Source organism: Aythya fuligula, chromosome 32 (genome assembly GCF_009819795.1).
Source record: "Aythya fuligula isolate bAytFul2 chromosome 32, bAytFul2.pri, whole genome shotgun sequence".
In the NCBI taxonomy this organism is placed as follows: Eukaryota; Metazoa; Chordata; class Aves; order Anseriformes; family Anatidae; genus Aythya; species Aythya fuligula.
The window spans coordinates 1,017,328-1,152,610 of NC_045590.1; the positions used below are offsets into that span (position 1 = coordinate 1,017,328).

Genomic DNA, 135,283 nt, shown 5'->3' on the forward strand with positions numbered 1-135,283 from the left:
ATTGAAGAATATATTGACAAGTACTAGTCCCAGTACCAACCCTTGAGGGACTCCACCAGATACAGGCCTCCAACTCGCCTCCACCCCATTGACCACAACCCTCTGGCTTCTTCCCTTCAGACAGATCACAGTCCACCTCACTACCAGATCACCCTTCACTCACTTCAGGTTAGCTGCGGGGATGCTGTGTATGGGAGATGGTGTCAAAGGCTTTACTGAAATCAAGATAGACCACATCCACTGCTTTAATATCATCTATTCCCCCAGTTATATCCTCATAAAAGGCTCTCAGTTCAGTCAAGCATGACTTCCCCTTGGTGAAGCCGTGTTGACTGCCCCTAATGACACTTTTATCCTTGATATGCATAAAGACAACGCCAAGGCTAAGTTGTTCCAACAGCTTTGCAGAGATGGAGGTGAAGCTGACTGATCTATAGTTACCTGGGTCATCCTTCTTTCCCCTTTGGAAGACTGGAGTAAAATTTGCTTTGCTCCAGTCCTCAGGCACCTTTCCTGATGCCCATGACTTACCACAGATGATGGATAATGGCTTAGCAATGACTTCCACCAACTCCCTCAGCTCCTGGCATGAGCATCTTGAGCATCCCATCGTGACCCGTGGATTTATGGACATCCAGAAATGTTCAGTTTTCTTCTAAACAAAACCACATCTGCAGTGCACACATCAATTGGCAGACACATTCAAGCACGTCCCTGCAGTGATACCAGTCCCTATAGGTCCAAATGTCCATCTGTGTGGGTGCATGGAAGAGCAGCCCTGTGACTTTATCATGCAGTTTAGGAATACATAATTTCCAGTGAGCACAGGGAGATGGTCTCACATGAGGAAAAACCACTGATACACTCAAAATATTACTTGGTACACCTGACATATTTTAGAGGTATTAATTTATTGCAAACAGAGATATGAGTCCTTCAACCTCTTGGCTAGACACACACAGCATTTCCTGTGACAGAACATTCCAGAGAAGCCCAAAGTACACCCCCCTGCCCCATGATATGGCTGCAAGAGACCCCTACAAAAGAATAAAAGCAGCCGTGGGCAAGGCTCCTGTGCCCTTCCCCTGTGACAGCGCTATCAAGTCTGGGTGCGGATCACCGTGGCATACGTCATGGTGTCGCTCATCTGCTGCACAGGAGGAGGCTTTAGGGAGGAAAAGAAACCCTGTTACTTCAGCTGCTGACTGTGAGCCCTGCACAATGAGCAGGCACCAGGCTGCAGAAGTGCAGAAAGGAGCTGTGCACAGCTGTGCCATGACTCACCTTGTCTCGTCGAACGTGGGTGATGGTGGAGTCTGTGGGGGCAAAAAATACACACCATGAGCCCTTGCTGATTGGAGGGGGTGAACCCCCACGAGCTTTGTGCATCAGCTGCCTGGGGTTAACACTCAATGCCTGACCCCTCCCATCACCCTGATCTGGGACGTGCATTAAGCAGCAGTGGAACAGAGATGCTGAGGTTTTGATGTCTTTCCACCATTCTGTGGCATCGCCTCTCTTTGCACAACTTGCAAACTGCTCTGTGCAGGCATGGGTGAACAAGGTCGTGCTGCAACTTGTGCTAATTGCACATCAGGTGGGGATATACCTATAGCGTCGTCCAACCACAACATCCTCCCTTGGCTGCTGCCTGTGGTTTCAGAATGAGCTATAAAATGTTTTCCCCAGCAGTGCAAGAAAACAGAGCCACATCTTTCGTTGCTGTGATGTGCTTTGTGTAGTTCTTGAAGCAGAAATGACACTGAAGAGAAACTGAAGAAAGGACAAAAGCAGAGGCTGAAGCAGGGGAAAGGCAGCCTGAGGCTAGAGCTGGTGTGGAAGGACCCCCAAGGCAAATGGACTTTGTCCCTGGGAGCACTGGGATGCTGCTATGTCCCTTTTGCAGGCAGCAGCCATGCTTTGCATGAAAGGAAGAAGCAGAACATGAGGTGCTGGAGAGAAACCGGGCCTTGATGAACAGGCAGGGATTTTGTATGTCCCAGTAGAACATGAAGTGCTGGGATTCCACTTGAGATGCGTGCACGGCTTCCTCCGAGGGAGGACGTAGTACTCACATGAGACTTCATCATGGTCTGTGGTTACCATCTGTGGTCTGTCAACGTGCTGCTGCCTGGAGAGGAATGGAACGGCTCTAGGGTGTGCGTTTGTGGTGAGGTTGCCACATGAGAAACTAACTTGGGTCGTGCTTTCCTACATCATGTGGTGAACTGGAGTGCAGAAAATAGCAAGCCCCATCCTCCCTGCTTCCAGCACAGGGAATGCAGCCACACACACACAGAGAACACTGTCCCTATCCAAGGAGCACCCCAGGGCCCTGCCATGCACCCAACTCCCTCCAACAAACCCCACAGCCAGCAGCCCTTGGTGCTCACCTTGGGCATCTCCCTCTGCAGGCACCTGCAAGAAGAACAGGGGCTGAGGTGTGCAGGCCAAGGTGCTGCCCAGCCCTGGCTCCCATCTCGGAGCTGGGGGATGAAGGCTGAACCTCCCTAGCTCCCTCAGCAGCCTCCCCAGCTGGGCTGCCCACAGCCATCACCCCCAGGCACCGTCTGCCCCAGCTGTGCACCCCCAGGTTCCCCACCACCACCTTTCCCACTGCACCAGCCCTGCAACAGAATCCCCACGGCCTCAGCCTTTCCCCCTGCCTTCCCCCACTCACTCACCTTTCCTGATGGCAAACCAGCTGCCTGCAGCCAGGAGGACAAAGCTGACAGCTGCCACTGCAGGCACCATGGTTTTGGGGAGGGCATGGGGGATCCAGGCATGTGGAGCTGTGGGACAGAGGGTGTGAGGGCAGCGGGGTGTGATGGGGAGAGGCAGGGAGCGGGACGTGCCCGTGCAGCTGCCACAGCTCCTGCCTGGTAAAGCTCCTGCTTGTCACCATGCCCTGGGGAAGGCAGCCCACTCCCCATGCTCGGGTTTCTGGGGGTGGAGGGAATCTCTCACCTGGGGGTGATGGACTTGCTGGGGAACTCACCACATTGCCTGGCAGGACAAAAGGACACGCTTAGTGTCTACAGTGCACCCAGATCCTTCCCAGAATGAGCCTCAGCCCCATGGACACATCCCCCCATAGACAGCCAGCACCATCCCCACGGAAGGCATAAAAGTGCCCGCGGCTGTTGTGCCAACATGGGCCCCCATGGATCTGCTGTCTAAATTCCCTCATGAGTGGTTAAGTACAGCTTGGCCAAGGTGTGCCTGCCCATTAAATATGGCATCACCACTCTCATCTGTCTGTGATTCTGGGGGCTAGAGGATCACACAATCACAGAATGGCCAAGGTCGGAAGGGACCTCTGAAAGTCATGGAGTCCAGCCTTCTGCTGAGCAGGATCAAATAGGACAGACTGCACAGAATGGCATCCAGGTGGGTTTGGAATATCTGCAGAGGAGACTCCACAGCGTCTCTGGGCAGCCTGTTCCAGTGCTCTGTCACCCTCCCAGTAAAGAAATGCCCCTCATATTCAGATGGAACTTTCTGTGCTTCAGTTTGAGCCCATTGTCTCTCGCGCTTTCCCTGGGCACAACCAAAAAGAGACCAGCTCCATCTTCTCAACTCCCTCCCCTCAGATATTTTTAGACATGGATGAGGTCTCCCCTCAGTCTCCTCTTTTCCATGTTAAACAGGCTTAGTGCTCTTGGCTCCGGTTGTCTGATCATCTTTGCAGCCCTCCTCTAGACTCTCTCCAGTAGTTCTATGCCCCTCTTGTACAGGGAATCCCAGAACTGGGCACAAAATGCTTTGTGTTCCATGCAGGGAAGTGATTCCTTCCCAGGAGCTCTTGCCCAGAGAACAAATACCCTCTCCCTTGCCATCACCACCCCACACACACCTCTCTTCAGTCACCCATCCCCACGCTCAACCTCATGTAGGGAACTGCAGATGTCCTGGGTGGTCACGCCAGCAGCTGCACCTTGGGGCACAGGGGGATTTGTTTAGAGGGAGTGAGAGCTGGGGCACCCACACACTTGTGCGCATGTCTCTGCTGCTGGGTCCTTGCCATGTCCTCCCTGCTGTGTCCTTGCCCAGCTCGTGGCAGTCATCCCACTTGCCCTGCCATAGGCTCATCAATGCACAGGGCAGACCTTGGTGCATCCCTGGCTCATCCAGCATTCATCCACATCCCCAGCCCTTGCTCTCTGTGCCTGAGTCCTGCACAGCTCAGGCACAGAGAGCAAGAACAACTCTCTCTCTCTAGGGGCTGCCTTGGAGGAGAGAGAACTCTCCCATGGGGGAACCACCCCAGAGCCTGCTGCAGCACACAGCTCCAGCCTCAGCACAGCCATGTGGTGGCAAGTGCCTCCGTCCCTTCTCACCCCTCCAGCCCGGGGATGTGTCTCACCAGGGACATCCAGGATGCAGCCAGCACTGAGGGCAGAACTCACATGTTTCTTCTCATTCAACGCCTTGTACCCACAGGTATATATTCCTGCACTTCTTGACGTGATGTTCAGGACCATGGAGTAGTTCAGCTGCCTTTGCTGGGCTTTCTGGCTGTACGCCTCCATCCCGTCCTTGCAGAAGATGATTCGTCTTACATGTGACACCACAGGGAGAATACACTGGAGCACAACTGTGGTACCTGGCTGAGCAGAAGTTGAGTTCATTTGGAGAGCAGGAGCTGGAAGATCCCCTGCAGGAGACACAGCAGTGAAGGGCTGCCATAGGGCAGAGCTCACAGTGGTTGGGCTTCCAAGTGCCCTGGCTCTGGGAGGGAAGGACTCACGAGTACCTGGGGAGCTGCAGATGTCCTGGGAGCTCATGCTGCCACCTGTACCAAGGGGCAGAGAGGGATTTGCTGAGAGGAGCAGTGTCCAGGCTCATCCTGATTTCCCTGCTCCCATATCCCCTCTGACCAAATCCTCACTGCTAAGCAGGCATCATCACATCTGAGTGTTCTCATGCTCTATCTCTTCAATATGCCCTCAAACAAAGTGAATTCCAATCCCATTTTGGGTGGATGTCTTGTTCCAGGTGAATCCCATATCTCCTTAAAAAATTCAGCAGTCCTAGAGTCTCAGAACAACACTCCAGACAATTTATGGTGCTGGAGAAGCGTGCCCCTTGCTCAAATGTGTATTATACTTGGAGGAAGCCATCCCCATCCTGCTTTCCCCAGAGAAACGATGCCCCACATTGCTGCACCACAGCCCCACACCTGCCCCACACATGCTATCCCCATCCTCCCCTCTGCCCACCACTGGCCTGTCCTGCCCCCTGCAGCAGCCCTCCAGCCCTCAGCCCCCACATCCAGCAATGCCCCAACTTACAGAGTGCCAGCAGCAGGACGGCAGTGCCAGAAGGAGACAGCCTTGCCCATGGCGCCTGCCCCAGCATCTTTTGGGGCGCTGCTTTTGGGGAGCAGCGTCTGCTTCCAGTTTCTGCTTTGCTCTGAACTGGGGACAGTGAGACAGCACCTTGCGGTTCAGCTGGGGGCTGTGCTGTTAGCTTTCTGTGGCCACCTGAGCCTGGCCCACAGCCAGAGGCTCTCATCAGTGGGGGCCTTGCCTAAGAACCTGCTACATCTGCTGCTTTTGTTGAGCCCCCACTGTTTTTTCTCTCCTCTCACACACTGCAGCATACACTAGTGTCCCTGTAAAGAGCTCCTGCCACTTGTCCCCACTTGGATTTGCCCTCTTCTGACCACATCACTCTGCTTCTCTTCAATGTCTGCACAAATGATGGCATCAGGGGAATCCTGCACCAAGGCCAAAGTGACTTGAGTGCTCTGGGGCATTTGCCAAGGCTGTGGGCAGATTTCTCCTTCATCCTGTTGGTGAATCGGCTTATGAAGAACTCTCAGGGAGTCTCCGCTGGGGCCATACTGCTGCCAGCACAGCACTGTGGGAGCAATCTGCACCCACACTTTGACCCTCATGAGACCACACAACAACCAGGAAAGGCAGAGGCTTTGTCCTGAAGGCACCTGAGCTCCCCCACACTGTTCTCTCAATTCCCTTCCTCGAAGGAAGGCGCTGAGCCAAGGGAAGCAGAGCGGTGGCAACACATCCCTTGGGCATGCTGCCCCAGCTGCCTTGAACACAACAGCACCGGGAGTCTGACAAATGTGTGGGGGTCATGTTGTGAGCATGAGGGAGCAGAATGGGGACAGCATGGAGCCCAGGAGGACATCAGAGCACCATGGGGACAGGGACGTCTCCAGGCTGCCTGGCCTCGAGGGCACCATGGCTGCATCTCTCCAGGAGGAGGGTGATGATCTCTCCAGGAGGAGGGTGATGATGGGGGCAGACAGCAGCAGGAGCAGGCTGAGGGCAGAGCGCAGGATCCAGACCTCCAGGGGCATGGCTGACCCTGGGAGAGAGGAGGAACACAGTGTGGCCAAGGCAAGCCTTGGAGGACGGCAGTGCTGGGAAGAGATGATGAGCAATGTCTCACCTCTGGAAGGGAGCTGGGCCTTGTGTGAGGGGCTGCTGCCTGTGGGAGACATGAACATGCTGTGAGTTTCTGGAGCTCTTTGCTGGGACAATCCCAGATGCTGAGCAGACCCTGAGCTCGTGTCTTGCTTCCTTGAATACATGGTGAGCATTAACAACCGAGCTCATGTAAATTCCCATACAGAGTTTAGTAAAAGTGTGAGGGAGAGCTTGGAGCAGTAGTGGCACAGGCCAGGGCCTACTGATATCCCCAACCCTTGATTTTTTTTACATGGGCACTGCAGAGCCCCATGTCTCACCAGCGGTGCTACTGCAGGTACAAGGTGTCATGGTTCTGCTCGAGTGGGCAGCCGAGCTCCACCACAGCCGCTCTCTCACTCCCCCTCCTCAAAGAGGAATGGGGAGAAAATATGTGAAAAGGGCTCAAGCGTTGAGATAAGGAAGAGAAAAATCATGCAATAATTATTGTAATGGGCAAAACAGACTCAGCATAAGAAGATGGTTAGATTTATTGCTCATTACTAACAAGCTAGAGAAGTGAGAAACAAAGGAAAGAAACCAAAAGCACCTTCCCCCCCATCCACCCTCTTCCTCTTCCTCCCCCCGAGCGGCACAGGGGAACGGGGGAATGGGAATTATGGTCAGTCTACAGCGCTTCTTCTCCGCTGCTCCTCCGTCACTCTGTGGGTCCCACCCACGGGATGAAGTCCTTGATGAACTGATCCAGCGTGGGCTTCCCACAGGCAGCAGCTCTTCAACAACTGCTCCAGATATGGGTCCGTACCACGGGGTCCATCCCTCAGGAGAAAACTGCTCCAACCTGGCTCCCCCATGGGCTGCAGCTCCTGCCAGGTCACCTGCTCCTGCGTGGGCTCCTCTCCACGGGCTACAGGTCAGGCCCGGAATCTGCTCAGGCAGGGGTCTTCCACAGGCGGCAGCCTCCATCGGTGCAGGGCCACCTGCTCCACCGTGGTGTCCTCCACAGGCTGCAGCGTGGAACCCTGCTCCACCGTGGTACTCCATGGGCTGCAGGGAGACATCCTGCTTCACCATGGTCCTCACCACAGGCCGCAGGGGACTTCTGCTCCGGCACCTGGAACACCTCTCCCCCTCCTTCTACACTGACCTTGGCACCTGCAAGGCTGTTCCTCACACCCTTCACTCTCCCAGCTGCTGTGTGGCGCAGCGTTTTTTTTCCCTGTCTTAAATATGCTCTCACAGAGGAGCAAAACAACATCACTTATTGGCTCAGCTCTGGAAAACAATGGGGCCCTTCCCAAATATGGGGCAGCTTCTAGATCTTTCTCACAGAAACCACCCCTATGGCCCACTGCTACCAAAACCTTGCCACGTAAACCCACTACACAGGGGAACTCTTCAGGCACTTCTCCATCCAGGGTCTCCTGTGGAGTAGGGGGAACACTCCCGAGGGGGAATCACACCTGAGCCATGCCCTGTATGATGAAGCACACAGCTCCAGCTTCTGCACTGTCCACATCCCACTGACCCCACAGCCCTGATGAAGGGTCGTGTCTCATCTGGCACAGACAGGGTCCAAGGAGCACTGAAAGGAGAGCACCCAAACTGACTGAGGACTGGCCATTACGACACTGAGCATTCCCTTCATTCCCAGGGAAGTCTGTGGTCTATCAGAGCCTGGATCAGAGATATCACCAGGACACTCATCAGCCTGCTCTGCTTCACATACTACTATCTACTGATAATATTGCAGACAGCTGTGGAGGAAGCTGCGTCCTGTAGTCTGAGGGGAATGAAGAAAGCTTTCAAGGCCTTGGGACGGTTGGTGAAAGAGTCTGGAGGCACAAGTCCCTTTCTCTTCCCTCCGTCCTTTCTGGGGTGGTGACATTGTATGGAATAGAAGGATCTGGTCCATAAATGCTTGGCTCTGTGACTGGTGCTACAGGCCCAAATTTGGGTTATTTGGTAATGGCTGGTGTTATAAGACACCAGGCCTGAGAGGAATACTTGGGAAAGGTTTATCTCACAGGGTCCAGAGTGTTCTGGGACAGCAATTAGCAGGGCTCATTTGGAGAGCTTTTAGCTACATGTATATCCGCAGGGGGATGGGGTTGTAGCAGGGCTTGTAGTAGTGGGGAAGTGCACCCCGCAAAGATGAAGAGCAGGAGGCCTCCCACCCCTCTCGGGGTGAAATCAGCATGCTCAGCTCCTTCCCTGAAATGCCTGGACACCAATGCATGTGGCATGGGGAATAAGCAGGAGGAGTTAGAAATCTGTGTTTGGTCAGAAGACTGAGATCTGGTGGCAGTTACAGGGACATGTTGGGACAGCTCACATGGCTGGAATGTGGTCATGGATGGCTATGTCCTGCTCAGGAAGACAGGCCAGCAAGGTGAGGTGGCGGAACTGCTCTTCAAGTGAGAGAGCAACTCCATTGTATTGAGTACTGTCCAGGGGTAGATGAGGAGCGAGTTGAGAGTCTGTGGGTGAGAATTAAGGGCAGGCTGGCATGGGGGATGCTGTTGTGCGTGTCTGTTACAGGCCACTAGACCAGGATGAGGAAGCTGATGAGGCCTTCTACAGGCATCTGAGAACAGCCGCTTGATCACAGGCCCTGGTTATCACGGGAGATTTCAACTACCCTGACATTTGCTGGCAGGCTTATTCAGCCAGTCACCCACAGTCCAGGAAGTTCCTCCAGTATTGATTCCTCCAGTGCATTGATGATAACTTCCTGATGGAAATGGTGAACGTGCCAACTGGGAGAGGAGTGCTGCTAGATCTTGTCGTCACCAACAAGTAGGGGTTGGTTGATTCTGAATCACAGAATCACAAATTTTAGGGGTTGAAAGGGATCTCAAGAGATCATCGGGTGCAACCCCCCTGCCAATGCAGTTAGCCTACAGCAGGTTGCCCAGGTAGCCATCCAGACAGGAATTGAATATCTCCAGAGAAAGAGAGTCCACAAGCTCCCTGGGCAGCATGTTCCAGTGCTCTGTCACCCTCACTGTGAAGAAGTTCTTTCGCATGTTGGTGCGGAACTTCCAGTGCTCCATTTTTTGACCATTGCCCCTTCTCCTATCCCCAGAAACAACTGAAAAGAAGTTGGCCAAATCCCACTGTCTCCCACACTTAGGCTATTTGTATACATTGATAAGGTCTCCTCTCAGCCTCCTCTTCTCAAGGCTGAAGGTAGAGGGCAACCTTGGTTGCAGAGACCATGAGATGGTGCAGTTCAGGACCTCATGTGGCAGGAACAGAATAGCAAGCAGAATCGCAACCCTGGACTTCAGTAGGGACAACTTTGGCCTTTTCACGCAATTGCTAGAGGAAATCCCGTAGGACAACCGAAAGGGCTTCTACAAATATATTGCAGATAAAAGTAACACTAGAGGCAATGAAGGTATACAGATGAATGAGGTGGGTGCCCTGGCATGGTTTAACCCAGACGGAAGCTAAACACTACACAGCCGTTAACTCACCCTCCCTGCTCGTGCTCGGGGATGTGAGAGCGAAACAGGAAAGTGAAGCCTGTGAGTTGAGATAAAGACAGTATATTCAGACAGGAAAATAATAATAACAACAATGTGAAATGTGTTCATCTGATTCGTGTCAATATGGAACAATGCTAGGGCCGCAAGGTATGATGAATGTGACCTTCTGTCTTACACACCCTTGTGTAACCACAAGTCTAAGAAAAACAGAGTGGTTAATGTATATAGTTCTTGTATCTTGCAAAGGAATGTTTTAGCAATTGATGTCAATAGAGAGCTTGAAGGGAAGTGTATTTGTAGGCTTTTCCTTGAAGTCTATGATATCTGGGAGGGTTTCAGAATAACTGTTAACTATTACGACTATTTCACTGGACACTATGCAAGTCTCTGATATCTGGCCAGGAGATTAAGGAGAAGGAGAAAGCTGAAGAACGACTAAAAGACAAACCTTGCAGGGGATGCTGCACAAGTCTCTGACATCCGGCCAAGTTGGACAAAGGAGAAGGACAAGAGGGAGGAATACTATGAGCCTTCAGCATGAGAGACCCCTAGAGGGACCACCAGAGACTGATACGCATGCTCCAGTAGGAGGGTTTGGATTCCGGAAACTAATTATAATAACCCTGGTTTTTCAGAAGTAGTAATGAATATATATTATGCCTAGGAGCATAAAAATCAGCTGCTTGATGTAACTGGAGTGCGTCTTGGTGGAGCAGAGACTCCCAGCACACCCAGCGCTGGTTGCTTACCTCTATTCCTTTAATAAATTGTAAACGTTGATTATAGTCCTATTTTGAAGACTGAGCCATTTATTACAACAATAACAATAACAATAATGATGATAATAGTACGACTGGCTGGCAGAGGGGCTCAGGCTGCACAGCATTGCACAAGCAACAAGAGTACAGGGGCTGAGCATCGGCAGGGGATGCAGTAGTGGAAGGGACAGAAATGTATTTGGGAGAAGCTGTACATGCTTCCCAGCTTCTTGGAGAGCTGCAAAACTACGAGACAAATCTGGCAAAGGGAAAAGGGCCAGGAGGCCATGTAGGAAGAACACTGCCCTTGAGATACAGATAAAAACAGCAAGAGTTGCGGTGTGTGAGAGGACAGAAATAACAGTGGGGGCTCAACAAAAGCAGCGGATGTAGCAGGGGCTGAGACAGGTTACTCATTGATGAGCCTCTGGCTGTGGGCCAGGCTCAGGTGGCCTCAGAAAGCCCACAGCACAGCTCCCAGCTGCACTGCAAGCCTCTGTCCCTCCATCCACAGCTCACAGCAAAGCAGACACCTGAAGCAGACGCTTCTCCCCAAAAGCAGCAACCAAAAAGATGCTGGGGCAGGCGCCATGGGCAAGGCTGTCTCCTTCTGGCCCTGCCGTCCTGCTGCTCGTGATCTGTGAGTTGGGGCATTGCTGGGTGTGGGGGCTGAGGGCTGGATGGCTACTGCTGGGGGCGGGATAGATCCGTAGTGGGCAGAGGGGAGTATGGGGACAGTGTGTGCGGGGCAGGAGTGCAGCACTGTGGGGCAGAGTTGTTTGGAGGAAAGAAGGAGGTCATGACCCCTCTAAGCAAAGCTCTCTCTGCCCCATGCTGCAGGTGCTGGTGTGACCACCCAGGACATCTGCAGCTCTCCAGGATTGCAGGAGCATGGAGGTGGGTCACGAAAATGACCGTGTCCTGTGGAAAGAGATGGGAAGAGAAAGGGGATTATTCCCTCACAATTCCCCCTGTAAACCCCAGGAGAGCAGATTCTTCCAACCTTGGCATGCAGTTGGTTTTGCCACCTGGCCATCACTACTGCTTGCCTGGGGAATGCCTCTGCCTTCTCTCTATGTAACAACCAGGCTCCAGTCCTGTACCTCAACACTTCCAGTGCCAAGGAGGGGGAAATAGTGCTGCTTCAATGTACCCTTGATGAGCAGTTTCCTGCAACACGCGTTGTCTTCTGCAAGAATGGGCTGGAGGAGTTCAGCCTGAAAGCCCAGCATGGGAGCGTCAACTACTCTCTGGTCCTGACCATCACCTCGAGAAGTGCTGGGACATACACGTGTGGGTACCAGCAAAAGAACAAGAAAAACTGGGTGAGGAACTCTGCTCTCAGTGCTCCCCGGACCTTGTCTGTGGCAGGTGAGACACGGCCCCAGGGTGGTGAGGGTAGAAGGTTTTGGAAAACTGCTGAAGCTGGAGCTGTGTGCTGCAGCAGGCGGGGCATGGCTCTGGGGTGGTTCCCCCTCAAGAGTGTTCCCTCTCCTCAGAGGCAGCCCCTACAGAGAGAAAGCTGCTCTCAAGGGCTGTCCCCATCCCTGCAGCAACACCACTGCTGAGGCATGGGGCTGTGCAGTTCCTATGCAGAGAGAGCAAGAGCTGGGGATGTTGATGGACCCTGGGTTGAGCCTGGCATGTTGCAAGATCTGCCCTGTACATTGATGAGCCTATGGCAGGGGAAGCGGGATGATTGTCATGAGACAGGCTATAGCCTGTACATCAGCAACAGTGTGGGATGGTTCCAGAAGGGAGAGCACAGTGGTGCTGGTTTGAGACACAGAAAGGTGCCTGCTCAACAAGAAAAAACAGGAAGAAAAAGGACTCGGGTGTGACGGTGTGCCAGGTCTTGGCCCCACTAAGAAAAACCCCTTTTGACCCAAGACGCAGGTGCTGGTGAGACCACTACTGATATCCAGAGCTCCACAGGTGAGGACAAGCACGAGGGTGTGCCGGTTACATGGGCACGTCCTGCTCCCTGCATCTCCCCATCACACCCCGCTGCCCTCACACCCTCTGTCGCCCGGTTCCCCATGCCTGGCTCCCACACACTCTCCCCATAGGCACAGCGCTGGCAGTGGCGGCCGTCAGCCTCGTCGTCCTGGCTGCAGGCAGCTGGTTTGCCATCAGGAAAGGTGAGGGAGTGGGGGAAAGTGGGGGGAAAGGCTGAGGCCGTAGGGGTCCTGCTGTGGGGCTGGGGCAGTGGGAAGGGCAGTGGGGAGAACCTGGGGGTGCACAGCTGGGGCTGGTGCCTGGGGGTGATGGCTGTGGGCAGCCCAGCTGGGGAGGCTGCTGAGGAAGCTGGGGAGCTTCAGCCTTCATCCCCCAGCCCCGAGATGGGAGCCAGGGCTGGGCAGCACCTTGGCCTGTGCACCTCAGCCTCTGTTCTTCTTGCAGGTGCCTGCAGAGGGAGATGCCCAAGGTGAGCACCAAGGACTCCTGGCTGTGGGGTTTGCAGGAGCGAGTTGGGGGCATGGTGGGGCCCTGGGGTGCTCCTTGGCCAGGGGCAGCGTTCTCTGTGTGTGTGAGGCTGCATTCCTTGTGCTGGAGCACGGAGGACAGGGTTTGTCAAGGCGTGGATTTCAGCTCAATACCTCATGTAGGAAAGCACCGCCCAAAAGAGTCTCTCACAGTGCCTCTTGTCCACAAATGCACACTCCAGAATGATTCCATTCCTCTCCAGGCAGCAGCACGTTGACAGACCACAGATGGAAGACACCAACTATGGTGACATCCAGTGTGAGTACTACCTCCTCCCTTGGGGGAAGACACATGCCCCTCTGACCATGGTCACCCCTGCTTATACATTCCCCTTGCAATCCCACCACTTCATTTCCCACTGGGACATACAAAATCCCTGCCCGTTCATCAAGGGCAGGTTTCTCTCCAGCACCTCATGTCCTGCTTCTTCCTTGCATGCTGATCGTGGCTGCTGACTGCAGAAGGGACATGGCAGCATCCCAGTGCTCCCAGGGACAAAGCCCATTTGCTTGGGGGGTCCTTCCACACCAGCTCCGGCCCCAGGCTGCATTTCCCCCACTCCAGCCTCTGCTTTTGTCCTTTCTTCAGTTTCCTGTCAGAGGAATTTCTGCTCAGAGAAGCAAAAAGCACCGCGTAGCAATGAAAGATGTGGCTCCTTGCCCTGGTGGGGAAAACATTTTAGAGCTTGCTCTGAAACCACAGGCAGCAGGCAAGGGAGGATGTTGTGGTTGGGTGACAGGCTATAGATATATCCCCACCCTACTTGCACCTCGCTCATGTTGCAGCATGACCTTGGTTTTCCACGCCTGCACAGAGCAGCTCGCAAGGTGTACTGGCTGTGCAAAGAGAGGAGATGCCACAGAAAGCTGGAAATACACCAAAACCTCAGCATCTCTGCTCCATCGCTGCTGCATAATTTTCATCCCAGATCAGGGTGATGGGAGAGGAAATGTGGCCGGGCATTGAGAGCTGACCACAGGCAGCTGCTGCCCAAGGTCAGTGTGAGTTTCAGCCCTCCAGCAACAGGCAGCAAGGGCTCATGGTGTGTATTTTTTGCCCCCACAGACTCCACCATCACCCACAATCGACGGGACAGGGTGAGTCGTGGCACAGCTGTGCACAGCTCCTTTCTGCACTCCTGCAGCCTCGTGCCTGCTCATTGTGCAGGGCTCACAGTCAGCAGCTGAAGTAACAGGGTTTCTTTTCCCCCTAAAGCCTCCTCCCGTGCAGCACATGAGAAACAACACGACATATGCCACGGTGACCCGCACCCAGATACGATAGCGCTGCCACAGGGCAAGGGCACAGGAGCCTTGCCCACGGCTACCTTTGCTCTGTTCAAGAGGGCTTGTGCAGCCATAACGTGGGGCTGGGGGTGCACTTTGGTCTTCTTTGTTTGTTTGTTTTTTATCACAGGGAAGGGCTGTGAGTGTCTAGCCAAGACGATGTAGGACTCATACCTCCATCTACAAGACATTAATACTTCCAAAATATATGAGCTATACCAAATCTTACTGTGAGTGTATTGACTTTTTCTGAATAAAAGAAAACATCTTGCTGTGCTCAGTGGATGTCGTGTAAACCTAAATTGCATTATAATTTCATGGGAATGTTATTCTACCCACCCACGGAGATGCCCATTTTTGACCTACATGGGCAGATATCACTGCAGGGATGTCCTCGCATGTGTGGACCAATCGGTGAGTGCACTGCAGATGTGGTTTTGCTTTAATGACAAATACAAATCTATGACTTTGTGTTCCTGATGTCACCTCCGTCTCATGCACCCATATCAGAAATTTGAAGGAGCAGACAGAAAGACACCGATACACAAAGGGCTGGCAGTGTCGATCTGAAGGGATGTGAAGAGCCTTGCACACAGACCTTACTGAGAAGAACTACACCAGCTCCTTCCTGTTTGGGGTGGCTTTATTCAGAGCTCGCAGATCAGCACGGCTTTCCCCAGTGCTCTCTGCCTCTCTCAGAGAACCAGCTGCATCACCTCTCCCTTGCTCAGCTTTTGGCATGCAGTGGGTGTTGAGAGCAGTTGGACTGAGAGAGCTGCAAAACACAAGGGAGAACAAGGAGTGGCCTTGCTGTGGCGGTGCCCACCATGGGGAAATGCTGGGAGCATGGAAGGAGGGGGATTCAGACAGAGCACAGCCACGTGAAGCTTCCAGCCTCCTGCATTCGGATGCACTTTTGGCTTGCATTTGCTCTCCAACAGCCTGCCCTCTCGCAACCATGACGTGCACACTTAGCCTGGAAGGCTGGGCTTGGGCTGAACTCACCTTCACTCTGCCCATCTCATCCACGTTGGCATCTGGAGGGAGAACCTGAGTTAGTGTCCAGCCACACACAGCAGGCAGGGCTTTCCCGCCCCTCACCACAGTTGCCCCCATGGTTACGGCTTGCCATGGCAAAGGCATCAGCACTTCACACAGTGCCTAGAGAAGGGTGAAGAAGGGACTGGCACTTACAGAAATGGCTGGGGTCAGCAGAAGAGTCTTGAGCACTACCAGCACCACGCAGAGGCATAGAGAGAGGAGAGAAAAAATGTCCTGAAGGTCTGCAGCACCACTGCCACGAAGAAGCACAGGGCCATTTGGGCTACTCCCACAGATGATGCTATAATCCTTCCAGGATTCAGCTGAAGTCCACCCCACAGCAAGACACTTCTCCCACGCCTTCTGCACAGGGAATGCAGTCACACAGAAGTACAAATCTGCCCCTGGCCATGCAGCACCCCAGGGCCCTGCTATGCCCCCAACTCCCTCCAAAAAAACCCACAGCCAGCAGCCCTTGGTGCTCACCTTCGGCATCTCCCTCTGCAGGCACCTGCAAGAAGAACAGGGGCTGAGGTGCACAGGCCAAGGTGCTGCCCAGCCCTGGCTCCCATCTCGGGGCTGTGGGATGAAGGCTGAAGCTCCCCAGCTCCCTCAGCAGCCTCCCCAGCTGGGCTGCCCACAGCCATCACCCCCAGGCACCGTCTGCCCCAGCTGTGCACCCCCAGGTTCTCCCCAACCACATTTCCCACTGCACCAGCCCCATAGCAGGACCCCCACGGCCTCAGCCTTTCCCCCCTCTTCCTCCACTCCTTCACCTTTCCTGATGGCAAACCAGCTGCCTGCAGCCAGGACGATGAGGCCGACGGCTGCCACTGCCAGCGCTGTGCCTGTGGGGAGGGTGTGCGGGAGCCAGGCATGGGGAGCTGGGGGAGAGAGGGTGAGAGGGCAGCGGGGTGTGATGGGGAGAGACAGGGACCAAGACGTGCCCATGCAGCTGGCACAGCTCCTGCCTGGTAAAGCTCACCATGCCCTGGGGATGGCAGCACAGCACGCCCACTCCCCATACTCTGGTTTCTGGAGGTGCAGGAGGGAATCACTCACCTGGGGGTGATGGACTGGCTGGGGAACTCACCACATTGCCTGGCAGGACAAAAGGACACGCTTAGTGTCTACAGTGCACCCAGATCCTTCCCAGAATGAGCCTCAGCCCCATGGCCACATCCCCCCATCGACAGCCAGCACCATCCCCACGGAAGGCATAAAAGTGCCCGCAGCTGTTGTGCCAACATGGGCCCCATGGATCTGCTGTCTAAATTCCTTCGTGTATGGTTAACTATAGCTTGGCCAAGGTGTGCCTGTCAATTAAATATGGCATCACCACTCTCATCTTTCTGTGATTCCGGGGGCTAGAGGATGACACTATCACAGAATGGCCAAGGTTGGAAGGGACCTCTGAATGTCTTGTAGTCCAGCCTTCTGCTGAGCAGGATCAGCTAGGAAACACTGCACAGAATGGCATCCAGGTGGGTTTGGAATATCTGCAGAGGAGACTCCACAGTGTCTCTGGGCAGCCTGTTCCAGTGCTCTGTCACCCTCCCAGTAAAGAAATGCCCCTCGTATTCAGATGGAACTTTCTGTGCTTCAGTTTGAGCCCATTGTCTCTCACCCTTTCCCTGGACACAAGCGAAAAAAGACCAGATCCATCCTCTCAACTCCCTCCCCTCAGATATTTATAGACATGGATGAGGTCTCCCCTCGGTCTCCTCTTTTCCAGGCTAAACAGGCTCTGTTCTCCTGGCCACGGTCCTCTGATCATCTTTGTAGCCCTCCTCTGGACTCTCTCCAGTAGTTCTATGCCCCTCCTGAACAGGGAATCCCAGAACTGGGCACAAAATGTTTTGTGTTCCATGCAGGGAACTGATTCCTTCCCAGGAGCTCACACACAGAGATCAAATTCCCTCTCCCTTGCCATCACCACCCCACACACACCTCTCTTCAGTCACCCATCCCCACGCTCAACCTCACCTGGGGAGCTGCAGATGTCCTGGGTGGTCACGCCAGCATCTGCACCTTGGGGCACAGAGGGTTTTGTTTAGAGGGAGTGAGAGCTGGGGCACCCACACGCTTGTGCCCATGTCCCTGCTGCTGGATCCTTGCCATGTCCTCACTGCTGTGTCCTTGCTATGCAGGCACCTTGTCACCCCTACGTCTCAGTCCAGCACCCCTGTGGTCTTCTCCCTTGGTTCAATACCATGTCCCTTTCAGCTGGTTTGATGTTCCACGCAGAGGTCTCCAAATACCTAAGAACTCCAATATCTCCCTGTTCTCACCCTAGAGTTCCAGACCCATTTTAAGAGCCAGAAATGTAGACTTCTTCTTCACACATAGGTAACAGCCCAGCTTATGACAATCTCCACTTTTCTCCTGCCATAGGCTCATCAATGCACAGGGCAGATGTTGAAGCATGCCCCATGCTCCATATCTGCAGCAGAGGTGGTGCTGCAGGGACATGGGGACCCATTGGGAGCTGCTCTCTCTCTCTAGGGGCTGCCTTGGAGGAGAGGGAACACTCCCATGAGTGAACCACCCCAGAGCCTGCTGCAGCACACAGCTCCAGCCTCAGCACAGCCATGTGGTGGCAAGTGCCTCTGTCCCTTCCCACCCCTCCAGCCCAGGGCCATGACTCACCAGGGACATCCAGGATTTGGCCAGCACTGAGGGCAGAGCTCCTCCTCTGTTTCATCTCATTCCACTCCTGGTACCCACAGGTATATATTCCTGCAGTTCTTGACGTGATGTTCAGGACCACGGAGTAGCTCAGCTGCCCTTGATGGGCTTTCTGGCTGTACTGCTCCTTCCCATCCTTGCAGATGATGATTCGTATTACAGGTGACACCACAGGGAGAATACACTGGAGCACAACTGTGGTACCTGGCTGACCAGAAGTTGAGTTCATTTGGAGAGCAGGAGCTGGAAGATCCCCTGCAGGAGACACAGCAGTGAAGGGCTGCCATAGGGCAGAGCTCACAGTGGTTGGGCTTCCAAGTGCCCTGGCTCTGGGAGGGAAGGACTCACGAGTACCTGGGGAGCTGCAGATGTCCTGGGAGGTCATGCTGCCACCTGTACCAAGGGGCAGAGAGGGATTTGCTGAGAGGAGCAGTGACCAGGCTCAACCATATCTCCCTACTCCCATATCCCCCCTGACCAAATCCTCACTGCTAAGCAGGCATCATTACATCTGCGTGTTCTCAAGCTGTATCTCTTCAATAACCTCTTGAACAATGCCAATCCCAATCCCCGTTTTTGTGGATTTATTGTTCCAGGTAAATTCCATATCTCCTTAAAAAATTCAGCAGTCCTAGAGCCTCAGAGCAACACTCCAGACAATTTATGGTGTTGGAGAAGTGTGCCCCTTGCTCAGATCTGTATCATACCGGGAGGAAGCCATCCCCATCCTGTTTTCCCCAAACAAACTCTGCCCCACGGTGCTGCACGCCTGCCCCACACACGCTGTCCCCATCCTCCCCTCTGCCCACCATGGGCCTGTTCTGCCCCCAGCAGCAGCCCTCCAGCCCTCAGCCCCCACGCCCAGCAATGCCCCAACTTACAGAGCACCAGCAGCACGGCAGTGCCAGAAGGAGACAGCCTTGCCCATGGTGCCTGCCACAGCATCTTTTCGGGTGCTGCTTTTGGGGAGCAGCGTCTGCTTCAAGTTTCTGCTTTGCTGTGAGCTGGGGACGGTAGGGCAGCAGCTTGTGGTTCAGCTGGGACCTGTGCTGTGGGCTTTCTGAGGCCACCTGAGCCTGGACCACAGCCAGAGGCTCTCATCAGTGGGGGCCTCGCCTAAGAACCTGCTACATCCGCTGCTTTTGTTGAGCCCCCACTGTTTTTCCTGTCCTCTCACACACTGCAGCACACACTAGTTTTACTTGCATCTCAGGGGCAACATTGTCTCTGTAAAGAGCTCCTGCCCCTTCTGCCCACTTGGATTTGCTCTCTTCTGACCACATCACTCTGCTTTTCTTCAATGTCTGCACAAATGATGAGGATGTGAGTGGAATCCTGCACCAAGGCCAAAGTGACTTCAGAGCTCTAGGGCAGTTGCTGTGGGCAGATTTCTCCTTCATCCTGTTGGTGAATCAGCTTATGAAGAACTCTCAGGGAGTCTCAGCTGGGGCCATAGTGCTGCCAGCACAGCACAGTGAGAGCCATCTGCACCCACACTTTGACCCTCATGCGACCACACAACATCCAGGAAAGGCAGACGCTTCGTCCTGAAGACACCTGAGCTCCCCCACGCTGCTCTCTCACAGTCCCCTTCCTCAAAGGAATAGGGGAGAAACTCTGGTGGAAGAAGACTTGTGCAGGCCCAGGGCCAGAGCTGCAGCCCGTGGAGAGGAGCCCACGCAGGAGCAGGAGTCTGGGGGGAGCTGCTGCCCGTGGGAGACCTGTAATGGAGCAGGTCTTCAAGAGCTGCTGCCTGTGGGAATCCCATGCAGGATCAGCTTGGAAGGACGGCATCCCAGGACAGGAACCCCCCACTGGAGCAGGGGCACAGAGTGAGTGTGGAGAAGCAGCGTAGATGAAGTGTCATGGACTGACCACAGCCCCCTTTCCTCCTTTCTTTACACCTTCTGGATGGAGGAGGTGGAAGACTGGGGATTTGGGGGAACATATATATATATTTTTGTTTGCCAAATACATGTATGTTCGAATTACCAAATGCCTTCCTTGGATATGTCTGTACTATCAAATCCGGCCTTAAGGAATGCCATGTTGCAGAAGGCAGGGGCAGGGGCCGCAGCAAGGAAGGTGTCCCCTTGGTGAAGGAGGATCAGGTGGGGCAATGCTTCAGCCAACTGAGCAGAGAGAAGGCCGTGGGCCCTGCTACGAGGCACCCCTGAGTGAGTGCTGAAGGAGCTGGCAGATGTCATAGTGAGGCCACTCTCCATCATCCTTGATGGGTCAAGGCGAGTGGGAGAAGGGCCCAAAGACGGGAGGGAAGCAAACGTCACTGCTCTTCCTGAATGGCAAGAAGGAGGACCTGGGGAAGCAGAACTCAGTCAGATCACCTCCATCCCTTGGAAGGTGAGGGAGCAGTTCATCTGGGAAAGCATTTCCAGGCACCTAGAGGACAAACCAATCATCAGGAGTAGTCAGCAGGAATTCAACAAGGGGAGGGCATGCATGGCTAAGCCAACAACCTTCTATGATGAAATGACCAACCTGGTAGACAAGGGGAGAGCATGCATCTTGCCTGCCTGCACTTCAGGAAGGCCTCTGACAGTGTCTCCCCTAAGATTGTCACAGACAAACTGTTGATGTCTGAGCTGAAAGGGCAAATGTTGGGGTGGACTGAAAACTGATGGGAGGGCTCAGCCCGAAGGAGGATGATCAGTGCTGCAAAGTCTAGTTGAAGGACGCTACTTAGTGGTGTAAAACAAGGATCCAAATGCAGTCCAATTGCCACTCAATATCTGTATCACTCTCAGGATGCTGAGGTTACCCTCAGCAAGTCTGCAGCTGACACCACAATAGGCATTCAATCACCAGGGAGGGCTGGAGGCTGTAAGGGAATGAGAGAGTAGCTCTGTCCACCTAACTCTGTATATTCCCTTCCAGGAAGAATCTCCTGGAGGCTTGTGCTGCGAAACATGCATGCATGGGCCTGAAGGAAGGTGTGGGACATGTGTGTTGATTGGAGTTGGAGAGGTGAGGGAATTTCCTTGCAGGATGGAGCCTGAATCTCATCTCCCCTCCAGGTCTGCCTCCAAGCAGCTCTTGCTGAGTTTTCACCCCATGTTCCTCTTCCCTATTCCCTTCTTGCAGCCTTGTGCCCCCCAGCTGAGCAGCTCCTCTCCTGCCTGCACCCATCTTATCCCAGAGTCCCCCGCTGCACAACAAGGTCCCAGATGTCAGCACTGGGAGCTGCAGAGAAGGGACACCTTGGCTCCTTCCAGGTCTGTGCAGGAGTTGCTGTGGGAAGTCTAAAACCCTGATCGAGGCTGGGGATGGGCTGCGAGTGTGGGGGCCAGCCATGCTGAGACCCCATCCCCACCTGCCCCACAGCTGGATGTCCCCGTGCACAATGTCCCTGCTCAGGGCTGTCTCCTGGGCATGGCGTGATGACAACCAGAATCCCCGGCAAAGGGATGGATGGGCATGGGGTGGAGACAGACAGACATGGCCAACCCCTGGACATCTGCATGGCCTCAGACACCCTCAGATCTCAGGCACTTTTCCATAACCCTTCTGCCAGGGCAATGTCAGTAGGTTAGGGGAACTCTTGTGTGTCAGAGCAAAGGGAACAGCAGCTCCCTCACAGGAAACATGGCCCCACATAACAGTCATAGGTCAACTCTCCAAGCTCTGCTCACTGGCTTCCCTCTCAAGGGAAGGGCCCTGCCACACATCCTGCTTCATCCGTTGCTTTTGTTGAGTGCCCACTGTTATTTCTGTCCTCTCACACACCGCAGCATGCTCTGTTTTTGTTTTTACCTGTATCTCAGGGGCAGCATCCTCCTTGCAAAGCCCTTCTGCTTCTTGTGCCCATTGTGCTCTGCCTTCTTCTGACCAGGTCACTCCGCTTTTCTTCGATTTCCATACAAATAGTTGTGCCAGGGGAATCCAAAGGCCAAACCAAGGCCAAAGTGACTTGAGAGCTCTGGGGCATTTCCCAAGGCTGTGGGCAGATCTCTCCTTCATCCTGTTGGTGAATCAGCTTATGAAGAACTCTCAGGGAGTCTCAGCTGGGGCCATAGTGCTGCCAGCACAGCACTGTGGGAGCCATCTGCACCCACACTTTGACCCTCATGAGACCACACAACAACCAGCAAAGGCAGAGGCTTCGTCCTGAAGGCACCTGAGCTCCCCCACACTGTTCTCTCAATTCCCTTCCTCGAAGGAAGGCACTGAGCCAAGGGAAGCAGAGTGGTGGCAACACATCCCTTGGGCATGCTGCCGCAGCTGCCTTGAACACAACAGCAGCGGGAGTCTGACAAATGTGTGGGGGTCATGTTGTGAGCATGAGGGAGCAGAATGGGGACAGCATGGAGCCCAGGAGGACATGAGAGCACCATGGGGACAGGGATGTCTCCAGGCTGCCTGGCCTCGAGGGCACCATGGCTGCATCTCTCCAGGAGGAGGGTGATGATCTCTCCAGGAGGAGGGTGATGATGGGGGCAGACAGCAGCAGGAGCAGGCTGAGGGCAGAGCGCAGGATCCAGACCTCCAGGGGCATGGCTGACCCTGGGAGAGAGGAGGAACACAGTGTGGCCAAGGCAAGCCTTGGAGGACGGCAGTGCTGGGAAGGGCTGATGAGCAATGTCTCACCTCTGGAAGGGAGCTGGGCCTTGTGTGAGGGGCTGCTGCCTGTGGGAGACATGAACACGCTGTGAGTTTCTGGAGCTCTTTGCTGGGACAGTCCCAGATGCTGAGCAGACCCTGAGCTCATGTCTTGCTTCCTTGAGCACAGGGTGAGCATTAACAACTGAACTCATGTAAATTCCCAGACAGAGGTTAGTAAAAGTTTGAGGGAGAGCTTGGAGCAGTAGTGGCACAGGCCAGGGCCTACTGATATCCCCAAACCTTGCTTTTTTTACATGGCCACTGCAGAGCCCCATGTCTCAGCAGAGGTGCTACTGCAGCTACAGGGGAACCCTTGAGGCACTTCTCCATCCAGGGTCTCCTGTGGAGTAGGGGGAACACTCCCGAGGGGGAATCACACATGAGCCATGCCCTGTATGATGAAGCACACAGCTTCACCTTCTGCACTGTCCACATCCCACTAACCCCACAGCCCTGATGAAGGGTCGTGTCTCACCTGGCACAGACAGGGTCCAAGGAGCACTGAGAGCAGAGCACCCAATTTTACTGAAGACTGGCCATGAGGACACTGAGCATTCCCTTCATTCCCAGGGAAGTCTGTGCTCTATCAGAGCCTGGATCAGAGATAACACCAGGACACTCATCAGCCTGCTGTGCCTCACATACTACTATCTACCAACAATATTGCAGACAGCTGTGGAGGAAGCTGCGTCCTGTAGTCTGAGGGGAATGAAGAAAGCTTTCAAGGCCTTGAGACAGTTGGTGAAAGAGTCTGGAGGCACAAGTCCCTTTCTCTTCCCTCCATCCATTCTGGAGTGGTGACATTGTATAGAATAGAAGGATCTGGTCCATAAATGCTTGGCTCCGTGACTGGTGCTACAGGCCCAAATTTGGGTTATTTGGTAATGGCTGGTGTTATAAGACACCAGGCCTGAGAGTAATACTTGGGAAAGGTTTATCTCACAGACTGCAGAGGGTTCTGCGACAGCAATTAGCAGGGCTCATTTGGAGAGCTTCTAGCTCTCAGATACATGTGTATCTGCAGGATAATGGGGTTGTAGCAGGGCTTGTAGCAGTGGGGCAGTACCCCCGCAGAGATGAAGACCAGGAGGCCTCCCACCCCTCTCGGGGTGAAATCAGCATGCTCAGCTCCTGCCCTGAAGTGCCTGGACACCGATGCATGTGGCATGGGGAATAAGAAGGAGGAGTTGGAAAACTCTGTTTGGTCAGAAGACTGAGATCTGGTGGCAGTTACAGAGACATGTTGGGACAGCTCACATGGCTGGAATGTGGTCATGGATGGCTATGTCCTGCTCAGGAAGACAGGCCAGCAAGGTGAGGTGGCGGAACTGCTCTTTTCATGAGAGAGCAACTCCATCGTATTGAGTACTGTCCAGGGGCAGATGAGGAGCGAGTTGAGAGTCTGTGGGTGAGAATTAAGGGCAGGCTGGCATGGGGGATGCTGTTGTGCGTGTCTGTTACTGGCCACTAGACCAGGATGCGTAAACTGAAGACGCCTTCTACAGGTAGATGAGAGCAACCTCTTGATCACAGGCCCTGGTTATCACGGGAGATTTCAACTACCCTGACATTTGCTGGCAGGCCTACTCAGCCAGTCACCCAAAGTCCAGGAAGTTCCTCCAGTACTGATTCCTCCAGTGCATTGATGATAACTTCCTGATGGAAATGGTGAACGTGCCAACTGGGAGAGGAGTGCTGCTAGATCTTGTCGTCACCAACAAGTAGGGGTTGGTTGATTCTGAATCACAGAATCACAAATTTAAACACCAAGTTAGGTGTGTGTGTCTATCTCCTCAAGGTTAGGAAGGCTCTGCAGGAGGATCTGGATAGGCTGGACCGATGGGCTGAGGTCAACCGCATGAAGTTCAATAAGGCCAAGTGATGGGTCCTGCACCTGGGGAGAAATAAGCCCAAGAAGAGCTACAGGCTGGGAGATGAGTGGTTGGAGAGCTGCCAGGCAGAGAAGGACCTGGGAGTATTGGTGGATAGTCGGCTGAATATGAGCCAGCAGTGTGCTCAGGTGGCCAAGAAGGCCAACGGCATCCTGGCTTGCATAAGAAACAGTGTGGCCAGCAGGGCTAGGGAAGTGATCGTCCCCCTGTACTCAGCTCTGGTGAGGCCGCACCTCGAGTACTGTGTTCAGTTTTGGGTTCCTCGCTACAAGAAGGACATGGAGGTGTTCTAGTGAGTTCAGAGAAGGGTGACAAAGCTGGTGAGGGGCCTGGAGAACAAATCCTACGAGGAGCGGCTGAAGGAGCTGGGCTTGTTCAGCCTGGAGAAAAGGAGGGGCGACCTTATTGCTCTCTACAGGTACCTTAAAGGAGGCTGTAGCGACGTGGAGATTGGTCTATTCTCCCACGTGCCTGGTGATAGGACAAGGGAGAATGGACTTAAGTTGCGCCAGGGGAGTTTTAGGTTGGATCTTAGAAAGAACTTCTTTACTGAAAGGGTTGTTAGGCATTGGAACAGGCTGCCCAGGGAAGTGGTGGAGTCACCATCCCTGGAAGTTTTTAAAAGACGTTTAGATGTAGAGCTTAGGGATATGGTTTAGTGGGGACTGTTAGTGTTAGGTCAGAGGTTGGACTCGATGATCTTGAGGTCTCTTCCAACCTAGAAATTCTGTGATTCTGTGATTCTGTGAACTGGGAAGAGATAAAGTGGACATCCAAAAGGCTGTGGTGGGAGCCCTTGGACCCATGCATACAGGCCCAGCTGTGCCTCTGATGCTTCACTGCAGGCGGGGAACAAGGCCTGGCCGGGAGCCTCTGGTAGGAAAGACCAGGAAAGACCAGGAGAAAGCCGAGGTCATCCTCTGGACTTCTGGAGTGGGGTTGTTGAGGATTAGAAGCCCATGATCCTCCAAATGAAAACAGAAGAGTGATGGGCAGTCATGTCCAAGAGAGTTGAAGAGCAGTGGGTGCAGATGGCTCCCACAGTGCTGTGCTGGCAGCACTGTGGCCCCAGCTGAGATTCCTTGAGAGTTCTTCATAAGATGATTCACCAGCATTCATCAATGGGATGAAGGAGAGATCTTCCCACAGCCTTGGCAACTGCCCCAGAGCTCTCAAGTCACTTTGACCTTGGTGCAGGATGCCCCTGGCACAACTATTTGTATGGAGATTGAAGAAAAGCGGAGTGACCTGGTCAGAAGAAGGCAAAGAACATGGGGACAAAAGGCAGGAGGGCTTTGCAAGGAAGATGTTGCCCCTGAGATACAGATAAAAACAGAAAAACAGAGCATGCTGCGGTGTGCAAGAGGACAAAAATAACAGCGGGTCCTCAACAAAAGCAGCGGATGTAGCAGGGGCTGAGGCATGGCCGTCACTGATGAGAGACGCTCAGTGTGGGCCAGGCTCAGGCGGCCTCAGAAAGCCCACAGCACAGCTCCCAGCTGCACTGCAAGCCTCTGTCCCACCGCCCCCAGCTCACAGCAAAGCAGACACCTGAAGCAGACGCTGCTCCCCAAAAGCAGCACGCCAAAAGATGCTGGGGCAGGCACCATGGATCAGGCTGTCTCCTTCTGGCCCTGCCGTCCTCCTGCTGGCACTCTGTGAGTTGGGGCATTGCTGGGTGTGGGAGCTGAGGGCTGGAGGGCTGCTGCTGGGGGCAGGACAGGCCAGTGGTGGGCCCAAGGGAGGATGGGGGACAGCATCTGCAGTACAGTCGTGCTTAACTGCAGGGCAGAGTTGTTTTGGGGAAGGCAGGAGGTCACTGCCCCTCTGTGCGGGGCAGGCATGCAGAACTGCAGGACACAGTTGCATATGGGGAAGGATGGGTTGGGATTGCTTCCTCCAGTTATGATGCAGATCTGAGGAAGGGGCACACTTCTCCAGTACTAAAAGTTTGTCTGGAGCTTTTGTGTGAGACGTTCAGGATGCTGGATTCCTTAGAGATCCTGGGCACTCATACTGGAATATAAAGCACATCCAGACCAGGCTTGGGATGGTGCCAAGTGTGCAGATGAAGCAAATCGCAATTGGAAATGTGCAGGTGGGAAGTCCCCTGTTCAGGCAGGACTGAGCAATTGGGATGTGGGCAGGGAGGTGGGGGTGAGCCGGGTCTCTGCCCCTCTAAGCAAAGCCCTCTCTGCCCCATGCTGCAGGTGCTGGAGTGACCACCCAGGACATCTGCAGCTCTCCAGGATTGCAGGAGCATGGAAGTGGGTCCCAAAAATGAACGTGTCCTGGGGAAGGAGATGGGAAGAGAGAAGGGGATTATTCCCTCACAATTCCCCCTGGAAACCCCAGGAGAGCAGACTCCTCCAGCCTTGGCATGAAGTTGGTTTTGCCACCCAGCAGTCACTAACTCTTGCCTGGGGAATCCCTCTGCCTTCTCTCCAGGTAACGACCAGACTCCAGTCCTGTACCTCAACACTTCCAGTGCCAAGGAGGGGGAAATAATTTTCTTTCAGTGTGCCATTGATTGGCAGTTTCCTGCAACACGAGTTGTCTTCTGCAAGAATGGGCAGGAGGAGTTCAGCCTGCAAGCCCAGCAGGGCAAGGTCATCTACGCTCTGCTCCTGAACATCACCTCAAGAAGTGCTGGGACGTACAAGTGTGGGTACCAGCAGAGGAACGAGAGCAACTGGGTGAGGAACTCTGCTCTCAGTGCTCCCCAGACCCTGTCTGTACCAGGTGAGACACGGCCCCAGTGTGGTGGTGGCAGAAGGGACACAGGCACTTGCCACCACATGGCTGTGCTGAGGCTGGAGCTGTGTGTTGCAGCAGGCTCTGGGGTGATTCCCCCTCAGGAGTGTTCCCTCTCCTCCAAGGGAGCCCCTCGAGAGAGAGCTGCTCTCAAGGGCTGCCCCTGTCCCTGCATCAGCACCTACACGATAAATAGATTTTGTGAGGCAGACAAGGGCATGTGCCCTGAAATGTTTAGGATTCTCAGCAGTAGTGTGTTTTCGGTACTTTTATGCCTCCCCTGGGGATGGTGCTGGCTGTCGGTGGGGGGATGTGCCCTTGGGGCTGTGTGTCCCCTGCCCCGCACAGACATGCTCAGGACACGAGATCAATATGTGCCTAGTCTGGGCAGTACGGGGCATGCTGCAGACACTCATCCTGTCCCTTACTTCTTCTAGGCAGTGCGTCCAGCTCTCCAGCAAGGCCATTGCCCCCAGGTGAGTGATTCCCTCCTGCACTCACAGGGAACACAGCAAGGTGCTGCCAGGCTTCCAGGCTGCCGCCCCAGTGCACCTCTGCCATGCCATTCCTAATCCCTCACAAGACACTGGGTCCATGGGGGCCCGCGTTGGCAGAATTGTCCTGGGCACATGCACAGCTCCCTTGGGGATGGTGCTGTCTGTCAGTGGGAAAATGTGCCCATGGGTCTGAGGCTCATTCTGGGAAGGAGATGGGTACACTGCAGACTCTCAGCCTGTCCCTCTGTCTTGCCAGGCAGTGTGTCCAACTCCCCAGCAGGGCCATCACACCCAGGTGAGTGATTCCCTCCTGTACCCCCAGGACCACCAGCATGGGTCTCAGTCACTCCAGGGTGCTGTCCCCAGGGCACGGGCCCAAGCAGGAGCTTCACCAGGCAGGAGCTGTGCTGCTGCACGGGCACGTCCTGCTCCCTGCCTCCCCCCATCACACCCCGCTGCCCTCACACCCTCTGTCCCCCAGCTCCAAATTCCTGGATCCCACACACCCTCCCCACAGGCACGGCGCTGGCAGTGGCGGCTGTTGGCCTCGTCCTCCTGGCTGCAGGCAGCTGGTTTGCCATCAGGAAAGGTGAAGGAGTGGGGGAAGGCAAGGGAAAGGCTGAGGCTGTGGGGGTCCTGCTGCGGGGCTGGTGCAGTGGGAGAGGTGGTGGGGGGAACCTGGGGGTGCACAGCTGGGGCAGACGGTGCCTGGGGGCGATGGCTGTGGGTAGCCCAGCTGGGGAGGCTGCTGAGGGAGCTGGGGAGCTTCAGCCTTCATCCCCCAGCCCCGAGATGGGAGCCAGGGCTGGGCAGCACCTTGGCCTGTGCACCTCAGCCCCTGTTCTTCTTGCAGGTGCCTGCAGAGGGAGATGCCCAAGGTGAGCACCAAGGGCTGCTGGCTTTGGGGTATGGTGGAGGGAGTTGGGTGCATGGTGGTGTCCTGGGGTGCTCCTTGTTCAGTGAAATTCCCTGTGCAGAAGGCAGGAAGGATGGGGCTTACTGTGGGTTGCACTCCAGTTCAATGCCAGATGTGGAAAGCAACACCAAAGGGCATAAGCCTCATGACCCCTCTTCAGCACATGCACACTCCAGAACCATTCCATTCCTCTCCAGGCAGCAGCACGTTGACAGCCCACAAGCAGAAGACACCAACAACGGCAATATTCAGTGTGAGTACTACCTCCTCCCTTGGGGGAAGCCACATGCTCCTCTCCCCATGAGAATCCTGTGCGAGCCCCCATGCAATCCCACCACTTCATTTCCCACTGGGACATACAAAATCCCTGCCCATTCATCAAGGCCAGGTTTCTCTCCAGCACCTCACGTCTTCCTTCTTCCTTTCCATGCAGAGCGCGGCTGCTGCCTGCACAAGGCACCTGGCAGCATCCCAGTGCTCCCAAGGACAAAGTCCATTTGCTTGGGGGGCTCCTTCCACACCTGCTCCAGCCTCACGCTGCCATTCCCCTCCTCCAGCCAACACTTTTCTCTCTTCTTATATTTTCCATCACAAGGATTTCTTTTTTACAAGAGCAGCCCAAAGCACAGCGCAGCAATGAAGGATGTGGCTCTGTTTCCTTGCACTGGAGAAAATATCTTATAGCTTGCTCTGAAACCACAGACAGCAGCCAAGGGAGGATGTTGTGGTTGGGCGACAGGATATAGATATATCCCCACCCTACGTGCACTGTGCTCGAGTTGCAGCATGACCTTGTTTTCCCACGCCTGCACAGAGCAGCTCGCAAGTTGTGCTGGCTGTGCAAAGAGAGGAGATGCCACAGAATGGTGGAAAGACATCAAAACCGCAGCATCTCTGCTCCATCGCTGCTTAATGCTCATCCTAGAGCAGGGTGATGGGAGGGGAAATGGGACCGGGCATTGTGTGCTAAACCCAGGTAGCTGATGCCCAAAGCTCATGGGGGTTCATCCCCCACCAACAAGCAGCAAGGGCTCATGGTGTGTTTTTTCCCCACAGACTCCACCATCGCCCATGTTCGACGGGACAGGGTGAGTCATGGCATAGCTGTGCACAGCTCCTTTCTGCACTTCTGCAGCCTGGTGCCCGCTCATTGTGCAGGGCTCACAGTCAGCAGCTGAAGTAACAGGGTTTCTTTTCTCCCTAAAGCCTCCTCCCGTGCAGCAGATGAGCGACACCACAACGTATGCCACGGTGACCCGCACCCAGACCCGATAGCGCTGCCACAGGTCAAGGACACAGGAGCCTTGCCCATGGCTGCCTTTGCTCTCTTGCAGAGGGCTCGTGCAGGCTTAAGGAGGGGCTGGGGTTTGCACTTTGGTCTTCTTTGGGGTTTGCTGTCACAGGGAAGGGCTGTGTGTGTCTAGCCAAGAGGATGTAGGACTCATTTCTCTATTTGCAATACATTAAGACCTAAAATATATCACATTTACCAAATCATAGTGTGAGTGTATTGATGTTTCTTTACCGAGTTAAAACATCTCCTTGTGCTCAGTGGAGGATGTATATACCTAAATTGCTCAATAAAGACACTGGATGCTCTTCCATGCACCCACACAGATGCACATTTGGACCTACAGGGACAAGTGTGGCTGCAGGGATGTGCTCCCATGTCTGTTCCAATAGGCGTGTGCACTGCAGATGTGGTTTTGATTACATGATGAACACACATCTCTGACTTTGTTCTGTGGTTTAACACAACAGCTAGCTAAGAAACACAACTGTTCATTGGCCCCCTCCCTTCACCCGTCTGCCCCAAGCCAGTGAGATGGGGGAGAGAAATGCACATACACACACACGAAAGAAATATATATATTTTAAAAAAACATGTTTTGAGATAAAGAAAGTTTAATAGGACAGAAAAGGAAGGGAAAATAACTATAATCAGCATAATAAAAGAATATATAAATGAAACAATGCACAAAGCTCCTTGTGCAACTCCAGCCTGCCCGCTGGCAGGGCAGTGTGAGAAGCTGAAAAGTCCTTGGCTCAATGTAAGCACTGCTCTGCAACAGCTACAACATCAGTGTGTTCTCAGCATTATTCTCACCTTAAATCCAAAACACAGAAACATCCCAGATGCTAGGAAGAAAATTAACTCTGTCCCAGCCAAACACAGGACAGGTGCACATCAGGGCCTGATGATGGAGGCACATTTTAAATGCAAACACATGGTCTAATTGGTTCTTGTGTTCCAATATTTGTATATCTAAACACATTCCTTAAAGTCTCCTTTATTTTTAATATTGCTGTTTTAAAATCTACATCTCTCCAGAAGTTTTTAGGAACATTCTGCAGAAGAGGTTTCACTTCCTCTTCCATTGTCTGCTCTGTACTTTCATTCTGTAATTCTTGAACATGTTTCCACATTTTTTCTTCTAAAATGTTCTTCAGCTCCTCTTTCCTACATTCTTCTTCATTTTTACAGCAGCACCAGAAGGGATATGTGTGGAACAGGCTATAAACAATGACGATAAATGTAAGAATGAGGAGTCCTGAAACCTGGAAGAGAAAATATTAAAGGTGATGTTGCTGCTGGACTTCATGTTCCTAAAAATGTTTTGCAGCTGACTAAGAGGAGTACTTTACCCTCTTAAAAACCTTGCTCAGCCACTCAGTTCTTCTTATAAAATACATTCCTCTCTCCTGCCACGGATTGATGGCAACTGATATTAAGAAAAACAAGCAACAAGATACCTGCTGACTGATGACCATAAATACCAGTCTCTCTCTCTCAAATAACACATTGATTATATTTTGTATTTTCATAGGATTTCATTTAATAACCAAATGCAAAACAAATGCATATATTTGCAGAATAAACATGGAGCAAGATGTTTGAAGTTCAAGCTTTTGCCTCAGGAAGAACATTCTAATTATGAACTCATACAGATACACAGAAATTAAAAGCGGAAGTGGTAAAAACAGTTAAAAAAAAATTAAATGCAGTAAACTTATCAGTTAACAATCGTAATTTCAGCTTAACAATTTGTTTGCCAAATAATGTGGTTTCCATAATGATACATATCTCAGATTCTTTAAATACACAAAAATAGGTGCAAACAAAATACCTAAAATTGCAGATTCCTAGGGCTCTTACCTGAGAAATTGAATAGGCTTCAGTGGTTGATTCTGCTGCTCTGGTTTGGTTTGCATTTTGATTGCTGTCCACTTCACTTCTTGAAACTATGCATTCAATGTATCTGCCATCCCACAGCAGGATCACAATCCAGATCAGAGGAGGAAGAAATACCTTGCAAAGCATCTCACCCTTCTGTCGGTACGAACATTTCCCAAAGCTGCGAAACCAGAGAATGCAGGTGGGCTGGGACGTCAAGCTCAGGCCAACTGTAATTAAAGCTGGACACAAAAAATAGGTAAGAACGTATAAATTCTTTAATGCTGTCCATTGAGGGCATTTAAATTCAGTCTCCATTATTTCTTCAACTATGAGCAGAATTATGGCACTAAGCGGTAGAGACATCACATTAGAATTATTTTTCCAGCATTTCATAAATTCCTTTCTGGCTGGCATTTTGTTCGGCAGCCAATACTTCCCCAACTTGGGAGGACTAAGGAAGTCTTCTATGCTTCTATCTCACCCAGTTTTTCTTCTTACACACTCCTTGTAGCCGTTTCTACAAATGATTAGCAGCAGACCAGAAGTGAAAATGAAACCACACTGCATATCCAGCAATGATCTGACTTTGTAGGTTTTTAAACTTGTGCTTTTTGCTTGCCAGTTTGTCAACAGCTGATTTATCTAAACCAAAGCCAGAGGAACAAAAGCACTGAGGAAAGAGGCAAAAGGACTTGGGGAGTGGCAGTGTAAGCTGGTTGCAGATGACTGGGACAGTGCTGATCACAAAGAACCTGGAAAAATGCTTGGGGCTGCATGCAACCTCTGCACAGCTCTGTGTGGTCTTTGAGTTTCCTTCTCTCTGGCGCAATCTCATAGCGATGATGGGATTTCTACACGGATCCCAAATTCCTCAAAACTGCGTGGAAATTATTTTACACAGGGACAGATGATACTTCAACAAATACTTATAGAGTATTATGTATATAATGCATGTATAATACAGTATAAAATATTATGGAGAGCCCCTGCAGGAGCAGGGGTTCTGGGGGAAGCTGCTGCCTGTGGGGGACTCATGATGGAGCAGATCTTGAAGATGGGGGGGGGGAAGGTGTTTTCAGTTTGGTTTTAGTTTCTCACTGCTCTAGTCTGTTATCAATAGACAATAAATTACATTGACCTCCCTTGTGCTGAGTCCATTTTGCCCTGGACTTGGACTGTTGAATATCTGCCCTTATCTGCCCCTGCCCTTATCTTAACCTATGAGGATTTTTTTCCTCGTATTTTCTCCCCCTGGCCTTCTGAAGAGGGAAAGTGAGAGAACAGCGTGGCGGTGCTCAACCACCTGGGAAGCTGCTTTTGAAGGCATTGGCATCCATCAGTGCTCGTCAGTCTTTAAGCACTGACTCCTGAAAGCACAGTATCAGGCCATTGATCACTATCCCTTAATCCTGGTTTGTTTGTTTTTTTCTCCTTTTACATGTAATTTTGCCTGTTTTCACCTAGCTCCACCTTTTCCACCTGTGCCTTCTGTATCCACAAATCTCTGATGCCAGGACAGCAACAGCTTCCCCGTGCTCTGATCTTCTCCCTGGATCTCTGTCTCCAACCCTGTGGTCCCACGGAGCATCTTTCTCTGAAATAGGTTTTATTGCCTCTGTCTTTAACTTTTTGTTCAGTATTATTCACAGAAAACATTGCAGATGACAAACCTTTTTTTTTTTTTTTCCTTTTTTTTTTTTTTTTTTGCCAGGGGAGTTTTTCAGATGGCAGCTGTGAGAAAAATGAGATTTGCACTTGGGGATTTCCTTTGTAATGAAGGAGGCTGCTGCATGCAGGGGTGTTTCAGGGAAAAAAAAAAAAAAAAGGAGAAAAAAGTCCCTGCTGTGGGACTTCAGCAAGGTCCAGACTCACAGAGCATCCACAGCAGGATGCTGGGGAGATCAGGATGGGACTTCTGACCATCCAAAGTGTCCCACAGCATCTTGTCCTGAGGACGGACAAGCTATGTTATCTTTTGGTGGTTGGATTTCAAAAAAATAAAAATAACTCTTTTTGTGGCAGGAAACCAGACGTCATCTCATAATGCAGCATTTCCACTGACAGGGCTGTGCTGCCCCCAGCTGAGCTATCCCAGACTGGTCTGGGTGCATTTTCCCCAGATACTTAGGTAAGGAAGATTGTCTTACAAAAGGCTCCAACCTCATCTTCTTCCCCTTTCACTTAAAAAAAAAAATAAATAAATAAAATAAAATAAAAAATCCAAACACTCTGGAAATTTTTCAAGTCCCTTGTTTTGCTCTGGGATGAGAGATGCAGAGCCTGACAGGAGCTCTGGGATGGTCCTGGGACCTCACCCCTTCATCCCCCTAACCCCCTCATTTCAATGGGAAATTTCCCAAAAAAAAAAAAATCTTTTGCTTCCTGTCTCTTGACTTTCTATTATCCTTTTTCAGCCATCTGTGCAGTCTTTTCTTTTTTTTTTTTTTTTTTTTTTTTTATACTCAGGAAATGCTTAGGATTATTATCAAATTTAAGTGTCCACATTTCCTCCTCAACATCCTCCCCAAACCATTCCTGTGACATATTTTACTCTTGGACCACCAGCCTGGCAGAGTTATGCAGAGAAGGAAACTCAAACCTATATTTAAAAAGGAAAACAAAAGCAAGCAAAATACCAAAGAAACGTTCAGACAGGAGAGAAAGAGGAGAGACAGCAAAAAACACCAAATGCCCAACAGCAGGAGGCTCCATGTCAAGGTTTACGGTTACAGCTCTGGATCTGGTTACAGTTAGGGTTAGGGTTAGGGTTAGGGTTAGGGTTAGGGTTAGGGTTAGGGTTAGGGTTAGGGTTAGGGTTAGGGTTAGGGTTAGGGTTAGGGTTAGGGTTAGGGTTAGGGTTAGGGTTAGGGTTAGGGTTAGGGTTAGGGTTTGGGTTAGGGCCTTACTATCCAGGCAGGAAGAGATGGGTTAGGGTTAGGGTTAGGGTTAGGGTTAGGGTTAGGGTTAGGGTTAGGGTTAGGGTTAGGTTTACAGCCTTCCTATTCAGGCCGGAATGGACAGTTTAGGTTGATGGTTACGATTAGGTTTATCTTTAGGTTCAGGCTTAGTGTGAAATGTGTTTATCTTATTCGTGTCAATTTTGTACACTGCTAGGGCGACATGGTATGATGAATGTGACCTTCTGCCTTACATATCCTTGTGTAACCACAAGTCTAAGTTAAACAGATTGGTTAATGTATATAATTCTTGTGTCTTGCAAAGGAATGTTTCAGCATTTCTTGTCAATTTAGAGCTTCATGGGAAGTGAAGGAATGGAAAATGGAGACTTGTTTGTAATCAAGAAAGGGAATGGAGACTGTTAAGTCATGGAACTTTAATGTTTGTTACCTTTTTTGTACATGTGTATAGGCGTATTTAAGTTTAGTAAGTCATGGAACTTAAAGGATTTTTTGTTATGATATTGTATAGACTCACTTTAGAACAGAATAAACCTTGTGGTTAGAAATTAATGAGGACAAAATAAATGACATCTTGTTATCTGTTGACTTTCTGTTATGTTGAAGCATCTTGTTAATTGAAACATCCCGTTATCTGTCGACCCTCAGTCAGGCTGAGATTTGAGATAACTTGAGCTAACCGTCTGTTATGTCTTGTTAACTGAGACATCCTGTTATCTGCCGACCCTCAATTAGGCCAAAAGCCATCTCAGCATTTCTACAGCTTGGAAAACAACTGATTAAGCAAAAGGTAAAAAGTGCATCACGAGGAAGACCTACGGCCTTCCTCCCAAAGACCACTGCCCACATCCCGAAGACCCCGGCCCGCAGTTCTTGGAAGGCTTTGCGCAAGTGCAAGGACTGATAAGCTAATTAGCATACGAAGTGAGAGTAGGCGGGTTTACGTGATGAATATGTATAGGCGTTAATAGAATATTCATCATTTTGCTGTATAAATATGAGATAGCTTGTTACTTCGGACATGCACGATAGGTGCAAAGATCCCCCGTGCATCCAGCGCTGCAATAAAGAATATACCACTTAAGGAAATTTCGGCTTCGATCTTTAAATTAGTTACCTTTTCTGATTGTACATATGTATACGTGTACTCGGGTTTTGTATGTAAAGCAATGTTCTGTATATCTAGAATGTTTGATGTTCATGTGTACGTGTTAGTGGAGCATAGACTCCCCGCACACCCAGCGCTGTTTACTTGCCTTTTATACCTTTTATAAATATTCCTTTTATAAATATTACTAAATTCAGATTGAGTTGAGACTTCATTTATAACATAGTAGAATACCTGTGGATCCAGAAGAGAGCAAGTATGCTGCAGCTGAAACATGGAATTAGAAATTAGAGAGCGATTGATTAAGAATGAATATGTGCTACATTTTTGCAATGTGCTGTGCCTGTGCCGTGCTTAGACCTCCAGATAACAGGAGCCCCTTGGACCCTGAGAACCAGATCGAAACAACCTCATGGCTCAGACTTTAACCAAGGGGTCTGAGATAAGGAGGGCTGTTCACAAAGGGACAGGTTATGCGTATGTATAGGTGTATTGGGAAACTTCATGCATCTGTAACTCTTTACTGGAAATACCCAAAGCAAGTTGCCACGTTAGGCGTACACAACTTTGGGGGGGCTACCCCCTCCTACCCCCCCCCCCCCCCGTGCTGCCCAGCTCTGAATAAACATACCTACTTTACAATCTTTCGGATTGTGGAGTCAGCTTTCTGTGAGTCATTTTGGTGAGCCAGTGTTCTGGTTTCAGTTAGGACAGAGTTAATTTTCTTCCTAGTAGCTGGTAGACTGATATGATCTGGTTTAGGATGAGAAGAGTGCTGATAACATGCTGATGGTTTAATTGTTGCAGAGCAGTGCTTACACCAAGCCAAGGACGTCTCAGCTTCTTGCTCTGTCCTGCCAGCGGGCAGGCTGGGGGTGCAGCAAGAGCTGGGAGGAGGGCCAGACTGCTCAGGGTTAGGCTGGGCATAGGTCAGCGGGTGGTGAGCAATTGCATTGTGCACATTAGTAGTAGTAGGACTATTATCACCATTATTGTCATTTTTATTTTTGTTGTTATTATTTTATTGTCTTTATCTCAACTGACAGGCTTCACTTTCCTGTTTCTGTCTCCCATCCCAGAAAAGGAGGGGGGAAGGTGGGCAAGTGGCCATATCGTGTTTTGCTGCCATCTGGGTTAAACCACAACAGAAAGAAAAGCTGTAAATGAACTTGTAAAAGAAATGAAGAAAATTGCACATGTCCCAGTTCAACCTTGGAATGGAAGCGATCTAAGAGGATTATGGGAGGGGGCTTTATGGGTGGTGATTGGTTTGCTAAAATAAGGATGGTTGTACTGGAGATATGTGGAGGATTGTTAATAATTCCATGTTTAATACCTTGTATTACCAGACTAATACACTCTGGGGTCTCGTCCAGGATAACGTGTGGTTATACATGTACAAGGAATACAAATATCTGTGGTACCTGTTGACCCAGAACCAGGGAAAGTGAAAACCCATTCCCTGATGATAATAAAAACAAACAAAGATCCAAAATTGATATCAATTCGGCAAGTATTGACTCGATTGGAAAGGAAAACACAAATCAATACCATGAAAAGGAGATGGGGGATTGTGAAATGTGTTCATCTGATTCGTGTCAATGTGGAACAATCTTAGGGCCGCATGGTATGATGAATGTGACCTTCTGTCTTACATACCCTTGTGTAACCACAGGTCTAAGAAAAACAGAGTGGTTAATGTATACAGTTCTTGTATCTTGCAAAGGAATGGTCCAGCAATTCGTGTCAAAAGAGAGCTTGAAGGGAAATGTATTTGTATGCATTTGTATATCTCGGGGGAGGTGGGGGGTGTTCAGAATAACTGCTACCTATTATGACTATTGCATGGGACTCTATGCAAGTCTCTGATATCTGGCCAGGAGATTAAGGAGAAGGGGAAAGCTGAAGAACGACTAAAAGACAAAGCTTGCAGGGGACGCTGCACAAGTCTCTTACATCTGGCCAAGTTGGACAAAGGAGAAGGACAAGAGGGAGGAAGACTATGAGCCTTCAGCACGAGAGACCCCCAGAGGGACCACCAGAGACTGATACGCATGCTCCAGTAGGAGGGTTTGGATTCCGGAAACTAATTATAATAACCCTGGGTTTTTTAGAAGTGGTAATGAATATGTATTAGCCTAGGAGCATAAAAATCAGCCGCTTGATGTAACTGGTGTGCATCTTGGTGGAGCAGAGACTCCCGGCGCACCCAGCGCTGTTTGCTTACCTCTATTCCTTTAATAAATTGTAAACTTTGATTAAAGTCCTATTTTGAAGACTGAGCCATTTATTGCATTAGGGTTAGGGTTAGGGTTGGGGTTGGGGTTGGGGTTAGGTCCTTCCTAGCCAGGCAGGAAGAGACGGGTCAGGCACAAAGGGGAATGCTTCGCTAGGTCCTGAGGTCAGTGGTTTTCTGTATGTCACCACAGGAAGAGACGGGTAGTTTTGGGTCAGGAGTCAAAGTAAAAAAAAAAAACACAGTCTATCACGTATGCTTTCATTTTTTATTATTTTGTTTGCATATGGCATGAAAAAAATAATCAGGTTTGCTCAAGAGGATTTTTGCAAAGCAGTAAATTTTAATTTTATGATTGGATCAGAGCACAAAATATTGATTTGGGATTAATCTGCATGAGATTATCCCCCTTCAAAAACCCCACAGCCAAGTGCTTCAGTTGCCCCAGATTTTACATTTTTTGTCTTTCTCTGCCATCCTCAGCCTGGATGTAGAATTGTTTCGGTCTCAACTCAAGGTGTTTTTCATATTTACCCTCCAGATTTTCTCCCTTGTACTTACCTCTACCATCACCAGCAAGACAAATTTTCCTTTCCTTTAATTGGAGTATTTTGGAGAAAAATGGGCTCTTTCCATCTCTTCCTGCTTCTCACAATTTCGTACTTTAGTCGGAGTACTTTGGAGAAAAAACGTGCTCTCCCAACCCCGTTTCTCACACTTTAATTTGCTTTTTCTTCTCATTTTTCCACATTTTATTTTTTTACCACCAGAAAGCATCTCCAAGACCCATGGGGCTGAGGAGAGTCCATTCTCCGAGGTTCCACCACCGTTACTAGCAGCTTGGGGCTGATTTTCCTCCTTTTTACTTTGGGGGAGTACAGACCCTTCCTACAAAGCAGCTGAGATGTGTTGCAGTCCTCTTCACCTTCCCATCACTCTCCAGTGGAAATTTTGGGACATAATGGGCAAGAAAAAGTCAATATTCCCACCCTTAACCTTTTTTTTAGCCTTTAAAGTTTTTCAAGGGGTTTTATCTCCCACCCCATGCAATGTCGGTCCCATGAGGGTCTCGGTTGTAGAGCTGACCTCAAAATGGGATGGATGGAGCCCAGCATAGTCTTCATCCCACAGAGGCGTGAGGAGTATTGGGACCTGTTGCCAGCATCACCCAGGTGCCAAATAGGATAAATCTGGTGGGTTTTCCCATCAGGGACCTTCCCCCAAAGCTTCCTGTTCCCCAGAAGAGGGGACACCCAAGGGTGCCCCCAAAGGCAAGGAGTGCTCATGATTAAATCACAATTCAATCACAATTAAATCACAATTAAATCACGATTAAATCACGATTAAATCACGATTAAATGACAGTCAGAAACTAAATCACAGCCAAATTACAGGCAAAACCTTTGTAATCTGCCTTTGGGTTTCCTCCTCCACCACAGGGACGTCCCCAGGGCCCCACAAAGGTTTGAGGTGGCACCGCAGGTTCCTCCCCCCCCCAGAACACAACAGACCTCACCCCAAAACCACAACCCCCATCCCCGGAGCCCGGCCTTATCTCCTGCCCCCAGCCACCACCACGATTTTTTTTTTAATTATCTATGTTCGACGGTAATCGCGAGCTTGGGGCTGCCACTTTAACCACAAAGCAGAACAAAAAGAGAAAAGGAAAAAAAATAGGGGGAAAAATAGCAAAATCTGTCCAATCGCAGGAAACGGTAACCCAAGGAGGCTGCATTTGAGTGCGAGATATGCACCAGACAAAGCCCGCAGGTATTTTCTCCTTATTTAGTGCACAGGGTTGGGGATGAAAGAAAAAAAGGGTTTTGGCCAGAAAAAAACAAATGTTTCAAGGTGGTCCTCCTTGGGTTGGAGAGTGGATTTCTGCTCCAAGGTGGTCCTCCTGGAGCTCCACGTCTGCGTCTTGGGGCTTTTTCCCCAGAAAGATGAGTGGGATAAAAATAGGGAAAATGGGGAAAAGAGGGGAAAGGGAGAAAGAGCTGGGAGAGGGGGTGGGAGGACGTGGCCCTGTGAACCCCCCCAGGGGGCCACATCCCCATCCCTGTCCCCATCCCTGTCCCCGTCCCCATCAGCACCCCCGACCCAAGCTGCTCCCTTCCTGCCGGGGCACCCATGGGTGCGCAGCGCCCTCCTGTGGCACCCGTGGGTGAGCGGCACCGCCCGGCAGCCATGGGTGGTGGGGACAGCGTGCAGCACCCATGGGTGGGGGACACCCTCATGCAGCACCCATGGGGGAAGAGCATTCCCCAGGGACCCCCTTGAAGCACCCATGGGTGGGCGAGCACCCTCACTTGGCACCCATGGGTGGGGGGGCACACTCATGCCGCACCCAGCACCCATGGGTGGGGGAATGGTCCCTGTGCATCGCCTATAGGTGGGGGGGGGCACCCATGGGTGGGGAGCACCCTCTTGCAGCACCCAGCACCTACGGGTTGGGGGCACCCATGGTGGGGGGCACCCATGGGTGGGGGGGCACCCCCATGCAGCACCCAGCACCCATGGGTGAGGGGGGTGGTCCCTGTGCATCGCCTATAGGTGGGGGGGGGCACCCCAGGGCAGCACCCATGGGTGGGGGCACCCACTGCAGCGCCCAGCCCCAACCCCTAGTGGCCCCGCCCCTTCGCCCTCTGCCGCCCGGCCATTGGCCCGCCGAGCTGTCACTCCCGCCCCCTGCCGCAGGGCGGGGCTCGGGGTGATTGACGGCTCGATGGACCAATGGGAAGCTTCGTGGGCGTCTCCCTGTGGCGGCCCCACCCTAGGGGGGCGGGGGGGATTGAGATGGGGGAGGGGACCCAATGGGGTACGGGGGGGGATTTGGGGGGACAATGGGGGAGAATGGGGGAAATGAGGGGGCAATTTGGGGACGCACAGGGTGGGGTGCCAATTTGGGGGGATATGGGGATCGGGGGGAGCAATACAGGGTGCATGGGGGGGCAATTTTGGGGTGCACAGAGGGGGGGGGTGCCCAATTTCTGGAGAAGCCTGCACAGATGCATGACCCACCCCCGCTCTGTAGTAAAATTGGTCCCTTACCTGTCTTAATAAATTCCTTTTGGCTTCCTTTCACACGTTCTTTAGTCGATCGTAGCTACTAAAATTCTTTCAGCCTCCTCTCTCTTCCCTAAACGTACCCCGGACCCTGACCCTAAACATGACCCTAAACAAACACTAACCATAACCCCAAACTCAACCCTAGACTTCAACCTAAACCTAACCATAACCCAAACCGAAACCTTAACCCTAATGCTAAACCCTAAACCTAACCCTAAACTTAACCCTAAACCCTAAACCTTAACCCTAACTCTAACCCTAAACCCTAAATCCTAACCCTAAAATCTAACCATAAACCCTAACCCTAAACCTAAACCATAACCCTAAACCCTAAACCTAAACCCTAACACTAAAGCCAAACCCTAAGCCTTAACCCTAACCCCTAAACCCTAAACTCTAACCCTAAACCCTAAACCATAACCCTAAACCCTAAACCCTAAATCCTAACCCTAAACCCTAAACCTAAACCATAACCCTAAACCCTAACCCTAAACCCTAAACCTAAACCCTAACCCTAAACCCTAAACCCTAACACTAAACCCAAACCCTAAGCCTTAACCCTAACCCTAAACCCTAAACCTAAACCCTAAACCTAAACCCTAACCCTAAACCCTAAACCCTAACACTAAACCCTAATCCTAAACCGTAAACCCTAACCCTAAACCCTAAACCTAACCCCTAAACACTAACCCTAAACCCTAAACTCTAACCCTAACTCCTAAACCATAACCCTAAACCCTAAACCCTAAACCGTAACCCTAAACCCTAACCCTAACCCTAAACCCTAAACCCTAACACTAAACCCAAACCCTAACCATAAACCCTAAACCCTAACCCTAAAACCTAACCATAACCCTAAACCCTAACCTTAACACTAAACCTTAAACCCTAACCCTAAACCCTAACCCTAAACCTTAACTCTAAACCCTAACCTTAACCCTAACCCTAAACCCTAACCCTAAACCCCAAACCATAACCCTAACACCTAACCCTAACCCTAACCCTAACCCTAACCCTGACCCAACCCTTGCCCTATTTAGGACCTAACCCGAAGCCTACGTCACCATCTGGGGAAAGGAGCTCTGACCTCATTATCCGAGGATCGAAAGTTAATTAAAAAAAAAATCTTTTTCCCCTTGATCTTTGAGCAAGTGTCTGGAATTCAGCCCAATAACAACCGAAAAAAAAAAAAAAAACATATTTTGGGTAAATGTGAATTTTACGTAAACCCTGATTTTTCAGAGTGCTACCGCTTTATTTTTATCCATTTCCGACTTTTTTTTTAATTATTATTTTTTTTATCGCTGGTTTCCTTCCTGAATTCCTTGTTTTTATTTTTACCCGGTGGGAGGGGCTGGGGGGGGAGGGAACCCCCGGTGACGTCACCCTCCCGGTGACGTCACCGCAGTCCTTATATAGCCTGGCGGCGGGCGGCCCCCGGCGACACCGAGGCGACAGCGGCGATGACAGCGACAGCGACAGCGATGGCGACAGGCACGGAACGAGCGGAGAGACGACCGTATGGTGAGGGGGGGGGGGGGGGCCAAAAATTCTTTGGGGGGGGTAAAAATTCGGGGGGGGTCCCGAAAAATCGAGGGGGGTCCCCAAAATGTCCGGGAGGGTCCCTTAAATGTCAAGGGGGGTCCCTAAAAAGTCGGGGGGGGGGGGTCCCAAATCCAATGGAGGGGTACGAAATGTCGGGGGGGGCCCTAAAATGTCCGGGGGGGGGGCAAATATGTAGTGTGGGGGGGAAAAAGTCCGAGAGGGGGCTCCCAAATCCAAGGGAGGGGTCCCCAAAATGTTGGGGATGGTCCCTAAAAAGTCCAGGGGGGGGTCCCTAAAAAGTCGGGGGGGGTCCCCAAATCCAGGGGAGGGCTCCGAAATGTCGGGGGGGGGCCTAAAATGTCCAGGGGGGGCTAAAGAGGCCGGGGGGGGGGCACAGATCCAAGGGAGGGGTCCCCAAAAAGTAGAGAGGAGGGGGGAAATCCGGGCGAAATCCCCTAAAAGTCAGGGGGTGGGGGGGGTCCGCAAATCTGGGGGGGGCCAAAATTCGAGGTTTGGGGGGGGTTGGGGGTGGTCCCTGGGATATGACAGGGGGGTCACCAGGATAATGGGATTTTGGGGACCCCCCCCCTTAACCTCCCAATTTTCTTCCCCCCCCCCCCCCCGGCAGACCATGGCACCCCCCGGCAGCGCCCCCCCGATGGTGGCTGAGGACCCCCTGCGCCCCCCCCTGCTCCAGGACCTCTTCTACCGCCCGGAGCCCGACGAGGACGACGACGACCAGGGGTGGGACGGGGACCCCCCCTCGGAAGGGGACCCCCCCGGAGATGGGACCCCCCCAGAAGGCGACGGGACCCCCCCCAGAGACGAGGGAGCCCCCCCAGAAGGCGACGGAAGCCCCTTAGAAGACAAAAGAGCCCCCCCAGAAGATAATGGGGACCCCCAAAAAAATAATGGGGCCCCCCCAGAAGACAAGGGAACCCCCTCCAAGCCTGAAACCCCCCCCCGCGTACCCAAAAAGGTGAGAGGCGCAGGGTGCAGGTGGGGGGGGGTGGGGCTCGGATTTCATTCCTCTTACATCAACCCCATGAGCTCAGCGATGACGTCAGCGTGACTCACCCCCCCAATATAATATTTTTTAATTTATTTTATTATTTTTATTTTTTTATTTTTTTATTTATTTATTATATTGTTTTTATTTATTTATTTATTTTAATTTTTAATTTATTATTTTATTTTATTATTATTATTATTTTATTTTTTTTTTATTTATTATATTATTTTTATTTATTTATTTATTTTAATTTTTTATTTATTATATTATTTTATTATTATTATTATTTTATTTTTTTATTTTTTTAATTTTTTTGTTTATTATATTATTTTTATTTTTATTTTTATTTTTTATTTTTAAATTTTTATTTATTATATTATTTTTATTTTTTATTTATTTATTTTATTATTTTTATTTTTTATTTATTTTATTATTTTTTATTTATTATATTATTTTTATTTTTATTTTTATTTTTATTTTTATTTTTTTATTTATTTTATTATTTTTATTTTTTTATTTATTTTATTATTTTTATTTTTTTTAATTTTTATTTTTTTTATTTTTATATTTTTCGTGCCCCCCCCCCCCCCCCTCCAGGTGCGTTTCAGCCCCGAGGTCCGGGTGCTGCCGCTCCCCCCCTGGCCGGACGCCGCCGCCCGCCGGGGGCCCTGGGAGACCCTCGCCCGCGACCGCCTGCGCTTCGCCCGCCGCTGCGCCCTCCTCGCCCCCCTCCTCCAGCCCCTCCTCGCCCCCCCCCACCGCCAGCGCGTCTGGGAGCGGCTGCAGCTGGGGGGGGCCCCCTGCGACCCCCACCCTGAAGGGGACCCCTCCCCGGACCCCCTTCCTTTGAAGGAGCCCCTCCAGGAACCCCCTTCTTTAAGGGATCCCCCCCAGGACACCCCCGCTAGAAGGGAACCCCCCCGGGACCCCCCCACTAAGGGGAAACCCCCCCAGGACCCCCTTTCTTTAGGGGAGCCCCCCCAGGAATCCCCGTCTTTAGGGGATCCTCCCCGGGACCCCCCCACTAAGGGGAAACCCCCCCACGACCCCCCTCCTTTAGGGGATCCCCCCCAGGAATCCCTTTCTTTAGGGGATCCCCCCCAGGACCCCCCCACTAGAGAGGAACCCCCCCAGGACCTCCCTTATTTAGGGGATCCCCTCCAGGACCCCCCCACTAAGGAGAAACCCCCCCAGGACACCACCACTAAAGGGGAGCCCCCCCGGGACCCCCTTCCTTTGAAGGATCCCTCCCAGGACCCCCCCACTAGAGAGCAACCCCCCCAGGACCCCCCTTATTTAGGGGATCCCCTCCAGGACCCCCCCACTAAGGGAAACCCCCCCCAGGACCCCCCTTCTTTAGGGGATCCCCCCCAGGACCCCCCCACTAAGGGGAAACCCCCCCAGGACACCCCCACTAAAGGGGAGCCCCCCCCGGACCCCCCTCCTTTGAAGGATCCCTCCCAGGACCCCCCTTCTTTAGGGGATCCCCCCCAGGACCCCCCCACGGAAAAGAAGCCCCCCCAGGACCCCTTTTCTTTAGGGGATCCCCCCCAGGACCCCCCCACTCAAGGGGAGCCCCCTCAGGACCCCCCCACGGAAAGGAAGTCCCCCCAGGACCCCCCTCCTTTAGGGGAACCCCCCCGGGACCCCCCCTCTGGGCTCCCCCCCCCCCAAGCACCCCACTTTTGTCGGGGACCCCCCCCCAACCTCCAAGGGGCCCCCCCTCGGGACCCCCCCCCCGCCGTTGCCGAGGAGACGGAGACACCGCGGGGGGGGGCGACGCCGCCGGAGGGGCCCCCCCCGAGCCCCCCCCACCCCCCTTATTTATTGATTTTATTTATTAAACGGTACAAAAATGGGCAATAAATGACAAAAGTTGCTGTTTTTCACTCCACCGGCTCCTTTATTGGGGGGGGGGTTAAAGCAAGACCCCCCCCCCGGGGTTACTGGGACACCCCCAGGGGTTACTGGGATTACTGGGATGCCCCCTTCCAGCACCTGGACGCCCCCTGGGATTACTGGGACCCTCCCCGGGGTTACTGGGAGCCCTCTCGGGGTTACTGGGATTACTGGGACACCCCCTACCAGCACTGGGACCACCCCTGGGATCACTGGGACCCCCCTTGGGATTACTGGGACCCCCCTTGGGATTACTGGGACCCCCCCCCGGGATTACTGGGACCCCCCCCGGGATTACTGGGAACCCCCCCGGGATTACTGGGACCCCCCTTGGGATTACTGGGAACCCCCCTGGGATTACTGGGACCCTCCTTGGGATTACTGGGATTACTGGGACGCCCCCTTCCAGCACCGGGACCCCCCCTTGGGATTACTGGGACCCCCCTGGGGTTACTGGGACCCTCCCCGGGGTTACTGGGATTACTGGGACACCCCCTACCAGCACTGGGACCACCCCTGGGATTACTTGGACCCCCCCTGGGATTACTGGGACCACCCTTGAGATTACTGGGACCCCCCCCCGGGATTACTGGGACACCCCCAGGGGTTACTGGGATTATTGGGAAACCACATTCCAGCACTGGGTCCCGCCCTGGGATTACTGGGACCCCCTTTGGGATTACTGGGACCCTCTTTGGGATTACTGGGATTACTGGGACGCCCCCTTCCAGCACCGGGACCCCCCCTTGGGATTACTGGGACTCCCTCTGAGATTAATGGGACCCTCCCCGGGGTTACTGGGACCCTCCTCGGGGTTACTGGGATTACTGGGACACCCCCTACCAGCACTGGGACCCCCTCTGGGATTACTTGGACCCCCCCTGGGATTACTGGGACCACCCTTGAGATTACTGGGACCCCCCCTGGGGTTACTGGGACCCCCTCGAGTTACTGGGACCCCCCCGGGGTTACTGGACCCCCCTCTGGCATTACTGGGACTCCCCCCCCGGGATTACTGGGACACCCCCAGGGGTTACTGGGACACCCCCAGGGGATACTGGGATTATTGGGAAACTGTATTCCAGCACTGGGACCCCCTCTGGGATTACTGGGACCCCCCCCGGGATTACTGGGACCCTCCCCGGGGTTACTGGGACCCCCCTCGGGGTTACTGGGATTACTGGGATGCCCCCTTCCAGAACCGGGACCCCCCCTGGGGTTACTGGGACCCCCACTGAGATTACTGGGACCCTCCCCGGGGTTACTGGGGTTACTGGGACACCCCCAGGGGTTACTGGGATTAATGGGAAACCGTATTCCAGCACCAGGACCCCCTCTGGGATTACTGGGACCCCCTCTGAGATTACTGGGACTCATTTTGGTATTACTGGGACCCCCTTTGGGATTACTGGGATTACTGGGATGCCCCCTACCAGCACTGGGACCCCCTTTGGGATTACTGGGACTCCCCCCGGGATTACTGGGACACCCCCCGGGATTACTGGGATTACTGGGACCCATGGGTGGGGGGCACCCACTGCAGCGCCCAGCCCCGCCCCCAGCTCCCAACGTGGCCCCGCCCCTTTTCCCAGTGCCGCCCGGCCATTGGCCCGCCGAGCTGCCACTCCCGCCCCCTGCCGCAGGGCGGGGCTAGGGGTGATTGACAGCTCGATTGACCAATGGGGAGCTTCGTGGGCGTTTCCCTGTTTAAGGGAGTTTTAAGGGGGGGGGGGGGTGATGGGGGAGGGGATCCAAAGGGGTGCGGGGGGGGATTTGGGGGAATTTGGGGCGATTTGGGGGGGTGTGAATGGGAATGGGGGCGAATGGGGGAAACGGGGGGGCAATTTGGGGGTGCACAGGGTGGGGGGGTCCAATTTGGGGGGGTACGGGCATGGGGGGGGCAACTTGGGGGCTCATGGGGGGGGGGGGCCAGTTCGGGGGTGCAATTTTTGGGGTGCTCAATTTGGGGGCGGGGGGGGGGGGGGGTCAACCACTGAGCTGCCAGAAGGTTGGGGACACGATGGGGCACCCACGTTGGTTTTTTTTTTGGGGGGGGGGCATTTTGGGGGCGCAGCGCAGTGCCCCCCCCCCCACTCCAACACACAAAACCAAATAAATATAAAAAAAATAAAAAATAAAAAATAAATATTTGTTTTTCCTTTTCCAGAGGTTTTCTTCTTTTTTTTTCCTGCGGGGGGGTCCCCACAGAACCGCCCCCCCCCCATGTTTAACCCCTTCCGGGCTGCGCAGGGTTAAATCCGGAGTGACGCCGGCGGATTGGGGATGGGGGGGGGGGGAAATTCCGGGAGAGGTGGGGGGGGGGTTCCGGGGGTTGGTTGTGGGGGGGGGGGGAAATTATTGTTGGGGGGGGGGGCTGCAGGGCCGGGCCCGGCCGCTCCGGCCCCTTTGTGTCGGCGAGCGGGGCGCGGCGGGGCTGCGGCGGCGGGGCCACCAGGTCCGGGGGGGGGCTACCAGGTCCGGGGGGGGACCACCAGGTCCGGGGGGGGGGGCTACAATGTCCGGGGGGGGCCACCAGGGCCGGGGGGGGGGGCTACAGGTCCGGGGGGGGCTCAGGAAGGGTTTGCATGGGCCGGGGGGGGGCGATAGCAAAAGGATTTGCTTGGTTTGGGGGGGGGGTGCAAGGCTGGGGGGGGGCTTTGAATGGTTTGGGGGGGGATTGATGAGTTCGGGGGGGGGTGCAAGGCTTGGGGGGGGATTTGCAATGTTCTCGGGGGGGTCGGAAGGCTGGGGGGGGCAGGGGGCACATTGCATGGCCGGGGGGGTTTGCATGGAGGAGGGGGGGGTTGCTTGGTTCGGGGGGGGGGGGTTGCAATGCGGGGGGGGCTCCGCAAAGCTCCCGTTTTTTTTTTTTTGCAAGGCCGGGGGGGGGATTTGCAAAGCTACCGAGGTTTTTGCAAGGCTTGGGGGGGTTGGGGGGGCGAGGGGCACAATGCGAGGCTCGGGGGGGGGTTATTGCAAGGTCCGGGGGGGTTGCAAGGCCTGGGGGGGGGCTTTGCATGGTCCGGGGAGGGGAATTGCATTGTCGGGGGGGGCTGCAAAGCTTGGGGGGGGGTTGCAAGGCTCATAAAGCTTTAGCAAGGGGGGGGGCACATTGCATTGTCCTGGGGGCTCTGCAAGGCTGGGAGTGGGGGGGGGGGGGACACAATGCAAAACCTGGGGGCTTTGCAAGCTGGGGGGGGGGCTACACAGCTGGGGGGGAGCATTACAAGGGGGGGGTGGAAAATTGGGGGGGGGACATTGCATGGTCTTGGGGCTTTTGGGAAATGGGGGGGGGGGAATATTTCATTGTGCATCCATTGGGGTTCTGGGGAGGGGGGCAGGAATATTTAACGGCGCTGGGGGGGCGGGTTGCAAGCTTGGGATATATGGGGGGGGGCACTTTTACTGAGCCTCCCCCCCTCTCTTCTCTCCTACAGACCCCCCACTTCTCCGGCCACTTGCCAACACCCCCCCCTCCCCAAATTCCACCCCCCCCCAAATACCAACCCCCCCACGTCCCCAAATTCCCCCCCCCGTCCCCAAATTCTGCACATCCTCAAATTCCAACCCCCCCCCAATTCCCCCCATCCCCAAATTCCACCCCCCCTCCCCAAATTCCACCCCCCATCCCCAAACTCCCCCCTCCCCAAATTCCAACCCCCCCCACCCCCAAAAAAAATCCAAACCCCCCCTTTCCAACCCCCCCCCGCACTTCCAACCCCCCCCCCTCCCCACATTCCACCCCCTCCTCCCCACCTCCCCCCCACATCCCCAAATCCCACACTCCCCCTCCCCATATTCCAACACCCCCCCCCCCCAAAAAAAAAAAAAAAATTAAAAAAAAAAAAAAAAAGAACAAAAAGACCCCCCCCAGGGCTGGCTGGCAAGGCGGGGGGGGGGGGTCCATCATGGAGCCATCCCCTCTCCGTCCCCGCTGGCGGCTCCTGCAACCGGGGGGGACCCGCTTGGTGCCCACCCCCCGGGGGGGGGTCATCGGTGGCGTCGTTGGCGTTGGGGGGGGGGCCGGGACGGAGCTGCGGCGCCTGCGTTTTCGGCAATTTCGCTACCAGGAGGCGACGGGGCCGGGGGACGCCTGCCGCAGGCTGCGGGAGCTGTCGCGGGGGTGGCTGAGGCCGGAGGCGCTGAGCAAGGAGGAGATGCTGGAGCTGCTGGTGCTGGAGCAATTCCTCAGCATCCTCCCCGAGGACATCCAGAGCTGGGTCTGGGTGAGGCACCCCGAATCCTGCGCCCAAGCCGTCGCCTTGGCCGAGAGTTTCCAGCCGGGGAGGAGGGACGGAGGAGGGTGGGAGCAGCAGGTGAGGAAAGCGGGGAGATGCGCCCCCCCCCAAAAAAAAATACCAAAAAAATGGGTTCGGTGCCTTCGCGGTGCTGCTTGGGAGCATCATCTCCAGCAGCAAAGCTCCTTGTCCCCCTCGAAAAGCAATGCAGCGCTCACCATGCAACGCCCCCCCCCCAAAAAAATACAGTAGTATCCCTGTTGCAGCATCCCCCAAAATAAAGTAGCATCCCCCTTGTAACGCCCCCCCCCAAAAAATAGGGTAGTGACCCTGTTGCGACCTCCCCCAAAATAAAGTAGCATCCCCCCCTTTGCAACACCCCCCAAAAAAAAATAGGGTAGTGACCCTGTTGCAACATTCCCCAACCAAAATAAAGTAGCACCCCCCTTTGCAATGCCCCCCCCAAAAAAATAGGGTAGTGACCCCGTTGCAGCACCCCCCAAAATAAAGTAGCATCCCCCTTGCAACGCCCCCCAAAAAAATAGGGTAGTGACCCCATTGCAGCATCCCCCAAAATAAAGTAGCATCCCCCTTTGCAACACCCCCCAAAAAAATAAGGTACTGACCCTGTTGCAGCATCCCCCAAAATAAAGTAGCACCCCCCTTGTAACGCCCCCCCCAAAAAAAAAATAGGGTAGTGACCCCGTTGCAATATCCCCCAAAATAAAGGGCAGCACCCCCTCTGCAACATCTGCCAAAATATGGGGTAGCACCCCCCTATGCAATGCTCCCCCGCCCAAAAAAAATAGGGTAGCACCCGCTTTGCGACATCCTCCAAAATAAAGGGTAGCCCCCCCCCCAAAAAAAATAGGGTGGAAAAAAAAATAAAATAAAAGATAGGACCCCCTTTGCAATGACCCCAAAATAAAGGGTAGCACCCCCCTTGCGACATCCCCCAAAATAAAGGGTAGTGCTCCCTATGCAATGCCCCCCCCCCGAAAATAGCACCCCCTTTTTTGTGACCCCCAAAATCCAGGGTAGCACCCCACCCCCTTTTTACAATGCCCCCCCAAAATAAAAGGTAGCACCCACTTAGTTATGACCCCCAAAATAAAGGGAAGCACCCCATTTCCAACACCCCACCCAAAATATAGGGTTGCCCCCCCCCGCCATTTTTAACACCCCCCCCAACCTTTGGGGGCCCCCCCGTTGTGCTCGGGTCCCGCAGGTGACGGTGCGAGTGAAGGTGGAGGAGGTGGCCCCCGGGGACGCCGAGGACCCCGAGGTGGTGTTGGACCCCCCAGCAGAGCCCCCCCAGACCCCCCCCGGAGAGGGGTGGCGGGGGGAGGCGGCGTGGAGCAAGGTCAAGTTCGACCCCGAGGAAGACGAGGAAGAGGAGAACCAGCGGGAAACGGGTAAGGGGTTGTAGGAAAAGGGTGGGTTTCCCCCAAAAAATATGGGCGTGGGGGGGGTGAGCAGGTTTGGTCTGCTCAGGTCCCCCCCCCGTGGCCAAAAAGAGGTCCCGGTGCTGGAAAGCCCGTGGGGTACCGAGGAGGAGGAGGAGAAGGTGGCCCCCACCAATTTGGGGGGATTTGGGGTTTTCCCCAAGGACTCAGACCGCCTCCACCGCTGCTGGAGGAGACCCCAGGGTGTTGAGGAGCACCCTGGGGGGCTCCCCAACCTCATGCACCCATTTCTCCCCCCCCCCCACCCACCCACCCCACGCAGGTCCCACGGTGGCGAGCGGAGAGCAGGAGGACCCCGCTTCGCCCCCCCAAGCCCCTCCGCGCCCCCTCCCCGGCACCCTCCAGGCTGACTCCATCGGGACCCCCGTGCAGACGGAGACCCCCCCGCAGACGGAGACCCCCCAGCAGCCAAGAGGGACCCCGGGGGCCCCCCTCCCGCAGCAGCCACCCCCCCCGGGACCCGCCGAGGGCACCGAGAGCCCGGAGAAGGCGCCGTGGGCGAAACGGGCGCCGGGCAAGGAGCGCCCCTACCCCTGCGGCGAATGCGGCAAAAGCTTCGGGCGCTTGACCCACCTGAAAACCCACCAGCGGACCCACACCGGGGTGAAGCCCTACGCCTGCGGCGCCTGCGGCAAGAGCTTCGGCCACCTCTCCACCCTCACCACCCACCAGCGGCTGCACACGGGCGAGCGGCCCTACGGCTGCGGCGCCTGCGGCAAGACCTTCACCAACCCCTCGGACCTCAACAAGCACCAGCGGTCGCACACGGGCGAGCGCCCTTACCCCTGCGCCGCCTGCGGCAAGCGCTTCAGCCAGCAGTCCAACCTCACCATGCACCGGCGCTCGCACACCCAGGAGCGGCCCTACCCCTGCGGCGCCTGCGGCAAGAGCTTCAAGTACCTGGCGGACCTGACGGTGCACGAGCGCTCGCACACGGGCGAGAGACCCTTCCCCTGTGCCCACTGCGGGAAGAGCTTCAGCAATAAGTCGTCGCTCGCCCGGCACACGCGGATCCACGCCCGGGCGGCCGCTAGGGACAAGTGATTGGGGTTGGGGGGAGAGGATGGGGTGGTGGTGGTGGTCCCCGTGGGGTGGTGGTGGTGGTGGTCCACCAGGAAGGAGGTGGTAATGGGGTTGGGAGAGGATTGGGTGGTGGTGATGGTGGTCCTCAAGGGGTGCTGGTGGTCCACCAGGAGGTGGTAGGGTTGGGAGAGGATGGGGTGGTGGTGGTCCCCGTTGGGTGGTGGTGGTCCACTAGGAAGGAGGTGGTAATGGGGTTGGGAGAGGATTGGGTGGTGGTGGTGGTGGTCCTTGTGGGGTGCTGGTGGTCCACCTGGCAGTGGTAGGGTTGGAAGAGGATGGGGTGGTGGTGGTCCCCGTTGGGTGGTGGTGGTCCACTAGGAAGGAGGTGGTAATGGGGTTGGGAGAGGATTGGGTGGTGGTGGTGGTGGTGGTGGTCCCCGTGGGGTGGTGGTGGTGGTGGTCCACCAGGAGGTGGTAGGGTTGGAAGAGGACACGGGGTGGTGCTGGTGGTCCCCAGGAGGAGGAGGAGGTGGTGATGGGGTGGTGGTGGTCCCAAGGAGGTGGTGATGGGGTTGGGAGAGGATGGAGTGGTGGTGGTGGTCCTCATGGGGTGGTGGTGGTGGTCCTCATGGGGTGCTGGTGGTCCACCTGGCAGTGGTAGGGTTGGAAGAGGACGGGGTGGTGCTGGTGGTCCCCAGGAGGAGGAGGAGGTGGTGATGGGGTGGTGGTGGTCCCCAGGAGGTGGTGATGGGGTTTTCCAGCCACCAGGGGGGTTGTGGAGGTTGGGCACGCAGGGTGGATGCAGCCATCTGGTGCTGGTTTCGTGGTGCTGGTTTCATGGTGGCTGCTGGGGATGGACAGGGCAACTGGGATGGGGGTGGAGATGGGCTGGTGGTCGATGTCCTCCGTGAGCCTGGTGGCTCCAGAACTTGGTTCCATGGTCCCAGAGGAGATCCACCATGAATAGGGGTGAAGATGGGTTGACGGTTGATGATCTCCGTGAAGCTGGTGGCTCCAGGACACAGCAATCCTGAAACGCAGCGGATGGAGGTGAAGATGGTTTGATGGTCGATGTCCTCGGTGAGCCTGGTGGCTCCAGAACTTGGTTCCCTGGCCCCAGAGGAGATCCTCCATGGATAGAGATGAAGATGGACTGATGGTTGATGTCCTATGGTGGTTCTTCAGGCTCTCACCCACCTCCTCCACACCCCCCCAACCTCCTCTCCACCACCAGGACACCCCAATTAAGCCGTCCAGGATCAATCACCTTTTTTTTTTTCCCACTATTTATTCATTGTCACCCCTGCAACAAGTGACCTCCTCCTCTCCAGGCCTTAACTCTCCGAGACCGACCTACCTCATGGACCACTTGGCGGACACCCGGGGCCTCCTCCCTGTGGGTTTGCCCCCTCCTTCTGCCCCCCACTCGCTGTAATGACGGTTTTACCCATTTCTCTGCAGCCTCTGCTCTGCTTCTTCTTTGTCTGCAGGGGGTGAGGGCAAAAAAATTCATGTGGGGGGCACGGGGAATGCAAGAAATCAGGGATGTGGGTGCAAAATGTAGGAGCAGTGCTGCTGGGTGTGCAGCTTGCACTGCATCAGTTGCAATTGCACTGTGGCACCTGGCTTGCAGTGCAGCGTTCATTCAGCAGCAGCACATTTGGAATGCAGCATTTGCAACCCACCATGCCTGCAGCACAACGTGATGCTGGCAATGCAGTGTTTGCAGCACAGCACAGTGTTTGCAGTGTGCCACATTGGTTGCGGTGTTTGCCTTAGTGCAGTGCTTGCAGCATGTGCACAGAGTTTGCAGCATGTGCACAGTATTTGCAGTGGACTGCAGTATTTGCAGCATATGCGCGGTGTTTGCAGCACGTGTACAGTGCTTGCAATATGCTGCAGTATTTGCAGCACAGTGTGGTGTTTGCAGCACGGCGCAGTGTTTGCAGTACAGTGCAGTGTTTGCAGCACAAGCACGGTGTTTGCAGTGTGCTGCAGTGTTTGCAGCATGGCGCAGTGTTTGCAGCACATGCATAGTGTTTGTAGCACAGCACAGTATTTGCTGCACAAGCATGGTGTTTGCAGCACGTGCACCATGTTTGCAGCGTGCTGCAGTGTTTGCAGCACGGCGCAGTGTGCTGCAGTACGCAGCACTGTTTGTAGCATGTGCATAGTGTTTGTAGCACATGCATAGTGTTTGCAGCACGGCGCAGTGTTTGCAGCACAAGCACGGTGTTTGCAGCACACTGCAGTGTTTGCAGCATGGTGCAGCATTTGTAGCACATGCATAGCGTTTGTAGCACAGTGCAGTATTTGCAGCATAAGCATGGTGTTTGCAGCACATGCACGTCGTTTGCAGTACAGTGCAGTGTTTACAGCACACTGCAGTGTTTGCAGCATGGTGCAGTGTTTGCAGCACACTGCAGTGTTTGCAGCACAAGCACAGTGTTTGCAGCACGGTGCAGCATTTGCAGCACATGCATAGTGTTTGTAGCACAGCGCAGTATTTGCAGCACAAGCACGGTGTTTGCAGCACACTGCAGTGTTTGCAGCATGGTGCAGCGTTTGCAGCACAGCACGCGTTGCAGCGTGGTGCCCTCACTGCAGTGCATTGCAACGCATTGCGCCCACCCCCCAACCGGCTGTCTCAGACTTAACCCCCTCCCTCCCCCCCCCCGGCAATTTTGGGGCCCCCAAATCTCCGCCCCTGATTGGTCGGCTCTTATCGCTCCGCCTTGGCGGGAAGGGGTGGAGAGGGTTGGAGGTTAACCCCTTCGGTGCCGGTGGCAGCTTTGGTGGGGAGAGGGTTGAGGGGGTCTTGAGGGGGATCATTTGGGGGGGGGGTAAGTTTGGAGGGAGAGGAGGAAATGGGTGCAAGGGGAGTGCAAGGAGGGGGTGTAAAGGGTGTGAGGGGGGTGCATTGGGTGCAAGCAGGGGTGCGGGGGGGCTGCAATGGGGTGCATTGGGTACAAAGTGGGTGCATTGGGTGCAAGAGGGGGGCAATGGGGGGTGCATTGGGTGCAAGGGGTTCCAGAGGGTGAAAGAGGGGGGTGCATTGGGTGCCAGGAAGGGGTGCAAAGGGTGCAAGTGGGGGTCGGGGGGTGCATTGGGTTCTTACAGGGAGCACGGGTGGGGGGCAAGGGGCATGGGGGTGCATGGGAGGGGGGCCTGGGGGCACAAGGTTGCACTGGAGTGCAAGGGCAGGGGGGGCTTTGTGCTCCCCAAGCCCACCACAGCCCCAGGTTGGAGCAAAACTGGGGGATGACAACGCAATCCTGCAGGTCCCCGAGCCCCAGCACGTTATGGGGACCTGTCTGCCCCCCACATCCCGGCTCAGGGGATGAAGTGGGATTTTTTTGTGGTTTCCGCCACTTTTGTGGGTTTTTCAGGGGAGGGGTTGCAAGCCTATTGCAGGTGCTGAGGGGTGGAAACGGCTCCTGCGCCTGGAGCTGGGCTTTTCTCCACCCAAATCAGTTTTCTGGGAGCAATTTCCAGCCTCCAATTTGCTGTCGGGCCAAGAAAGTTGCTGTTTGTCCCCAAAAAGCCCCTCCCAAGCCAGGGTGACCCCAGCGGGTGGGTAACGAGAAGCGGGGGACAGGGTCCTGTAAATGTGGTGGAGCTGGGGTCTCCCCTAAGCCCCATCAGCTGGGGACAAGGTCTTCATTCCTCGGGAGGCTTTGATTTGGGTTCCAGCCTCAGCTGAGGCACCTCTGTGGTCTTCTGGGCTCGTGTGGATGGGTTTTAGATGGGCTGAGGACCCCTCTGATGGGCCTGGGAGGGTTTTTGTAGGGCCCCCTCCTGCCATTGCCCCTCTGAGCTCCTCTGGGGGTGCACAGAGGAGTTTCATCTCATAACCCAACAGATGCCACCTCCACGAACACATGGAGATAACCTCCACCATCCTCCTGAGATGATGCCACTTCCATGAGCATCTCTCTTTCCTCCTCTGCCCCACCAATGAGTAGGTTGGAAGTGAGCAGTGTTGGGATGGGGACACAGCTGGGACACCCGACCCAAAGGGACAATCCATCCCCAATGGCATCCCACTCATCACAGAAGTGGCAGGAGAGGCTTTGGGGGAAGGTAGCCAATGCTCGTAGACACGTTGGCCGGCGGTCTACCCATGTGATGGGAGCATTTGACTTCTCCTCTTTGGTTTGCGTTGACTTTTCAACTCACCTTGAAGTATTTTGGGGCAGACCCCTGCACATCACCTCGCCCTAACAAACCACGCGGCTCGATTTGTCTGATTTGCAAGTATTTTTTTTCACAAAACGCAAGAGGAGGGAAAAGGAAAACGCAACGCAGACGTCGCAGCAGAAAATGACGCCCATCCAATGCTGGGTGGAAGGAGGCTTCTTGATGCACAGCTGCTGTGTTGGTTTGGAGAGAGGTTGCTTGATGACACTTATTATAGAAAAAAAGGAAAAACAGAGATCGCAAGAAATGCATTTTTCTGCATTCTGGGTTGTTATCGTATCATTTTGAGACGGAGGTTACTTAGGAAAAATATAGAAAAGTGAAGACTGTAAAAATGTATTTTTCTTTATCCCGCGTTGCATCTTTTCAGGGAGGGATGAAGGTTGTTTGGGTAAAAATAGAAAAGGCAGGCTTCAAAATGTGGCTTTTTGCAGAAGAAAAAAAAAAAAAAAAGCATTTTTTTGCATTTCAGGTTGCTGCTGCATTGTTTTGGGGAGAGATGTGGGTTATTTGAGAAAAAAAAAAAAAGGGGGGGTAGAAAAAAAAAAGGGTAGAAATTGCATACTTCAAAAGATGCCAATTGGAAGAAAAAAGAAAAAAAAAACGCCTTGCATAGCACCAACCTTCCTCAGCGACCGCTACCCCCGGCACGGCGAGGAACCAGCGAGGGGCGAGCACTGCTCGACGCCGGCCTGGACGTCCACCACCGCCCGGCTGCGAGCCACCCCTGTCACGGCCACGCGGTGCAGTTGGCCGTCACCGAAGTCACGGGTCAAGCACGCGGTGAATGGGACGCGGACGTCCAGCTGGCGTCCCACCAGGGCCACCGTGCACGTCGTACGGGGTCGCATCTGCACCTTGACGTTGCGGGTATGGACAACGTACTCGCCGGTGGTGGCTCGTCCCACCCAGTTGACTCTGGTGACGTTGGTGGCCTCCCAGCTCGTCCCGTTGAAGGCCAAGGGGGCGGCTCGCAGCGCTCCGTGGATGGTGGAGAAGACCTTCTGGTCCAGCTCCCAGTCGTGCATCACCACGGCGGCCTCTTCCAAGGCCACCTCTTCCCGCGTCCCTCGGCAGCCTTCGTTCTTCACCGTGGTCTTCGTCAGCGTGACGTCCTCCCCACGCCCCACCGCCTCGCTCGTGTTGTAGCGGACGTCCGAGATGGTGACGTCTGCTGGGCCCGTCTGGACAGCCAGGACTTGGTACCACTTGAACCAAACCTCCTCGTGGTCCACCACCACGAAGAAAGCCCGCTGGTCCTTGGAGACCTTCCCCAAGCCGTACTGGTTCCTACCGACGTAGATGTCAACGGAGGGGCAGCCCTCCACCGCGTTTTCGGGCACGTCGCCGAAGGAGTCGTCCACCCAACACAACGCCTCCAGGTTGCCTCTGTTGACCAGCAGCTTGAATTTGGACACCCTGTGCTCGGACTGCCAGAAGGCATAGAAGCAAAACGGGCCCCGGCTGGGGACGTAGGCGCCGGTGTTGCAACCGTCCTCCTCCGTGGAGCAGACGTACTCCATCATCTTGGTGTAGTTGTTCCAGTTGGACACGGTGTCGGCCGGCAGCGTGCCGTCAAAATCCACCCATTCCAGGTGGGAAGGTCTCTCCTTGCCTTCAGCCTTCTCATTAAGGTTCCAGCTGGTGCCTGCAGGGGAAAAAAAATTAAAAATTGGCCGTATAAGATGCAACCGAGATGCCTCCATCCCTCCAACGCTGCTGATGAAGAGATTCTCCACCGGGGATGCGGCCAGCTCCATGCCTGCACCATCAGAGGTGGCCAAGAAAATGCTAAAGAAGACCTCCGCCAACGTTTCTTGGGTTTTTGGGGTGAAAATGGGTTGGAGGACATAGGGATGGACGAGGCCAAGGACTCACCGAGGTGCTGGAGAAGTTTCCTTCCCACCGGCGGCGATCCAGGAGCTCCATCAGCCCCAGCTTGGACGAGGAAGAGGAGGGCAGCGACGAGGCAGGGCTGGAGGGAAGACCGAGGGAGGTGTCACCCATCGAGGACGACCCCAACGGTGGCACCCGGGCCCGGAGGTCACGGCCGGATCCCGACCCAACCTTTTTTCCCTCGTTTTTTAGGGTTAAAATTCCACCTGCCCGTGTTGACACAGCTTTAATTTTTAACCATCTAGGGGGGAAGGCTGGGAAACGCAACGCAGCACTCGCTCAAAACGGCCTTTTTTTTCAAAAAATTATTCTTATTATTTTTTAATAACTGTTTTCTGGGAGCTGGGAATGTCTTCAGAATGGCCAAAAATCCCCCAAAATGCCCCAAAATGCACCCAGCGAAGAGTCATACCTTGTATGTCAGCATCCTGCCAGCCACCTCCAGAGGCTATGAATTAAATATATACAAATTTGTACATAAATGTGCGAAACACGTGAAACATACAAAATAGATGCAATACACAAATGTTTAAAATAAATATAAAATACATTTTTGATAAAGAAACATTTATTTCAACAACCCCACGGACGCATCCTCCCCCCGTCCCGTCAAACCAACCCTGATGGCTCAAAGCATCCTGTCCTCACACAGGACAGGCACTTGCTCCAACAAGGCTCAAAAAACCTCCCCATTTTGGGGCTAAAACCAAGCATTTTGGGTTCTGCTGGGTTCTTCACCCATCAGGCTCAACGCACACCCCAACAGGCGTTGAGGTCGCTCTTGCACGCTCCCTACCTTGCCTCTGCTCCAACCTCCAATCTCACCGCAACGTAAATCCCGTTATTTTGGGGTGATTTAGGTCCTTTTGGGGTCACTTCTGGAGCAGAGTGGTGTTTTCTAGCATGGCTGTGCTCACCTGGGGACGCGCACTCCAGGGAACAGATCAAAGTCTGAATGAGAAGTGCAAATCAATGAAAAAAGAAAAGAAAAAAAAAAAAAAAAAAAAAGAAGAAAAAAAGAAAAAAAGGGGGTTGGCAATTATTGAGAAACCAGCAAATTTTCTGCTTTCTGCAGAAATTTAGCATTACTGTTGTTTTTTTTCCAAGTGGGAAAAACACGTTGGCACCTAAAAAGCAGCACAAAATGCCCATTGCCAGGTTCCGCAGGCACCAAAAACAGCTCGTCTCACACCAAAAATCAAAGTCGTCACTTGTGGAAAAACAACGTAAATCACTATTTTTTCCTTTTCAACCAAAAAGCTTCATTTTCTGCTCCAGACCCGCTGCATTCACACATTCAGAAGAGGAAGGCATCAGAAATCACACCCAAAATCCCGATCCACCAGGGATGCTAAATATGGGGGGGTTTTCCCCTGAAAAGAGAAGTCTATGCAAGCCGGGATGCACCAATTTGAAGAGTTTTCACCCCAAAACGGGGCCGCAGCTGCCGATCTCATCCAGCATCTTCTTTGTTGCCCCAAAACGTCGTTTTTAGCACGGAAACGTGCTCTTCGGTGGCTTGCTGTCGGACACGGAGCCGTGGTCCCACCGGTGCCCAACCCCATAGCAGCCAACAGAGAATCCCCCCCCCAGCACCACCCCTCCTCCCAGTGCTCCCAGTCCCTTACTGGGAGGCACTGGGGGCCCCAGGAAGCAGCGGGGGGAGGCGGCAGGTCCCAACGTGCAGCCTTTATTGCCCCATTTCAACTCAACTGCCCCATCTGGGGGGGGTGGGGGGGACAAATACCCCCCAGGAAGGAGTGCAAATAACCCCAGCGGGGGGGCAAATAACGCAAAGAGGGGGGGGCAAATAGCCCAGAGAGGGGGCAAATAGTCCAAAAGAGTCGATAACCCAGAAAAAAAGGGGGAAAAAAAAAAAAGATGGGGGGGCAAAAATAAAAGCGGGGGGACAAGTACCCCAAAAAAGGGGGGGCAAAGCCCCCGTGGAGGGGCAAATATACCTCTGGGGGGGGGGTGCAAATACCCCCGGGGGGGGTGAGGCCCTGTAGTGTTGGAGATGCCCCCCCTCTGGGGTATTTGGGCAAGGTCAAAGGTCATTGGGGGGGGGTTACAGGTCACCAGAGGTCATGGGTCAGCCCTCAGAAGGGGTGTGGGGGGGCCACGAGTCCCCAAAAGGTCGGAGGTCAAAGGTCAGAGATCAGCGCAGGGATGGGGGGGGGGGGCGGCATGGAGAGGGGCTGGAGGTCGCTGGTGGGGGTCGGAGGTCAAAGGTCAGAGGTCAAAGGTCAGAGGTCAAAGGTCAGAGGTCAAAGGTCAGAGGTCAGTCCCGGCGCAGGTTCTTGAGCCGCTCCTCGAGGTCGGCGTCGGCGTCGGCCAATGCGGCGGCGGCCTCAGCCGCCCGCCCCTCCCCCGCCGCCAGCGACCCCCCCGGGGTGGGCAGGGCTGGGGGCAAAGGGCAAAGGTCAGGGGGACGCCACCCCATTGTCTGTCCCCCCCCCCCAAAAAAAATGCCCCCCCCAAATATCCCCCCGCCCCCTCCCAAAATGTCCCCCCCGGCCTCCAAAAACGCTCCCCGATCCCCCCCCAGACCCACTAAAAACCCCCAAACGCCCCCAAAACGGCCTCTGACCCCCCCCCCAATCTTCCTGACCCCCCCCCAAATCCGCCCCCCGGCCCCCCCAGCCCCACTCACTGGCCAGCTCGTCGGTGAGGGTCAGCCCCAGCTCGTCCAGTACCTGGGACACCACCGCGTCGCTGGGGGGGGGGACAACAAGGGGGGGTCAGAGGTCACGCCAGGACCCCAAATTGTCCCCTGACCCCACCCTGTACCCCCAGATCCCCGCCACAGCCCCCCAGGTCCCCCCGCGTGCCCCACGACCCCAACATCCCCTCGTGTCCCCCCCACAACCCCAAAGTCCCCATGTATCCACCCCATGACCCCAATGTCCCCTCGTGTCCCCCCCATGACCCCAATGTCCCCATATGCCCCCCCACGACTCCAATGTCCCCTCATGTCCCCCCTATGACCCCAATGTCCTCTCTTTTCCCCCCCATGACCCCAATGTCCCCTCGTGTCCCCCACAACCCCAATGTCCCCACATTCCCCCCCATGACCCCAAAGTCCCCATGTATCCCCCCCACAACCCCAATGTCCCCTCATGTCCCCCCCACGACCCCAATATCCCCTTGTGACCCCCACAACCCCAATGTCCCCACATGCCCCCCCATGACCCCAAAGTCCCCATGTATCCCCCCCATGACCCCAATGTCCTCTCGTGTCCCCCCATGACCCCAATGTCCCCTCATGTCCCCCCCATAACCCCAATGTCCCCATGTGCCCCCCCACGACCCCAAAGTTCCCATGTATCCACCCCATGACCCCAATGTCCCCACATGCCCCCCCATGACCCCAAAGTCCCCTCATGTCCCCCCCACAACCCCAATATCCTCTTGTGACCCCCCCATGACTCCAATGTCCCCTCATGTCCCCCCCACGACCCCAATGTCCCCTCGTGTCCTCCCACGACCCCAATGTCCTCTCGTGTCCCGCCCCACGACCCCAATGTCCCCAAGTGCCCCCCCACAACCCCAATGTCCCTTCGTGTCCCCCCCATGACCCCAAAGTCCCCATGCATCCACCCCATGACCCCAATGTCCCCAAGTGCCCCCCCACAACCCCAATGTCCCTTCGTGTCCCCCCATGACCCCAAAGTCCCCATGCATCCACCCCATGACCCCAATGTCCCCACGTGCCCCCCCACAACCCCAATATCCCCTTGTGACCCCCCCACGACTCTAATGTCCCCACATGCCCCCCCCATGACTCCAATGTCCCCTGGTGTCCCCCCCATGACCCCAATGTCCCCACATGCCCCCCCATGACCCCAATGTCCCCACATGCCCCCCCATGACCCCAATGTCCCCTCGTGTCCTCGTGTCCCCCCCATGACCCCAGTGTCCTCTCTTTCCCCCCCACGACCCCAATGTCCCCACATGCCCCCCCATGACCCCAATGTCCCCTCGTGTCCCCCCCACGACCCCAACATCCCCTCATGTCCCCCCCACGACCCCAATGTCCCCTCTTGCCCCTGTCCCCCCCCCATCCATCCCCCAGGTCCCCCCACATTCCCCTTTCCCCATCTCCCCGTGCCCACGCGTCCCCCTCCCGTCCCCACCGCCCCCACGCCCCCGTGTCTCTGCCCCCCCCCCCACCCCGTGCTTCCTCCACCCCCCCCCCCAACCTCTCTTCCTCATCATCCTCGTCCCCCATGGCGTCGTCGATGGCGTCGTTCATCAGCTCCTCCTTCATGTCCATGATCTCCGCCTGCTTCTCGAACTCCATCATGATCTTCTGGATCTGCGGCAGCTTCAGCTGGGGGGGGGGACACACCAGGACACAGCTGGTGGCACGTGGGGACACGGCTGGCCAGCTCTTGGTGGCCACTAAGTAGTTCCTGGTAGCCAAGGTCTTGGGCTTTGGTCAGCTTGGGGTGGCCACGGATGTCCTCACGGCCACCCCGAGCAGCTGGTGGCAACCGTGGCCACCAGGATGTCCCCCCAGAGCAGCTGGTGGTGGCCATGGCTTTGGGGACATCGTCACAGCTAGCCCAGGGCAACTCATGGTGGCCACGCTCTCCAAGACATCCCCGTGGCTACTTCAGGACAGGCCGCGATGGCCACAACCTTGGGGACAACCCCACAGAGCACCTTACGGTGGCCACAGCCTCGGGGACATCCCCAGGTCACCCTGTGGTGGCCACGGGCTCAAGGACATCCTCACGGCCACCCTTGGAGAACTCTTGGTGGCCACGGGCTCAAGGACATCCTCATGGCCACCCCTGGAGAGCTCTTGGTGGCCACAGGCTCAAGAACATCCCCATGGCCACCCCTGGAGAGCTCTCGGTGGCCACAGGCTCAAGAACATCCCCATGGCCACCCCTGGAGAGCTCTTGGTGGCCACCCAAGAGCTCAAGAACATCCTCACGGCCACCCCTGGAGAGTTCCTGGTGGCCACGGGCTCGAAGATATCCTTATGGCCACCCTTGGAGAACTCTTGGTGGCCACCCAAAAGCTCAAGGACATCCTCACGGCCACCCTTGGAGAACTCTTGGTGGCAACCAAAGAGCTCAAGGACATCCTCATGGCCACCCCTGGAGAGTTCCTGGTGGCCACGGGCTCAAAGACATCCTTATGGCTACCTCTGGAGAGCTCTTGGTGGCCACGGGCTCAAAGACATCCCCACAGCCACCCTTGGAGAGCTCTTGGTGGCCACGGGCTCAAAGACATCCTCACGGCCACCCCTGAAGAGCTCTTGGTGGCCACGGGCTCAAAGACATCCCCACAGCCACCCTTGGAGAGCTCTTGGTGGCCACGGGCTCAAAGACATCCTCACGGCCACCCCTGAAGAGCTCTTGGTGGCCACGGGCTCAAGAACATCCTCATGGCCACCCTTGGAGAACTCTTGGTGGCAACCAAAGAGCTCAAGGACATCCTCATGGCCACCCCTGGAGAGTTCCTGGTGGCCACGGGCTCAAGAACATCCTCACGGCCACCCCTGAAGAGCTCTTGGTGGCCACGGGCTCAAGGACATCCTCATGGCCACCCCTGGAGAGCTCTTGGTGGCCACAGGCTCAAGAACATCCCCATGGCCACCCCTGGAGAGCTCTCGGTGGCCACAGGCTCAAGAACATCCCCATGGCCACCCCTGGAGAGCTCTTGGTGGCCACCCAAGAGCTCAAGAACATCCTCACGGCCACCCCTGGAGAGTTCCTGGTGGCCACGGGCTCGAAGATATCCTTATGGCCACCCTTGGAGAACTCTTGGTGGCCACCCAAAAGCTCAAGGACATCCTCACGGCCACCCTTGGAGAACTCTTGGTGGCAACCAAAGAGCTCAAGGACATCCTCATGGCCACCCCTGGAGAGTTCCTGGTGGCCACGGGCTCAAGAACATCCTCACAGCCACCCCTGAAGAGCTCTTGGTGGCCACGGGCTCAAAGACATCCCCACAGCCACCCTTGGAGAGCTCTTGGTGGCCACGGGCTCAAAGACATCCTCACGGCCACCCCTGGAGAGCTCTTGGTGGCCATGGGCTCAAGGACGTCCTCACGGCCACCTCTGGAGAGTTCCTGGTGGCCACGGGCTCAAGGATGTCCTCATGGCCACCCCTGGAGAGCTCTTGGTGGCCACGGGCTCAAGGAAGTCCTCACGGCCACCCCTTGAGAGTTCCTGGTGGCCACGGGCTCAAGGACATCCTTATGGCCACCCCTGGAGAGCTCTTGGTGGCCACGGGCTCAAAGACATCCTCACGGCCACCCCTGGAGAGCTCTTGGTGGCCACCCAAGAGCTTGAGGACGCCCCCCGCGGGCACCCACCTGGCGGTTCATGGTGGCCATGGCCTTGGTGACACCCTTCATGGCCTGGGCCATGGAGTTGTTGGACTTGAGGGTCTGGATCTTGAGGGACACGGCCTGGACGTTGGCCCTCATGGTGATGAACTTCTTCACGTAGCGCCGCGTCCGCACCAGGTCCTTCGCCATGATCTTCACCGCGTCCTGGGGTGTTTGGGGGGGGGGACACACACACGTTGGGTGGCCCCGAAGCCCCCCCGAGAGGCCAGGGGGCACCTCCAGGGACCCATCTCCGTGGTCTCCTGGTCCACTTGTAGCTGCTGTGGTCGCTCGGGGTCCTCCACGCCCCAACCACGTTCCCCTGTCTTCAGTAGGGTCCCCATTGCCCCACTGCAGTCTCTTGGGGTCCTTCACGTCCCCACCACATTCCCTGGCCCCCAGTAGGGTCCTTCACGTCCCCACCACATTGCCCGGTCTCCAGTAGGGTCCCCATTGCCCCACTGCGATCTCTTGGGGTCCTTCACACCCCCACCACATTCCCTGGTCTTCAGTAGGGTCCCCACTGCCCCACTGCAGTCTCTTGGGGTCCTTCACGTCCCCACCACATTCCCTGGTCCTCAGTAGGGTCCCCATGGACCCCACTGCGGTCTCTTGGGGTCCTTCACACCCCCACCACGTTCCCCAGTCCTCAGTAGGGTCCCCATTGCCCCACTGCAGTCTCTTGGGGTCCTTCACACCCCCACCACATTCCCTGGTCCTCAGTAGGGTCCCCATGGACCCCACTGCGATCTCTTGGGGTCTTCCACGTCCCCACCACATTCCCTGGTCCTCAGTAGGGTCCCCATGTACCCCACTGCGATCTCTTGGGATCCTCCATGCCCCCACCACATTCCCTGGCCCCCAGTAGGGTCCCCATGTACCCCACTGCGATCTCTTGGGGTCCTTCACACCCCCACCACATTCCCCGGTCTTCAGTAGGGTCCCCATTGCCCCACTGCAATCTCTTGGGGTCTTCCACGTCCCCACCACATTCCCTGGTCCTCAGTAGGGTCCCCATGGACCCCACTGCGATCTCTTGGGGTCTTCCACGTCCCCACCACATTCCCCATGGACCAGTAGGGTCCCCATGGACCCCACGTCCCCGCCACATTCCCCAGTCCCTAGTAGGGTCCCCACAGCCCCCTGCAGAACCCCAAACCCCTTCCACGTCTCCTCCACGTCCCTCAGGCCTCCCGGCTCTGTCCCCTCTCACCATCTGGCCCTGCTTGGCCATCTTCTTGATGTCGATGATGATTTTCTTCTCCTGGGCCTCCAGCTTCTGGCGCTCGCGGTCGAGCTCGCGCATGGCGCGGGTCAGCGCCCGCTGGTTCTGCCGCAGGAGCTCCTCCGGCGTCTTCCGGCGCCCGAACAGCAGGTCCATGGTGGCAGCGGCGCCTGGGGACAAGGACGGGGGGACAAGGACGTCAGGGAGGTGGAGGGGGACACGGATGGGGCAGGAGATGGGAGAGCGGGGGCGTGGGGGACATGGGGATGTGGTGGATGAGGGGACACGGTGGACATGGGGACGTGGTGGCCATGGGGACAAGGTGGATACAGGGACATGGTGGCCATGGGGACGTGGTGGACACAGGGATAAGGTGGCCATGGGGAAGTGGTGGCCATGGGGAAGTGGTGGACATGGGGTCGTGGTGGCCATGGGAACGTTGTGGCCATGGGGACGTGGTGGCCATGGGGACAAGGTGGATGCGGGGACATGGTGGCCATGGGGACGTTGTGGACATGGGGACAAGGTGGACACAGGGATGTGGTGGCCACGGGGATGTTGTGGACATGGGGACAAGGTAGACACAGAGACAAGGTGGCCATGGGGACGTTGTGGACATGGGGACAAGGTGGCCATGGGGATGTGGTGGCCATGGGGACAAGGTGGACACAGGGATGTGGTAGACACGGGGTCGTGGTGGCCATGGGGACGTTGTGGACATGAGGACGTGGTGGCCATGGGGACAAGGTGGATGCAGGGACATGGTGGCCATGGGGACGTGGTGGACACAGGGATGTGGTGGCCATGGGGATGTGGTGGCCATGGTGGCCACGGTGACATGGTGGCCACAAGGCCATGATAGCCGTGGGGACGTGGTGGCCATGGGGACAAGGTGGATGCAGGGACATGGTGGCCATGGGGACGTGGCAGACATGGGGTTGTGGTGGACACGGGGACATGGTGGCCATGGGGACAAGGTAGCCGTGGGGATGTGGTGGCCATGGGGACTTGGTGGCCTTGGTGGCCACGGTGACACTGCGGGCACAAGGCCATGATGGCCACGGGGATGTGATGGCCACGGGGACACAAACATGGGGACAGGGACACGTAGAGGGGACACAGCAGAGCCCAGACAAGGGGAACCTGGTCACGGAGATGTGACAGTGGGGACGTGGAGGGTGGGGACGTGGACACGGGGAGGTGACGAGGTGGGACACAACGCGGGGACACGGACACAGACACGGGGAACGCAGATGTTTGGGACATGTGGACCTGGAGAGGACACGGGACAAGGGGGGGGCACGAAGACAAGGGGGGGGCAGACACGAGGGGGATACCTAAGGGGAACCCCCCAGGGGCATCTATTTACCCCCCAGGGGCATTTATTTACCCCCTCAGTGCACTTATTTACCCCCCATGCCCCCAAGAGCATTTATGTACCCCCAGAGGCATTTTTTTTACCCCTTCACCCTCCCAGGGGTAATTATTTGCCCCATTGGGGCACTTTTTTACCCCCAAAAGACCCTCAAGGGGCATCTATTTACCCCCCAGGGGCATTTATTTACCCCCTCGGGGCATTTATTTCCCCCCCCATATCCCCTGGGGCATTTATTTACCCCCCCTCCCTCTCAGGGGCAATTATTTGCCCCACTGGGGCACTTATTTACCCCCAAAAGACCCTCAAGGGGCATCTATTTACCCCCCAGGGGCATTTATTTACCCCCCCTCCCTCCCAGGGGCAATTATTTACCCCACTGGGGCACTTCTTAACCCCCCAAAACCCCTCGAGGGGCATTTATTTACCCCCCGCACCCCCCAGAGACCCCCCCAGGAGCATTTATTTACCCCCCCTCCCTCCCAGGGGCATTTATTTACCCCCCCCAGGGGCAGGCCCAAGCCCCCTCCAGGCCCCGCCCCGTTGCCATGGCAACAGGAAGCCCGCAGCCAATCGCCGGGCGAGGAGCTCAAGCCCCGCCCCCCGGGTCCTCCCGCCCCCACCGCGCCCCTCTCTATGGTCTCGGGGGTCCACAACTCTATGGTTAAGCCCCCCCCCCACGGCGCCTTCACCCCGGAAGTCCTCTCTGCCCCGCCCGGAGGCCTCTCTATGGTCGCGGCCCCGCTCACTTCCTGTTACGTCACTCCGGTACCGGCCGCGCCTCTCTATGGTCCCACCGGTACCGGGCCTCTCTAGCCACCCTCCTCGTCTCTATGATCCCTGCACCCCTCTAGCCGCCCCTCCGTCGTCTCTATGATCCCATGGCCCCTCTAGCCCCCCTAGCTCAGCTCTATGATCCCGGTACCGGGCCCCTCTAGCCCGCCCCGCCCTCTTCTCTATGATCCCCGGGCCCGGGCCCCTCTGGCACCCCCCCGGCCCCTCTCTATGACCCCGGGGGCGGCCGCCGGGCCCTCACCCGGCTCCTTCGGCCTCTCCCGGGCTGTCCCAGCACTTCCGCCAATGCAGTGACGTCACCGGGTGCTTGGTCACGTGACGAGGGGGCCGGTACCGCGACCCCGCCCTCCCGGAAGTCAATATTGCCCCCTAACGTCACTTCCTTGCCGTGGGGAGAGACGAGTTCGGCCAGAGCGGCACTTCCGGCTTCCACAGGGGCCTCTGGAGGACTGGGAAACTGGGCAGACTGGGAGGATACTGGGATATACTGGGACAGACTGGGCAGTGACTGGGATATACTGGGTTGTACTGGGCGCAGAAAAATCAGCGCACATCACACCCACTGGGGCGAACTGGGCCATACTGGGAGCACTGGGACGAGGAACTGGGGAGCACGAGAACATACTGGGAGGCACTGGGAGGAGATGGGAGCAGGACCAGGCACACTGGGAGGCACTGGAGTGGGGAAATGGGGCATACTGGGAGGCACTGGGTGTACTGGGGAGCACTGGGCGCGAACTGGAGGAAGCTGGGGGAACTGGGTAGAGAGACGGGGAGGCAGTGGGTATACTGGGGTGTACTGGGAGAGGGGAAACAGCAGGCGGTGGGGGGGGGGAGGAACAAAGGAAGGGGAACTGGGCATACTGGGAGCTCTGGGAGGGGGAACTGGGGTTACTGGGTGTGCTAAGATGGGTAACTGGGCACACTGGGAGCACTCAGATAGGGAAGTGGGCATACTGGGAGCTCTGGGAGAGGGAACTGGGCATACTGGGAGCTCTGGGAGAGGGTACTGGGGTTACTGGGTGTGCTAAGATGGGTAACTGGGCACACTGGGAGCACTCAGATAGGGAAGTGGGCACACTGGGAGCTCTGGGAGAGGGAACTGGGCATACTGGGAGCTCTGGGAGAGGGTACTGGGGTTACTAGGTGTGCTAAGATGGGTAACTGGGCACACTGGGAGCACTCAGATAGGGAAGTGGGCATACTGGGAGCTCTGGGAGAGGGAACTGGGCATACTGGGAGCTCTGGGAGAGGGTACTGGGGTTACTGGGTGTGCTAAGATGGGTAACTGGGCACACTGGGAGCTCTGGGAGAGGGAACTGGGCATACTGGGAGCTCTGGGAGAGGGAACTGGGCATACTGGGAGCTCTGGGAGAGGGTACTGGGGTTACTGGGTGTGCTAAGATGGGTAACTGGGCACACTGGGAGCACTCAGATAGGGAAGTGGGCATACTGGGAGCTCTGGGAGAGGGAACTGGGCATACTGGGAGCTCTGGAATGGGCGACAAGGCATACAGCGGCTAGGAACTGGGCAGGAACTGGGCATGCCAAGACCTTTAACTGGGCATACTGGGAGCTGCTGGACAGGGAACTGGCCATACTGGGTGCACTAAGATGGGTAACTGGGCATACTGGGAGCCCCCAGACAGGGAACTGGGCACACTGGGAATGCAAACTGGTCGCACTGGGAGCCCTGGCAGCAGGAACTGGTCGCGCCAACCCCTCCCTGAACCCCCACTGCCCACCCCCACCCCCTCCCAGTACAAACCAGTATAAACCAGTCCCCCAAAACAAAACACGGATGAGGAGGGGGGGGGGGCACCGCTCGTTACCATCGCCCTTTAATCACCCACAAGGGGGGGGGGGGGGACTGGGAAGGGGGGGGGGGAGACAGAAAGGAGGGGGCCCCCCCCGCCCCCAGGGGGGCAATAAATAGGGGGGGGCGGAGGGGTTGTTTTTGGGGGGGGGGGGGGCAAAAAAATATGGGGGGGGGGGCTGCAAAAAAATTTGGGGGGGGGGGGGAGGAAATGTGGGGGGGGGGCTACTTGAGGCAGCGCTCGAAGTAGGTGGCCCCCACGTAGCCCCCCCGCAGCGAGCGCTGCACGTTCTGCTCGAAGAGGCGCCGGTTGCTCTGCAGCACCTCCGCCGCCTCCTTGTTCAGGGGGTCCTCGGGGTTGGGTTCCTGCGGGGGGCGGGGGGGGGGACACAAAAAAATGAAAAAAAAAAAATGAAAAAAATTGAAAAATTAAAAATAAATAAATAAATAGATAAATAAAAATTAAAAAAAAAATTAAAGAAATTAAAGAAATTAAAAATAATAAAAAAAGAAATTAAAGAAATTTTTAAAAATTAAAAAAATAAAAAATAAAGAAATTAAAGAAATTAAAAAAAATAAAAAAAAATAAAGAAATTAAAGAAATTAAAAAAAAATAAAAAAATAAAAAATAAAGAAATTAAAGAAATTAAAAAATAAAAAAATTTTAAAAAGAAATAAAGAAATTTAAAAGAAATTTAAAAAATTTTAAAGAAACAAAAAAATAAATTAAAGAAATTAAAAAATAATAAAAAAAAGAAATTTAAAAATTTAAAAAAATTTAAAAAATAAAAAAATAAAGAAATTAAAGAAATTTTAAAAATAATTTAAAAAAGAAATTAAAGAAATTAAAAAAAATTAAAAAATAAAAAATAAAGAAATTAAAGAAATTAAAAAAAATTTAAAAAAATAAAAAAATAAAGAAATTAAAGAAATTTAAAAAATAATAAAAAAAGAAATTAAAGAAATTAAAAAAAATAAAAAAATAAATTAAATTTAAAAAATTAAAAAAATAAAGAAATTAAAGAAATTTAAAAAAAATAAAAAAAATAAAAAATAAAGAAATTAAAGAAATTTAAAAAATAATTTAAAAAAGAAATTAAAGAAATTTAAAAAAATTTAAAAAATAAAAAAATAAAGAAATTTAAAAAATTAAAAAAATAAAGAAATTAAAGAAATTTTAAAAAATTTAAAAAAAATAAAGAAATTAAAGAAATTAAAAAAATAATTAAAAAAAGAAATTAAAGAAATTAAAAAAAAATTAAAAAATAAAGAAATTAAAGAAATTTTTAAAAATAAATAAATAAATAAAGGGGAAAATTTGAAAAAATAATAAGGGAGGGGAGGGCACAAAAAAATTAAAAAATAAAATAATGAAAAAAAAAATAAAAAAAATAAAAAAGGGAAAATTTGCAAAAAAATAAGGGAGGGGCAGGGGGAAATGCCACAAGGGGAAAGGGAAGGGGGTGGGGGGGGTGCACGAAGTGGCCCCCCCCAGGGATTAAATGCCCCCCGACAGGGATTAATTGCCCCCCCCCGGGGTTAATTGCCCCCCCCCCCCGGGGATTAATTGGTCCTCCCTAGGGTTAATTGCCCCCCCAGGGGTTAATTGCCCCCCCAGGGGTTAATTGCCCCCCCCCGGTCACCCCTCAACACCACCCAACCCTCTACAAAGCCCCCCCCCATTCCCTTAATGCCCCCCCATTTTTTAACCCCCCCCCATTTTTACCCCCCCATTTTTTACCCCCCCCCATTTTTGCCCCCCCCAATCCCTTAATGCCCAAAAACCTCCAGGGGACCCCCAAACCCCCCCCCCAAAATCCCCCAAACCCCCCCCAAATCCCCCAAACCCCTTCGATCCCCCCCCCCGACCCCAAATTGCCCCTCCCAGGGCTACCAAAACCCCCAAAATCCCCCCTAATTCCCCCCCCCAGGGGGCTTTTTACCCACCCCAGCAACCCCAAAAACCTCCAGGGGACCCCAAACCCCCCCCAAATCCCCCAAACTTCTTCAAACCCCCCCAAACCCCAAATTGCCCCCCCCAGGGCTACCAACCCCCCCCAAAATCCCCCCTAATTCCCCCCCCAGGGGGCTTTTTACCCACCCCAGCGACCCCAAAAACCTCCAGGGGACCCCAAAACCCCCCCCAAAATCCCCCAAACCCCCCCCAAATCCCCCAAACCCCTTTGATCCCCCCCCGACCCCAAATTGCCCCCCCCCGGGCTACCAAAACCCCCCAGAACCCCCCCTAATCCCCCCCAGGGGGCTTTTTACCCACCCCGGTGACCCCAAAAACCTCCTGGGGACCCCCAATGCCCCCCCCCAAATCCCCCAAACCTCTTTGAACCCCCCCAAACCCCAAATTACCCCCCCAAACCCCAAATTGCCCCCCCCCCAGGGCTACCAAAACCCCCCAAAATCCCCCCTAATTCCCCCCCAGGGGGCTTTTTACCCACCCCAGTGACCCCAAAAACCTCCAGGGGACCCCCAAACCCCCCCATAAATCCCCAAACCCCTTCGAACCCCCCCCCAAACCCCAAATTACCCCCCCAAACCCCAAATGGCCCCCCCCCGGGCTACCAAACCCCCCCAAAATCCCCCCAAATTCCCCCCCCAGGGGGCTTTTTACCCACCCCAGCGACCCCCAAACCCCCCCCAAAATCCCCCAAACCCCCCCCAAATCCCCCAAACCCCTTCGATCCCCCCCCCGACCCCAAATTGCCCCCCCCCGGGCTACCAAAACCCCCCAAAATCCCCCCTAATTCCCCCCCCAGGGGGCTTTTTACCCACCCCAGCGACCCCAAAACCCTCCAGGGGACCCCAAAACGTCCCCGGGGGCCACCCCAAAAGCCACGCCGGTTGCCCCCCACCCCAAAAAAATGTGCCCCCCCCCCAAAAAACTCACCAGGAAGAGGTACTGCAGGCCGTAGATGATGGAGTTTATCGTCAGGACGGGCTTCCAGTCCTCTCTGGGGACACAGCCCGGGGTCACCGTGGCTACCAAGGCCACCAGCCAGGTAGCCACGGCCACCCCCTACCCCCCCCGTGACCCATCGGGGCCGGGGGGGGCACAATTTGCCCCCTTCTCCCCCCCAAAAGGGAAAAAAGGGGAGAAATGGGGGCGGTGGCCGCCTCAAAGGGGTTGGTAGCCACTTTTAAAAAGTTGGTAGCCACCTCAAAGGGGTTGGTAGCCCACCTGAGGATGTTGAGGCAGACGTTGCCCTCCAGGTCGATGTTGGGGTGGTAGACCATCGTCTCGCACTTCACCTTGGGGGGGTCGTGGGGGTAGCCCTGGCCGACCTGCGGGGGGGGAAAAGTGGCTACCAGAAAGGGCTCGGTGGCTACCTGGGAGGTGGCGGTGGCCACCTGGGTCGCGTCCCTACCCCAAATCGCACGGAGGGTGTGGGCAACGGTTGTGGCGCAGCGGGGAAGCCACGGGGTGGTGGGAGCGGTTTGGTGGCCACTGGTCGTGGTTTGGTGGCCACCGAGCTCTGGTCACTGTCCCGACGCACCAAGTGGCCACTGGTCATGGCCAGGTGGCCACCAAGCCCCCCAACCCACTTTAAAGTATAGGTTGAATCTGTGGCCACTTGTCACACCTCAGTAGCCACACAGTGGACACTTGGCTACTGGTCCACTCTCGGTGGCCACCGAGCCGTAGTCCCTGTCCCGATGCACTGAGTGGCCACTGGTCATGTCCAGGTGGCCACCAAGCCCCCCCATCCCACCCCTGATGTTTAGGGCGAATCAGTGGCCACTTGTCACCCCTCAGTGGCCACAGGGTGAGCAGTTGGCTACTGGTCTGCTCTCAGTGGCCACCACCCCGTGGTCCCCATCCCAACGCACTAGGTAGCCACACATCACCTTCTGGTGGCCACGGGTCCCAATTTGGTGGCCACCACCAACCCCAGCCCATTTTGGTGGTCCCGGGGAGGAATTTGGTGGCCACGGGTCTCCCCTTGGTGGCCACAGATGCCAACTTGGTGGCCACCATCCCCCCCATCCCATTTTGGTGGTGCTGGGGGGGGGAATTTGGTGGCCACAGGTCCCAACCTGGTGGCCACAGGTCCCCCCTTGGTGGCCACCACCACCCCCAGCCCATTTTGGTGGTCCCGGGGGGGAATTTGGTGGCCACTGGTCCCCCCTTGGTGGCCACAGGTTCCAACTTGGTGGCCACCACCAACCCCAGCCCATTTTGGTGGTCCCGGGGGGGAATTTGGTGGCCACGGGTCCCAACTTGGTGGCCACCACCACCCCCAGCCCATTTTGGTGGTCTGGGGGGGGAATTTGGTGGCCACGGGTCCCAACTTGGTGGCCACAGGTCCCAACTTGGTGGCCACCACCAACCCCGGCCCATTTTGGTGGTCCTGGGGTGGAATTTGGTGGCCATGGGTCCCCACTCAGTGGCCACCACCACCCCCAGCCCATTTTGGTGGTCCCAAGGGGGAATTTGGTGGCCACAGGTCCCAACTTGGTGGCCACGGGTCCCAACTTGGTGGCCACCACCAACCCCAGCCCATTTTGGTGGTCCCGGGGAGGAATCTGGTGGCCACGGGTCTCCCCTTGGTGGCCACAGATGCCAACTTGGTGGCCACCATCCCCCCCATCCCATTTTGGTGGTCCCGGGGGGGAATTTGGTGGCCACGGGTCCAAACTTGGTGGCCACCACCAACCCCAGCCCATTTTGGTGGTCCCGGGGGGGAATTTGGTGGCCACGGGTCCCAACTTGGTGGCCACCACCAACCCCAGCCCATTTTGGTGGTCCCGGGGGGGAATTTGGTGGCCACGGGGCCACCCCGGCGCGGGACTGACCTTAAAGCTGAAGACGAATTTCCCTCCCTTGTAGAAACCCTAAAACAAAGACACAGGGGTCATGGGGGGGGGGGGGCAGCATTTTGGGGACGTTTATAGGGGAAATTTGGGGGCGGGGGGGACACGGGGGACCCTAAAGGGACGTGAGGGTGTCCTGAGGGGGGAGGCAGGGATGGGGGGGGACCCCAAAGGGACACTGGGGGGGTGACAAAAGGGGGGGGGTGACAACGGGGTTCTGTAGGGCCAGGAGGGATTTGGGGTGGGATATAGGATATGGGGCACAGGACCCTAGAGGGGGGGTGGGACACCCAGGAGGGGGATGGGGGGGGCAGGGGGTGACGGGGGGGTGACAATGGGGTGACAAAAAGGGGGGGGGGACAATGGGGGTTTTGTAGGGCCAGGAAGGGATTTGGGGTTGGATATAGGATACGGGACAAAGAACCCCTGCGGGGGGGTGGGGATGGCCAGGGGTGGTTGGGGTGGGCAGGGGGTGATGGGGGGGGTGACAATGGGGTGACAAAGAGGGGGGGGGGACACAATAGGGCTCTGTAGGGCCAGGAAGGGATTTGGGGTGGGATATAGGATACGGGGCACAGGACCCTGGAGGGGGGGTGGGACACCCAGGAGGGGGACGGGGGGGGGCAGGGGGTGACAATGGGGTGACAAAGGGTGGGGGGGGACACTGGGGGGGGGACAATGGGGGTTTTGTAGGGCCAGGAAGGGATTTGGGGTTGGATATAGGATACGGGACAAAGAACCCCTGCGAGGGGGTGGGGATGGCCAGGGGGGGTTGGGGTGGGCAGGGGGTGACGGGGGGGTGACAATGAGGTGACAAAGAGGGGGGGGGGGACAATGGGGGTTCTGTAGGGCCAGGAAGGGATTTGGGGTGGGATATAGGATATGGGGCAAAGAACCCCGGGGGGAGGGTGGGGATGGCCAGGGGGGGTTGGGGTGGGCAGGGGGTGACGGGGGGGTGACAATGGGGTGACAAAGACGGGGGGGGACACCGGGGGGGGGCAGTGGGGGGGTCCCCACCTCGTCGGGGCAGATGAGCAGGCGGAAGTGCAGGAGGTCGTCCTGGTCCGAGAAGTCGATCTCGCACGTCTTGGGCAGGTTCAGCTCGTTGATATCTGGGGGGGGGCACAAATTGGGGGGGCTCAGCCCCTCCCCCCACCATCCCAGTGCTCCCAGTAAGGCCGTACTGGGAGCGCTGAGGCTTGGGGTCCCGTTTCAGTCCCAGTTCGCTCCCATTTCAATCCCATTTCAATCCCAGTTTGGTGCCACCCCCCCCCAAAAGCAGCGCTGTTGCCCCCCCCCCCCCCTTCCCAGTATTCCCAGTATGCCCATTACCAGCACCAGTCTGCACCCACGCTGCAGTTATACTGGGACCAGTATGCAGACAGCACTGGGGTTATACTGGGATCGCTGCGTGCTCCATACTGGGACCAGTGCCATAATGGGGTCGTACTGGGATGAGTGAGTGCCCAGCACTGGGGTCATACTGGGACCGTACTGGGACCAGTGGGTGCTGCCTGCTAGGGTCATACTGGGACCAGTTGGCCCCCCACTACGCCCATACTGGGATCAGTGCTCTCCTCTCCATTAAACGGGGCCATACTGGGACCAGTGGGCTCTGCTCCTTTAACTGGGCCATACTGGGATCAGCCGCCCTCCCCTCTCTAAAGCCATACTGGGACCAGTGGCTCCCCCCATCACAGCCATACTGGGACAACTGCGTGCTGCCCACTAAAGTCATACTGGGACCAGTTACCCCTCACCACAGCCATACTGGGACCAGTACCACTCTCCTCCATTAAATGGGGCCATACTGGGACCCGTGCGTGCCCCCCCCAGTCCCCCACTCCAGTCCCTCCCAGTTTCCCCAGTCCCACCCAGTCTCTCCCCAGTGTCCTTCCACTCCCTCCCAGTCCACCCAGTTACTCCCCCAGCCCCTCCCAGTCCCCCTCCACTTCCTCCCAGTCCCTCCAGTTACTCCTCCAGTCACCCACCAGTCCTTCCCAGTCCCTCCCAATCCCCCCAGTTACCCCCCAACCCTCCCAGTCCTCCCAGTCTCCCCCCAGTTCCCCTCCACTCCCTCCCAGTTACCCCCTAGTTCATCCCAGTCTCTCCCAGTACCCCCCAGTCCCCCTCCACTCCTTCCCAGTCCACAACCCGGTCCCCCTAGATACCCTCCCAGTCCCCCCAGTTACCTCCCCAGTCCCCCACCCCTGTCCCCTTAGTCACCCTCCCAGTCCCCCCACTCCCTCCAGTTACCCTCTCAGTCCCCCCAGTTCCTCCCAGTCTTCCCCCAGTCCCCCTCCACTCCCTCCCAGTTACTCCCCAGTTTATCCCAGTCTCTCCCAGTCCCTCCCCGGTCCCCCTAGTTACCCTCCCAGCCCCCCCAATATCTCCCAGTCCCCCCAGTTACCCTCCCAGTCCCCCTAGTTATCCCCCCAGTCTCTCACAGTCCCCCCAGTTCCCCTCCCAGTCCCTCCCAGCCCCCCCAGTTACCCCCCAGTCCCCCACCCCCATCCCCTTAGTTACTCTCCCAGTTCCCCCAGTCCCTCCACTTCCCCCCCAGTCCTTCCCAGTCCCCCCAAGTCCCTCCCAGTTACCCTCCCAGCCCTCCCAGTCCCCCCAGTCACCCCCCACTTCATCCCAGTTACCCCTCAGTCCCCCTCCCAGTCCCCCCAGTTACCCTCCCAGCCCCCCCAGTCTCTCCCAGTCCCCCCAGTTACCCTCCCAGCCCTCCCAGTCACCCTCCCAGCCCCCCCAGTTACCCCCCCAATATCTCCCACTCCCTCCCACTCCCCCCAGTCCCCCCAGTTACCCTCCCAGTCCCCCCAGTTACCCTCCCAGTCCCTCCCAGTCCTTCCCAGTCCCTCCCAGTCCCCCCCAATCCCCCTCCACTCCCTCCCAGTCCCCCCCAGCCTCTCCCAGTCCCCCTCCACTCCCTCCCAGCCCCCCCAGTCCCCCTCCCAGCCCCACTACTCCCTCCCAGTCCCCCCCAGTTACCACCCCAGTCTCTCCCAGTCCTTCCCAGTCCCTCCCAGTCCCCCCCCCCAACCTTTCTGGATGCGGAGCTGCGCGGCCGAGGCCTTTTTGCTGGTGCCCTTGGTGCCTCCGGCCGATTCCTCCTCCTTCTTCTGCTGCTTCAGAGAGAACAGCTTGATCATCCTGCCGGGCCGGGACCGGAACCGGAACCGGAACCGGGACCGGGGCCAGGGGGGGGGCGGCGGAGCCGGGGCTGGGCCCCCCCCGGCGGGGAGGAGGCGGCGGCGGCGGCGGCGGAACCGGGCCCGGAACGGAGGAGGCGAGGAGGCGGCGGCGGCAACGGCCGGCACCGCTCGGCAACTTCCGGAAGGGCTTCGGGCTTTTCCGGAAGGGCTTCGGGGATTTCCGGAAGGCTTCGGGTTTTTACGGAAGGGGTTCGGGGCTTTACGGAAGGGTTCGGGGCTTTCCGGAAGGCTTCGGGCTTTTCCGGAAGAGGTTCGGGACTTTACGGAAGGGTTCGGGGATCTTCGGGAGGTTCCCCGAGGGTTTCGGGGTTCTTCGGGAACTTCCGGAAGAGCTTTTTCGGCTCGTTCCGGAAAAAGGCTTCGGGTGTCTCCGGAAGAGCTTCGGGATTCTACGGAAGGGGCTTCGGGGATCTCCGGAAGCTCTTCGGGGTTTTCCGGAAGTTGCTTCGGATCCCTCCGGAACGGCTTCGGGGCTCTCCGGAATGACTTCGGGTTTTTCCGGAATGGCTTCGGGATTCTCCGGAAAGAAGCCTGAGGGGGGTTGGGGGGGGATCGGAGGTTTCCGGACAAGGTTCGCGAAGGCCCCCGGAGCGCTTCGGGTTCGGCCGGAAGGAACGGGACTCGTTCCGGGGTCTTCCCTTCGGCTGTTTCCGGAAGGAGTTCGGCTCTTTCCGGCTTCTTTTACCGGCGTTCTGCCCAGGAAGGGCTTTCGGCTCTTTCCGGAACCCTTCGGCTCTTTCCGGCTCCGCGCTCACCTCCCCGCCGCCTTCGTGTCTCTCCGGAAAGCTTCGGCTCTTTCCGCCTCCCCTCCCCTTATCCACCAGCCAATCCCGTGGCGGGGAGGAAGTTTGAGGCGCTATGATTGGCTCAGCCGGTGCCAGGGGAAGGGCGGGGCCTCGCTGCCCTCGCGTGGGCGCCGCCATCTTTGTTGAGGGCAGCTCTCCCCTATGGGATGGGACTTTAATGGGACCAGTTCCCCCCCTCCCAGTCCCTCCAGTAAGGCTGCAGTGCGATCAGTCCCCCCAGTCCCAGTGCCCCTGGGCCAGCTGCAGCCCTCACAGCCCAGTAAGGCCCAGTCCAGCCCCCAGTAGGCTTCAGGACAAGGGTCGAAGGGTGGAGACCCCAAAAAGGGGAGACCCTAAAAATGGGGGGACCCCAAAAAGGGGAGAGCCCAGGGCCGGATCCTGCCCCAAGACGCAAAGGAGGCTGAGAAATGGCTTTATTTCTTTAATAGACGCAAACAACAGGGTGAGGGGGGGGACAGGGACACCCCCAGGGTAAAGGGAACGGGGTCACCCCCTTCTCCCTCCTCGCCGTGCTCCCTGAGGACGCCAGCTCCGCGCCCCCAGCCCCAAAATCCCCCCTCCCCGGGTTAAAAGGGCAGGGTTTTAGGGTGCCAGGAGGGTGGGAGGGGGAGGCGGGGACCCTTCAGCCCCATCCAGGGGGCCGAGGGACTCGAGGGCGGCGCAGAACTTGCGGTCGCCGAAGGCGGCGCTGAGCCGCTCCTCGAAGAAACGCTGCAGGCCCAGGATGGACTGCACGTCCGCCTTATCCTGGATGGGGTGGGGGGGGAAAAGGAGGGAAATTAGGGGATTAAAGGGGGGGGCAGAACCTTTTAGGATCCCCCAGGGGGGCGTCGGGGGTCTCCCCACCTCCGTCAGGCGGTTGAACTGGCGGATCATGCGCCAGACGTCGCGGGCGAACTCCTCGGGGTGGCCGTAGCCCGGGGAGAGCTTCCCCTGCAGCTTGGCGCGGATCAAGGTCAGGTCGATGGCATCGCAGCCCTCCTAAAAATGGGGGGAGGAACAGCAGGGAGGTGGATTCCAAGCGGGTGGATCCCCCCCAGCGGATCCCCGAGGGGCGCGGGACTCACCAGGGAGCTGGAGAGGCGGTGCAGGGGCCGCCAGGGCTCGTGGCAGAGCAGCTGGAGCAGGACGTACTCGCACTTCTGTGTGTGGGGGGGAGAAAAAGAGGTCAAATGGATCCCTTTCGATCCCTTTCCCGGCGTGGGATCCCTCGGATCCCGCTCCGGAAATACCCACCCGCTGGTCCGTGGGGCAGAGGGCTGGGGGCTGCTCCTCAGTGGGGCCGGGGCAGGAGGGGGCGAGGTCCTCGCCGGGGGGCGCCGGGTCCTGGCACAGGAGGCAGAGCCAGTCGTGGCTGTGGGATCGCAGAGGGATCGGGTGAGGGGAGCGGGTGGATCCCACCGCGCCCAGCTCGCTCCCTGCTGGGAGCTGGGGGGGGGAGTGGATCCCGCGGGGAGCAGCTCCCCTGCCCGTAAAGAAATGCCCGGCTCCCCGCGGGGATCCCAGCAGTGGATCCCAAATGATATGGGGTTGGTGTGTAGATCCCCAGCTGGATCCCAAGAAGAGCAGAGCCCCAGCTGGGGTAGATTCAGCGGCTCCCCGCAGGATTTTGGGATCAGCAGGCCGAGAGATCCCCGCTGTGGGGGGGTTTGAGGGGTGGATTCCCACATGGACCCCAAAAAGCAGATCCCTGGGGCGCTGGGGGCAGTCAGCCCCCCACAGGGGATCAAGAGCAGATCCCCAGGGATCCATGGGATTGGCTCCAGCAGTCACCGAGGATCTCAAGATTGGGGGAAAAAAAATCATATTTGTGGGGGGAGAGACGGATCCCAGAGGCCAGCGAGCACCCAGGGGATCTGTGACAGGCCGGGAATCCCCTCCTGAAGAGACAGGATCCCAAAAGATCGGGATCCCTGAAGATCCAGGGAGCGGATCCCTTGAGATCAACCCCTTCCCCAGGCGGGCAACCCAGAGCAGGGAGGATCCCACACCCGAGGAACCCCAAAAGGGGCCGGGGAGCAGGGGGCAGGAGCGGATCCCAGGGATCTCAGGGGAGCCGGGGAGGGGACGAGGGTGGATCCCAGCGGATCCCCGAGGCCCAGCCGTACCCGGGGACCTCGTGGAGGGCGGGGAGGTGGCAGTCGAGGTGGTAGCAGCGCTCGCAGAGGTCGCACATCACCACGGCGCCGGCCTGGCAGCAGACGCGGCAGCAGGAGACGTTGCGGGAGGTCCTGGGGGGGGCGGCGGCGGCGGGGGGGGGGATTTCGGGGGTTGGGGGGGGGGGGGCAGCACCCCAGGGTGCTCGGGGGGCAGCCCCGGCGGCTTCACGTCCCCGATGGGCGATTCCTGCTGCTCCTCCTGCGAGGGGTTAAAAAAAAAAAAAAAAAAAAATAGGGGGGGGGGACAAAAAGGACGCGAGGACGGACGGACGGACGGACGGACGCTCACCTTGATAGCAGGAGGCGGTGGCGGGGGGGGGGGTGGGGGCCCAGGGCTGCGCCCCCCCCCTCTCGATGATGATGAGGTTGAATTCTTCGGCCGTGGTGCCGGGGAAGACGCGGAAGGAAGGGGGCTGAGCCGCCCCCGCCAGGTCCAGCTCCAGGCGCTCCAGGCTGACCCGAGGCACTTTGCGCAGGAGGGGGGGGCCCAAATCCCCCGGGGGGTGGCTGCTGGCGTGGGAGGGGGGGGGGGTTTAGGATTTTGGGGGGGGGTCCTGAAGGCTTTGGGAGGATTTGGTTGGGGTAGAACCCTTTTGGCACCCCCCTGATAGCCCCAGGAATTGGGGGGGGGCACACAAGGGACAGGGGGGCCCAGAAAACCCCCCCCTGGGGGCTCAGCAACCCCCCCTTGGGGTCCCAGACACCCCCCCAGGGGTCCCAGACACCCCCCCGAGGGTCCCAGACACCCCCCCAGGCACAAAGGGGGGGGACAACAAGGGATGGGGGGACCCCAGGAGGAAGTGACAGGGACACGGAGGTCACAGGAGCCTCAGGGAGGGGGGGGGACAAGGGACAAGAAGGGTGGGGGGGGCCCCAGCTGCCCCCCATGAGGGGACACAAGGGGCAGGGGGAGCAGGGGGTGTCCTGATTGTCCCCATCTCCCCCCCCCCCCTCTAATTTTTCCTCGTTACCGCTTAACGAGCAGCTTCTTAACGAACTTCTCCTCCCCGGGGGGACTCCCACGTTTTCTCCTGAAGCAGTTTGGGGGGGGGGGCGGGGCCATCAGGGCACCTTCCCGGAGGTGAAAGCACCTCGGGGGGGCCCTGGGCGACCCCCCCCAAGAAAAAAATGGGACGGGAGGGGGTGACAGAGGGGACACTAAGTGACAAAGGCCACTCACCGCTTCGTTCCCGTGACAGCAGCTTCAGGAGAGGAGTTGCCTGCTGAGAAAATCCACGTCAGGGCCTTCCTCCCTCTCCTCCTCCTCCTCCTCCTCGCCCCCCCCCCCCCAAAATTCCCCCCCCCGTGTCACCCCCACGCTCACCCAGCTCCGCACCGGCGTCCCTGGGGGTCTCGGTCACCTGAGGGTCAAGGTGGGGAGGGGACAGGTTGGGACAGCCCAGTTCCTCGGTCCCCGAGGGCAATTGAGGCGTCCCCAGCCCCCCCCCACCCTCTTGAGGGTCGCCGGGGGGCCCCCCCCCGGCCTTGTCCCCAATTTGGGGTCCCTCGGGGGGCCGCAGGAGGGGGCTGGGGGCGTATTGCCCTTCGCTGACCACCGTGGTGTGAGGGGAAACCTGAAAACGAAGAAAAAAAGGGGACAGTTAACGAGGGGGGGGCACGCAGAGGTACAAAATCCCCCCAAAAAAATAAATCCGGGCCTTGTGTCCCCCCCCCCACCCCAGGGGTACCTGCGAGGGGCCCGCAGTGGGGCTGGCGGCCGGCGGCTGGGGGCTGAGGGGCGGCGGGGGGAGGCTGCGCTCCGAAACGATGGTGCCTGCGAAGAAGGGGGGGGGGGGTCAGCAGGGAGCCCCCCCGCATTTTTGTCCCCCAAAAAAGGCGTCCCCTAAGTGGGGGGGGCGCCCACCGAAGCTCTCGGCGCTCTTGGTCCAGGCGTTGGGGTCCCACTTGAATTTCATGTCGCCCTGCGGCTCCACGGGGTCCACGATCATCTTCAGGGCGCGGTGGAGCTGGAAATAAATCTGGGGGGGGGGGGACACGGGGACACGGGGAGGGGGGTGGTCACCACGGGGGGACCTCAGCGAGGGGGTGGGTGCAGGTGGTAGGGCCCCCAGGGGGGCCATCACGCTGTGGGGACATCAAGGGGACGCGTGGCAGCGCCCAAAGACCGTTTGTCACATCTTGGGGACACCAAGGGGACACGTGGCAACCCCCCCAGGGCCACTTGTCACATCCTGGGGACACCAAGGGGACATGTGGCAGGACACCAAGGTCACTTATCACCTCGTGGGGACACGTGGCAGCATCCTAAGGCCACTTGTCACCTCGTAGGGACCCCAAGGGGACACGTGGCAGCCCCCCAGGACTACTTGTCACCTCGTGGGGACATCGAGGGGACGTGTGGCGGGACACCAAGGCCACTTGTCACCTCGTAGGGACCCCAGGAGGACACATGGCAGCCCCCCAGGGCCACTTGTCACCTTGTGGGGACACCAAGGGGACAGGTGGCAGCACCCCAAGGCCACTTCTCACCTCGTGGGGACCCCATGGGGACAAGTGGCAGAGCCCCAAGGGCACCCATCACACTGTAGGGACCCCAAGGAGACACGTGGCAGCACCCTAAGGCCACTTGTCACCTCATGGGGACCCCAGGAGGACACATGGCATTCCCCAAGGCCACTTGTCACCTCGTGGGGACCCTAGGGGGACATGTGGCAGCCCCCCAGGGCCACTTGTCACATCCTGGGGACACCAAGGGGACACGTGGCAGGACACCAAGGCCACTTATCACCTCGTGGGGACACATAGCAGCACCCTAAGGCCACTTGTCACCTCGTGGGGACCCCAAGGAGACACGTGGCAGCTCCCCAGGACTACTTGTCACCTTGTGGGGACCCCAGAGGACACGTGGCTGCCCCCCAAGGCCACTTGTCACCTTGTGGGGACACCAAGGGGACATGTGGCAGGACACCAAGGTCACTTATCACCTCGTGGGGACACGTGGCAGCACTCTAAGGCCACTTGTCACCTCGTAGGGACCCCAAGGGGACACGTGGCAGCCCCCCAGGACTACTTGTCACCTCGTGGGGACATCAAGGGGACGTGTGGCGGGACACCAAGGCCACTTGTCACCTTGTAGGGACCCCAGAAGGACACATGGCAGTGCCCCAAGGCCACTTGTCACCTCGTGGGGATCCTGGGGGGACACGTGGCTGCCCCCCAGGGCCACTTGTCACCTCGTGGGGACATCAAGGGGACGTGTGGCGGGACACCAAGGCCACTTATCACCTCCTGGGGACACATGGCAGCACCCTAAGGCCACTTGTCACCTCGTGGGGACCCCAGAGGACACGTGGCTGCCCCCCAAGGCCACTTGTCACCTTGTGGGGACCCCAAGGGGACACGTGGCTGCCCCCCAAGGCCACTTGTCACCTCGTGGGGACCCCAGAGGACACGTGGCTGCCCCCCAAGGCCACTTGTCACCTCATGAGGACCCCAAGGGGACACGTGGCTGCCCCCCAAGGCCACTCGTCACCTTGTGGGGACCCCAAGGGGACACGTGGCAGCCCCCCAGGGCCACTTGTCACACCGCGGGGCCACACAGCATCACCCACCCATCACCCCCAAGGGCCCCACCACGACCCCAAGACCCCACCGCAGCCCCCAGGGACCTCAGAGCAGAATCCGGGTGACACCGTGAGGCCAAGACCCCCCCGTTAACCCCTGGGGGGGGCGGTTTGGGGACAGATTTCCCCCCCCCAGCAGCTCACCAGCTTCTTGGAGAGCAGCAGCGCCGTGCTGTTGTCGCTCTCCAGGGCCCAGGAGGTGAAGCGCAGGACGTGCTCCTGGTGCCTCTGCAGCTTGGTCATGGCCCAGTGCTGCCTCTCCAGCTTCTCCTGCTGCCCCTCCGTCACCTTCTGCGGGGAGGGGGAACACGGGGGGAAGGCGGGGAAGGGGCGCAGGGAGAAGCGGGGGGCGTGGGGGGGGTGGAAGGGCTCACCTGGGCGTCGCTCACCAGCACCTTGCCGCGTTTGTTGAGCTCCTTCATGATCTGCAGGATGGCCATCTTCACGTCCACCTGCACCCGCTTCTGCACGTCCGTCACCTGCCGGATGCTGCCAGAGGGGGAAAAGATGAGAAGGAGGGGGGGAAACGAGGCCCTCTGGGGGAAAATAACCCCCCCCGGGGGGAAATAATACCCCCCCGGGGGGCAAATAACCCCAAATATTCATCCCAACGGGGTAGGGGGGCACGTACGAGCTGCGCACTTCCTTGGTGGAGCGCTGGAGGCTGGCGTGTTTGTCGCCCAAGCGTTTGACCAGCGTGGCCAGCATCTTGCGCTGGTTCCTCACCGCGTCCTCCAGGAACTGGTACCTGAAAGATGGGGGGCAGAAAAGGGGCTGGGAGCTCCAAAAACGCCCCCAAAACCAAGCCCAGCCCCAGCCGGAGAGGCCAGAATCGGCCCCAGTGACCCCACGGCTCCTGGGCGCGCAGCGGAGGAGCAAGAGCTGTAGTTAACCCCCTGAATAATTACCTAACTTCCTCATTAATTTATTAATTAGCCATTGAAACGCACAGTTTGTTTGGGTTAAGGGGGCTGAGCTAAAAAAAAACAAAAAAAAAACACAAAAAACACAAATATTTACCTATTTGTATTAATTGTATTTGGCCCCATGTATCAATGCTGTTTTTAATACCCCTAATCAACTGGTTAATGAATAAAACTAATTATCTGCTCATCTAGACACAAATTAATCACCAATTTAACCAGGCAACTCAACCACTAACGAGTTATTAACTGAAAATTAATTAATTCAATTAGCTAAGATTATTAAATTCATTTTTTAATGGCTGACAAACCAGCCACCTCCACCTCCTTAAAACCTAAACCCGATTTAACCTCCCCAAAACCCCACCTTAACAACTCCCCCACCCAAAAAAAACTATTTAAATCCTCCAGGACAAAGTAATTAGCTAATTAACAAGTTAACTAATCAGTTCAGCAGCATATTTTTCAGTTAAAACTGGGAATTAACAAAAAAAATATATTCCTTGGTCAATCTCTTCGGGAATAAGATTACTGCAAAATCAGCTAATAATAAAATTCATTTTTTACTTAAAAGTTGATAATAATTAGGTGATCAACTAACTAAAATTTGCCTTAATAGTTAACGAAGCAATTTATGTGTTTATTTATCCTCTTAATTACTAATTAAAACACACTTAAAGCACTACATGGCCTCAGTGATAGGAGTTATTCGAGCCAAAAAATAAACATTTCAGCCATCTAACGCCCCAGGAACCTGGGGCTCGAAGCGCTAACAAGCCGGCTGGTCCAGGCACTAATTACTCAGCCTTTTTGCTTAATTAAGGGGCGGTTCATTAACTCACTGGTGGTCCTTGTGGGTGTTGAGCTGGCAGTCCCGGCAGGTGAGCACATCGCAGGTTTGGCAGAAGAGGACGAGCGGCTCGCTCTTGTGCACGGCGCAGTAGACGGCGTGCTCGCCCTCCTTGGCCCGGGTGTTGCCTGTGGGGGTGATGTCACCGCGATGTCACCGCGATGTCACCCTGATGTCACCGTGACGTCACCGAGCAAGGCCGTAGCAAACCTGCCCGGTGGCTGGGATGGGATAGAAACGCCTCCGGGTGCAGCCCGGGGGCGTGAGGGCACCGCGTGGGGACAGGTGGTGACAGCGGGGTGACAAAAGGGTGACAACAGGGTGACAACGGGGTGACAAAAGGGTGACAATAGGGTGACAAACCTGCGGCCCGGACCGTGTGGTCCTTGGTGTACTTGACCCTCTGGTGAGCCTCCACGCAGGTCTCGCAGAGCGGCTCCGAGCACTCCACGCAGAAGCTGGTGGCCGGCGCGTTGTCCTCGCAGCTGGTGCAGCACTGCGGGGAGTGGGGGGGGGGTCAGGGGCTCCCCGAGCTCGTTAACACCCTAATTAACGATTAATTAACGTTACCTGGGTGGAGGCCTGGCTGTCGGCGGCTGCCTCGGGCCGGCTGTCCTTTAGGAAGTAGTTCTCCACCACGTCCTGCAGGTAGCACTGCTGCTTGCACACCGGGCAGTTGACCACTGAGGGGACAACGAGGAGGGGGCGTCAAGGGGGGGGGGGGGGGGACACTGCCACCACCACCCCCCCCCCCCCCCATCAGACCCCAGGACCTCCTGGGTGCCCCCCATCCCCTCCCCGTTTCATTTTGGGGTCTCCTGCCCCCCCCAATTGTCCCCCGGGTCTTCTGCCCCCACAATTATCCCCCCTCAAAGCCTCCTGACCCCCCCCCCCCAATTGCCCCCCCAGTCTCCTACCCCCAAATTGTCCCCCTACAGTTGCCCCCCCATCCTCTCTTACCCCCCCCAGTACCAATTGCCCCCCCCAAGTGCCCCCTTAATTGCTCCCCAGCCCCCCCCAATTAACCCCCGGCCTCTCTTACCCTACCCAATTCCCCCCCCCCCGAACCCCTCAGTTACCCCCCAGTTGCCACCCAGGCCCCTCCTAATTGCCCCCAGCCCCCCCCAATTGCCCGCTGCACCAATTGACCCCCAGCCCCTCCCAATTGCCCCCAACTCACCCTAATTGCCCCCGGCCCCCCCAGTTACCCCTGGCCCCTCCAATTGCCCCCCAAGTCACCTCAATTGCCCCCCAGCCCCCTCCGCTTGCCCCCCAGCCCCCCCCCAATTGCCCCCTAGGTCACCTCAATCAACCCCCAGCCCCCCCAATTGCCCCCCAACTCACCCCAATCGCCCCCAGCCCCCTCAGTTGCCCCTCAAACCCCCTCAATCACCCCCCAGCATCCCCAATTCACCCCAATTGTTCCCCAACTCACCCCAATTGCCCCCCAGCCCCTCCCAATTGCCCCCCAGCCCCCCCAAATTGCCCCCAATTCACCTCAGTTACCCCCAGCCCCCTTCAATTGCCCCCCAAGCCCTCCAATCACCCCCCAGCCCCCCCAACTCACCTCAATTGCCCCCCAGCCCCCCCAATTGCCCCTCAGCCCCCCCAATCACTCCCCAGCCACCCCAACTCCCCCCAATTGCCCCCCATCCCCCCCAATTGCCCCCCAGTCCCCTCCAATTGCCCCTCAAGCCCCCTCAATCGCCCCCCAGCCCCCCCAACTGCCCCCCAGCCCCCTCCACTTGCCCCCCAGCCCCCTCCACTTGCCCCCCAGCCCCTCCCAATTACCCCCGGCCCCTCCAATTGCCCCCCAACTAACCTCAATCACCCCCCAGCCCCCCCAACTCACCTCAATTGCCCCCCAGCCCCCCCAATTGCCCCCCAACTCACCTCGATCGCCCCCCAGCCCCTCCAATTGCCCCCAGCTCCCCCTAATTGCCCCCCAGTCCCCCCCAATTGCCCCCCAGCCCCTCCAATTGCCCCCCAATTGCCCCCCAACTCCCCTCAATCACCCCCCAGCCCCCCCAATTTCCCCCCAACTCCCCTCAATCGCCCCCCAGCCCCCCCCCAATCACCCTCACCTGCCCCCTCACTCGGCCCCCCGTTGGCGGCGGCCGGCTCCGGGCCGGGCTGCAGGCACTGTCGGCAGAGCGAGTGGAGGCAGGGCAGCAGCCTCGGCTCCCTGGCGGCCCTGAGGCGCTCCCGGCAGCCGCCGCAGCGCTCCAGGAGGTCGGAGGCGTCCGGGCGCTTCGCCGGGCTCGACATGGCGGCCGCCGCCCCCCTCAGCCCCCTCAGCGGGGGGACCCGCGAGCAGGCGCCGGAAGCGGCTCGCCGCGCCGCCAGCCAATCAGCGGCGGCTCCCAGCGGGGTGGGAGGGGATAAGGAGGGGATTGACAGGCCCGGCAAGCAATGGGGGGTGAGGGCGGGATGGCGGCGGAGGGAAGGAGGGGGAGGGGTTAAAGTGGGGTGTTGGCCAATCAGGGTGGGGAGGTGGAACGGTGAGCCAATTGGAAGGGTGGGTGTTGAGGATTGACGGCGCGGGGATCCAATCCGCTCCTTCCGAGCGCTTCGCTCCCACGGTGTGAGGGCAGCTGCGGCTTAGAGACCGAGAGGGTGGCCTAGAAACCGCGGGGGTGGGCCGCGGGCCAATCAGCAGTCGGCTCCCCTCAGGGGAGGCGGAGCCTTTAAGACGGACGCGGCGCTCAGCCAATCCGCGCTTGGAATCGTCGAGAAGGCGGGCGGGCGGCGCTGATTGACAGCTCTCGGAGCCAACCAGCTCGGCGAACACCTCAGGCGCCTCGCAGCTGCTCCGGAGTCACTCCGGTTTGGCCGCGGTGGGCGGCGGCGGCGGGGGAATGAGGAGGGGGGGGGCACGGAATGGGGACGGGGACGGGGACGAGGATTTGGGAGGGGGCCTGGGACCGGGATGGGGCCTTGGGATGGGGACGGGGACAGGAATGGGGCCTGGGAGGGGGACAGGGCCTGGGACGGGGCCTTGGGATGGGGACAGGGCCTGGGATGGGGCCTTGGGGTGGGGACAGGGCCTGGGATGGGGACAGGGCCTGGGACGGGGCCTGGGATGGGGACAGGAGCTTGGGATGGGGACAAGGACAGAGCCTTGGGGCTGGGATGGGGACAGGGACAGGGGTAGGGCCTTGGGGTAGGGATGGGGACAGGGACAGGGACAGGCCCTGGGATGGGAACGGGGACGGGGACAGGGCCGAGCCCCTGCCCTGATGTGGGGCTGGGTCCTGACATGGGGCTGGGCCCGGCCCTGCTCAAGGCCCTGGGCCTGGCATGAGGCTGCCCGCAGACAACCCAACCCTAAGCAGCGGCCTGAGGCAGGCCCAGCTCCCGCTGCCACCCCAAAACCACCGCCCTCGCCCAGAGCCGGGCCGGGCCAACCCCGATCCTGCCCCATCCCGCCTCCCCTGTGCCACCCCCGCGCCTCCCCCCGCCTCATTCTGCTCCCTTTTTGCTTCTCAGCGGGTCCTGCACCCGATTCCAGCCCCGCAGGAGAAGCCCGCGGGTCCCCAAAGGAGCTCCGAGGTTCCCCAAGCGCTCGCCGCCGCGTGCTTGTGAGTGAAGACCCCATAAAAAGGATTTGACCCCATAAAAAGGATTTGACCCCATTGCCGGGGGGAGATTTAAAGTCTGGCCGTGTCCCCTGTTCCCAGTTTGGAGGGTCTCCCGCTCCCCAGTTCCCAGCTGGGGGGCTGTTACCCGTTTGAGGGGGGTTTCTCTCCCATTCCCAGTTTGGGGGCTCCTTGGTCCCCCATTCCCAGGCCCTCACAGGTGTCCCCAGGGCTTGTGTCACCCTTGGGTGTCCCCTCTCCATGCCAGCAGAGTGGCACCCAGCACTGAGGGGGGTTACTGGGAGCACTGGGGGGGGTTACTGGGAGCACTGGGTGACAGCGGTGTCCCCACAGGCACCATGTTCGTGGCCGAAGGCCCCTGGACATTGGTGGCCCCAGGGCAGCGTCCTACCCTCGTCCCTCCAGGTGAGCATCCCTGTCCCCTCGTGTCCCCTCACGTCCCTCTGTGTCCCCCCCTCAGTTCCCCCCAGGCCCACCACTGTGTCCTGGTGCCCCCATGTCCCTGCCTGTCCCCTCTGGGTGTCCCCTTTGTGTTCCCCGATGTCCCCTCTGGGTCCCCACATCCCTCCACGCCCCCCCCATGTCCCCTCCCTGCCCCTCCGTGGCATAGCAGACGTGTCCCCGTGTCACATCCCGCTCTCCTCACACCACTCCACATCACTCTGTGTGTCCTTCCGTGTCCCCATGTCACTTGGCACGTCCCCCATGTCACTCTGTACATCTCCTGCCCCCCCACGTCATGTTGTCTTACCCCTCCGTGTCCCCTGTGTCACTCTGTGTCCCCCATCCCACTCCACGTGTCCCCAGTGTCACTCTGCATGTCCCCCGTATCACTCCACGTGTCCCCCGTGTCACTTTGCATGTCCTTCTGCCCCCCATCCCCCTCCACGTGCCCCCCATCCCACTCCATATGTCCCCCCCATCACCCTACACCTCCCCCATCCCACTCCACGTGTCCCCCACCCCACTCCACATGTCCCCAATGTCACTCTGCATGTCCCCCATCTCGTTCCACGTGTCCCTCATGTCGCTTTGCATGTCCCTCTGCCTCCCAATCCCACTCCATGTGCCCCCCCATCACCCTATATGCCCCCCATCCCACTCCACGTGCCCCCCATCTCACCCTACACCTCCTCCATCCCACTCCATGTGCCCCCCATTCCACTCCACGCGCCCCCCATCACCCCACGTGCCCCCCATCCCACTCCACGTCCCCCCCATCCCACCCTACACCCCCCCCATCCCACTCCACGTGTGCCCCATCCCACCCTACACCTACACCCATCCCACTCCACACACCCCCCATCACCCCACGCGCCCCCCACCACCCCATGTGCCCCCCATCCCACCCTACACCTCCCCCATCCCACTCCACATGCCCCCCATCCCACCCTACACCTCCCCCATCCCACTCCACGTGCCCCCCATCTCACCCTACACCTCCCCCATCCCACTCCATGTGCCCCCCCGTCACCCTACATGCCCCCTGTCCCACCCCACGTGCCCCCCATCCCACTCCACGCGCCCCCCATCACTCCATGTGCCCCCCATCCCACTCCACGTCCCCGCCATCCCACCCTACACCTCCCCCATCCCACTCCATGCGCCCCCCATCCCATTCCACGCGCCCCCCATCACCCCACATGCCCCCTATCCCACCCTACACCTCCCCCATCCCACCCCACACCCCCCCCATCACCCCACGCGCCCCCCCCCCGCTCCCCCACCACCCCGTGCCCCCTCCTCACCTCCTCCCCTCTCTCCGCAGCACCCCCAGGACCACCCCCGCCGCCGTCACCTCCTACCCCTGCCACCCCCCGCCGCCAGCACGACGCCGTCCCCGCGTCCCCACCGCCGCCGCCGCCGCCGCCGCCGGGCCCTCACCGCTGCGCCGACTGCGGCAAAACCTTCGGCGCCCGCTCGCGCCTGGCGGTGCACCGGCGCGTCCACACGGGCGAGCGCCCTTTCGCCTGCGCCCACTGCGGCAAACGCTTCAGCCAGAGCTCGGCCCTGGGCCTCCACCGCCGCCTGCACACCGGCGAGCGGCCCCACGCCTGCGGCGAGTGCGGCAAAGCCTTCGCCGTCGCCTCCCACCTGGCGGTGCACCGGCGCGTCCACACCGGCGAGCGCCCCTTCGCCTGCGCCCACTGCGGGAAGCGCTTCAGCCAGAGCTCGGCGCTGGCCCTGCACCGCCGCGGCCACACCGGCGAGCGGCCCCACGCCTGCGGCGACTGCGGCAAAGCCTTCGCCGTCGCCTCCCACCTGGCCGCCCACCGCCGCATCCACACCGGGGAGAAGCCTTTCCCCTGCCCGCGCTGCGGCAAACGCTTCCGCCAGCGCTCCGGCCTCGTCACGCACCAGCGGGGGCACAAGTAGGAGAGGGGGCGCGGGGCCGGCGGCACCGGGGACGCCAAAATCCCCCCAAAAAACGGACGTCGGGAAGCCCCTTCGCTCTGCCCGTCAGCCTGCAGGTGGAAGGGGAGCGCCGCCGGCGCCCCGGTCTTGTCACGCGCACGAACCGCTTGGGGACACCGCAAAAAGCACCGAATGACACCAAATTCGCCTCTGGGCACCTCCCTGATCCCCGAAACGCAAGGCTCGGAGGATATCCTTAGCTCTGCCCATCGTCACGGGGCTGTTGCCAGCGCTTGTGGCCTCGCCACGTGCACGTGGGGACACGAGAAGCTTTTGGGGACACCGAAAAGGGGCCCCCGGTGCCACCAGGAACCTTCCCAGCCCGTCCTAGGTGGAGAGAGGAGAATCCCCTTAACTCTGCCCCTTGCTGCGAGGACACCGCTTGTCACGCGCTCCTGGGGACACCGATAGCCTTGGGGACACCCCGCAGGCAGCTCCGGACACCCCGACCCAGGTTTGGACCCCCCAAACCTGCCCCCAGACCCCCCCCTCCAAGCAGCCTCAGGCCCAGAGACCCCCATCCCTTGGGGATGTGCGGGTGGGAGCAGCACCAGGCCCCTAAATGGGGCAAAAAGCTGCAAAAAGGGGAAAAACTGCCCTTAAACACCCCTGTATAACATATATGGGAGGGGCGGGTGTCCCCTGCACCCCCGGGGGGGGGGAAATTGGGGTATGATAGGGGGCGATAGTGGGGGCAGCGGTACGGAAGGGGTTAATACCACCGAGTCCGGGTCCTCCAAGCGGCACAGAGCGGCCCCTGGTGGGCCCCGAGTGCTTCCGGGGGCGCGGGGCGGTGTCTGCGGAGGCTCCGCGGTCTTGAGGTGATTTGGGGGGGGGGGGATTTGGGGGGAGGACCCCAAAACCGGGCTCGTTCCCCCCTCGGGCTCCCCTCATTCCCAGGACCCCCCACCGCACACCTCAGGGAGCCCCTGACCCCCCCCAGCTCTATGACCCCCCCCAAGACCCCCCTAGAACCCCCCGGGACCCCCTAGAACCCCCCAGGACCCCCTGGCCCCTCCCCAGACCCTTCTAGAACCCCTCTAGGACCCCCCCGGCCCCATCTCCCCCCCCTCAGCCCACCCTGCCCCCCCATTCCAAGCAGGGTCCTCTCTCTGGGCATGGGGGGGGGAATCACACAAGTGCTGAGACCCTCCCCTCATAACCCCCTCCCCAAATTCTCCCCCCAGGCCATGAAGCAGCCAGAAAAGCAGCTCAGGGACCGGGATCTTGATGGGGGTACACCCCCCAGTGGCCATAAAGGTGAGTCCTGCCCCGGGGGGGGGGTTACAAACGCGTATTATGGGGTGGGGGGCACGGAAGGGCAGGGGGTTTGCGGCTGGCCCCAGCCCTGGTCTGACCCCAACCCCAAAATGGTTCCGTTTGACCAACCAGCACGTCCCGGTTGGGTTGCGCTCCTCACAACCATCTCCAGATGAAAGTCAAGGCCTTGAGGGCTTGAAAGGGGGCAATTGGGGTGATCGGGGGGCAATTTGAGTGAACAGGGGGCAATTTGGGCAATTGGGGGGCAATTTGAGTGATCAAGGGGGCAATTTGGGCAATTGGGGGGCAATTTGGGCGATCAAGGGGGCAATTAGGCAGCTCAGGGGTACAATTAGAGCTCGGGGAGGAGCGATTAACGCTCCCCACACCAACACCCATCTCTGTCCTCCCCCAGACCCCACGGAGACCCCCGAGGTGGCCGCCCCCGAGGGTTTGGCGACGTCCCCGCTGCCGCCACCACCCCCCCTCGGGCCGGAGTGGCCCTGGGGGCTGCCCCCCGCGCCCCCTACGAGCGCCCGCAAGCCCTACAAGTGCACCGAGTGCGGCAAGGCCTTCGGGCAGAGCTCGCACCTGATGCGGCACCGCAGCACCCACACGGGCGAGAAGCCCTACAAGTGCGGCGCCTGCGCCAAGAGCTTCACCCAAAACTCCAACCTGCTCCAGCACCAGCGCACCCACACCGGCGAGAAGCCCTACGAGTGCGGCGCCTGCGGCAAACGCTTCGGCTGGAGCTCCAACCTCAGCCAGCACCGCCGCCTCCACAGCGGCCAGAAGCCCTTCCAGTGCGGCCAGTGCGACAAACGCTTCAGCGAGAGCTCCCGCCTGGTGGAGCACCAGCGCACCCACACCGGTGAGAAGCCCTACCGCTGCCCCGACTGCCCCAAAACCTTCAGCCGCGCTTCCCACCTCGTCCGTCACCGCCGCCTCCACGCTACCCAGCGGGGACCCGGCCCGGCGCTCGGAGCCGTGCGCCGGGGGCTCTGAGGGGCTCCCCGGGGCGAGGGGAGGAGGCGGTGGTGGTTCTGCGGTGGCCGCAGGGACGGGGTTTGCCCTCCTGGTGCCCGTCGCCGACAGAAGGATTTGTGGAAGAGCCGGGACGTGGCCCGTGGCTGCTCCAGCCCTTCTCTGGTGGCCCTTGGGGACGTGGTTGGGCCCTGCCTGTCGTCAACGCAAAGGTTTCGGGAGGATCGGTGATGTGGCCAGTGGCTCCTACAGCCCTTCCGTGGTGGCCACGGGGCGTTCATCGTCAACACAAGGACTCGGGGAGGATCCGTGATGTGGCCAACGGCTCCCGTGGCCCTTCTGGGGTGGCCGTGGGGACGTGGTTTGGCCCCAGCGATGCCCGTTGTTGTGGGGAACCCCCGCGGGCAAACGGCCACGGGACTGGGGACAACAGTGGCCACAAAGGGGAGGACTCATGAGGTGGCCAATGGCTACGCAGCCCTTCTTTGGTGGCCACGGGGATGTGGGTTGGCCCTTTTGGTGCCCGCCATCATGGCTAAGACTCAGGATGTGTCCGTGACGTGGCCAGCAGCCACTCAGCTCTTCTGTGGTGGCCACGGATGTGGTCGGGTCCCATCAGCGCCCGCTGTCAACACAAAGGAACTGGGAGGGCCCACGGTGTGGCCAACGGGGACGTGATTTGGCCCCACTGGCACCCCCCGTTGGCTCTTGGAGAAGCCACGTGGGCAACCAGAGGTGGCAGTGGGGCTAAACGCGGCCACAAAGACGTGGGGAGGACCCACGACGTGGCCCGATGGCTTCTGCAGCCCTCCTTCGGTGGCCACCAGGACATAATTTGGCCCCGTTGGCACCCGGTGTCACTGCAAAGACTCGGGGAGACCCCGTGACGTGGCCAGCTGCTGCCGTGGCCCTTCCGTGGTGGCCACGGTTCAGCCCTGCTGGCACCCACCATTCACGCACAGACAAGCAACTGGGAGAGGGGGGGCGGAATTTTTAGGGAAAATAACTGCACTAACGGCACTAAACAAGTCCATAAAACCCGCCTGTTGATTTTCACCACCCGCCAGCGCCACGGAGCGCGTCCGACCAGCCGCGGCGGCACGGGAACCCCATCCCGGGGGCACGGGAACCCCATCATCGGGAAGCGCATCCTGGTTGGGTATGGGACGAGCGGGACACACCCCGTGTCCCTCCATCTGTCCATCCAGGCCAAAGTCCTCCAGGTTTTCACCCCAAAGTGCTCAAAGAGCCCCCGCGGCACCCTCACGCCACGCGAGTGCGTCCGGTGCCCGTGTCCTTGGCGTTCGGCCGCGGCTCAAGGCGGTGGCGGCCCTGGCGGCGGTCCCGGTGGTGGCACGGGGTGGGTGGCAGCGGCGTGCCGCTCGAGGAGGGTGCGGTGGGAGAAGCCCTTGGTGCAGAGGCGGCACTGGAAGCGCTCGGTTCGGTGGGTGCGCATGTGGACGTTGAGGGAGCTCTTCTGGGTGAAGCGCTTGCAGCAGACGCTGCACTGGAAGGCGCGGACGCCCGTGTGGGTCACCATGTGCTTCAGCAGGTAGTCGCGGAGGGAGAAGGAGCGCCAGCAGATGGAGCACTGGTGGGGCTTCTCGCCTGTGGAGAGACAAACGGGTCAACGTGGGGCATGACAGGTCAACATGGGTCAGCGCAGAGTGAGATGGGTCAATGCGGAGCGAGATGGGTCAACATGGAGTGAGATGGGTCAACGCGGAGTGAGATGGGTCAACGTGGAGCGAGACGGGTCAATGTGGAGTGAGATAGGTCAACGTGGATTGAGATAGGTCAACAAAGAGCGAGATGGGTCAATGTGGAGTGTGATGGGTCAACACGGAGCTAGTTGAGTCAACACGGAGTGAGATGGGTCAACATGGATTGAGATGGGTCAACGTGGAGTGAAATGGGTCAACATGGATTGAGATGGGTCAACGCGGAGTGAAATGGGTCAACAAGTGAGATGGGTCAATGTGGAGTGAGATAGGTCAACATGGATTGAGATGGGTCAACGCGGGGTGAAATGGGTCAACATGGAGTGAGATGAATCAATGCGGAGTGAGATGGGTCAACGTGGAGTGAGATGGGTCAACACGGAGTGAGATGGGTCAACAGAGTGAGATGGGTCTACGCGGAGCGAGATGGGTCAATGTGGGTGAGATAGGTCAACATGGATTGAGATGGGTCAACGCGGAGTGAAATGGGTCAATGCGGAGTGAAATGGGTCAATGCAGAGTGAGATGGGTCAACGCAGAGTGAGGTGGGTCAACGTGGAGTGAGATGGGTCAACATGGATTGAGATAGGTCAATGCAGAGTGAAATGGGTCAATGAGGAGTGAGATGGGTCAACATGGATTGAGATGGGTCAACAAAGAGCGAGATGGGTCAATGTGGAGTGAGATGGGTCAACACGGAGCTAGTTGAGTCAACACGGAGTGAGATGGGTCAACATGGATTGAGATGGGTCAACGCGGAGTGAAATGGGTCAATGCGGAGTGAGATGGGTCAATGCAGAGCAGCACAGGTCAACGCAGATCAATGTGAGCAACGTGAAGCGACAGGTCAAAACAGTGACACGGTCCACATGGATTGACACAGGTCAACACACATCGCACAGGACAGCGTGGGCCAACATGGTGCAACACAGGGCTTTGTGGGTCAGCAGGTCAACACGGTGACATGGGTCAACGGACTGTCACAGAATGACATACGTCAACATGGATCAACATGGGGCTTGGTGGGTCAACAGATCAGGACAATAACGAATCAACACGGGTCTACACAGCTCAACATACGTCAACACAGATCAACACGGGTCGTTGTGGGTCAACACAGAGTGACACAAGTCAACCCAGGCTGATAGCTCAACGTGGAGTGTCAACGTGTTTCGACACACATCGACGCATCACCGTGGACCGAGAGATCAACTCCAGAGCACGGTGGGTCAACGCTGAGTCACAAGGATCAACGAGGATCAACGAGCTCAACGTGGGCCAACGTGGATCAGAATTGACCAGAAGTCTTACACGGCTCAGCACAGGTCAACGCGGGTGAGGAACAACTGAGGTGGAGCAGCGTGGGCCAGCACACGTTCCTCGTCACCTCACCCTGGATGTCACCGTTGCCCCCATGTCCCCGTGATGCCCTCAACCCCCTGGTGGCAGGGTATCGACCCTCAGACCCGCTTTGTCCCCGTGTCCCCACCGCGTCCCCTTACCGGAGTGGATGAACATGTGCTTGGTGTAGTTCTTGCGGGAGCTGAAGGTCTTCTGGCAGTGGCCGCACTGGTAGGACGGCTCGGGGCGACGCGAGGGACCGGCCCGCGGCACTTTGGGGACCGAGGGGATGCCGCCACTCGTCCCCTCCTCCGTGCTCCCCTCCTCGTAGAGCGGCGGCACCGCGGGGGCGAACCCCAGGCTGTTCCCCGCCGGCGCCACCTCGGCCCCGAAGGCCGAACCCCGTCCGGATGCCTCCAAGCCGCACTCGGGTCCCACCTTGCCCCCGTCCTCGCCTGGCCAGGGCGGCAGGAAGGCGTCGGAGAAGACCTCGGGGGCACCAAAAAACGGCGGCTCTTCGGCAGGGAACGGCGCCGGCGGCACCGAGCCTTCCTCGTCGACACCCACCACCGCCTCCTCCTCCTCCTCCTCCTCCTCCTCCTTGACCGGCAGCTGGAGCCTCAACGGCTGCCGCTGCTTGCGGCTGTGACAGCTCGGTGGCCCCAGGTAGCCCTCGGGCTCCGGCGGTGGCCCCAGGAGCTCGCGGAGCTTGCGGCGCGCGGCGGCGGCGGCGGGCGGTGGCGGCGGCGGCGGCGGCGGGCGGGCGGGGGGCAGCACCTTGGGGCCGCGGCTTTGGGAGATGATCTGGGTGCACTCGTCGATGACCGTCTTGATCTGCAGGATGGAGGCGGCGGTGAGGATCTGGAGGGCTTCCGACTGGGCCACCACCAGGCAGCCGCTGTACATGAACTCCACCAGCTGGCGCACGGCCCCGCTGGGGACGACGGGGGGCACCTCGATGGCCGAGTGGCCCAGGAGCAGCTTGTCGTGGAAGAAGGGGCTGCCGGCGGCCAGGACGCAGCGGTGGGCGCGCAGGGTGGCCTCGCGGATGCGCACGGTGACGTCGCAGAAGTGGCCGCCCAGGCGCTGCCCGTTGAGGGTCTCCAGCAGCGAGCGGCTGAAGTTCTGCAGGTGGATGTAGTGCACCGCCTCCGCCATGGCCGACGGGGACAATGGGGACGACGACGGGGACAGGGACAACGGGGACAACGGGGACGGCGGATGAGAGGAGCGGGGGGTGGTCGGCGAGGTCTGCAGGTACCTGCGGGAGGAGTAATAGGGGCTGGGGACGTCGTATGGAGTGCCACCAAGGGGTTGGGGACACCTTACGGGGTGCCACCAGAGGCTGAGGATGTCATATGGGTGCCACCAGGGGTTGGGGACACCTGTGGGAGGAGTAATAGGGGTTGGGGACGTCGTATGGGGTGCCACCAAGGGGTTGGGGACACCTTACGGAGTGTCACCAGAGGCCGAGGATGTCGTATGGGTGCCCCCAAGGGTTGGGGACACCTTATAGGGTGCCACCAAGGGGTTGGGGACACCTGAGGGAGGAGTAACGGGGTTGGGGACATTGTATGGGGTGCCACCAAGGGGTTGGGGACGTCGTATGGGGTGCCACCAGGGACTGGGGACACCTGTGGGAGGAGTAACAGGGGTTGGGGACGTCGTATGGGTGCCACCAAGGGGTTGGGGACACCTTACGGGGTGTCACCAGAGGCTGAGGATGTCATATGGGTGCCACCAAGGGGTTGGGGACACCTGAGGGAGGAGTAACGGGGTTGGGGACGTCATATGGGGTGCCACCAAGGCGTTGGAGACACCTTACGGGATGTCACCAGGGGTTGGTGGCTCTGCTGATGACATCATCATGGCCTGGGGACAACTCCTGGGGTGCCACCAGGGGTTGGGGACACCACTGATGACGTCATCACGTCCTGGGGACCCCTCATGGGATGTCACCAGGCGTTGGGGACGCTCTATGGGGTGCCACCAGGCCTTGGTGACGCCGCTGATGACGTCACCAGCTCTGGGGACGCTTTACGGGATGCCACCAGGGTTGGTGACCTCACCGATGACGTCATCAGCGTTTGGGGACGCTCCGTGGGATGTCACCGGGGGTTGGTGACACCGCCGATGACGTCATCACGGCCTGGGGACACCGCCCGGGCCCGGCCAAGCCCCCCCAGGGGCCGGGGCCGCCTCGGGGGTGACGTCACCGGCGGCCGGGTGACGTCAGCGCGGCCGGGGAGGGAGGGGGGCGGGGGCCGCGCGGGGGGCGGGGCCGCACTCACCTCGCGCCCGCGGCAGCCGCCGCCGGCCCCCGAAGCGCCGCCGCCGCCGCTTCCGGTCCGCCACGGCGCGTCACTTCCGGCGCCGGAGGGGCCGGGGCGGAAGTGAGAGGGGAGCGGAGGGGGAGGGGAGGGGAGGGGGCAGCTCCCCGCACCATAGAGACGGGAGGGGAGGGGGGGACACTTAGGGACCCCATAAGGACCCCGTAGGAACCCTATAGGAACCCCATAAAGACCCCATAGGGACCCCAGAGGGATCCCAGAGGGACCCCATCAAGATCCCTTAGGGACCCCATAATGACCCCATAACGACCCCATAACGACCCCATAAGGACCCCATAAGGACCCCATAGGGACCCCGTAGGAACCCTATAGGGACCCTATAGGAACCCCATAGGGACCCCATAAAGGCCCCATAGGGACTTCATAAAGACCCCATAGGGACTGCATAGGGACCCCATAAAGACCCCATAAGAACCCCATAGGGACCCCATAAAGGCCCCATAGGGTCCCCATAGGGACTTCATAAAGACCCCATAGGGACCACATAGGGACCCCATGAGGACCCCACAGGGACTCCATAGGGATCCCATAGGGCTGCAGTCCCCTATGGAACCCCATAGGCGCCTCCAGAGGGACCAACATGCCCTGCAGGCCCCATAGGGGCCTTGTAGGGCCCCAGTCCCCTATGGAGATCCATAAGGACCCTGTAGGCCCCTATAGACCCCTATAGGGACCTTCTGGGATAGAGTCCCCTGTAGACCACTTAGGGACCCCTGTACAAGCCCTATAGGACTGCAGTCCCTTTTAGGCCCTTGTAGGGGCCTCATAAGGACCCTGTGGGACTGCAGCCCCCTACAGAACCCCATAGGCGCCTCCACAGGGACCTGCAAACCCTGCAGGCCCCATAGGGACCTCATAGGTCCCATAATGACCCCGTAGGCCCCTACAGAACCCTGTAGGGACCGTCTGGGTGGAGTCTCCTATAGACCCTGCACAAGCCCTATAGGACTGCAGCCCTTTTTAGGGTTCCCATAGGGACCCCCATAGGGCTGGGATCCTTTAGTGACCTACTGGTATCCCCCATTGGGCCTGGATCCCCTACTGGGCCCTATAGATACTAGCTGCCTTATAGGTTCCCATGGGGATCCCCACAGGCCTGGGTTCCCCTATGGGGCCCGTAGGAATCCCCATAGGGCCTGGTCCTCCTATAGACCTGCGCAGAAGCCTTCCTCCCGCCAGGATCCCCCTATAGGTTCTGAATCCCCTATAGACCCTTTGAGCTGGGATTCCCCTAGACCCTTACAGGTCCTGGATACCCTATAGATCCCCACCTGAAGCCCCGTTAGACCTTTATAGGGCCCATATGGCTTGTAGATCCCCATAGGGATCCCCATGGGTCCTGGACCCTCTGTAGACCCCTGTAGGATCCATGTAGGTCCCTATGTCACCTGTAGGTCCCTATGCTTATCCACACAGGGCCTGACTTTCCTATAGACCCTATAGGGCCTGGGTCCCCCACAGATCTCCACAGGGATCCCCATGAGGCCTGCACTCCCCATAAGACTGTATAGGGCCTGGATGATCTAGGGATACTTACAGGGATCCCTATAGGGCCGAGATCCCCTATAGACTCCACACGGGGCTCCCCATAGGGCTAGCACCCCCTGCAGGCCCATATAGGGGTCCCCTATAGACCCCACAGGGCACAGCCAGCCCAGCCCCCCCGCGGACCCTATAGAAACCCCATAGGGGCAGTGCTGGTGATGTCACAGCCCATTGGGTCACTTCCTGCCGTGCCCGTGATGTCACTTTGCACCCCCCCAGCTGGCCGTGACGTCACATCCCCAGCCAGCGATGACGTCACTGCTTCGGCTGGGCCTGTCCTACATCCATGATGACGTCACTTCCTGGACTCTCAGTGACGTCAGCGACCGGCCCCGGCCCGCGTAGTGATGTCACTTCCTCGCCCAGGTGTGGCCTGTGGTGACGTCACAGCCGTGTCACACCCAGCCCGTGTCGGCCCGTGTTGGCCCGTGTTACCCCATGTTGACCCACCTCATCCTGCGATGGGCCGCGTTGACCTGTGTTGACCCATGTTGACCCATGTTGACCCATGTTGACCCGTGTTGACCCATGTTGACCTCTGTTGACCTGTGTTGACCTCTGTTGACCCATGTAAATCTGTGTTGGTCCATGTTGGCCCATGTTGACTTGTGATAGTCCACGTTAACCCACGTAGACCTGCACTGATCCACGTTGACCCACGTAGACGCGTGTTGACCCACCTTGACTTGTGCTGGTCCCCGTTGACCCATGTAGACCCGTGTTGACCCATGTAGACACGTGTTGACCCATGTTGACCTGTGATGGTCCATGTTGACCCATGTAGACCTGCGTTGACCTGTGTTGACCCATGTAAATCTGCGTTGATCCACGTTGAACCATGTTGACCTGTACTGATCCATGTTGACCCACGTAGACCCACGTAGATCCGTGTTGACCCACGTAGATCTGTGTTGACCCACCTAGACCCGTGTTGACCCACGTTGACCCACATAGATCTGTGTTGACCCACGTTGACCCACGTAGATCCGTGTTGACCCACGTAGACCCGCGTTGACCCACGTTGACCCACGCAGATCCGTGTTGACCCACCTAGACCCACGTTGACCCATGTAGATCCGTGTTGACCCACCTAGACCCGTGTTGACCCACGTTGACCCACATAGATCCGTGTTGACCCACCTAGACCCACGTTGACCCACGTAGACCTGCGTTGACCCACCTAGACCCGCATTGACCCACGTTGACCCACGTAGATCCGTGTTGACCCACCTAGACCCGCGTTGACCCATGTTGACCCACGTAGATCTGTGTTGACCCACCTAGACCCACGTTGACCCACGTAGACCCGCGTTGACCCACGTTGACCCACGTAGATCTGTGTTGACCCACGTAGACCCGCGTTGACCCACGTTGACCCACGTAGATCCGTGTTGACCCACGTTGACCCACGTAGATCCATGTTGACCCATGTAGACCTGCGCTGACCCACATTGACCCACGTAGATCCGCGTTGACCCACGTTGACCCACATAGATCTGTGTTGACCCACGTTGACCCACGTAGATCCGTGTTGACCCACGTAGACCCGCGTTGACCCACGTTGACCCACGTAGACCCGCGTTGACCCACGGCACTCTGCGCTGCTCCATTTTGACCCGCGGAGCTCCGTGTTCCCCTGCGTTGACCCGTGTCAATCCGCGTTGTCCCGTGTTGACCCAATCTTGATCTACGTTCACCTCTGGTGGCCCACACCGTGCTTGATCCCCGTTGAGCTGATTTCCCCCACGTTGCTCTTTATTGACCCATTTTGACCCATTTTGACCCATTTTAAACCATTTTGACCCGTGTTGACCCGTGTTGACCCATGTCCACCAGCGTCACAGTGCTTTGGGTGCCCCAAGGGAGACGGTTGGGTGCTCCACGGAGGTGCTTGGGTGCTCCAGGAAGGTGCTTGGATGGTCAGGGGAGATGTTTGGGTGCTCAAAGGAGGTGTTTGGGTGCTCCAAGGAGGTTCTTGGGTGCTCCAGTAAGGTGCTTGGGGGCCCCTAGGAGATGTTTGGGTGCTCCAGGGAGGTTCTTGGGTGCTCCATGGAGGTCCTTGGGTGGCCCTGGAGATGTTTTTGGGCCCTGAGGAGGTTCTTGGGTGCTCCAGGAAGGTTCCTGGGTGCTCCAGGAAGGTTCTTGGGTGCTCCAGGAAGGTCCTTGGGTGCTCCAGGAAGGTTCCTGGGTGCTCCAGGAAGGTCCTTGGGTGCTCCGAGGAGGTTCTTTGGTGCCCCTTGGAGATGTTTGGGTGTCCAGTTTTATATTTGAGCTCTCCAGGGAGATCCTTGGGTGCTCAGGGAAGGTTCCTGGGTGCTCCAGGGACGTTCTTGGGTGCCCCCGGAGATGCTTTTGGGCCCCGAGGAGACGCTTGGGTGCCCGATTATATGCTTGGGTGCTCCTGAGGGACTTTTGGGTGCTCCAGGGAGGTTTCTGGGTGCTCCAGGGAGGTCCTTGGGTGCACCCGGAGATACTTTTGGGCCCTGAGGAGCTGCTTGGGTGCCCAATTATACGCTTGGGTGCTCTTGAGATCCTTGGGTGCTCCGGGGAGGTTCCTGGGTGCTCCAGGGAGGTCCTTGGGTGCCCCTGGAGATGTTTTTTGGCCCTGAGGAGATGCTTGGGTGCTCCAGGAAGGTTCCTGGGTGCTCCAGGAAGGTCCTTGGGTGCTCCAGGAAGGTCCTTGGGTGCTCCAGGAAGGTCCTTGGGTGCTCCAAGGAGGTTCTTGGGTGCCCCTTGGAGATGTTTGGGTGTCCAGTTGTATATTTGAGCTCTCCAGGGAGATCCTTGGGTGCTCAGGGAAGGTTCCTGGGTGCTCCAGGGACGTTCTTGGGTGCCCCTGGAGATGCTTTTGGGCCCCGAGGAGACGCTTGGGTGCCCAATTATACACTTGGGTGCTCCTGAGGGACGTTTGGGTGCTCCAGGGAGGTTTCTGGGTGCTCCAGGGAGGTTCTTGGGTGCCCTTGATGACACTTTCAGGCCCTGAGGAGCTGCTTGGGCGCCCAATTGTGTGCTTGGGTGCTCTTGAGAGATGCTTGGGTGCTCCAGGGAGGTTCTTGGGTGCACCCGGAGATACTTTTGGGCCCTGAGGAGCTGCTTGGGCGCCCAATTATACACTTGGGTGCTCTTGAGATCCTTGGGTGCTCCGTGGAGGTTCCTGGGTGCTCCAGGGAGGTTCTTGGGTGCCCCTGGAGATGTTTTTGGGCCCTGAGGTGATGCTTGGGAGCCCAGATATACACTTGGGTGCTGCAGGAAGCTCCTTGGGTGCTCCAGGGCGGTTCTTGGGTGCCCCTGGGGACACTTTTGGGCCCCGAGGAGACGCTTGGGTGCCCAATTATACGCTTGGGTGCCCTTGAGAGACGCTTGGGTGCTCCGGGGAGTTTCTTGGGTGCTCCGGGGAGGTGCCCGCGTTCCTCGGGCGAGGGCTGGCCCCGATGCCACCCGGCGGGGCAGAACTGATGTCCCCGGTCACCTGGGTCCCCTGGGGGGTGGGCGGGCTCTGGGTACGGCCCCGGGGTGGGGGGGGGGGGACCGAGGGGGGGGGTGGGAGGTGCCCTGGGTCCTCCCGTGCCCGCGGCGGTGGTGGCACCGGCAGCGCCCAGCCCCGGCCACCAGTCCCCAGGCTTGGCACCGTGGGGACACGGCGAGGTGAGGGGACACCACGGTGGCATCTGCCCCCCCCCCTGACACCCTCCCCCCCCCCCAGAGGGATCTGGGCAATGCGGGATGTTATTGTAGGGTCTCCCCAGCTTCTCTGTTTTTGTAGGGCCCCCCCCCAGTTTGGGTCATGATGGATGAGGGCACCCCCAGGCTGGCACAGGTGAGTGGGGACTTGGGGGGGGGGCATTTTGGGGATTTGGGGACCCCCAACAGTGACTCAGGGGTTTAGGGGGGACCCAGGTGACCCGGGGGGGGGACCCAAATGTGGGGGGGGGGGTTCCAGGTGATTGGGGAAGGGGGGGGATCCCAGGGATTTCAGGGAGCCCCCACCAGGGCACCCCAGTGTTCGGGGTGGGGGGGATGTAGGGGTTTGGGGAGCCCCCACCCAGGAAACCCAAAAAGATCCGGGGGGGGGGCACCAAGGGATTTAGGGCTCCCCCCCACCCCCCCCAGGGTTGTTTGGGGGGGGGCCAAGTGTGGGGGGAGCACCCAGAGGTGGGGGGGCACCAGGGTGGGGAACGGGACCCAGGTTTCCAGCTGGGGGGCAGCAGGGATTTGGGGGATCCCCCCCAAAAAAAAAGTAACCTGGGGGGGCGGGGGGGGGGAGCAGGGATTTGGGGACCCCCCCATCACTTCTAGGACCCAGGGCCCCATCCCCCCCCCTCCCCTTCCCTTACCAGGGCCCCCGGGTGCCCCCCCCCCAAGGCCCCGCTGGCCCCAGGCCAGGCCCCGGGGCTGGAATTGGGACACGGGGCGGGGACGGGGACCGGGGGCGTCCCCAAGCCACCGCTCCCCTCCCCCCACCGTGGGAAAGCCCATCCCCCACCCAGGGGACCCCCCCCACCCAAGGGACCCCCCCCCCCGGTCCCCTCCCCCCACCCCATTTGTGTGCCCCCCCCCCCCCCCCACCAGGCCCAGCGGCGGAGGGAGCTGGAGGCGGAGCTTCGTGACCTCAGCAACCAGGTGGGAGGGGCCTAAAAGGAATGGGGGCGGGGCCTGGAGCTGTCTGTCACACCCCAGGCCCCGCCCTCCCGCAGGTCAAGGGGCGGGGCACGGAGCTGTCACTCACAGCCTGTGCCCCGCCCCCTCCCCCTCCCGCAGGTGGCGGCGCTGGGGCGGAGCCTGGCGCAGGAGAGGGGGCGGAGCCTGGTGGAGGGCGGGGCTTTGAGGGCGCTGGAGCTGGCAGTGGGCGGAGCCCAAGCACGGGTGGGCGGAGCCTGTCGGGCCCGGGACCGAGCCTATGAGCGGCTGCGGCAGCAGCAGGTGGGCGGGGTCAGGCTTCGGGGGGGCGGAGCCTGGAGGGGTGGGACAGGGGTGGGGCCTGTAAAGAGGCGGGGCTTCAAATGGGGTTAAGCTTGGGAGTGGGCGGGGCTTCGGGGGTGGGCGGGGCCTTTGTGGAGGTGGGCTGGGGGCGGGGCTTGCGGGGTGGGTGGGCTCTTACACGGTCCCGCCCCCAGGAGGCGGGGCACAGCCTGTGGGCGGAGCTGGAGGCAGCGCGTGCCGCCCGAGCGGGGGCGGAGCTTCGGGCGCAGGAGGCGGAGTCACGGCGCCAGGCCCGGGAGGCGGAGCTGGAGCAGCTGCGGCAGGTGGGCGGGGCTACAGGGTTGGGGGCGGGGCTAAGGCGTTCGGGGCAGGGCTAACCTGTCATGGGGCGGGGCTAAGGGGGCTGGGGGCGGGGCTATGTGAGAGGGGGCGGGGCTATGTGAGAGGGGGCGGGGCTATCCAACCAATGGGAGGGTGTGTAGGCCCCAGGGGTGGGGCTAGATGGCCGGGGGCGGGGCCAATGACTAAGGGAGGCGGGGCTAAAGGTTGGCACTTGTGGGAGGAGCTTATGGTGGGCGTGTCCATCGTGGCCCCACCCCCAGGCGGTGACCGCGGCCCATCATGCCCGGCGGCAGGCGGAGCAGGAGCGTGACAACATGGCCGCCCGCGTGCCCCGCCCACCCAGCCCCACGTGAGTGCCCGCCCCTGGCCACGCCCCCCTCCCTGGCCACGCCCACAGCCCCTATAGGTGGCCCCTATAGGCTGCCTGCTATAGGGTGCCCCCCCTGTGTGTCCCCTATAGCCCCCATGGTGCATCCCCTATAGCCCCCATGGCCTGTCCCCTATAGCCCCTATAGCCCCTATAGCCTGTCCCCTATAGCACCTATGGCAAGTCCCCTATAGCCCCCATAGTACATCCCCTATAGCCCCATGGTTCATCCCCTATAGCCCCCATGGCCTGTCCCCTATAGCCTGTCCCCTATAGCCCCCATAGCAAGTCCCCTATAGCCCCCATAGTACATCCCCTATAGCCCCCACGGTGCGTCCCCTATAGCCCCCAAGGCGCATCCTCTCTAGTCCCATAGTGCGTCCCTATATTCCCCATGGCACATCCCCTATAGCCTCCCTGATATATACCCTATAGTCCCCATGCCATGTCCCTTATAGACCCCCCTATAGCCCACACCGTGCATCCCTTACGGCCCCACAGACCTCATGCACATCCCCTATAGCCACCATGGCATATCCCCTATATCCCCTATACTCTCCCCTATAGCCCCCATGGCACGTCCCCTATAGCCCCCATGACACATCCCCTATATTCCCCCTTGCACGTCCCCTATACACACCCCCTATATCCCCAAGCCACCTCCCCCGCAGCAAACCCTCTATAGGCCCCACACTGCATCCCCTATATCCCCCGTGCCCCCTGCCCACCCCCCACCCCCCCACATCCCCTATAGCCGCTATAGGTGCAGGGGGGGCCGGGACCCCGAGGAGCTGCAGGCGGCGCTGGCGGAGCTGCGGGACCACAACCGGGAGCTGCGGCAGCGCCTGCACCAGCGGCACGAGCAGGTCGGGCACCTATAGGGCACCTATAGGGCACCTATAGGGGGCACCTAGAAGGGTACCCATAGGGGACGTATAGGGGGCACCCATTGCGGGTGTCCGGGGGTGTCCGTGTGGGGTTTGGGGCACCTAGAGGGAAGTTTGGGGGGGGGAGCACCTATAGGTAACGTATAGGGGGGACGTATGGTGGGAACGTATGGGGGGTGTGGGGGGAGCCTATGGGCACCTATGGAGGGCGCCTGTAGGGTGGGGTATATGGGGGGATGTAGGGGACGTGGGGGGGATTTAGGGGGGATGTATATGGGGACGTATAGGGGGACGTATAGGGGGACGTATGGGACACCTATGGGCACACGGAGGGCACCTGTAGGGGAGGGGAGGGCGCCTATAGGGGAACATCTGGGGGACGTATAGAGGGGCGCAAGGTGGGGAGGGGGAAAAGGGGCTGGGGGGGGGAGGCGGGGCACCTATGGGTGCTGGGGGGGCATTTTTGGGGCCGAGGGTGCATTTTTTTGGGAGCCCGTGGGTGAATATTTGGGTGCTATTTCTGCGGTTTTGGGTGCTGTGGGTGCAATTTTGGGTGCCGTGGGTGCAATTTTGGGTGCCGTGGGTGCATTTTTGGGTGCCGTGGGCATATTTTTGGGTGCTATGACTGCATTTTGGGCATCCAGGGGTGCATTTTGGGTGCAGTTTGGGGTTCCTTGAGTGCATTTTCGGTGCCGTGGATGTATTTTTGGGTGTCGTGGGCGCATTTTGGGGCACCGTGGGTGCATTTTTGGGTGCTTTAGGTTTATTTTTGGGTGCTCTGGGTGCATTTTGGGGCACCGTGGGTGCCCCCAGGCGCTGACACCCATGGGTGCAGGCGCAGGAGCTGCAGCGGGCGCTGGCGGGGGCTCGGGCACGGGCTCGGACGGCAGCGGGGGCGCGGGCCCAGCTGGAACGGGAGCAGCGGGGGCTGCGGGGGCGGCTGCAGCACCCAAGGGTGCCCCCGCACCCAGCCGAGGCCACCCTGCGCGCCCGCTGCCTCCACCTCCAGGAGCTGCTGAACCGCGAGGCCGGGTGAGCATCGGGGTCCCCGGGGGGCTGGCGGGGGTCCTGGGTGGTCCAAGGGGGGGTCAGGGTGGGCTTGGGTGGGCCCAGGGTGGGCTTGGGTGGCCCTGGGGTGCTCCAGGGTGGTGCGAGGGGGTCCCAGGGTGGTCCCAGGGTGGTCTTGGGTGGCCCCAGGATGGTCCCATGGGTGGGACCAGGATGTCCCATGGTGCCCCTGAGGTCCCACTTGCCCGTGGGTGCCGTGGGGGTGATGTGGGGCACCCATGGGTGCCGTGAGGGTGCTGTGGGGGTGATATGGGACACCTATGGGTGCTCTGATGGTGACATGGGGCACCCATGGGTGCCATAGGGTGATGCGGGGCACCCATGGGTGCCATGAGGGTGCTGTGGGGGCGACGTGAGGCACCTATGGGTGCTGTGAGGGTGACATGGGGCACCCATGGGTGCTGTGGGGGGTGACGCAGGGCACCCATGGGTGCTCTGATGGTGACATGGGGCACCCATGGGTGCTGTGAGGGTGACATGGGGCACCCATGGGTGCTGTGAGGGTGACGCAGGGCACCCATGGGTGTTGTGAGGATGCCATGGGGCACCCATGGGTGCCATAGGGTGACGTGGGACACTCATGGGTGCTGTGGGGGTAACATGGGGCACCCATGGGTGCCGTGGGGGTGACATGGGGCACCCATGGGTGCTGTGAGGGTGACATGGGGCACCCATGGGTGCTGTGAGGGTGATGTGGGGCACCCATGTGTGCCGTGGGGGTGACATGGGGCACCCATGGGTGCTGTGAGGGTGACATGGGCACCCATGTGTGCCGTGGGGGTGACATGGGGCACCCATGGGTGCCATAGGGTGACATGGGGCACTCATGGGTGCCGTGGGGGTGACACAGGGCACCCATGGGTGCTGTGAGGGTGACATGGGGCACCCATGGGTGCTGTGAAGGTGACGCAGGGCACCCATGGTTGTTTTGAGGATACCGTGGGGCACCCATGGGTGCCATAGAGTGACATGGGGCACCCATGGGTGCAGGGCACGGGCGGCGCTGGCCCGGGCGGCGCGGGCGGCAGGACGGCGCCTGCGGGTGCTGCTGGCGGAGGCGGAGGAGCAGCGGCTGCGGGGGGAGCGCTACCGCCTGCAGGTGACGTCACGGGCGCGATGTCACACGGGGGGGGTGACGTCACAGCGGTGACATCATGGGGCGGGGTTCCCTGTGCAGGCTGGGGGAGGTGTGGGGGTGTCACCCCATGTCACCCACCCTGTGTCACCCACCCCGTGTCACCCAGTGTCACCCCACGTCCCCATGCCCCTGTCCCCATTCCCCCCACCCCACGTCCCCATGGCCCCCCGTGTCCCAAAGCCACGTCCCCCCCTGTCCTGTGACCCTGTGCTCTGTGTCCCCACGTCCCCACGTGTCCCCACACCATGTCCCCACTTCCCCTATCTCTTGTCCCTCTTGTCCCTCCCATGTCCCCCCCACGTCCCTGTGTCCCTTCCATCTCCCCCATGTCCCCCCCATGTCCCTTCCATCTCCGCCACATCCCTCCCATGTCCCCACCATGCCCCATGTCCCCCCCATGTCCCCCCCATGTCCCCCCCATGTCCCCATGTCCCTTCCATCTCCCCCATGTCCCCCCCATGTCCCCCATGTCCCCTCTCTAGTCTCCCCCATCCCCCCCATGTCACCCCATGTCCCCCCATGCCCCTTCCATCTCCCCCATGTCCCCCCATGTCCCCCCCATGTCCCCCCATGTCCCTTCCATCTCCCCCATGTCCCCCCCATGTCCCCCCATGTCCCTCCCATCTCCCCCATGTCCCCCCATGTCCCCCCCATCTCCCCCATCTCCCCCCCATGTCCCCCCATGTCCCCCCCATCTCCCCCATGTCCCCCCATGTCCCCCCCATCTCCCCCATGTCCCCCCATGTCCCCCCATGTCCCCCCCATCCTCCCCATCTCCCCCCCATGTCCCCCCACCCCACGTGTCCCCCTGTCCCCCGCAGGCGGAGGCCACCGAGGCGGCCGAGCGGGCGCTGCGGGACGAGGTGGCGGCGGTGGCGGCGGGGACGGCGCGCACCGAGGCCCAGGGCCACCGCCTGCGCCGGGTGCTGGACGACGTCGGGGACGGCGCCGCCGCCACCGCGCGCCGCGTGGCCGCCCTGCGGGCACGACTCAGGTGGGCGCCCGCGTCTGTAACGCCCGGCGGGGAGCCTACGGGGCCCTAGAGCACCCTACGGGTCCATAGAGCACCCTACGGGCTCCCTAGAGACCCCTATGGGCCCCTATAGCACCCTACGGGCTCCCTAGAGACCCCTATGGGCCCCTATAGCACCCTATGGGCATCCTAGAGATCTCTGTGGGTCCCTATAGCACCTTATGGGCTTCATAGAGACCTCTGTGGGCGCCTATAGTACCTTATGGGCTTCCTAAAGACCCCTGTTGGCCCCTATAGTACCCTATGGGCCCCTATAGCACCTTATGGGCTCCCTAGAGGTCTCTGTGGGTCCCTATAGCACCCTATGGGCATCCTAGAGATCTCTGTGGGTCCCTATAGCACCCTATGGGCTCCCTAGAGATCGCTGTGGGTCCCTATAGCACCTTATGGGCTTCCTAAAGACCCCTGTTGGCCCCTAGAGCACCCTATGGGCTCCCTAGAGATCGTTGTGGGCCCCTATAGCACCCTATGGGCTCACTAGAGACCCCTATGGGCCCCTATAGCACCCTACGGGTCCCTAGAGACCCCTATGGGCCCCTATAGCACCCTATGGGCTTCCTAGAGCACCCTACGGGTTCCCTAGAGACCCCTATGGGCCCCTATAGCACCTTATGGGCTCCCTAGAGATCTCTGTGGGTGCTTATAGCACCCTATGGGCATCCTAGAGATCTCTGTGGGCCCCTATAGCACCTTATGGACTCCATAGAGCCCAATGTGGGTCCCTATAGCACCCTATGGGCTCCCTAGAGACCCCTATGGGTCCCTATAGCACCCTATGGGCACCCTAGAGACCTCTTCTGGGCCCCTATAGCACCCTATGGGCTCCCTAGAGATCTCTGTGGGTCCCTATAGCACCTTATGGGTTCCCTAGAGATCTCAGTGGGTCCCTATAGCACCTTATGGACTCCCTAGAGACCCCTATGGGTCCCTATAGCACCCTATGGGCACCCTAGAGACCTCTTCTGGGCCCCTATAGCACCCTATGGGCTCCCTAGAGATCTCTGTGGGTCCCTATAGCACCTTATGGGTTCCCTAGAGATCTCAGTGGGTCCCTATAGCACCTTATGGACTCCCTAGAGACCCCTATGGGTCCCTATAGCACCCTATGGGCACCCTAGAGACCCCTATGGGCCCCTATAGCACCCTATGAGCTCCCTAGAGACCCCTATGGGCCCCTATAGCACCCTATGGGCATCTTAGAGACTTCTGTGGGCCCCTGTAGCACCCTATGGGCTTTCTAGAGACCCCTATGGGCCCCTATAGCAGCACCCTATGGGCTCCCTAGAGACTCCTATGGGCCCCTATAGCACCTTACGGACTCCATAGAGATCTCCGTGGGCTCCTATAGCACCCTATGGACTCCCTAGAGATCTTCGTGGGTCCCTGTAGCACTTTATGGGCTCCCTAGAGACCTCTGTGGGCCCCTATAGCACCCTATGGGCATCCTAGAGATCTCAGTGGGCCCCTATAGCACCTTATGGGCTCCCTAGAGACCCCTTCTGGGCCCCTATAGCACCCTATGGGTGTCCTAGAGACCTCTGTGGGCGCCTATAGCACCTTATGGGCTCCCTAGAGACCCCTGTGGGCCCCTATAGCACCCTATGGGCTCCCTAGAGCCCAATGTGGGTCCCTATAGCACCTTATGGGCTCCCTAAAGACCCCTGTGGGCCCCTACAGCACCCTATGGGCTCCCTAGGGGGGGCTGTATAGGGCCAGAGGGATTTGGGGATTGTGGGAGGCTCTGGGGGGGCTGTATGGGGTCAGGGGCCTTATAGGATAGTGGGGGTATTCTGGGGGGGGTGTATGGGGCCAGGGGGATTATAGGGCGGTAGGGGACTTGGGGAGGGGGCTGTATGGGGTTGGGGAGATTATGGGATTGTGGGGTATTCTGGGGTAGCTGTATGGGGTCAGGGGGATTATAGGGCAGCGGGGGGCTCTCTGGGTCCCCCCAAAACCCCCCCGTCTGCCCCCAGGTGCGACCCGCTGACCCTGTCCCGCACCGTGCGCCGCATGCTCCGGGGGGAGGACGAGGACAGCGAGGACAGCGGGGACAGCGGGGACAGCGGGGACAGTGGGGACAGCGGGTCCCCCCCGTGGGCCCTCGGGGAGCCCCTCGAAACCGCCCCCGGCCCCCAGGAGGGCCTTGAAACCGCCCCCAAGGAGCCCCTCGAAACCGCCCCCGGCCCCCAGGGGAGCCTTGAAACCGCCCCCAAGGAGCCCCTCGAAACCGCCCCCGGCCCCCAGGGGAGCCTTGAAACCGCCCCCAAGGAGCCCCTCGAAACCGCCCCCGGCCCCCCAGGGGGGCCTTGAAACCGCCGCCGGCCTCCAGGGGGGGCTTGAAACCGCCGCTGGTCCCGGGGGGGGCCTCGAAACCGCCGCCGGGGAGCCCTAAAAGTGGGCTCTGACCCCATAGAGCCCCCCCAGGACCCCCCTCGACATGCCCTTAGGGGGGTGGGGGGCTCTACAGAAGGGGTGGGGCTTATTTGGGGGGCGGGGCTTATCAGGGGCGGGGCTTAAGGGGGGAGGGGCTTAATGGGGCGTGGCGTGGTGACACATTAAAGATGTTTGAAATCCACCTGGCGTCCTTTTGGGGGAAGACCCCCCCAACCACATTTTTTTGGGGTCTTGAAGCGCCCCCCCCCAAACCTTGCTTGGGGGGGGTCCTGCCCCCCCCCCCCGTACCCCAATTTGTGACCCCCCCCCCCCCAGATTCCTTTTGAACACCCGGAGTGGGAGGGGCCTTAAAACACCCCAAAACCATTGGGGGGGGCTGGAAACCCCCCCTTAGGTTCAGCCTGGGGGGCTCAAACCCCCCCGAGACCCTTTTTTGGGGGGGGTCCTGACCCCCCCCCCCCCCCCCCAAACTGCGCCCGGGGAGCCTTGAAACAGCCCCAAGCCCAGCGGGAGGAGGGGGGAGCCTTGAAACCACCGCGCGGGCTGGAGGCGGGGCTGGCTATGCTAATCAGGGCGCGCGGCAACCAATCGCGGCGCGGCATGCAAACGAGGGGCCGGGCGGCGGACGGCGGCGAATGAGGAGGGAGAGGGGGCGGGGCCGGGGCGCCGCGAGACCCCGGGAGTCTCGCGAGAGTTGAGGGCGGGCGGAGGCGGCGGCGGCGGCGGCGGGATGGGAGCGCCGAGGTGAGGCCCCGGCCCCGGCCCCGGTCCCAAGCCCCGCCCCTTGCCCCGCCCCCAGACCCCCCGAGGGTGGGGGGCACCGACCCCGGGGCTGGGGGGGCTCCTCCGGTGGTCCCCGGCCCGCCCCTTCCGCCCCCCCCCCCCCTTAGCAACCGCGGCCCTTAGCAACGGGCTGCCCCTTGCCCCGTGACGTCATCGCCCCCCTCACCCCAGGTTCCCCCCCCACCCCTCCTTTCTTATGGGGGGGGGGGTCCCATAGGGTTGGGGAGGGGGCACATGGGGGGGGCTATGGGGGGCTGGGGGGTCTTTGGGGGAGGTTGGGGGGCGCCTGGGGCTCTAAGGAAGGTTTGGGAGGGCACTGGGGGCTGGGGGGGGGCAGCTGGGGGGGTGGAGGGACCCTGGAGGGGACATTGGGGGCTCTGAGGGAGTTTTGGGGGGGGGAATGGGGGCAGGGGGGGCACCGGGGTGGATGGAGGGACCCTGGAGAGGGTGCTGGGGGGTTGGGACTGCTCGTGGGGGGGCACTGGGGGGGCTCTGGGTGGGGGGAGTGACCCTGGAGGGGGTATTTGGGGCTCTGAGGGAGTTTTGGGGGGGAAATGGGGGCTGGGGGGGGCACCGGGGTGGATGGAGGGACCCTGGAGAGGGTGCTGGGGGGTTGGGACTGCTCATGGGGGGGCCCTGGGGGGGCTCTGGGAGCTCCAAGGGGTTACACAGGGCTCTGGGGGGGCGGATCTGGGGTCAACAAGGGGACCAGGGATATGGGGGGGGGGCTCTGAGGGGGACAGGGATTTGGGGGGGACACCAAAGGGTCTGGGGTGTGCCGAGAGGGCACTTGGGAGTCTCAGCACCTGGCTGTATCTGGAGGTGCATGGAGGGGCTGGCAGTTTTTTTTTGGGGGGGGGGTCTTCCCATGGGAGACCTTTCTCGCTTCCCCCCTCCCCAGATGCCCCGTCACTGCTCTGCTGCCGGCTGCTGCACCCGCGACACCCGGGAGACCCGCAACCGAGGCATCTCCTTCCACCGGTGGGTGCCCCCACGCCTCCTCAGGGGGTGCCCCCCCCCCCGTGGGGACCCCTCCTTACCCCCCCAAATGGTCTTGCTGGGGGGGGGCTTTCCTCGTTTCTCCCTTTTGCGGCAGTTTTATTTGGCTGCTTTTTCACCTTTTGGCTCTCGGTTTAATCCTTTTGCATTGGTTTAGGCCAGGTGTAACCCCCCCCACCCCCAGCAATGGTTTGGCCCAGGTGTACCCCTCTCCTTTAGCAATGGTTTCTCCCAGGTGTGCCCCCCCCCTTCTTAGCAGTGGTTTGGCCCACGTGTTCTTTCCCTCCTTTTTACAAGGGTTTGTCCCTGATTCCCCCCATTTAGCAGTGGTTTGGCCCAGATGCCCCCCCTCTCCCTTTTTAGCAATGGTTTGGCCCAGGTGTTCCCCCCTCCCCATTTTGGTAGTGGTTTGGCCCAGGTCTGCCCCCTCCATCAGTGGTTTGGTCCAGGTGCCTCCCCCCCCAACTTTTAGCAGTGGTTTGGCCCAGGTGCCCCCCACACTTTAGCAATGGTTTGGCCCAGGTGTGTTTCCCTCCCCCCTCCCCTTTTACCAATGGTTTGTCCCAGGTGCTCCCCCCTCCCTTTTAGCAGTGGTTTGGCGCAAGTCTGTCCCCTCCATCAATGGTTTGGCCCAGATGCCCCCCCACTCCCATTTTAGCAATGGTTTGGCCCAGGTGCCTCCCACCCCCCTTTTAGCAATGGTTTGGCCCAGGTGCCCCCCCCCCTTTTAGCAATGGTTTGGCCCAGGTTTCCCCCCCCCTTTTAGCAGTGGTTTGGCCCAGGTGCCCCCCCCCACTTTAGCAATGGTTTGGCCCAGGTGTGTTTCCCTCCCCCCTCCCCTTTTACCAATGGTTTGTCCCAGGTGTTCCCCCCTCCCCATTTTGGTAGTGGTTTGGCCCAGGTCTGCCCCCTCCATCAATGGTTTGGCCCAGATGCTCCCCCTCTCCCTTTTTAGCAATGGTTTGGCCCAGGTGCCCCCCCCCCCTTTTATCAGTGGTTTGGCCCAGGTGCCTCCCCCCCCTTTTATCAGTGGTTTGACCCAGGTTTCTCCCCCCCCCCTTTTAGCAGTGGTTTGGCCCAGGTGCCCCCCCCCCCCTTTTAGCAGTGCTTTGGCCCAGGTGCCTCCGCCCCCCCCTTTTATCAGTGGTTTGGCCCAGGTGCCCCTCCCATTTTAGCAGTGGTTTGGCCCAGGTGTCCCCCCCTCCCCATTTTGGTAGTGGTTTGGTCCATGTATCTGCTTCCCCCCCCCCAATAATGGTTTGGCCCAGTTATGTCCCCCCCCCCCCCCATTTTAGGAATGGTTCAGCCCCCTCCCCATTACCAAACCCTCCCTGGCCCGTTCCATTGGTGGCCGCTGGGGGGGAGCCATCCCCCCAATCTCTCAAAAAACAGCATTTTGGGGGGATTTCGGCCACGAAACCCGACGTGACCCCCCCCTTTTTTAATTTTTTTTGCCCCCCCCCAGGCTGCCCAAGAAGGACAACCCGCGGCGGGCGCTGTGGCTGGAGAACAGCCGGCGGCGGGACGCGAGCGGGGAGGGCCGCTGGGACCCGGCCTCCAAATACATCTACTTCTGCTCCCAGCACTTCGAGAAGAGCTGCTTCGAGATAGTCGGCTTCAGGTAGCTAACGAGGCGCTTAATTAAGCCGCCTCCTCCCCCAGAGAATGGGCCCTCTTAATTACGGAGCCCCCCGTAATTAAGGACAGCCCCCCCTGCTTTGGTTTAAGGTGGGTTCCTCCAGACCTCCCCCTTCCGTCAGTGGAAATGGTTTGCTCCAACCCATCGCCCCCCCCCTCCGTGCCTCAGTTTCCCATTTTGGGGTCCTGAACCCCCCCCCAGTGCTTTTGGGGGTCCCAGAGATGTGGGGGTTTTGTCACCCCCCCAGGGACTTTGTGGGTGTTGGGTCCCTCTAAAGACACCCCCAGGGCTTTTGGGGGACCCCCTCTGGGTTTTAGATCCCCCCAAAACCTTTCCTAAATCTTCAGGGTCACCCTTAGGACCCCCACCCCAAACCTCTGGGGTCCATGGGTCACCCTGGGAGACCCTAAAACATTTTTTGGGGTCCCCTTTTTACCTCTCCAAGGCTTTGGGGTGCCCTGGTGACCTTACTGGGTTTGGGTTTCCTTGGTGACGCCCCCCCCCCCCCGGGGTTTTGGGACCCTTTAGGGCTGCGGAGCACCTTCAGGTTTTGGGATCCTTATGGGTTTTGGGGTCCCTGTGGGTTTTGGGGTCCCTGTGGGTTTTGGGGTGCCTCGCACTGACCTCCTTGCTCTTCCCCCCTCCACTGCAGTGGCTACCACCGCCTGAAGGAAGGGGCCGTCCCCACCGTCTTCGAGTCGACCTCCCCCAAAACCCCCCGGGACACCAAACCGAAGCTCCCCCCGCCCGACAGCGACACCCCAAAGCCCCCCCGGGCCACCGGGAAGTGGAAGTGAGTCCCGGGACGGGCACCGGGTTTGGGGGGTGACACAGGACACTGCCACCATCTCCCCCCCACCCCATTTAACCCCCCCCTTTTTTCTCCACACAGGCAGGACCCCGCAACATCCCCCCCGGACCCCCCCTTTTCCTCCGACGTCTCCTGCTTCCCCCGAGAAGGCGAAGACCCTGGGGGGGTCCCGGCTCTTCCCGGCCCTTTAGGCGCACGGGGTCCCCTCCCGGACACCCTTTTGGTGGCCACAGGGGACGAAGAAGCCACAGACACCCCCGCCCTCCCTGAAGGTGCCCCCCCGGCACCCCCCAGGCCCGTTTCACCTTCCCTTTACATGCTGAGGCTGCCGCCGCCGGCCGGGGCGTACATCCAGAGCGAGCACAGCTACCAAGTGGGCAGCGCCTTGCTCTGGAAACGCCGCGCCGAAGCCGCCCTGGACGCCCTGGACAAAGCCCAGAGGCAGCTCCAGGCTTGCAAACGCCGAGAGCAGAGGCTGAGGCTGCGGGTGGGCGAGCTGCAGCGAGAGCGACGAGCCCCCCCCGAGGGCCGGAGGGTCCCCAAGGAGCCCCCGCCGCAGGGCGCGGAGCCGCAGGTGCCGGGCGCCGCCGACGGCGGACGGTGAGGGCTCGCCTCCTCTTCCTCGCCGCGGCGCCGCCGGGAAGGTTTGTAAATAAACGAAGCGTTTTCGCCTTTTCTATGAAAAAAAAAAAACAACAACAAGGCGATGGCTCGCTTCTGGGAACGCTGCGGGGGTGGGGGGGGAAAGGACAGCAACACCGAGTGGGGTTTGCTCGCTGATCGGGCAGGAAAGCGTTTTGGGGAGAAATCAGCAGGGTTGGTGAGCTAAACTGGCTCAGCGAGGCCGGTGAGCAGCGGGGTCGGGCGTTTGTTGTGTTGGTCCCCTTTTTTGGGGAGCTCGGGGGTGCTTTCTTGGTCTGGTTTAGGTGCTCAATCTGGCGGAAAAGTGGATCAGGGAGAAATAAATCAGTTTTGCGCCAGATCTGTGGGAAGAACAAAGTGTTTGGGGGCACGATCCGTCTTCAGGGCCAGCCCTTGGGCAAGCAGGAGGCCGGCACCAAGCGAGTGTTCCCCTCCCAGCGATGGGGAGGATTTTGGGGGCACGATCTGAAGGGAAAACCCACAGGTTGGTCCCCAGAAAACATCCCTCGCCATCCAGGCACCCGTCTGGGCCCAAGTAATTATTCCTAAGCCTTTAATTTCCACAGCCAGCACCGTGCGGAGGCACCGGGCACGATGCTAAGAACCAAAACCGGCCTCTCGCCCTCGTCATGCTCCAATGCTGTTAGAAACTATCCTGAAGACAGGTAAAAAAGCCCGATTAGCCCCCAAATCGGCTTCGCCTGTCACCCCGAGGCGCGGCTCCTTCTACAGGTTGATTTTCGCCTCCTGGATGGCAGCGTAGATGTCGGTGTTCATGGGCACGTAGGACTTCTTCTTCTCGTCGCGGAAGAAGAGCGGGTCCTTGATGATGTTGGGGTCAAAGCCTTCTCTGACGAGGTTGCCTTTGCACTGCTTGAAGGTCCCCGTGATCTCCAGGGCTTCCTGTGGGGACAGATGGTGTCAGAAACGGGGACAGGTGACGTTACCGGCGCGGTGTGACCATCATCAGAAATGTGGGGACCCCACTGGGTGTCGCTGGCACGGCACCGTCGTTGGAAAGTGGGGACCAAAATGTTCAACGTGGGGAGTTGTCGGCGCAGGGGGACCCAGGTGACAGCGCTGGAAGGGGTGACCCCAGTGTCACCGTCGCCTTGGGGACCCAGGAGGTGTCTTTGGAAACGGGGCGACCCAAAAGATGTCATCAGAAGTCGGGGACCTTGAGACCATCGTCAGAAAGCCACCCTGGCACGAGGTGGCCCCGACGGCGTCATCAGCTCTGGGTGCCACCACCACCAGAAGCCCCAGCGCCATCGCTGGAAGACGAGAGGCCGAAAACCACCCCCCGGGAAGCCCCCCAGAGCCGGGGCCGCTCACCTGGATCCGCACGAAGCGGGGGGCCGCGTAGCTGGGCAGCGTCTCCTTGGTGAAGGCGTAGAGGTTCTCGCCCTCGAAGCTCATCCCGGGCTTCAGGCGGATGGCTGCCATGCCACACTTCCCCTCGCACCCTGCGGGCAGAGCTGGCAGGTTATTTTGGGCAACCGAGTCTCGTTTTAGCCTTCTTGGTGGCCACTTGGGCTGTTACGGGGAGCTGTTGCGTGCCCAAAGCAACGCTGGGTGCGTATTTTGGGTCAGTTTGTCCCATTTCAGCCCTCGCTGTGACCATCGGGCCATTACGAGGAGACGCGGTGGGTCCAAAACCCCAGGCACTTCTCTGGGGAAACCAAGTCCCCAGTGGCCACGTGGGTCATCGGTTGCCCAAAATAACATCAGATGCTTCTTTTGGGCAACCAAATCCCTCTATACTCTGTGTGGTAGCTGCTTAGACCATTGTGGGGCATGTTGCATGTCCAAAATATCCTGGCTTGGACAACCAGGTCACCCCTTAACCTTCTTGGAGGCTGCTCAGCCCTTCACAGAACCACGCTGTGCCCCCAAACCAATGCCAGACTCTTATTTGGGGTGACTAAATCCTGGTTTTGCTTCCTTGGTGGCCGGTTGGACCATTATGTGGACGTGTTGCGTGCCCAAAACAACATCAGATGCTTATTTTGGGCAACAGAGCCCTGTTTTACTCTTCTTGGACCACTGCAGGAGTAGTTTTGAGCCCAAAACAACACTGGCCTCCTATTTTGGGTCAACAAGTCCTACTTGAGCCTTTTTCCTGGCCGCTCAGAGCAACGTAGCCCACATCACCTGCCTGAAGGATCCCTGGGTGCTTATTTTAGTCCCACTCGCCCCCTGCACCGCCCTGTACTCACCCGGCACGGACACCCCGTAGACGTTGACCTCCTGGATGAAGTTCACCATGGCCAGAGTGGCCTCCACCTCTGTCGTGGCCACGTTCTCCCCTTTCCAGCTATGGAAGCGAAGGGATGAAGCTGTGAGGAGGAGGAATTCGGGCTGGGGGACGGCATCGCCCACGTGGACGTGGGCACGACCACGGTGGAGAGGATTACCGGAAAGTGTCTCCCACACGGTCCTGGAAGTAGACGAATTTTTCGTGGTCCATCATGAGGAGGTCACCGCTGTTGAAGAAGGCGTCGCCTTTGACCAAGACGTCTCTCAAGATCTTCTTCTCGGTCTTCTTGGAGTCGCCCGCGTAGCCGTAGAAGGGGGTGTTCTTGGTGATTTTGATGACCAGCAGCCCCGTCTCACCTTCGGGGAGGGAGAGGAGGGTTGGGGCCAGTCAGCAAAGTGCCTTGGGGCTGGAGAACGTCATCCCCATGCCCCAAAACGGGGATGCTGCCGTTTTCCTTGGTCCTTTTCTGGTGCCACCAAGGCGATGGTGATAAAGACCAAGAGCTGGCTTTGATGGATCTCCACCCTCTGTTGTCTCTCCCCTGCCAAAAAGGCCCTCGCGAGGCTCATCTCTTCTTACCGGGCCGGACGCGGATGCAGAGTCCTCGCTCGTCGCGTACGGGTTCGTCCTCCTCCACGTTGTACTTGATCAGCTCAAAGGGAGCGAAGCTCTGGAGGGCAGAGGAGGAGAAATCGGCGTGCAGAAGAGAAACACGGGATAAAAAAGGGTGGGAGGACATCTTTGCTTACAGCGTCCGTCGTTACCCACTTGTTAAAACCCATGGAGCCCACCACACCCAATCCCAACATCTTGCAGAGCCTCGTGTTCCGTCCGAACTGATCCCACATTTATATTTAATTAAGATTTAATCAAACACGTTCAACTGCTCGCCAAGCTCACCCACCGTGCCTTTCCAATGAAAGGTCTGGGGGAGAACGCTGAGAGCTGCAGCTGGGGGAAAAGGGTGGAAAAAAATAGTTTTGCAGCTTTTGCTCAACATGGTTGTGGCTGGAGACCAAGAATTGAGACCAGGTGGCCTTTCTTGGGGCTATGAAGATGTCCACGTCACCACAGGCCCTCCAAAAAATGGCTTTTGAGTCGGTGCTGCTGAGTCCGTGTTTGCCAGTGGGGTGGAAGGGATTTCTTTTGGACGCGAAGAGGAGATATCAAAGATCCCACTCTTGTATGAACCCAACGTGATGGACTGTTGAGTCAATACCGGCCAACGAGGTGGAGGGGACTCCTTTTGGACGTGAAGAGGGGATCTGGAAGATCCCGCTCTTGCGTGAACCCAACCTGGTGGATGTTGTTGGTTTCTCCAGGTTGGTCGCTATGAGGAGGGCAACCAAGAGATTCCCACTCTTGGGTCAACCCAACTTGAGGGCCAGCATTGGCTTCCCCAAGGCCATCTGCGTTTGTTCCCTGCCATCGTCACCGCTGGTGGCTCACCTTGAGGAACGGATTCGCTCTGCCCACGGCCCCGATCTTGCCGGTGTAGTTGATGAAGCCGGCGTTGCCCTCGGTGGCCCCGTAAAACTCCCAGATGGAGATGGGCCCGAAGCGCTGGAGGAACTCCTTCCACACCTCCGCCCGCAGGCCGTTGCCCACAGCCAAACGCACCCCGTGCTTCTGGTCGTTGTCACGCTGCCAAGGGAAAAACCATCTCAGCACCCGCCCCGTGGCGTCACGTCCCCCCCGGGGGTGAATTTCGGGCCTCACCTTGGGCGTGTTGCAGAGGTAGCGCATGAGCTCGCCCACGTACTGGATGACGGTGACGTTGTAGCGGCGGCAGTCGTCCCAGAACTGGGAGGCGGAGAATTTGGAACGCAGGACGCAGGTGGCTCCTGCGGGGACACGGTGGGGTGATGGTTCCCTCCTCTTTTCCCTCTTTTTTTTTCCATTAATCCTTCCATCCATCCTTTCGTCTTTCTTTATCCCTCCCACATTCACCCATTATCTATGACCTCTTTCCTTTTCTGTTGTCTCTTCGTTCCTCTTTCTTTCCTTCCCCATCCTCACTTTTTTTGTCATCTGTCATCCCATCCATCCCCCCACTGCTCCATTTATCACTGTAAATATCTCTCCTTTTCTCCCCTCCACCCTTGCACGTTTTTCCATCATCCTTCAGTCCATCTCCAGAAGACAAATTTCCATTGATCCATCTCCATTAAAGCAGCCACGTGTTCATCCCCAGCCTTACATTTATCTTATCCATCCCTAAAAAATATCCACCACCACAAAGCAGCCATCCATCCATTTCCATAAGCACATCCATCTCTAGAAAACATCTATGTCCTCCAGAAAATATTAATTCATATCTAGAAATCATACCTCCATCTCCGTATAAATCTATCCATCTCCAGAAAACATCCACGTGTCCTTCATAATGCATCCATCTGTCCATCCAGCTCCATAAAACGTCCATCCAACTCCATAAAACATCCATCCAGCTCCATAAAACATCTATCCAACTCCATAAAACATTCATCCATCCATCCATCCATCCATCCATCCATCCATCCATCCATCCATCCATCCATCCATCCATCCATCCATCCATCCATCCATCCCCTATCTCCAGACATTCCCCTCCCCATTTTTATCCCCTCTCTCCCTCCTCTTCCTTCTCCCCACCCATTTCTCCATCCGTCCATCCGTCCATCCCTGTCTGTCCGTCCTCCCCCCACGCGGGCCGTGGGGTACGTACCCATCTCCAGGCACCCTCCCACCCCGATGAGCAGCCCGGCCGAGTGGTAGAGCGGCAGCGTGGTGTAGACGTGGTCGGTGCCCCGTATCCCGCAGATCCGGCCCAGGCTGGCCACCATCAGCAGCTTCTGCTCCGTGATCACCGCCGCTTTGGGCAGCCCTGGGGGTGGGAAACGTCCTCCGTGGAGGCGCCCACGTGGGATGGGAGGGCGAGACCCTTGCCTCGGGGTGCTGGGTCTCTGTCCCTAAAGGCCTCGTGTGGTGGTTGGGGTGGGATCTGGTCCTACCGAGGACGTCCTGTCCTCCCTGTCCCAACGGGGACATGGTGGCTCGCCATCCTTGGGGACACCCAACCCTCACGGGGAACCAAGCCCAGCCGGACTCAGGACACTCAGGATTGCAGAAAAGACCCCACAAGACCCCACCAGCCTCCCCGGTGTCCCCCACACCATCTTGCCCACCCCTCCAGCTCCTCGCCCATGGCACCCCAACCCTCCCAGATGCCGTTCTCCAGGGAGGAGACCCCCCCGAGGCCTCACCGGTGGTGCCGGAGGTGTAGATGTAGATGGCCTTGGAGGTGGCGGTGATGCCGGCGCGGTAGTGGCTGGGCAGGGGCTTGTCGGAGGCCGCCTCGATGGCTGGCAGCAGGGCCTCGACACCCGGCGTGGGCGACTTGGAGCTCAGGTAGAAGACCTTGATGCCGTCACGCTGCAGGGCTGGCAGCACCTCCTCCAGGGCGTCCTGGAGCTCTGCGGGGACAAGGGGGCATAGTCCAGGGTGAGGAGGTCCCCAAATCGGGGGGGTGCTCTGAGCATCCATGAAGGGAACCGAAAGAGCACAAAATGGGTGCTCTGTGTACCCCAAGTGGGTGCCCTGGTTGGATGGGCACCCAGGGCATCATGGTTGGGTTCCTCAATGATCCCAAGTGAGCTCCCAATGGATCCCAAATGGACACCTTGATCATATGGGCACCCAGGACATCGTGATTGGGTTCCCCAATAATCCCAGGTGGGCTCCCAATGGACCCCAAATGGACACCTTGATCATATGGGTACCAAGAGCATCGTGGTTGGGTTCCCCAATGACCCTAGGTGGGCACTCAATGGACCCCAAATGGACACCTTGGTGAGATGGGCACCCAGGGTATCATGGCTGGGTTCCCCAATGATCCCAGGTGGGCACCCAATGGACCCCAAATGGACACCTTGATCATATGGGCACCCAGGACATTGTGGTTGGGCTCCCCAATGATCCCAGGTGGGCTCCCAATGGGCACCTTGATCATAATGGGAACCCTGGGCAGCCCAAATGAGCACCCCAAGGACCCCAACTGGGCACCCAAAGCATCCCAAAAGGGCACCCGGTGCACCCCAAATGGGGACCTCAGTTGGATGGGCACCCTGGCTGGGTGCCTCAAGGATCCCAGCTGGGCACCCCAATAGGACCAGCACCTACAGTGCCCCATACAAGAGCCCCGAGGATCCCAGCAGGGCACCCAAAGCACCCCAAAAAGGGCACCCTGAGCATCCCAATGGGTGCCCCAAGCAAGTATGTACACGTGAGTGTTTTCTTCCTGCCTCCCACTCCCAAAAACGTCCTTGTGATGGAAACAAAAGGACCTTTGGCCCCGGCAACGATCTGGCAATAATTAACCTGTAGCCTTGGCACGGCCAGTGCACCCCACGACAATGACCAAGGCTTGGGGGTGCACACGCGTGAGCAAAGGGCTGCGGCCGTGGCCACGCCTGGGCGTGCAAACATGTGGCCCCGTGTGAATGACCTCTTGCACGCTTCCACGCCCTGCACAAACAGCAGCCACCCACGCACGTGATGTGTGGAGCAACACAGGCACACGTGCAAGAGCAGCTAGGGGCACTGACAGGCGTGCAAATGCATGTACAGCCACTGACAGGCGTGCAGTCATGCAGAGTCACACGTGTGGCACACGCCAGTTCACGCACAGACACGTGCAGGCAACAGCACGTGCAAATCTGTGCACGTGCAAACGTGCACAGCCACTGACATGCGTGCAAGTCCACGCATGGACGCTGACAGGTGTCATGCAGGGACACCAACACGCGTGCAGACACACACGCAGAGGCACTGACACTCAAATTCATGCATAGACACATGCACGTGTGCAAATCCGTGAGCAGACACATGCAGCCACTGATGCACATGCACATAAATGCGGTCACACGCATGCAAACACGCACGGACACTGACATGCGTGCAAGTCCATGCACAGCCACTGACACGTGCAAACATACACGGACACACATGCCTAAAAATCCATGCACAGCCACTGACAAGCCTGCAAATCCATGCACAGCCACTGACACGCCTCAAAATCCATGCACAGCCCCCGACACGCCTCAAAATCCATGCCCAGCCACCATCACACATTGCACTTGCACGCAGGACCCCCAACAAGCACGCAGCCCACACTTGCAGCACACCAACGCGTGCAACCCCTGCACGAAGCTGCACAAGCAGCAGCAGCAGACCCCCCCCAGCCTTTTCACACACCCCCCCAAGGGCACCACTCACCGGTGCTGGCGAGCACGAAGGTGGCCTGAGCAGCAGCGAGCGCGTGCAGCAGCGCCTGGCCCCGCACGTTGCAGTTGAGGCACGCCATGGAGCAGCCCAGCTTGGCCAACGCCAACCATGTCCAGACGTAGGTGGGCTCGTTGGGGAGGAAAACGGCCACGGTCTGGCCCGGCTTCAAGCCCAAACGCTGGGAGAAGGCGTGGGCAGCGCGGCTGCTGCGTTGCTCCACGTCCCGGTAGGTGTAGACGTCGTCCTGGAACAGCAGCAGGGGACGGTGGGGCTGGCGTCGAGCGTGCTCCTGGAACACCTCGAGGAGGGTGACGGCGGGACGCCGGGACAGGCGGCGATGACAGCGCGCCGCAGCCCCCCCCAAGGCCAAGAAGGCTCCCAGGTCCTCCCAGAGGAAGGGGAACAAGCGGTCCCGCAGGAGCAGAAGCAGCAGCAGCAGCCCGGCCACCGCCGCCGTGACCACCCCCAGCATGGTCACCCCGCGGCGCTGGGCTCTGCAGGGCAAGGTCCGCCGCCCGCGCGCACCTTGCCCCGGCGCGTTTGCCCCTGGGTTGGTTTTGTTTTTCTTTCTTCTTTTTTTTTTTTTTTTTTTTTTTCTTCTTTGCCTTTGCCTTTTGCTTTTTTTTTTTTTTTTTTTTTTTTTTTTTTTTTTTTTTCCCTCTTCCCTCCCCCGGCGCCGCCCCGCGCCCTGCCTAGGGTTGAAGGGTGTGGAGCGGCACCGCGGGGGCGGCTTGCGTCAGCGGGTCCCTCGTCCGTCCGTCCGTCCGTCCGTCCCTTGTCCGTCCGTCTGCGGCACCCGCTCCTGGAGCCGCGTCTGCTGAGCCGAACGGGTGTGGAAATATCAAGTGTCCGTCTGTCCCTCCTGGCCGTCCTCCCATGCACCTGCTCTTGGTTTTGGGTTACCGGCTGGGTTTTCCCCGGAGGCAGCGATGGGAGGGGAGCTCTGCCAACCCCCAAAGCCTCCAGCCAGTTCCTAAAGCCTCTATCCAGACCCCCAAACCTCCATCAATCCCCCCAAACCTCCATCAATCCCCCCAAACCTCCATCAATCCCCCCAAAACCTCCATCAATCCCCCCAAAACCTCCATCAATCCCCTAAAGCCTCCATCCTGTCCCCAAAGCCTCCATCCAGTCCCCAAAACCTCCATCCAGCCCCTACACCTTCCATCAAGCCCCTAAAGCTCCCATCCAGCCTCCGTCCACCCTTCTAAAGCCTCTCTCCAGCCCCCAAAGCCTCCATCCAACCCCTAAAGCACCCATACAGCCCCCAAGGTCTCCATCCAGCCCCTAAAGGACCCATTGAGCTCCTAAACCTTCCACTGAGCCCCCTAAAGCCTCCAGTGAGCCCCCAAAACCTCCATCAGTCCCCCCCAGCCTCCATAAATCCCCCACAGCCTCCATAAATCCCCCAAAGCCTCCATAAATCCCCCAAAGCCTCCATAAATCCCCTAAAGCCTCATAAATCCCCCACAGCCTCCACCCAAACCCCATTTCCCTTCTCATTATGAAAAGGGACAACAGGCACTCTCAGCCTTCCCCTTACCGCTGTTCCCATGCAGAACCCTCCCACCCCCAAATCTTCTCATTTTCCCCCCAGTTTCTTGCAAACCCGGCTGCATTTTCAGCCCTGGCCGGGCGGGACCGGCCCCATTTCACCACCCCACAACCCCCAGTCCGAACGGTGACAAAAATCACGTTTTCTTTCATCACCAGACCAGGAAAAAAAAAAAAAAAAAAAAAAAAAAAAAAAAAAAAACCACTAAAAACCCAACAACGACAACCAAAATGCCCCAAGCTATGCCCCAAGCTCTGCCATTTAAATCCCATTTAAATCTTTAAGCTGGGTGTGGGCGCCCAGCAAGCCGTATCTTGAAGGGTTATTTCACCTCTCTGCTAATTAATAGTAATCAAAAAGCAACCAGCAAGCAGGTTCAGCACAACCTCACCGCTGTGTCACTCACCTTCAGCCCTGATTTGCAACCCTGGCTGCTCGCTCGTCGTAAAATTATTATGGGGTCGAAGGGTTTTTGGCAACGTGGGTGAAACGTGCCGGGCGGTGCTCGAGGTTTTGCAACCCGGGGCCGTCGCCCACACGGCTCCGGGTGTGGATCCATCACCTGCAGTCCCCTGGGGTTGGTTTGGTTGGGTTGAGGTGGAGAAAGCATCCAGAAATGGGAATCCTGGCCCAAAAGGTAGGAGAAAAGCATCCGGAATTGGGAATCCTTCCCCCCAAAAGGCAGGATGAAACCATCCAGAACTGGGAATCCTTTCTCGAGAGGTAGGGTAAAATGGTCCGGAATTGGAAATCTTTCCCCCAAAAGTGGGATAAAAAACCTCCAGAACTGGGAATCCTTCCCAAAACACAGGATAAATGGTCCAGAAATGGGAATACTTCCCCAAAAGGCAGGATAAAGCCATCCAGAACTGGGAATCCTTCCTCAAAAGCTAGGAGAAAACCTCCAGAATTGGGAATCCTTCCCCCCAAAAAAGGATAAAATGCTCTGGAATTGGGAATCCTTCCCAAAACACAGGATAAAATGGTCGAGAATTGGGAATCCTCACCCAAAAAAAGTAGGATAAAACAATTCAGATTTGGAAATCCTTGAGCACCCCCTGGGGCTCCCTATGGACCCCCCCTGCTGTGGCCGAGGGGATGAGTGGGGGTCCCTCGGGGGTCCCTGCTGTCCCCTGAGGGTGTCCCCAAATTCTTGGGGGCTCCCCAATGGCCCTGAGAATTTGGGGTCCCCCAGGAGTCCCCAGGAGGAACCCCATTGCCCCCCAATCTCCCCCTCTCATGGGACCCCCCCGGGGAACCCCAAACCCTGCCCAAGGGGACCCCGAGGCACCCCAAACCTTACCCAACCCACCCCAGCTCCATGGGCACCCCCAAATCCCACCCGTGGGGACCCCCAGATCTGCACCACCGGCACCCCCAGACCCCAAACTGAGCCCCCTCCAAGCCCCAAACACCCCCCAGGCCCCGTGGGCACCCCCAAACCCCACCCATGGGGACCCCAGAGCACACAGAGCCCCCCCTGATTCAAGGGAACCCCCCCGGAGACGCCCCAGACCCCACAGGCACCCCCAAAATTTGTGGTCCCCAAAGTGGGGGGGGTGGCACAGTGGCACAATGCACCCCAGGAGGATTTGGGGGGGCTCTGGGTGGGGATTTTGGGGGGCGCCAAGCAGGATTTGGGGGTCCCAGGGTGCACATTTTTGGGTTGGGGGTTAACGTGCGGGATTGGGGAGAGTTTAGGGGGTCCCAAGAAGGACTGGGGGGGGGGGGATGTCCAAAGAAGGACTGGGGAGTCCCAGGGGGGTGTTTTTGTGTTTTGGGGGGCACCACGGAGGATTTGGGGTTGTTACCATGAGGGGATTTAGGGGTCTAGTGGGGAACAGGGGGACCCAGACCGGGGAATTTGGGGTCTGCTCCCCCTCCCCATGTGCCCCCCAAGAACGACGCGGGGATCCCCAACTGGGACTGGGCCTTTATTGGAGTGGGGGGCACTGGGGGGGCAGGGGGGGGCGTCAGTGGGGTCCCCCAGCGCCCACCTCGGCGTAGATAATGGGGGGCTGGGGGGCGGCGAGCACCCGCGGGGGGCTGGGGGCCGGGGGGCGCAGGTCCGCGTAGGTCAGGCACTCGCTGTCCTCCTGGGGCCATAGGACACGGGGGGGCACCTGGGGGGACAAGCAGGGTGACACAGGGGGGTCCCCAAAATCCTGAGGGGGGCATCCCCATGGGTGGTGCTTGGGGGTCCTGCTACTCAATTTGGGGGCGCCTGTGGGGTCTGGGGGCTCTCCAGGGGGGGTTCCTTTGGGTGAAGGAGGGGGCTCTGCGTGCTCTGGGGTCCCCATGGGTGGGGGTTTGGGGGTGCCCATGGGGTCTGGGGGGTGTTTGGGGCTTGGAGGGGGCTCAGTTTGGGGTCTGGGGGTGCCGGTGGTGCAGATCTGGGGGTCCCCACGGGTGGGATTTGGGGGTGCCCATGGAGTTGGGGTGGGTTGGGTAAGGTTTGGGGTGCCTCGGGGTCCCCTTGGGCAGGGTTTGGGGTTTCCCGGGGGGAGTCTGAGGGGGGGTCTCATTGGGTAGGTTGGGATTTGGGGTCCCGTCGGGGGGGGGCGCCCTACCCAGGCACTCACCTGGAGCTCCGTGGCCCCCAGCCCCTGGGGGAAGGCACCTAAAAGGGGGGAGCAGGAGTTTATGGGGTGGGGACACATATGGGGACACAGCCCCCCCACCCCAAACCCTCAGGGCCATTGGGGAGCCCCCAGGGGGTTGGGGACACCCCCAGGGGACAGCAGGGACCCCCACTCATCCCCTCAACCACAGCAGGGGGGGAGCCCATAGGGAGCCCCAGGGGGTGCTCGGGGACTGGGGGGGGGGGCTATGGGGGACCCCAGGAACACAGGTGACACATTTGGGGTGGGGGGGGTGTCCCCCAGCCATTTAACCCCTTCCCTGCCACGGCTCTCACCGCTCCGTGTCCGGTGTCTCCGGGTGGTGAGGAGGAAGAAGAGGCCGAGGCTGAAGATGAGGGCGGCAGCAGCAGCGCAGCCCCCCCCCACGGCCACAAGCAGGGTCCTCCGGGACCCCCCCTCGGTGCCTGTGGGGGCCCAGAGGCTGCGGTGTCCTCACCCCCAACCGTCCCCGGAGATGGGAAGTGGTGACACAGCCACCCATGGGTGACGCTGGGGGGGGGGGGAACCTCAGCACCTAAATGGGGAGGGGAAAAGGGGGGGGGCTCCCCCTTACCTTGGGGTGCTCCAGAAGCCGGTGTCACCTCCAGTGTCACCTTGTCCCCAAGGGGTGAGGACAGAAAGGGGTACCCATGGGGGCTGTAGGAGCACCTATAGGTGCCGGCGTCGGCTGGGGTCACCCCGAGGAGGGGGAAGGTGGCCATGGCCCCCTCGTGGGGGTCCTGGCGCTGGGTGGGGGGCGAGCACCCGTCCCTATGCAGGAGGAAGGTGGCCCCATGGGATGCCCAGCACTGGATGGTGACGTTGGTCCCCGTCTCCACGCGTCTGCTAGGGCTCAGCATCGTCCCCGGAGGGGGGTAGGTGTCATCTGCATGGGGAAGGGACAGAGATGGGACACCCGTGGGGACAGGGGGGCACCCCTGGGCGTCGGGGCAGCCCCGGGGGCACCCCCTTGTCCCCCTCACCCGTCACCAACAGCTCCACGGGGTCACTCAGCGCTGACATCTTTCTCTCCTTGTCCTCGTACTGGCACCGGTACGTCCCCATGTGTCCCCACTCTATGGCCTCGAAGACGAACTCGGCCGTGTTCTGCTCCCCAGTGCTGTACTGGTGCTGAATCCAGGCTTCGTTCTGATAGAGCAGGACCTGGAGAGCCGGCCGGGGCAGGTGGCACCGCAGGGTGACATTGTCCCCCAGGGCCACCCTGTTGCAGGGGTGCAGCGAGAGGAGGGGTTGGCGCGCTGGGATGGGGACAGCAGCAGTGAGACCCCCGTCCCCTGCCCCGTGTCCCCCTACCCCATCGCTGTCCCCGTCCCCCCTGTTCCCAAACTCACGGTGCTGCGCCCTGCTGCGTGCCGCCAGCCACCAGCCTGCAAGGGACACGGGGGCTGTGGAACACAGGGCCACCAAACTGTCCCCCCCTCCCAGCACCGCGTCCCCGTGTCACTCACTGAGGATGAAAGCCACCACCATTGGTGCCATGAGGCGGGAGCAGCTTGGGGACGGCGGCACTGGGAGGCACTGGGAGGCACTGGGAGGCACTGGGAGCCCCTACAAGGCTGCACCCGGTTGTCCCACCACCACTGAGAGCAGAAGAGCGAGTGGCGCAGGGAGTGGCCACTCTCAGTTCCCCTTGGGGACAGGAAAATGTTGCACTTGTCCCCAAGAAGGGGGTGGCTTGATGGGGTGAAACCCCTTGGGTGCCACACGTGGTCTGTGATGGGGTGTCACACGCTGTCCCTAAGGACAGCTGCTGGGTGTCCCGTGCTGGGTGTCCCACGGTGTTGTCAAACCCAGGACACCACCGGGGTGCCCTACAGGGGACGTCACCTGCGGTCCCCAAGGCGTGGTGGCATCCAGGCTCTGTCCCCAGCGCCTTATGCCACCGCACGCAGTCCCCTGGGAGCTTCCCTCTGCTGTCCCCAAGGGCCAGGAGCGGGGTCCCCTCACCCCAGGGCCCACCCAGAACCAAAGACGGCGCCGCCCGCAAAAATGCTGCAAGGTCCCACCGAGATTTGAACTCGGATCGCTGGATTCAGAGTCCAGAGTGCTAACCATTACACCATGGGACCGGCCCGCGCGGGCAGCCCCGCCAGGCCCCTCACGGCTCCACCGCCCGCGGAGCCTCCGCCGCTAAAGGAGCCCGGCCCCGGGCTGCGGGGGCCGCGGGAGCCGGGTTGGGGCGAGGAGGGATGAGGGCAGGGACCCGGGGAGGCCACCGGCAAAATAATTCTGGTCGCCCGAACAGGGACTTGAACCCTGGACCCTCAGATTAAAAGTCTGATGCTCTGCCGACTGAGCTATCCGGGCTCTTATTCAACGGTTCCTATCGCCTCCTCATGAGTTTTAGAGAGTTCTGGATGTAATGCTGAATACTTTGGGTAGAGGTGTTTTGGTGATTCTCTGGAAATGTGAAGCGTGGAGCAGAGGCAGGTGGCGGTACGGGATGCTCGGAGTGAAAGCGGTGGGAACGCTCAGGCAGGGCACGAGTGCGCCTTGGAGTTCAGGCAGGGAAAAGGGAAAAAAAAAAAAACATTTCTGTGTTCGGTGGGAAGAGGACACGGCGCATAAGGATTTGAAGGGGAAAAGGAAAAAGGTTCCACGGTTGGCGAGCGGAGCGGGGAAAACTGACGGGAAACCGACCCCGACACCGCACCGGGCCGCGCTGCTGGGGGCGCTGGGCGGAGCTTCGTTATATAGGCCGGGGGCGGACCTGAGTGAGAACCGCCCCTTCCAGCTCCCGCCTCCCGGCCTCTCTCTAACCAATGGGAAGGCCGCCGGCTTGCGGAGCGGCCAATCACAGCCCAGCACCAGCGTTGGGCGGTGAAGCCGCCTTTAGGCCTTCGAGCCGCGGCCGGAGCCCGGCGCTCGGGCAGCCCGGAATGCTTCTGTCCGCTAAATAACGACTGAATAAATTTTAAAACCTTAATTTTTTAGGCTTTTTTTATAAGACGGTAAGGCGAACCAGCTGCTTCCTCTTAACACCATTGAATGCTTGTATCGAGGTAGAAAAAGCTTTAATAAGTTTAAAAAAAAAAAAAAAAAAACTTGGTTATACAACTTAAATTTCTGTACGCAACGCACGGGAAGAAGCAAGGAGTGCAGCCCGAACAGAAGCCATCGCCGCCTCGCCGTGGAACTTTGCCCCAAACGCTCTCTTCGCTCCACCGCCGAACCCCGCACCCTGGCCCCCTCCCCGCAACCCACCCCCCTTTATAAGCTCCGGTCGCCGCTCAGCGTGCTCGCTGATTGGCCAATGCCTCTACGCCCCGCCCACCACGAAGAAACGCCGCTCAAAAGCTCCGCCTGCAGTCCCATCTGCGGCGCTGCTCTCCTATTGGTCCTTCCAGGGAGAGGCAGCGTAACCAATAGAAAGGTGCCGTTTCGATCCGCTGCAGGGTATAAAAGAGCAGGGCCGGGGCGCGGCGCTCTCAGTCGCGGTGTGAGCGGGGTGCAGGAGATGTCGGGGCGCGGGAAGCAGGGGGGCAAGGCCCGGGCTAAGGCCAAGTCGCGATCGTCCCGCGCCGGTCTCCAGTTCCCCGTGGGCCGCGTGCATCGCCTGCTGCGCAAGGGGAACTACGCTGAGCGCGTGGGGGCCGGTGCCCCCGTTTACCTGGCTGCTGTCATGGAGTATTTGACAGCTGAGATCCTGGAGCTGGCAGGTAACGCTGCTCGGGACAACAAGAAGACGCGCATCATCCCCCGGCACCTGCAGCTCGCTGTGCGCAACGACGAGGAGCTCAACAAGCTGCTGGGGGGTGTCACCATCGCCCAGGGTGGTGTCCTGCCCAATATCCAGGCTGTGCTGCTGCCCAAGAAAACTGAGAGCCACAAGGCCAAGGGCAAGTGAGGCAGCAGCAAGCGGATTTGTGAAGGAATCTTGAGATCTTTCTCTTTAAACCCAAAGGCTCTTTTAAGAGCCACCCACTGCATCAGGAAAAGAGCTGGAAGATCAGGGTGAGCTGTGTTTGGGGTCAGGTGTGATGTGCTGAAATCTGGAAGCACATTTTATTTAGCAAGTCCTGAAATAACACTGCTTGTGCTGGGGGAATAAATTGCTTTAGGATTAAATGATTTGGAGCATGCTTGAATGCAGGTGATGCAGAGACCTTCAGGATGAAGGGTAAATGGTGCCCCCGGGAAAACCCCCTTGTTTTCAGGCACAGCCACTGTGTTCCTGTTTTGCATCCTTCTAAAGTGGCTTTAAATTGATTTGTAATGAGCATCTCAGGGCTGATATCTTAATTAATCCTCCCTCAGGTGGAGCCTTCCCCTGCCCTACTGCCTACAACAGGGAAGGCAGGCTGAGATAGGGAACTCACACCCTGGTGAATAAATCATTACCACCCTAAAGCATTAAAAGCCCTTATTAACAACCCCCAAGGGAGCACCTCCTACAAATAAAGACCCAAACGTGTGGGTGGCCCCAAAGGGGGGGGGGGGCTGTTAGGGTGAAAATGAGGCCAGGGTCCCTCCCTCATTTAGAGCTGGTGCAGCAGTCACTATGGGGCTTTGTGATGGCTGTTCCGGGGTGCACCTGCTCCAGTCCCCCATACACTTAAGATGGAGCAGCTCGGCTTGCGGCTGCGCCGCCGCTTCTCGTCTCCTTTCTTCGCCCTTTCCGTCCCCGCCTTCTTCGAGGCGGGCGCCGGGACCCGGGGGAAGCGCGGGTGCCGCTCGCACAGAGACGTTATGCAAATGAGGGCTCCATTTGACGAGCTCTCATGGGCTGAAAGGGCACCACGCGGCGCAGTTCATCCCGGAGTCCCACCGACC

The 135,283-nt window shown here is 58.4% G+C and overlaps 12 protein-coding genes, 2 long non-coding RNA genes and 2 other non-coding genes across 16 annotated transcripts; 5 read left to right on the forward strand and 11 right to left on the reverse strand.

Moving 5' to 3' along the window:
* Nucleotides 1-31,110: 31,110 nt before the first annotated feature.
* LOC116500164 lies at nucleotides 31,111-32,049 on the reverse strand. The gene is made up of 2 exons (XR_004254271.1): nucleotides 31,989-32,049; nucleotides 31,111-31,390 (listed from the first exon to the last, which is right to left on the reverse strand). It is a non-coding gene; the product is annotated as an uncharacterized LOC116500164 (long non-coding RNA).
* A 17,607-nt stretch (nucleotides 32,050-49,656) lies between these two features.
* LOC116500159 (zinc finger and SCAN domain-containing protein 22-like) lies at nucleotides 49,657-52,544 on the forward strand. The gene is made up of 3 exons (XM_032205078.1): nucleotides 49,657-50,112; nucleotides 51,263-51,449; nucleotides 51,763-52,544. The coding sequence occupies exons 1-3, from the start codon at nucleotides 49,705-49,707 to the stop codon at nucleotides 52,542-52,544; spliced, it is 1,377 nt and encodes a 458-aa protein (XP_032060969.1). The 5' UTR covers nucleotides 49,657-49,704.
* Nucleotides 52,545-57,361: 4,817 nt separating this feature from the next.
* On the reverse strand, nucleotides 57,362-59,109 carry LOC116500181 (natterin-3-like). Its single transcript, XM_032205096.1, has 3 exons — nucleotides 59,032-59,109; nucleotides 58,602-58,698; nucleotides 57,362-58,371 (listed from the first exon to the last, which is right to left on the reverse strand). Exons 1-3 carry the CDS (start codon nucleotides 59,044-59,046, stop codon nucleotides 57,362-57,364), a joined length of 1,122 nt encoding a protein of 373 aa, XP_032060987.1. The 5' UTR covers nucleotides 59,047-59,109.
* A 60-nt stretch (nucleotides 59,110-59,169) lies between these two features.
* On the reverse strand, nucleotides 59,170-68,672 carry CHMP2A (charged multivesicular body protein 2A). Its single transcript, XM_032205080.1, has 6 exons — nucleotides 68,605-68,672; nucleotides 66,182-66,363; nucleotides 64,954-65,133; nucleotides 62,822-62,952; nucleotides 61,273-61,334; nucleotides 59,170-61,022 (listed from the first exon to the last, which is right to left on the reverse strand). Exons 2-6 carry the CDS (start codon nucleotides 66,347-66,349, stop codon nucleotides 60,901-60,903), a joined length of 663 nt encoding a protein of 220 aa, XP_032060971.1. The 5' UTR covers nucleotides 66,350-66,363; nucleotides 68,605-68,672; the 3' UTR covers nucleotides 59,170-60,900.
* Nucleotides 68,673-70,360: 1,688 nt separating this feature from the next.
* UBE2M (ubiquitin conjugating enzyme E2 M) lies at nucleotides 70,361-78,493 on the reverse strand. The gene is made up of 6 exons (XM_032205079.1): nucleotides 78,056-78,493; nucleotides 76,024-76,118; nucleotides 74,989-75,027; nucleotides 73,373-73,476; nucleotides 73,082-73,145; nucleotides 70,361-70,545 (listed from the first exon to the last, which is right to left on the reverse strand). Exons 1-6 carry the CDS (start codon nucleotides 78,162-78,164, stop codon nucleotides 70,405-70,407), a joined length of 552 nt encoding a protein of 183 aa, XP_032060970.1. The 5' UTR covers nucleotides 78,165-78,493; the 3' UTR covers nucleotides 70,361-70,404.
* Nucleotides 78,389-79,150, reverse strand: LOC116500182 (pollen-specific leucine-rich repeat extensin-like protein 1). Its single transcript, XM_032205098.1, has 3 exons — nucleotides 78,983-79,150; nucleotides 78,487-78,902; nucleotides 78,389-78,424 (listed from the first exon to the last, which is right to left on the reverse strand). Exons 1-3 carry the CDS (start codon nucleotides 79,148-79,150, stop codon nucleotides 78,406-78,408), a joined length of 603 nt encoding a protein of 200 aa, XP_032060989.1. The 3' UTR covers nucleotides 78,389-78,405.
* A 397-nt stretch (nucleotides 79,151-79,547) lies between these two features.
* Nucleotides 79,548-88,832, reverse strand: TRIM28 (tripartite motif containing 28; the record flags this gene model as incomplete). The annotated part of the gene is given in 20 exon segments (XM_032205099.1): nucleotides 79,548-79,780; nucleotides 79,880-80,014; nucleotides 80,101-80,175; nucleotides 80,270-80,387; nucleotides 81,142-81,308; nucleotides 81,311-81,391; nucleotides 81,482-81,523; nucleotides 81,525-81,702; nucleotides 82,164-82,223; nucleotides 82,373-82,415; nucleotides 82,517-82,766; nucleotides 82,881-82,966; nucleotides 83,057-83,171; nucleotides 84,921-85,067; nucleotides 85,151-85,265; nucleotides 85,408-85,524; nucleotides 86,542-86,677; nucleotides 86,913-87,045; nucleotides 87,120-87,232; nucleotides 88,634-88,832. Coding segments are annotated over 20 exon segments (2,475 nt in total), but the record flags the coding sequence as incomplete, so codon positions are not given.
* A 901-nt stretch (nucleotides 88,833-89,733) lies between these two features.
* On the forward strand, nucleotides 89,734-91,986 carry LOC116500162. The gene is made up of 3 exons (XR_004254270.1): nucleotides 89,734-90,130; nucleotides 90,482-90,553; nucleotides 91,917-91,986. It is a non-coding gene; the product is annotated as an uncharacterized LOC116500162 (long non-coding RNA).
* A 10-nt stretch (nucleotides 91,987-91,996) lies between these two features.
* Nucleotides 91,997-95,778, forward strand: LOC116500184 (zinc finger protein 835-like; the record flags this gene model as incomplete). The annotated part of the gene is made up of 2 exons (XM_032205100.1): nucleotides 91,997-92,520; nucleotides 94,357-95,778. Coding segments are annotated over 2 exons (996 nt in total), but the record flags the coding sequence as incomplete, so codon positions are not given.
* Nucleotides 95,779-95,836: 58 nt separating this feature from the next.
* ZBTB45 (zinc finger and BTB domain containing 45) lies at nucleotides 95,837-99,080 on the reverse strand. Its single transcript, XM_032205082.1, has 2 exons — nucleotides 98,031-99,080; nucleotides 95,837-96,415 (listed from the first exon to the last, which is right to left on the reverse strand). Exons 1-2 carry the CDS (start codon nucleotides 99,025-99,027, stop codon nucleotides 96,123-96,125), a joined length of 1,290 nt encoding a protein of 429 aa, XP_032060973.1. The 5' UTR covers nucleotides 99,028-99,080; the 3' UTR covers nucleotides 95,837-96,122.
* A 15,554-nt stretch (nucleotides 99,081-114,634) lies between these two features.
* On the forward strand, nucleotides 114,635-118,839 carry THAP7 (THAP domain containing 7). Its single transcript, XM_032205108.1, has 5 exons — nucleotides 114,635-114,658; nucleotides 115,599-115,678; nucleotides 117,162-117,317; nucleotides 117,988-118,128; nucleotides 118,228-118,839. Exons 2-5 carry the CDS (start codon nucleotides 115,599-115,601, stop codon nucleotides 118,748-118,750), a joined length of 900 nt encoding a protein of 299 aa, XP_032060999.1. The 5' UTR covers nucleotides 114,635-114,658; the 3' UTR covers nucleotides 118,751-118,839.
* A 675-nt stretch (nucleotides 118,840-119,514) lies between these two features.
* Nucleotides 119,515-126,785, reverse strand: SLC27A5 (solute carrier family 27 member 5). Its single transcript, XM_032205112.1, has 10 exons — nucleotides 126,305-126,785; nucleotides 124,294-124,503; nucleotides 123,756-123,914; nucleotides 122,768-122,892; nucleotides 122,498-122,692; nucleotides 121,628-121,718; nucleotides 121,206-121,404; nucleotides 121,008-121,105; nucleotides 120,124-120,254; nucleotides 119,515-119,691 (listed from the first exon to the last, which is right to left on the reverse strand). The coding sequence occupies exons 1-10, from the start codon at nucleotides 126,783-126,785 to the stop codon at nucleotides 119,515-119,517; spliced, it is 1,866 nt and encodes a 621-aa protein (XP_032061003.1).
* A 3,056-nt stretch (nucleotides 126,786-129,841) lies between these two features.
* On the reverse strand, nucleotides 129,842-131,989 carry LOC116500185 (leukocyte immunoglobulin-like receptor subfamily A member 2). Its single transcript, XM_032205101.1, has 7 exons — nucleotides 131,959-131,989; nucleotides 131,842-131,877; nucleotides 131,473-131,748; nucleotides 131,064-131,375; nucleotides 130,786-130,914; nucleotides 130,451-130,488; nucleotides 129,842-129,991 (listed from the first exon to the last, which is right to left on the reverse strand). Exons 1-7 carry the CDS (start codon nucleotides 131,987-131,989, stop codon nucleotides 129,842-129,844), a joined length of 972 nt encoding a protein of 323 aa, XP_032060992.1.
* A 518-nt stretch (nucleotides 131,990-132,507) lies between these two features.
* TRNAQ-CUG lies at nucleotides 132,508-132,579 on the reverse strand. Its single transcript has one exon. It is a non-coding gene; the product is annotated as a tRNA-Gln (tRNA).
* Nucleotides 132,580-132,744: 165 nt separating this feature from the next.
* Nucleotides 132,745-132,817, reverse strand: TRNAK-UUU. The gene has a single exon. It is a non-coding gene; the product is annotated as a tRNA-Lys (tRNA).
* A 1,150-nt stretch (nucleotides 132,818-133,967) lies between these two features.
* LOC116500193 (histone H2A type 2-C-like) lies at nucleotides 133,968-134,501 on the forward strand. Its single transcript, XM_032205111.1, has one exon. The coding sequence runs from the start codon at nucleotides 133,968-133,970 to the stop codon at nucleotides 134,355-134,357; it is 390 nt and encodes a 129-aa protein (XP_032061002.1). The 3' UTR covers nucleotides 134,358-134,501.
* Nucleotides 134,502-135,283: the final 782 nt, after the last annotated feature.

Coding starts and splice junctions, on each gene's coding strand:
- LOC116500159 (XM_032205078.1), top strand. CDS start 49,705: ATGGAGCCATCCCCTCTCCGTCCCCGCTGGCGGCTCCTGCAACCGGGG. Junction 50,113..51,262: donor GAGGAGGGTGGGAGCAGCAG/GTGAGGAAAGCG, acceptor CGGGTCCCGCAG/GTGACGGTGCGAGTGAAGGT. Junction 51,450..51,762: donor GGAGAACCAGCGGGAAACGG/GTAAGGGGTTGT, acceptor CACCCCACGCAG/GTCCCACGGTGGCGAGCGGA.
- LOC116500181 (XM_032205096.1), bottom strand. Junction 58,372..58,601: donor GAAACTTCTCCAGCACCTCG/GTGAGTCCTTGG, acceptor TTTCCCCTGCAG/GCACCAGCTGGAACCTTAAT.
- CHMP2A (XM_032205080.1), bottom strand. CDS start 66,349: ATGGACCTGCTGTTCGGGCGCCGGAAGACGCCGGAGGAGCTCCTGCGG. Junction 62,953..64,953: donor TGGCCACCATGAACCGCCAG/GTGGGTGCCCGC, acceptor CCCCCCCCCCAG/CTGAAGCTGCCGCAGATCCA. Junction 61,335..62,821: donor GAGGATGATGAGGAAGAGAG/GTTGGGGGGGGG, acceptor CCCCCCCCCCAG/CGACGCGGTGGTGTCCCAGG.
- UBE2M (XM_032205079.1), bottom strand. CDS start 78,164: ATGATCAAGCTGTTCTCTCTGAAGCAGCAGAAGAAGGAGGAGGAATCG. Junction 76,119..78,055: donor GCAGCTCCGCATCCAGAAAG/GTTGGGGGGGGG, acceptor GCCCCCCCCCAG/ATATCAACGAGCTGAACCTG. Junction 73,146..73,372: donor GTCTGCCTCAACATCCTCAG/GTGGGCTACCAA, acceptor CTGTGTCCCCAG/AGAGGACTGGAAGCCCGTCC.
- LOC116500182 (XM_032205098.1), bottom strand. CDS start 79,150: ATGGCGGCGCCCACGCGAGGGCAGCGAGGCCCCGCCCTTCCCCTGGCA. Junction 78,903..78,982: donor GACACGAAGGCGGCGGGGAG/GTGAGCGCGGAG, acceptor CGGTAAAAGAAG/CCGGAAAGAGCCGAACTCCT.
- ZBTB45 (XM_032205082.1), bottom strand. CDS start 99,027: ATGGCGGAGGCGGTGCACTACATCCACCTGCAGAACTTCAGCCGCTCG. Junction 96,416..98,030: donor GCACATGTTCATCCACTCCG/GTAAGGGGACGC, acceptor GTCTCTCCACAG/GCGAGAAGCCCCACCAGTGC.
- THAP7 (XM_032205108.1), top strand. CDS start 115,599: ATGCCCCGTCACTGCTCTGCTGCCGGCTGCTGCACCCGCGACACCCGG. Junction 117,318..117,987: donor TTCGAGATAGTCGGCTTCAG/GTAGCTAACGAG, acceptor CCTCCACTGCAG/TGGCTACCACCGCCTGAAGG. Junction 118,129..118,227: donor CGGGCCACCGGGAAGTGGAA/GTGAGTCCCGGG, acceptor TTCTCCACACAG/GCAGGACCCCGCAACATCCC.
- SLC27A5 (XM_032205112.1), bottom strand. CDS start 126,785: ATGCTGGGGGTGGTCACGGCGGCGGTGGCCGGGCTGCTGCTGCTGCTT. Junction 123,915..124,293: donor CTACACCTCCGGCACCACCG/GTGAGGCCTCGG, acceptor TCCCACCCCCAG/GGCTGCCCAAAGCGGCGGTG. Junction 121,405..121,627: donor CTGCATCCGCGTCCGGCCCG/GTAAGAAGAGAT, acceptor CCCTCCCCGAAG/GTGAGACGGGGCTGCTGGTC.
- LOC116500185 (XM_032205101.1), bottom strand. CDS start 131,989: ATGGCACCAATGGTGGTGGCTTTCATCCTCA. Junction 130,489..130,785: donor GAGACACCGGACACGGAGCG/GTGAGAGCCGTG, acceptor CCCCCCTTTTAG/GTGCCTTCCCCCAGGGGCTG. Junction 129,992..130,450: donor TGGGGGCCACGGAGCTCCAG/GTGAGTGCCTGG, acceptor TTGTCCCCCCAG/GTGCCCCCCCGTGTCCTATG.
- LOC116500193 (XM_032205111.1), top strand. CDS start 133,968: ATGTCGGGGCGCGGGAAGCAGGGGGGCAAGGCCCGGGCTAAGGCCAAG.